The sequence below is a fragment of the Drosophila persimilis genome, unplaced genomic scaffold, assembly GCF_003286085.1.
Source record: "Drosophila persimilis strain 14011-0111.01,24,50 unplaced genomic scaffold, DperRS2 tig00000652-arrow-arrow-pilon, whole genome shotgun sequence".
Taxonomy (NCBI): Eukaryota; Metazoa; Arthropoda; class Insecta; order Diptera; family Drosophilidae; genus Drosophila; species Drosophila persimilis.
Genome location: NW_020825329.1, coordinates 479027 through 622085, shown reverse-complemented (window position 1 = coordinate 622085; position 143059 = coordinate 479027). Strand labels below are relative to the sequence as shown.

General features: G+C 37.0%; 11 protein-coding genes and 1 long non-coding RNA gene across 27 annotated transcripts in view; 6 read left to right on the top strand and 6 right to left on the bottom strand.

The window, feature by feature from the left end:
- The window catches only part of LOC6602557 (inhibin beta chain), an 8613-nt gene extending 303 nt beyond the window's left edge, over positions 1-8310 (bottom strand). Inside the window, exons 1-6 of one of the 3 annotated variants that reach the window (XM_002027542.2) lie at positions 8227-8273; positions 4640-5708; positions 2991-3989; positions 967-1226; positions 249-894; positions 1-189 (exon numbers count right to left, since the gene is read on the bottom strand). The exon at positions 1-189 is cut by the window's left edge and continues 303 nt beyond it. In XM_002027542.2, coding sequence (XP_002027578.2) covers positions 250-894; positions 967-1226; positions 2991-3989; positions 4640-5615 — 2880 coding nt within the window. In that variant the 5' untranslated portion in view covers positions 5616-5708; positions 8227-8273 and the 3' untranslated portion in view covers positions 1-189; position 249. Of the gene's footprint in view, positions 190-248; positions 895-966; positions 1227-1372; positions 1514-2990; positions 3990-4639; positions 5709-8226 lie in introns of those variants that run through there. The other 2 variants (XM_026991073.1, XM_026991074.1) reach the window with 2 other exon arrangements.
- Positions 8311-16246: 7936 nt separating this feature from the next.
- LOC6602558 (paired box protein Pax-2) lies at positions 16247-35910 on the top strand. 3 transcript variants are annotated; one of them, XM_002027543.2, is made up of 12 exons: positions 16247-16613; positions 17391-17531; positions 17597-17635; positions 25454-25619; positions 27100-27297; positions 29036-29508; positions 31550-31635; positions 33622-33868; positions 34013-34111; positions 34366-34896; positions 35540-35647; positions 35717-35910. In XM_002027543.2, exons 1-12 carry the CDS (start codon positions 16247-16249, stop codon positions 35875-35877), a joined length of 2616 nt encoding a protein of 871 aa, XP_002027579.1. In that variant the 3' UTR covers positions 35878-35910. The 3 variants fall into 3 exon arrangements, with proteins under 3 accessions (XP_002027579.1, XP_026846871.1, XP_026846870.1); XM_026991070.1 differs by lacking the exon at positions 34366-34896; XM_026991069.1 differs by lacking the exons at positions 16247-16613; positions 17391-17531; positions 17597-17635 and adding an exon at positions 21824-21992.
- Positions 35911-39853: 3943 nt separating this feature from the next.
- LOC6602559 (calsyntenin-1) lies at positions 39854-51940 on the bottom strand. 2 transcript variants are annotated; one of them, XM_026990991.1, is made up of 11 exons: positions 51925-51940; positions 50476-50645; positions 48679-48821; positions 48126-48626; positions 47949-48056; positions 45552-46713; positions 44374-44928; positions 44227-44310; positions 44022-44152; positions 40069-40192; positions 39854-40013 (listed from the first exon to the last, which is right to left on the bottom strand). In XM_026990991.1, exons 2-11 carry the CDS (start codon positions 50600-50602, stop codon positions 39940-39942), a joined length of 3009 nt encoding a protein of 1002 aa, XP_026846792.1. In that variant the 5' UTR covers positions 50603-50645; positions 51925-51940; the 3' UTR covers positions 39854-39939. The 2 variants fall into 2 exon arrangements, with proteins under 2 accessions (XP_026846792.1, XP_026846793.1); XM_026990992.1 differs by lacking the exon at positions 51925-51940 and having other exon boundaries at positions 45552-45606; positions 45670-46713; positions 50476-50618.
- A 6723-nt stretch (positions 51941-58663) lies between these two features.
- LOC6602560 lies at positions 58664-68787 on the top strand. The gene is made up of 6 exons (XM_002027545.2): positions 58664-58772; positions 65439-65692; positions 65758-65874; positions 66072-66476; positions 66556-66997; positions 68346-68787. Exons 1-6 carry the CDS (start codon positions 58752-58754, stop codon positions 68610-68612), a joined length of 1506 nt encoding a protein of 501 aa, XP_002027581.2. The 5' UTR covers positions 58664-58751; the 3' UTR covers positions 68613-68787.
- A 2663-nt stretch (positions 68788-71450) lies between these two features.
- On the bottom strand, positions 71451-78824 carry LOC6602561 (glutamate receptor ionotropic, kainate 2). Of its 3 annotated transcripts, XM_026991050.1 has the most exons (15): positions 78680-78824; positions 78411-78549; positions 77919-78332; positions 77697-77863; positions 77041-77094; positions 76757-76921; positions 76528-76689; positions 75669-75872; positions 75369-75572; positions 75203-75307; positions 74813-75070; positions 74138-74644; positions 72891-73088; positions 71938-72328; positions 71451-71878 (listed from the first exon to the last, which is right to left on the bottom strand). In XM_026991050.1, the coding sequence occupies exons 1-15, from the start codon at positions 78683-78685 to the stop codon at positions 71601-71603; spliced, it is 3252 nt and encodes a 1083-aa protein (XP_026846851.1). In that variant the 5' UTR covers positions 78686-78824; the 3' UTR covers positions 71451-71600. The 3 variants fall into 3 exon arrangements, with proteins under 3 accessions (XP_026846851.1, XP_026846852.1, XP_026846853.1); XM_026991051.1 differs by lacking the exon at positions 74813-75070; XM_026991052.1 differs by lacking the exon at positions 74138-74644 and having other exon boundaries at positions 78680-78821.
- A 3352-nt stretch (positions 78825-82176) lies between these two features.
- Positions 82177-86956, top strand: LOC6602563 (osmotic avoidance abnormal protein 3). Of its 3 annotated transcripts, none has more exons than XM_002027548.2 (7): positions 82187-82290; positions 83399-83623; positions 83680-84303; positions 84390-85198; positions 85253-85457; positions 85648-85783; positions 86676-86956. In XM_002027548.2, the coding sequence occupies exons 1-7, from the start codon at positions 82219-82221 to the stop codon at positions 86810-86812; spliced, it is 2208 nt and encodes a 735-aa protein (XP_002027584.2). In that variant the 5' UTR covers positions 82187-82218; the 3' UTR covers positions 86813-86956. The 3 variants fall into 3 exon arrangements, with proteins under 3 accessions (XP_026846801.1, XP_002027584.2, XP_026846799.1); XM_026990998.1 differs by having other exon boundaries at positions 82252-82290; positions 83544-83623; XM_026991000.1 differs by lacking the exons at positions 84390-85198; positions 85253-85457; positions 85648-85783; positions 86676-86956 and having other exon boundaries at positions 82177-82290; positions 83399-83483; positions 83544-83623; positions 83680-83787; positions 83870-83940.
- A 5174-nt stretch (positions 86957-92130) lies between these two features.
- LOC113566260 (polycomb protein PHO) lies at positions 92131-94457 on the bottom strand. Its single transcript, XM_026991099.1, has 6 exons — positions 94170-94457; positions 93915-94086; positions 93022-93800; positions 92653-92953; positions 92464-92583; positions 92131-92383 (listed from the first exon to the last, which is right to left on the bottom strand). The coding sequence occupies exons 1-6, from the start codon at positions 94285-94287 to the stop codon at positions 92233-92235; spliced, it is 1641 nt and encodes a 546-aa protein (XP_026846900.1). The 5' UTR covers positions 94288-94457; the 3' UTR covers positions 92131-92232.
- Positions 94458-96593: 2136 nt separating this feature from the next.
- LOC6602564 (ADP-ribosylation factor 2) lies at positions 96594-97516 on the top strand. Its single transcript, XM_002027549.2, has 4 exons — positions 96594-96675; positions 96813-97075; positions 97147-97272; positions 97332-97516. The coding sequence occupies exons 1-4, from the start codon at positions 96609-96611 to the stop codon at positions 97416-97418; spliced, it is 543 nt and encodes a 180-aa protein (XP_002027585.1). The 5' UTR covers positions 96594-96608; the 3' UTR covers positions 97419-97516.
- Positions 97517-98355: 839 nt separating this feature from the next.
- On the bottom strand, positions 98356-115807 carry LOC6602565 (microphthalmia-associated transcription factor). Of its 5 annotated transcripts, none has more exons than XM_026991096.1 (9): positions 105707-106138; positions 105268-105601; positions 105092-105211; positions 104594-105022; positions 101161-101181; positions 100712-100871; positions 100403-100644; positions 100157-100327; positions 98356-98686 (listed from the first exon to the last, which is right to left on the bottom strand). In XM_026991096.1, exons 1-9 carry the CDS (start codon positions 106114-106116, stop codon positions 98501-98503), a joined length of 2073 nt encoding a protein of 690 aa, XP_026846897.1. In that variant the 5' UTR covers positions 106117-106138; the 3' UTR covers positions 98356-98500. The 5 variants fall into 5 exon arrangements, with proteins under 5 accessions (XP_026846897.1, XP_026846898.1, XP_026846896.1 ...); XM_026991097.1 differs by having other exon boundaries at positions 98356-98683; XM_026991095.1 differs by lacking the exons at positions 98356-98686; positions 105707-106138 and adding exons at positions 99290-100093; positions 115383-115806.
- A 1024-nt stretch (positions 115808-116831) lies between these two features.
- LOC113566261 lies at positions 116832-117646 on the top strand. 2 transcript variants are annotated; one of them, XR_003409021.1, is made up of 3 exons: positions 116832-116943; positions 116996-117126; positions 117242-117646. It is a non-coding gene; the product is annotated as an uncharacterized LOC113566261 (long non-coding RNA). The 2 variants fall into 2 exon arrangements; XR_003409022.1 differs by having other exon boundaries at positions 117239-117646.
- Positions 117647-118686: 1040 nt separating this feature from the next.
- LOC6602566 (phosphatidylinositol 5-phosphate 4-kinase type-2 beta) lies at positions 118687-121743 on the top strand. The gene is made up of 10 exons (XM_002027551.2): positions 118687-118718; positions 119138-119301; positions 119362-119459; positions 119621-119870; positions 119924-120054; positions 120115-120283; positions 120512-120663; positions 120718-120812; positions 121229-121293; positions 121520-121743. The coding sequence occupies exons 2-10, from the start codon at positions 119164-119166 to the stop codon at positions 121634-121636; spliced, it is 1215 nt and encodes a 404-aa protein (XP_002027587.1). The 5' UTR covers positions 118687-118718; positions 119138-119163; the 3' UTR covers positions 121637-121743.
- A 2307-nt stretch (positions 121744-124050) lies between these two features.
- On the bottom strand, positions 124051-127995 carry LOC6602548 (F-actin-monooxygenase Mical). 2 transcript variants are annotated; one of them, XM_002027552.2, is made up of 11 exons: positions 127861-127995; positions 127702-127794; positions 127408-127553; positions 126648-126808; positions 125808-126035; positions 125327-125749; positions 125100-125245; positions 124561-125034; positions 124365-124507; positions 124221-124302; positions 124051-124169 (listed from the first exon to the last, which is right to left on the bottom strand). In XM_002027552.2, exons 1-11 carry the CDS (start codon positions 127984-127986, stop codon positions 124167-124169), a joined length of 2025 nt encoding a protein of 674 aa, XP_002027588.2. In that variant the 5' UTR covers positions 127987-127995; the 3' UTR covers positions 124051-124166. The 2 variants fall into 2 exon arrangements, with proteins under 2 accessions (XP_002027588.2, XP_026846810.1); XM_026991009.1 differs by having other exon boundaries at positions 127744-127794.
- Positions 127996-143059: the final 15064 nt, after the last annotated feature.

Sequence of the window (143059 nt, the reverse complement as noted above, 5' to 3'; positions counted from 1 at the left end):
ATTACTCTAACTTATAATAAAATTCAATTGAGTCTAATCTATTCGAATAACAATAAGTTTTTTCTTATTTAAGAATATAATGTAGGAGCACACATAGTTTTATTATTTGCCATAAAATACGGCAGAAAGCTCCTAAATTCACCGGACGGAAAATCGAGTAATTAAAGGCAGATATCGTTGAAAAGCTATCTACAAGAAGGTGTAATCCATTAATCGGTTGTAAATATGAATATTATATTAAATCTTACGTTATGGGCATCCACATTCATCAACAACCATTTTCGGTAAATCACGTTTGATGATACCGTCATCTCCATAATATATTAAAGACATGCTGGAGAACTTAACTGGGGCGCAACATGGTCGCATACCATTTAGTAACCCCATTTTTCGATACTCTTCTATAAAATGGGCATGAAATGTTTGAAAGGTATCGGGTGTCCTAAAAGGTCCCGTACAATCACCTCTGCAATAATTTGCAAAGTATCCTCTGGGCGCTATAATCCAGTCATCCCAGCCCAGGGCCTTAAAGGATACATAGAATGACTCTTTGCAGCATTGCCCACTTAAAGCACCCCCACAATCCACGGCACGTCTCCTTACACGTCGGTTCCTTGTGGATTCAGTATGAAGCACGAGAAATGGTCGATTTGGATTAGGATTTATATGGGCTGAATTATCAATTTTTGAGTTAGAACTTGGCATGGAAATCCGAAATAATTGAAGTGAGTAGAGGCGACCGCACCCGGTACAGTCAATCAACAGTCGTAGATTTTCTTCACTGTTTTGGCTATACCATTTGCGGATTGTTTCAGTCAGATCGAATTTCTGCCATCCCAGGTGCTTGGTGTCTACATTAAAGGATGCACGGAACAGGAACGCCTGGTCGATTCCCTGAAAATGATAATTATTGTGTTGTATCTGAGGTAGGCCAATTTATAGTATGTATTCCTCATTTCAATTCACCTTCTCAGTAATATTAATTCCTCCTGTCAGTTGAAATACCCAGATTTTAATTCTATGGCGTGAGCCCTTGGATTGCCACTTCCGTTTACCGTTTGCCAAATGTTCAACCTGAAAATCTGCGTCGGGTTTTGCATCCCAGTAACTGGGTGGTTTATCGATGCGTATGTGTATCTGGGCGCTGCGTATGTATAGTTTTTGGCTAGGAACACGCTCTTTTTGTGGAGCAAATTCCAATATTCGATATTGTCTATATTGTGTTCCTATAGGATATAAAAATAGACAAAATTTGAAAAGATCAATTACATTAAACATTAAAAATTTTAAAACAGTCTGAAACTGATTAAGACTAAATTTAAATTTTTTTTAAATGTATGAACTTCAAATATTAAGAATGTATTACCTTTTGAGCACCCAATTGTACACCAAACACTTAAGTTGTACGTTTTAAACGTCCTGCTACCCTTTAAGTTCTTTCAAACTCAGGTGGACCATTATGACTTATGACTTTCCACCGTCGCGCTCCATTTGGTTTCCTGAGGCATCATGTCTTGGGTCAAATTTCAAAATCAAAAGATCTTCGAGTCATCTTCGATCAAAAGTTATGTTTTACAGTCATATTGCTTTAACGTTAAATATAGCTAAGGGTTTTTAGCATTTATCAAGCGTTGGTCAAAAGTTGCGTCAAAAGGTACGTCCGATGTTGGAGTATTGTTCTAGTGTGTATAGCTCACAAAAAAAAGAGCGACAAATTCTTATTGAATCTGCTTGAAAATATTTTAATCGAAACTGAACTCCCAGTTGGCAGAATATGCAATAGTGTTGCTCATATTTATGCACAAGTTTCTTCTCTATTCAGGATTGTGGACTCCCCAACCCTTTTGGGACAGATTGACTTTGCGGCTTTAAGGGTTCCTTCCAGACCTACCCGTAATTTTCCGGACTATCCACTTACTATTCTTAGATAGGTCAGCTACGCCGAGCTTGAACCTTTTATGGTTCTATGCCATACCATATCCTACGAAATATTCCCTAAAATTGTATTATTTAATATTTACCATTATCTAAATTTATCATATTTTTAAAACTTTGTTTTGTTTCTTTTCTCTCCTGTATTTATCGTTAGTTCTATTATTATCTAGTATTATTATATTAGTCCATAATTAGCAGATACTTGTTCATTAATTTAATAAATAAATAACTGAACATAAGTACATTTAATCCTTTACATACTCGTGACTTTGCAGTTTTGGAATTCTGCCTAATGTAAAGTTAGTCCATCCATTATTAACCGTCTTAATTGTATGTTGGTGTTCCTTTCACTTCTTACAACAATTGTGAAAGTACTTCACCGAACATCATAAAACAGACACTGCCACTGTCTCTGTCTGCAATAACTAAAGTACTTAGACGACATAAGTGTTTTAAGGGTTGTCACGGTGTTAGTCTAGACGCAGACGTTCTTACATAAGAGGCCACAAACTGACATTTGATATTACATTGAAATGAGCATGGGGTCACGAATGTACACAAGTATGTACGTATGCATGAACGCATGTTCAGATATGTGCATATACATATATGTATGTACATACATATGTACGTTCTTATACATAGTTATGCACATGGAAAACAAACAAATTATTTAAATGTGTGCATTTCCCACATGAGTTTCCAATTCATACATACATACATATGTATATGCCAGTATCTTACTGCATAATGTTGGCGACGATTACAGGGTCTATGGATTGGTTACCTAGAGAATTCAGAGCACGAGCGGTTGCCCAATATAATAAATAAATAAGTAAAACAAAAACTAAATAGAGTTTAGTGCTTAAAAATGAGATGAGACCATTAATACGTGCAATCGCTCCACACTGAGCTTTTAAAATTAATCGTAGAAATCTTACGAAAGGTCGATTTTCTATATAATACATACAGATGTATATATGGGGATGGGCAAGAAAGGGATGGCTTCTTGTCGTGTGCATTCCGGGTCACTTATCACTTATCAGTTCACTTACCTTCTTCAGCAAACGTAATTATTTCCTGAGTGTTCCCAAAGAAGTCTTCACGATCAAAGTTTTCCTGGTCTGACATAACCGAGTCGTCGTTCCGCTTTGGTTTCTCATCCTGTTCAATACCGCTGAAAAAGTCTATGTTCATTGGATGTTGTCCGTTTCTGGTGCTGCTTCCATGTAGCGGCTCGTACTGGCTTTTGTCATGGACCTGAACACTGTAATCGTTAAAATAAACATGATCATTTGGTTTGATCCCGCCGTTAATGCCAATATTGGCCCTACTATCACTACTACGATTTATATCTATCAGATATGTAGATTTGCTGAACGCATTCGAATTGCCTTTTCTGTCACCGATGCCATTGCTATTCCTGCTGTCACTGCCATGACCATTTCTCTGGGGCTTAGAGGCAGTGGTATGGATATTCTTGGGCTGGTGTGTAGACCCACTGCGAGAGTTAATTTTAATCTGGCGTATATCTGGCCAATTCTTTAAGGTTATACTTCGCACATCGTCTTCGTGATTCTTTTGCCTTGCTCGGATCGCTGTTCGATCTCTCATGAATTTTTCATATATATGACTTCTACTGACGTTAAAAGTATATGCAACCGGAGAGCGATATCGATCCTGATGAGGATCTGGATCACTAGTAGCGAAAACTGTCCCGTCTCGTTCATTGAACCTATGTATTTCGGATGGGGATAGTTCCCGCAATCGCGAACGCTGATCGAAATCGCTACTACTGCTGTCAAATGCATCGTTAGAAGCCATCCTTCCACCGTCTGCCCGATATATTGTTTCCCAAATAAATTGCTTGGGTAAAGGATGAGATACGTTTGGCTTATGGGTAAGGCCAAGCTTCGTCAAAATTTGCCGTTTAATTGACTCTAAGCGAACTCTGTCGCTCGGTGCAATATTATTATGGGGTCGATTAGTTTTTTTGTAGAAATAATTGTTGTTATTGTACTTGTTGTAGTTGTTGTAGTCTGTGTGTGGATTATCTGTGTAAATGTGATAATTGTAAAGTGTTATGTAAGTTACAAAAGTTTTATTGTAGTATGGAGTACTGTATGGTGTGTATGATATGTTTAATAGTTAAAGTAAAATTTACATTACTTAGCAAGAAACAAAGGCTGGGAGATTATAACTGACATAATAACGATCTATCTTCAAAGTCATCCATATTTGTTTTTACTATGCTTAACAGTAAGTATAAGTATTTATTGTAATTGTATTAGTGTAATATACATATGCTGGTATGTATGACAGCTGAAGGGAAAGAAATTACTTAAAGGATTGCACGATAAAATATAATTGTATTTTGTTTAATCAAAGGCAATCCAATCCAATGGGACAATAAAAGTATTCTTTTTAATACGCATGGACTTAAAACTATTTAATTCGAAAATCTACGTTGAATATTCGTTTGTTTCTCTGCAATGTCTAAAGGATTCATTATACTGATAATAATAAAATGTATATGTATCTAATAATAGAATAGAATAGAATAGATTAGAATCGAATACAGATAAGATGTCCTAAACATAGCTTTTAAAAAAACATTTTTGATTTCATCCCTATGTTTTATATGTCGTTTCTATGCTTTGATTGGAAATATATATAAAAACGCAAGTCTATAGCAGAGACTTACCTTTATCGCTGTAGAAATTGGCTTTGCCTTCCTCATGACATATGGTACATCCCTTATGATTCACATAATTGGAGCCATAGCTACTGCTGCTTCCGATGGCATTGCAGTTAATTAGTTTCACCTCAAACCAGACAAGTCCAATGAGCAGCCAGATGAGATTGGCTCGATTACGTTTAATCTTCGAACAGTGACGTATTGGGCTGCTATTCCCCGACGGCCACGACGATATGATAGCTTTTAAAGAGGATAATCGAACATTTCTTGTTGGCGTGCTTCGTAGCCGATTCGCTTTTGGTACAGTTGCGTTAATCGCTTCGAATGCATCTATGGAAGCGCATGTGTCAGCGCGAAGGCTATGACTAAGTCTTTGTCGAAATATGCTTTCCTGCTGTTGCGTTTGGTGCTGCTGTTGCTGTTGTTGCTGCTGTTTGTTGCTATCCGTTCTGCTGCCATTATGGCTGTGCCTACGTCGTCTACGCCTGCGTCGTCTTCTTCTTCTCCGCTGTCGCTTGCGATTGCGACTGTTGCAAAACATTTTGCAGAGGTTCTTCGATTTCAGTTGCTGATCATTGGTGATATCGTATAAACTATGGCCATAAAGCGACTTAAGCTTGGCATCCGAATTGCTGCTGACACTGGCACTGGCTGCAGTAGGAACGGGAACGGGCTTGTTGTTGGTACAGCTCCCACCTCCACAGAGCTCTAGTAGCATGCAGCTTGATATAAGAGTTGCTATGGCCGTTGTCCAACGTGCGAGCGCAATAATTGTACCCACTACAACGGATACGACCAAACCACCAGTACCACAAGCTTTTTTCCGTGCTAGTGGCGGTGGAGAGTAGCTAGTCCTCGAGCTGCATTTGTTGCAGCAGTGGATGTTGATGCAGCAGCAACAGCAGCCTACAACAATGACGCAGCATCCCTGGCGACAGCAAAGGCATGGGCAATTGTAGAAGCATCTTTTCCCTGTTTCCATGTTGCTCTATTTCCCTTATAGCAATTTATAATCATCGGTTGTATTTTCCTGGTAAAAATCTACTGGCCATCGAAAAGAGTTTCCATTCTGGGTCTGGAGACAAAAATAATAATAATGTGAGTTTTATTCGAAAGTCAGCTTTCAAAAGCAAAACCAAATAAAAAGATATATAGGAATCGATTGTATTAGAACATCGCTTTGTGCATCGTGCTAACATTTTTCTAAGGATAGTCGAACGTTAACAAGCCACGACTAGAAAAGTCATATCTGTGACACATTTTTAAAGCGCCACGATAATGAGTTATCGATCTCTAGCAACACTGCTCATTTGCCCAGCTTCTTATAGAGTGTATCGATGTTCTTCTATTGGCCTAATTCTTGTTGCTGTTGTTTCTCAACGATTTCTAGTGCTTTCCAAAGGGAAGGCGCTTGTTTTTGCCCTCCCAGCCAGTGTTTTTTGTAGCATATGAAATGGCATTTTGTAGCTTTTCTTGCTTTTGTTGCCAGTGACCGAGCGTATTGACTTGGAGTTTTAAGTTAAGTTAAGAGAGTTAAGTTTCGTTTTTCCTTTTTTCTTCGTTTACACTCTGCAGAACTGATGGAGCAGCAGCAGCAGAAGCGTAGAATTTTTGGGGGAACACACATTTTTGTTTTCGGGGTAAAGTTGTTACGTTTTACACATATTGTAATGCTCATGACAATGAGCCCAACCCACTCCACGAAAGGGTGACAGGACAAAACCGATCATCAATACATATCTAGCAATACCAATTTCGTTATCTTTTCTGCACTGCCTGACCTGATCCTTTTTGTGTGTTTAACTTACGTTCCGATATTTTCAGAAAAAATATATAATGATCGATAATAAACTAATCAACGGCTTTTTTTTCTCCCGTCCCAATTGCAGCCCGGAAGAGAGTGCGGAAAAAGTAAGAAAGCAAACAGTTAAAATTTTGGGTGTGAGTTTTGAGTGTATTGGTATCAGACAACAACAGGCCATACAGGCAGATTAGCATGTATGTATCTGACATATTATATAACTATCTAACTATCATAGCTACCTAGAGTTACTAAAACATGTAAGAATCATGTTTAATAAACACTTCATTCACAACTAATTGCAATAAAGTGTATGCTGCACACGAGGAATTATTTTAATGCCATTCTATCTTTCTTGGTCACGGCACAGCAACAAAATAACGGTGGAGGATTTCGTGTTATGGTTTCGGCATTAACTCCCACGACAGACACAAACTTAATTGAATTTGAATCCAACTCGAAAAAGTTTTAAATTTTTCTAATTTAAATGAAATTTTAGATACAAATGGATACGCGCATCTATTCGACATCCGAAAATTGGTTATACTCGTATTATCCTTATCCTTACACACAGCCTGGAGTTGGCCCTTTTATATTTCCGCTTAGATATGCTAGATATTTCCATCCGCCGCGTTGTTTCTCGGCGAAACAAAATAAAACTGGAGGATAGGCCTGGAGGCAAGACTTTTCAACAGGTGCGAGCCGCAGAGCTCCCTCTTTCCCCTACTGTGCCGACTAAGTAACGGGTTTTTTTTTCAGAAGTCCGGTGGTCGACAAATGCGGCACACCCGCGACTATCAAAGCCGCCACCTAATATAACTGATGAAGATTACAGGTAACGACAGACGATAATCATCTACCAGTCCCTCGAAAAGAATTTCCATTCTGGGTCAGGAGACAATAACAAAGTGAGTATTATTCGCAGTTCAGCATTCGGGCCATAGGAATTTTCGCTAAAAACAGGCTGTTGGTAACAACTTCGTTGTTTCTAAGGATAGCCCAACGATAAAACCAACTTGGAGAAAGTTCAAAATAATTGATCCGATTTTTTAAACACTCAGGTTTGCGATTCTATCAATTAATTAATTATCAAATAGTGACTGTCCGAGTATGTCTGTCTGTCCATCAGATTGCCTTTTTTATTTCAGACTAAGTTGTTTTTATAGCTTTGTATCGCAACGAAATGTTCGAAATGCTTTCTTACTTGAATATAAACAAAATTATTGTAGAATAATATTTTAAAAATGTTTTCCAGCCATCATATCATATTTATTCATCTATTCTTATTAATTTATTACGTGTATCACGGAGGCTTAAGCGGACAGAATCGCGCTCGCAGACACCGCCGCACTTTTTGGGGCGCCATTGTGAAAAAGGAGGATGGGTGGGGGTTGGGTAGGTGCTGATTAATTCAATGCCAATGCGCTCCCCATATATAATATATAAATATATATAGATATATATATATATATATATAATAATAATTATAATATATACATACATATACAATATATAATTTTATTTTAGTCACATGCATGTATTTCTCACGTTTAGCTTGAATTTGGGGTAAGTTTAGATTTAGAATATCACGAAACTGGTATTAAATAACACTCAGACAAGGCGACGCCAGTGGCGGCTGTATAAGTGCTAGCGGAAAGAGCTGCGAAATACATCGGCGTCGACAGTCGTTACGTCGTTACGTAGTTATGAAAATTAATTTCAATTATTTTTATTCAACCACAGAGAACAACTAATGTTTATTAAAATTGCCTAAGACTGTATGTGTTTTCACCTTAATGGGGATTTCTGAAAAAGCCATTGGCCTTTTCAAAACTTCTTCACTGTAAGATAATTTTCTTGTATATATTACGATCACAAATATTTATTATTTATTAGAGAAAAGGACGAGCAAAGAAATGGAATTTAGTTTTCTCGCGTACGTACGCAATATTTCACGCGAGTAAATTGCTACTAAATGACATTGCATACTTTATGGAAACAACGTAGCCAAACAAACAGCGTAACGTAAACTGAACAGACGTTACGTACGTTATGTTCCTAACATAAATGTGGCGCGCCACCTATCGTCTGCTGTCGCCAAAGATACAAAAATTTGGCGCCACTATATATGAAATTCCCACATCCGCAACAAGCTCTACTGGAATTTTACATTATCATTTTCATAAATTTCAACTTTGGCCGAATTACATATGGTGTCTAACTTTTCTCAGATAACTTTTTTCGATAATTTGCATTTGGCAAATTACTGGCACCTGTTCTTATGAACATATATTAAATTCCCAAAATTTGCAACACTGTTCCGAATAGCAAAAGCTCTATTTCGGACGCTTTTTTGTCGCTTTCATGTGCCGGCGAGACGTAGATCGTCTCGCCCTCGTGGAGGGCGCTACTGTGACAAAAGCTTGGTTTTCGGATACATGCAAATTTCCTTGTTATGATTTTCAGCCATATATTATGTGGATTTTTAAGGAAGGAATGATTAGATAAGCTCAGTTTAAAATGTATTGATGCACGCCGGTGCTTGCAATTTCTAATTTCAAAAACGAATTCAACCGTGGACGTCCTTCGTGGCAGGACGCACTTTAGGAGATCGTCAAAAATCAGTTGTTGTGACACAAAATAACTATGCTGTAAGAGAACTTATTGAGCAAGATCGTCATGTCCATGAATTTGAGGCAGTCTTAGGCATTAGTATGACGTCCATCAACAAGATTCTCCTTGATAAGATCGTGGTAAAAAAAGGTGAGTTCGTGTTGAATCCCACATAATTTAAAAATCCGCCAAAAATAGGTTCATGCTCATTGGTGTTGGTGGAGCACCTAAATTTGCACTTTGTGATATAGTCGTACATGAAAGGTAAAAACAAAAGTTTTTCCCCCCTTGTGGAATGAAATTTGCAACATGACATGACTAGGTACGGTACACGAATCGCATTACTTTAATAAACACTAATCTGCTTATATATTCATATGTAATTTTACAGCGCTACTACACAAATCTTTGGATCTTATAGTCTGACATCTAGGCGCTTATCAAGAGGGATGGACGGACAGATGGCTATTGATACAGACAAAGAATGTGACTATTTCATAAAAATAAGCTAAAACACACGTGAGTACCCGGTACTCAGGTTGTTTATTCATATGTCATTCTTATGAGCTATTTAAAAACTATGCAAAATATAATGTTCCCATACCGCACATTCCGTTAAGGATCTCGCTCTCGGAAAATCCATGGAAAATTGTTGTCTTTATTCGGGACATAATAATGATCCGATCAGATCGTGTATTGTATGATTCTGTGTACTCTGCTAAGCTAAGCTGGAGAAGCTTATGGAGTGGAAAACGCTTCTTTTTGAGTAGCGCAAATATTGAAAGTTTATCTCAACTCTCGCGGGAGGTGTCATAAAATCGCTGCTCTAGAAAGCTTCTTATTATGAAGAAGTATCATTCTGTAACATACAAAAAATTATAAATGATCGAAAAAGATTGCAGGTAGCTATCCGTTTAACAGGCGAGAAGTAGGTAAATATTTAACATAATTTTGTATTTTTTTTTGTTTGGTTTTAGATCACTTTTTGGGTTGTCAGTAAGTTCCCCTTTCAACAATTTTTTGTACCCACTGGGCCGCTTCGCCTGCCTGTGCTGTAGTGTGGCATCTTTGCACTACTCTACTCTGCACCATAGTGTTCGTTCTGGCAGTTTGGGCTTGATTGTGTTAGTGGTTTAAGGAATTACGGTTCGTTGCTTGCCTTTCTATAAATACATATATACGTATGTATGTATATACACACCTATTTGTAAGTTTGTAGAAGTATTTTTATCATACGCACAAGAAAAATTTATTTACTTAATATGAAAAAATACATATACATATGCATTTTTATAGAGAGTGGACGACTTTTATATGTCATCTGAAATATCAGAAGCAATAAACCATTCATTCATTATTACTACTTTTCTACCTTGCCTTTTAAAGAAATCTTTATTACAATTTCACATTTTTTACTAGTACTACTATGCTATCGTGGTGTGATAGCCAATTCCGATTATTTCAAAGCTTAAAGATTAGAAACATAGGGACAAAGAGAAAGCAGATGGATACTACTTGAATTGTCTTCGCAATTAAGAATATACAAACATATATGTAGTCTACAGGGTCAGAAGATTAATAAAATGATGCATATACATAGTTTAATACCCTGTTAAAAGATATCGACAGAAGAAAAGACTCATCGTTTGCGAGTTATTAGCGTATATAATGTAGTATATCTAATGTAGTGTATATAATATAACGTACTCTACTTTTTCACATGTATGTCCATACTTCAATGTTAATGCTAAATATTGTTACTAATTTGAATTATTGTACTTGTACTTGTAATAATGATATACATTTGTACATATATGTGTAGTTGAGGCAATAAATAGCAAAGGTGGTGAAGGAATGAATCAAATTCCTTACAAATAATAATAATTTTGTACAGAATACCTATCTTTAAGGAAGAGGACTAGTAGAAGCTATTGATCTGAAAGAGTATAAAATGTTTCGGTCTCAGAAGGCCTTTCATTCTTTTTTATTATTAAACTTCAATGCAATTTAAGGAAAGCAAAACGAGACTCTAAAAAAGTTAAAATAAAGGGGTCCTAATACAAAAAAAAAAAAAAAAAAAACAAACAACAACAAAAATACTTAGTAATAGTAATACTGAGTATATAACATAACAGAAAAAACAAAGGCAGTTGGCAGCAGCAGCGCTACAGTCATCAAAAACCAAAAGAAACAGCAGAAAAATTGTCTCGGTTGGCTTGCAGACCGTGAAAAGCCACGAGCCACGATTGAAATACCGAATTTCATACCAAAACATATGAGTACTGATTGTTCATATAAAGAGTAAGCGAGCACTATGGATAATTCTACATACATGTTGTACATACATATGTAGGTCTGTGCCATGAATTTATGTACAGATATACATATATATGTAGTTATAGAGAAGCATTTATTCGCTTATACACATATATATATGTGTATGTGAATGTGATTACTTTTGACCATTACTTTGCTGACTGGCTAAGGATCTGCATGAAGAATAGGCCAGCTGTTTCACCATTCTAGGAATGACTCTTGCAGTTCGATGACCAGTCCAACGCTTTGATCAATAAATCTTTTTTTTTCAAATATCCTTTTGTTATATTTCTGCTGCAAAGTTTGTTTATTTTTTTTCTGTTATGTTCGTTAATATGGCAAACGATGATTATGTGAAAGTTTAGTTATATAATCTTCAAAAACAAATGTTTATCTCATTTCACAACTACTTGTTAATTTGTTTGAAAAATACCGTTGAAGCGCAAGGGTGTTGAAAGGATTTCGATTAGATAGGAGGGTAGAATATTATCCAATCATTTTGTCATGTGTCGGAGACTTTAGTAATAAACGCAGCATTTTTCAACGTCCTACGTGGTTTTACATTAGATAAATTCGGCTAGTCTTGAAAGAGGACATAATGTGTGTTAAGTGTAAAAAAATATACACATATACATATGTAAATATGTATATTGTAGTATGTAGTATTTTGTAGATCATTGAACCTCGCACGTATGTATGTGTGCCCCCCCCCCCCCCAAGTTTAGAATTCACTCACAAGCTAACTGAAAGTCACAAATACATACAAACATATATGTATGTATGCGCCAAGAATAAACAGAATGAGGAAAGGAAAGGCGATCATAGGGTAGGTTTTTGATCAACGTCACCACCACACCACCGCCACGGTTGCTGCTGTCTAACAGGTGTTCTGTAAATAAAGCGCGGGCTCCGTTTGTGTTAAGGAGTTTTCACCGCTTAGAAAAATTAAAGGGAAGGTGGAAAAATACATACATACTCGTATGTAGATGGTTGTAGAATGTCCTAAAAACTGGCCTCGCCAACAGAACAGCTGGTTCTGTTGCTTTCTTTCACGGTATCTACTATGATTAGCTAATGGACAAATTTTTAAATGTAGTTTTGACCGTTTTCGACATTAGAATTGAAGCTGTATGAAAGATTATCTAAATCCTTGAGGGATCTTTTGGCAATAGTGTTAATTGGAAATGTATGTATCCATTCATAAGCATGTTGCCCCTAAAACGAGTTCCAGTCAAGTACCAGAGAACTCTGAGCTTGAATCAGAAACGGTTGAGTGCTCAATCTCGGCACTCTTCCGCCCCACTGTGGTTTCCAACGGTAGTCGACGATTTGCTTGGCACGCGCCGTTTTCATTTTGTTAGCTGGTTACGAACCACCTGCGTTAGTTTGGCTACAGGTAGATACATACATACATATATGCACATACTGAGTACATAATGACCTCAATTTTAACATAGGTGTCATGCATACGTACACACATATGTAATACAAGTGTTGGTATGTCGATTTAGATTTATTATTATATTACAAATTATATATAATTGTTAGTAATTAAGTAGATTCCACATACATATATGTATACATTTCCTTAAAATGTTCCAAGTAACATTAGTATGCAATACTTATGCAGGTGTCTATTGACAGGATACGCGACTGTACTGGACCCGAAGATGACTTAAATAAAAATGTATACAAATAAATACGAGTATGGTATGTATCTTTAACTATGTACTCACTCATCAACCTGTGGAGTGCAGGCATTCAACGCAGAGGCACGACACACTCAAACTGGACACACTCAAAAAGGGGGTAGGTTGATCAGGTGAACATGCTTTACTTCCGCTTGATACATGTAAAGTAAGGAGACGGGAAAGTTACATATATACATATAAACTTGCAAATATGACTATCACTGTGCTTACCTGTTGTTTGAGCATCGCCCAATTCATAAGCCACATATACGCAGTACATACATATGTGCATTTAACTACATACAGAAAGAAAGGGAACCGCCCCGCCTCTTCCCTATATGTCGTTCTAAATTGCGTGAAAATATATTATTTCAATTATATGTATGTACATATGTATATATTTCTTTGGTATATAACCACGCGCGCTTTAGTAGAAAAAAGTACATTCCGTACATTATACTTTGTATATGTATGCATACAAAGCAAAAACGGGAGTCTCACTCTTTCCATCGCTCTCTCCCGACGGTGATCATATTGCAGATCGAGCTTGGGAGCATACGCCCCCCTCTCAGGTGGTTTGAGTGGAAATGAAATCGACCAACCGTAAAGCCGTCTCAGATCAAGTTTGAGCGCGACTCAAAAGATACATAGGCCGACAGAAACACACACAGAAAATATCCCCAGTGAATTTGAGTGGTTTAAACCAGGCTTCCGCCGTCCATTGTCATTCAACAATTTAGTTTCGCTCGAGTCGGTCGCTTCGTACGGTCCATGATCCATCCACCTGGAGCGCGGTTTGTATCGTGGACATATGGCCCAACAAGTGGTACGCGCTGCCGCATTGCATAAAAATCGACTTGCTTGAATGTATATGTATTTCGGATGTGTACTTATTGAAACGCAATAATCTATATTTATTAAATGCCTAAAGGCTCCAATGTTTATAAAAAGTGTGGATTTCGTGGTAAAATTCAAATGAATATAAAGTTAATACAATTACAAAAAGTTCGACTGAGTCTGGAAATGAAAACATATGTGTAGATAGTTTCGGTGAGTACATTTACGCTGTCGATAGCAATTTTTAAAAGCCTCGGGATTGGAAGCGGTAATTCAATTTTAGCAAAATTAAATAAATTATCAATATTAGTACTACCCTCTGCAAGCGTACAAAAATCCAACCAATCCTAACCGTGATCTACAAAAGTATTGTAAATTTGAATCTATGTACGATCGTGTTTGGTTTGTATGGCAAACTCTGGGCAACATTTACCCACGCTCCTGACCTTGAGCTGCTTTTTTCCGTTTTCATAGACTCCCGAGCTGAGTCGTTTGAGTCGTCATCGCCAGCCATTATTCGAAGTGAGTGTGTGAAAATGCGTTTATATTTTCCCACTTTTATTTTCTGAATTGAATGTATTACGACAAAAAAATAGAAGTAAGTTGGTCTTGAAAAGAACGCCGAAGAAACAGAAACTTCGCATACGCCCCTGCCCTCGCCTATGCTTTGACCGACCGTGACTTCATTTTTGCTGGGCCACAGTTTTGCATTTCTATGTACATGACCTCATATCAAGGAGCTTTTTCGTCTAAAAAAAAGTAAAGTTTCATTTGTTTCTCTTTGTTGTATTTAATCGTTAATTATAAAATACAGGGGTGCGGTACGAAAAAGTAAATACACCGTTTTATTTTCCCGCGCTCCGTTACAGCCAAATGATAGCCGAATATTAACAATACATACATATGTATCTACCACCATGAGTGATAAGCAGCATTCTGGAAGGAAAAAATAATTTCCTTTCTCCGAAATATTTATTTAATTCTGACTGTATTCTATATTAATGCAATATATATTGCAAATTGATCAAAATAGATTAATCCGTTGCCATCACATGTTTTCTACTAACTAATATGTTCAGGCAGTAACCGTGAAAATTCTTGACATCAGGGAAGTAAGACTCTTAAAGGAAAACAGATGGTTCACTCTAGCTAAGCAAATACAACTCGAGTTTCATGATCATGAATACGCATACTCTCGCGCACACATGCACTTGGCTTCTCTACTGCTCAATTGCAATGACCCTTAAGGGAGTTATAGTCTCAAAAAGGTCAATTAACAACAGGTGAATGAGTGCTAGCAAACACGCGCGCGCGGTTTGTCCTTCCAGTGGTAGGTCGTCGAGGGATGTTGCCGGCACGACAACATATCACAAGGAAATGAGCGGGAAATGCTTTGTGGCTTCTTTGTAAGATTCCATGTCACATAATCAACTGCGGAAAGTTTTCTAAAATATTAAAGAAATTTTCATAATGTTTAGACGTTACACCTTTATTAGGCGGACAGTTTGAAACATCTCAATACGCTAAGTAAAATGGAAATTTGTAGAATTATGTTTATTTTAAACCTTAGTAAATAATCCGCAGGAAGAATTGAATTCAAAGCCATTGTATACAAATACAAGCCGATGAATTCTGACGTGATCTACATGACCTATATTTTAGACCAGGAGACCACAGGCTCAGACTAGCTGCTCTGGTTAGCTTTAGGCTACTGCTTAACTTATCGAATCGTTATGTGGATGACTTTTTATGCTTTTTCTTGCATATTCCTTCGCTGTTCGCCAGAATGAACTGAGGAAATAGAGGATATCGTTGGTCTCAAAATTGTGCGACGAATATGTGGATATTGTTTATTCCTCAGATCAATCTTAATAATGATTATTTTAATTTGTGATCAGCTGCTGCACATTACAACATACTCGTGCAGGATTTATTTAGATTTTGTACTGCAAGGCTTTACTATCGGTAATTCTCTTAAATTTTAAATTTATACGAAGTATTTAATAGTTGATCAGTCTAAGTAACTTAAAGCAGGTTTATTATTGGCAATGAACCACGTAGCTTCCAAAGTACGAGGATAAGAACAAGTAGCTTTCGCCAACGCTTCGAGCATAAGACTAAGGTTGGTTCGGTTCCGTCTTTGTTCTTGCAGTGGCAGTAAGTTCAACGTTCTATGGCTCTTATCTATAATTATGAAGAGGTAGTCAGGTAGCAACTGCCCCTCGCTGATGCTGATGCTGGTGTATCATATACTAAGTAGCTTAGCTCCCTGATTTCGAGAATACCGGATTTCTGGCAGCTACAGAAAAGTTTCTATCCCGGTTGAATTATTTGCTTGCCTTTTTTCAGATTCTGATGATCATAATGGAAATGCAGACATCGCCACATCTTAGCCATGGGCTTGCGACGCTCTCGCAGCATCAGCTGCAGCACCACATCATCCACCAGCCCTTGCCTGTCCACAGTAACCATGGCCAAGATCAAGCGCTGACTACGAACACGAGTCAGCATGAGCACGATAATCAACAGCATCTGCAACACCATCACCTCTCACAGCAACAACAGCATCTGGTTGTCTCACCGACCATACACACACTACAGAGCGCTCCGACAGGTGACAACCTGAGCATCACCATCGGCACCCATCATCATCAGAATGATCATCCCCATCATAACAACGGAATCGTTTATACCTCAGCACAAATTGACGAAAAGTCAAAATGTAAGTTACATTGTACATATATGTATCCATTTGGAATTCATTTGATTTGATATATATTCTACATAAACATAAATATCCGCAGTACTTATATTTCAAGTAATTGCTCATGTAGTATGTAAATTGTATATTAAATTTGTATGATATTACAATTTTCAGTCGAGAAGGGTTGATCAGCAGAAAGAGAACTTGTTAAATCTAAACTGCAGACTAAACTGGGGACGGGCCTGAACATCGCTTGACTGAAGAACAATAGCCAAAGTTGCTGCCACTGCTGGCCGAAAGGATGGGGTGGGGACGGTGGGGTATTGCGACTTGGGATTTTTTATTTCCTATCCTAAGATTTAGTCAGATGCGACCTGTTGTCGCCGAATTCGATTCTTCGTCTTGTTCGATGTGTACGAATGCCATAACCAACAGAAATTAAATGAAAGAGTTTCCTCGTTTGAGTCACGGATTTCTCGGATAAAAAGGAAAAGCGCTTAACCCATTCGAATGGCCCACGACATCATTTAGTGTCGGTCTCTTCCTCAACTTCTAAATATTTTTAAGATCGCTATTCTCTTGTTGATTTTGGCCCTTTTATGTTAGAAGTATATGTAAATATGACTTTTACACTAATTAACTCTGGCACTCTTAGAGTAGATGTAGCCTAATGTAGCATAATCAACAGATGTCCGTCTATAATCTGTTCATCTATCTGTATGAACACTTAAATCTTGCACACTTCACCCAATATGGAGTTCTTACTTATTATTTTGTTTTGTCCATACATTGCAGTGCATAAGTTCGATGAATATTCAAATCGTATACTTGGAAGCATAGCGGATGCCCCAACGCCGCCCTCCACAAACAATTTTATTTCACAGTCACAAGGCGTTGAATGGATAACAGCAATGAACGAAGTCCAAAACGGGGCAGGTACCACAAACATACACTCAAATACAGACATTGAAAAGGCTATTTATTCCCAATTGAAATTTCAGAAGATTCACACAGCTCGCAAGGCAGTATATCTGGTGATGGTAAGTTGATGCATAATATTCCTATTCAATGACAATTTTTTCACTCCACTCTCGTGTGACATTGTGCAGAAACTATGACTGTAGCTGTCTCCCACGTATCTACATATACATATATACATATATGTACCTCTGATACCGACACTGACTTTGGCTTCAACTCCATTCATTCCTCACCCTACTGACTGACTGACTGACCGATCAATTTTCTGTGGCTTTGTATGAAATGTCTCAAATAACTTCGTGTCTAATTGAAAAAATGCATCCTGACCGCAAGGTGTTTTCCTGGCTCTGATGGTATTTTTCTTTTGTTGTTTTTTTTATTTGTATTGGTGTTGATGGTCACTGGAGAGGAGAAGTCCACTGGCTCTGGCTGTGGCTCTGTCTCTGCATGCTATTCACATGGTGATCAAGCAACCTAAAGCTCTGAATCAGACTCAGATTAAGAGACAATCAGAGATATGATAGTATAGATTACATTACAACATTCACGGTAACGGAATAGACCTAATAAGGTGGCTGTACAGCGCAAGTGCAAGTCTATAACCACATAAATACGAGCTTACGATTCAGTACTATATAAATCAGGTGAACACCAAAGCCACAAAATCTAAAATCAGTTTCCGGCTTCCTGTGTCTTCTTACATCCTTTTTTGTTGCCACTAAATGAAAACTTGAGAATAAAAGGGAGTAGTCAGATATACTTTGTATATAAATAAGTGATTGCTATTTTATAATTTTATATATATAAAACTTAACTTAAAATTTTTCCTATATGCAAAATATATATGCACTTACATTTATTGATACCCTTGTATAGGGCCTTATGATTTTGTCCAGCCCTTTGAAAAACACAGAAGGAATAATCAAATATGCGAACTCATAATGTATTTATAATAAAGTTCATAAAGTACAAGTTTGAATTGCATTCTGATCAAGCTGAGAAGCTGAGTCGAGATTCCCCTTTTTCGTTTACTCTCTGCCTGTTTCTATTCATTCTATGCTTGTCTTTCGGATTTGAATCCGTCTTCTGGATATTATTATGGCATCATATCTTATATTAGTATAGTTTCAAGAAACTTATATGATACATAAGTAACTACATATGTATATTTGACGTTTTGGGAATAAGATACCGCGTGATGGGTGCCGTGATTGCTCAAACTTATTTCTACTATGGCATATCCTTTAGATTAAGGCCCCTGTGACTACTTTACGATTCCAAGCTTTAAAAAATGGCTCGGCGGTTTTTTAATGGATAAAAAATTAATCACTGAAAAATTACAATAAGAGAAAAGTTATTATTTGAAAGGGAAAAAAGTCATAAAATTGCTTGACCAAATGAATTGAGCTAAAAATAGAATACCTTGACAAACAAAAAATATAAAAAAGTGGTATCATAGCTGACACATGTACTTAGTGATACACCCTCGTGTGTTAGACATCACAATGGGTGTCTGCATGTAGCCCAGCTGTTCCTTTCTAGAAAAAGAACTGCTGCTACAAATTTGCCTCGATGAATTCCCAATTGTATATTAAACCGCGCTTACTGTGTTACTGAAGCTTCCACATACTTTTGTGCAACCACCCTCCGCCTCCGTTGAGCCCACGTTAATTTTAATTTGACAAATCGCTTTTAACTTATGCTTTGACTTTTCGAGTACCATTCATTGGGGGATTGCTTTAATTATTATTGTGCCTCGCTCTTCTTCCTTCTTCTACCAACTGTTTCAAACTGTAATAAAAACCCCATCCACAAACATAATTTGCATAATTTTTCAACGACGATATCCTATTAAATATTGCGCATTGTCCGGGAGTCTGACTGACTGGTTAGTATGGTACACTAAATTAAAACCAATTTAAAGAAATTTAAAGAAACTATTTTCATTGGAAATTATTTGAATATTAATATACATATGTATTTGTCTTGTTTTATTAGTCAAGAATTTTCTTATTACATTGGATTAATTGTTGTTGCCGATTTGAAAAATATGACACCCAAGTGAAATTAGAGCCAAATGCGATTATTTATTCGACTTGAGCACAAATTAATTCAATCCCGGTTCTTGATGCTGGATTCCTGGATTGGTACATACCTCTGAACGAAAAAAATATTGTATTTGTTTATTTTCTCTACGCGTCGGGACGTGACCTTCCGAGTCACTAAAAAAAAGATCATACAACCAATGCCTTATTTTATTAAAATGGGAAGGGAAGCCTTGTTCCTGTGAATTTCAAGAATTTCAGTGTATTTTTAAACGTACATACATATATATGTATATACTCGTATTATTACACAATTTGGATAAGTCAAAAACCAAATGAACTACAGCTTCTTGAGTCTGATTAGATTATGTTAATCGATCAATGAGTTATATTCATATGTGCATGAAACAAGTCTTTGTTTATCATAAATATTATTTAATCGATTGGCGTTGGCGGGAGAAGGAGCAAAGCCATTTGGCACACAGAAAAAGCCGCAAAAATATTCTAGCAAAAATAGCCGCAGAATCTAAGCGAAATGCCTCATATCAAAGATTTATACTCCCCAGTGTGTTTTTATACACCGAAAATGTTAATTCAAGAGTATGCTATACAATCATAATCAAATTTTTGTTTTTGTATCTTGGGAATTACTGGTAAAAATCCAAGCCTCTAATGATATGTAGTTGTTACTTTTAGGTCACAAAAGGAGGATGGGATGAGCATCTACTCGTATAATATCCCACTTCTAACCACTGCGCAAGTTCCTGTATTTACTTCTGCCGTGATTTTTTTGAATTTTACATATTTAGATACATATGTACGTATGTATATTATACAGTGAGAAAAGTTCACTTTTTGTTAATATTTTTGTCGCTAACATAATTATTTTGTCTTTGAACATTCATACACCCAAATGCCAATCGTCATTAAATACGAAATGGGGAAATACCGAAACACCGAAGTGTTAGTGTGAAGCAACGGCAATAGAACATACAAGTGTGTGAGAGAGATGACCAAAGACTGCAAGGCAGTGCTTAAGTGGTAGGCATAACGGTTTGCTGTGATTGGTGCAACCACATTACGACGCCTGTTGATCTTGGTGACGATTGGTGGAATACAAAACCTCCCACCCGCTCCCGAAGTCCAAGTCTTTCTCTACAGCTCCATGCTTGCTCCAGCTAAAGCAAAGGCAGCGGCAAGTCATGGGCGTACCCTAAATACACCACAGAAGGAGAACCTTGGTAGAACAAATTTAAAGCCGTTCAGAAAAAACAAAGTTTCTAGCTTGGCATGTAGAAACTAAATCTGAATACCAATCTCTAAAAGCACTTATAGGGTTAACTATACTTATTATATAGGTACATATCTACATACGACAACCGTCAGAGGCAACAACCAACAAGAAGCACTTTCACTAAAAATAAACGCCTTCACTTCGAAATTGTTCCCTGCCCTGCTCTTATCAATGGCATAAGCATTGGATTGGCCACAAGGATTGCCCACCCAGTGTCGTCGTCTGGTGCGATGCTCTGCTCTGCCTTTTTCTGGGTCTCGGGTTTTCGTTCATCTTCATTGGTTGGCTGGCTGCAGAGGGGAGCTAACGGCAGTCCAGTGGTGAGCGCTAAACGTTAAGGGTGGGCGGTGCGGTGCGGTGGTGTAAGCGTAACAAGGACCAAGGATATCCAAGGACACTCTCACACGCCCGCGCCCTTCCTCACGGTGTAGATATAGAGATAAGTAAAAAATACTTCGAGGTAGATAAGAATAAGGAAACCGTGCGCAGGATCTCTGCGGCTGACAGCAAACAGCGCGGAAAAAATGGTTAACAATATTTTACGGCACACAAAACGAAACAGAAATTTTGTAATAAAAAAACAACGGTGATAACGGTTAAAAAAAAAAAAACTAAAACAGTGTTGAAGAAGCAGCAGCAACGCGAGTGCTCGATCCGGTCTACTTTTTGAAAGAAGTAGACAAACGAAACACAAACTTCAGCTCCAGCAGCCGAAATCCAGTGGCGGTTCTAATGCTTCCTTCCACGGAACGTCAATCAGAGTTTCGTTGACGCAATCGGAATACGGCATCAATTCCGGATTCAGTTTACGGTTACGGTCACGCTTCCAGTTTTTAAATGAATTCAGATATCGTGCGACAGTGCTGGTTGTAGAGTTCAAAAAGCTAAAACATAGAGTTAAAAAAATGGCACGCAAGGTCTAAACCCTGTGCTCCTCCTAGTTTTGATTTTTATTCGGAACTGTACACCACCTTTTGGAGATAACGCTACCGAATACGGCGATATTAGCGACAAATTGGAGTATGGATCTCTCGACCGCCTACCGCTACAATCAGAATATGATGGAATATTATACATGTAATAACCCTTTACATTATAAAACGAAACGTTCCGGTCCCTAGCAAGCAAACGTCTCAAGATGTATTTCTTATTTTAACAATTTGAAAACAAGTTTCAACTGTAACGTGAGATTTTATTTGCATATATTTTTGTGTTCATTTATTCTCATTCATTCTTGAAATTTGTATGCATTTGAGGGAATTTATAGATCACAGGGAATTTATATTTGCGTTTCTAATCAAGAAAAATATTGAAAATAGTGTATAGAAATATGCTCTTGTCAATCACATATACATACATATATGTATGTACATACATTTGTGTTCGTAAAAACTGAATTCTTTTGTGAATGTAGTAGGGTAAGCATGTTGCAGGCTTTCCTTATCGCAAAGACATTGTTTATTAAAACAAATATTTATCATATTACGCTTCATATTAAGGGAGAAGCCAAATCAAATCAAATAATGATCGCTGGCACATATTTACACTCGTATGTACATATATAATATTTTGTTATTTGTTAGGTATCTACGAGTGAAATGAAACAAAGGAATTTTATGAATCTCTGTCACTAAGAGTCTATAGATACTTCATTATATGAGAATTGTATTTTCCATTAAGTATTATGTGATTCAAACAATAGTCTTTTGTTCCGATATTCTATTCTTTCGACATCCTGCTGGGCGCATCTAGATGCAACAGCAGCTCTGGTCCGAATTGAGTCCTTAAATTGTGTCGTATCGTCAGTTTGGTCTCATTCAGGTACATATATCGTGCTTAAACATGTATCAGAAGGCAGTTGGATAATGTCAGCTGCACATTCGAATTGCGAAGATTTTTATAGCCATCCCATGATTTGAATAACGATCTGATTTAAGAATGAAGATGAAAAATATTCAGTTGTATCTAACCCTATATAGGATAAGCGTTTAAGAAAGCTACTCTTCAATCATAGAGTCAAATTGACTTTTTGGTCTTTTTTAAATTTTAAAAATTCACAAGCTGCGGTCGAACAAAAACAAAAAGTTATCAAAACAAAACCGGGATATTGTTGAATTAATCCAAAAATGGAGTATACTACGCAGATACATACATATGTATATTCTGGTTAGCAATAGTAACATTTTGAGCGAAGTATCGGATAGCAGCCAGTCATATTTAATAGTTAGTTGTGGCATGACAAACTAATTATATTCAAAATGATTTTAATCGGAATTTGGCTCCTGCTTCTTCTGGGTTTTTTTTATTTTATAAAGACAAGTGGAAAACCAGGGAGTCTGTACAGACTGTTGCAAATTCCAACGTATAATATAATTGCGAAAGCCGCAGAGAAGTGTCAGACTGTAAATGGGGTGGAAACAAGTGCTCTCTTCTGTTTTGGTGGCATGTTTATCATTAGGACTCTTGCCTTAAATCAGCAGATGACATCGGTCTCTTTGTGTACGTTATTTCGCAATTAAAAATGTGTCTTGAGCGGTGCTATTTTGACAATTCTGTATGCCAAAAACATATACAGGGTAGCGTGGACCTTATAGTTTAGGCTGAAAACTCATTTTATATATTTTATAAGAACATATAATCATTAGTTATACAATTTTTGATTATACCCGATACTCAAAATGAGTATAGGGGTATATTAGATTTGTGGTGAAAATGGATGCGTTTAATGTTCAGAAGGAAGTACATTCTTGACCAGCATCAATAGCCGAGACGATTGAGCCATGTCTATCTGTCCGTCGCTATGAGCGCCTAGTGCTCAGAGACTATAAGAGCTAGAGCAACGACATTTTGTATCCAGACTTCTGCGATATGTCACTGTTACAAGTATATATCAAAACATCGGCCCGCCCACTTCCGCCCCCACAAAAAACGCAAATCTGTGTCATCCACAATTTTGAAGATACGACAAAACTAAAAACGCACAATCATAGAGAATGACCATATATATCAGAACATTTTTAAGCCAAAACACGCTCAGAATAATTTTCTAACTCTCTCGCACGCACTCTTTGTCGTGTCGTTTGATATTAGCGGCGTCTGCCGGAGGAGAGCTATACTGACTAAATATCGGGTATAAATGTAGAGTTGCGGTCACCGTAAAAACTCAAAACGTTACCCATCGATTTTAATAATTCCCAGTCAGCTTTATGTAACTTTAAGCGTTTTAGAAGACAGATGCAAGTGGACCACATCGGGAATTTCGTTCCAAATTTTCTGCGATTGGCGGTTAAATTGTTTCAAACCACATATGCAGAAGTTCAATGGATTCAGATACGGAAAGGATGGAGACCGGCTCACCAAGATGAAAAGACATTATTTTAAAAAGCATGACAAAAATTGATATTTCATAATGTGGATATGATTCCCAAAACCATAACAGATATCTCTCAATTGCTTTCTTATAAGCTAAAACGTTTACCAAAGTGCTTTTTGTGTATAGCTTTTAATTTTTTGATCATGTTCCGATTTCATTCAGGAATTGCTGGTTTTTTTGTTTACCCTCAATGAGGCCGGCAATGCGCTTTTTTTGTAAGATTTTATCCTAAGCTAATTTTTAATTACGTTTTTAAAGGTTGTACTGCTCACATTTAGCTTTTTTGCCATTTTTACTCCAAAACCTGCACAGTTTACTCTTATTTTCTCCCTGACATCTTTACCAATCTGGAATTTGTAACTGTGCATTGTTTCCCTACTATGTGGGACATTGAAGCACTTCCAATTCTCTTGAACAAAGATAGAGTGCAATGCACAATCCTAGATTTTTGAGTGCATTTTTGGAAATCCAAATTCCGAACAAAGCTACAGTTGCTTTTTACGTTTATGCTTTCCATGGCTATACAGAACGAAATGTTGACTATGTCAACTTATTTCACAATGAACGTAAGAATAAGAATTCATAACGGCTGCAAGTCTTTACTTTACTTTAAAAAAGTGAGACAGCTATAAGGGCCCACCATGCACATATGTAGATATATGTATACTCTCACGTGCAAAAATCGTATGTGTTTGCATTCTTAAGTTTAGGTGTTTAACAAATCTAACATTCAAATAAGTGTAAAAGTACAAAACTGTGTGGAATGATCCTTTAAAAAGCGTGGTTTATTAATTTCAAATGCCATACATACATGGAGATACATACATACATATGTATATACACATGTATAAGTTACAAAGTTACAATTTCATGTGTAGCTCTGTACGCTACACCAAATTGGTATAAAAATCTCGTCATTGACATTGCAACGATCGATCTGCAAAGGTAAAGTAAATAGTTGCCCTCGAAGATATCACATTCTTCCTTTCTTGTCTGATTAATTTTCTGCCTATAATAATTATCTGATCCCTTCCTCTTAAAAAGGAAGATATAACGTATCTCCACGACATCCAAAAAATTCGTGCAGATTATGTTAGTTCTGGGGTTTCTACAGAAAAACTTCTAATAAATTAAAATTAAATTCTTTTTCGTTAATTTTTCACAGGTCATGGAGGAGTAAATCAGCTGGGAGGTGTTTTTGTTAACGGACGCCCATTGCCTGATGTGGTTCGCCAGCGCATCGTGGAGCTGGCGCACAATGGTGTTCGTCCATGTGACATATCCCGCCAGTTACGTGTGAGCCATGGCTGTGTATCTAAAATACTATCAAGGTAATTATGCATGAAGAAAAGTTGATAACATTTAGAAAATACTATCTTCAGAATACTATGGTTTGCATATAGAGCTAGGCCAATATTTAGTTATCTATTTAGTATCTGATTCTATAGGCTCGTGAAAAATGTCCTTTAAAGCATTTTTCAAACCCAAAAATGTATGTACAAGCTTGATCTTAGATATAATATAGTATAAATAAATCCCATGCACTTGAGTGTTTCATTGAATTCTTAATAAAAGTAAGATATTCGTAGAGGGAGAAAAGGAATATAATGAAAACGAGCTACTAGCGGCTGCGGCTATACATTTATATCCGATACTTAGCTAGTGTATTTATATGGGTGCTTATTTTTACATCTGTCTCTTTTTCTCCATTCTCACAACAACACAATCCGTTTTATCTCGCTCCCCTCCACTGCGATTTCATTTGTACCTTCTGTATTTAAAAATGATTCAATCTGGCTCGGCAATCTGGTAACAATTGACCTTCTCTATGATGTTTAAAATTGTGGATGCCACAGATCGTCAAACAAGACGGACAGAGAGGTCAAGAGACATGGCTATATCGCACGGCTATTGATTTTGATCAAGAATATATATACTTTATGGGGTTGGAAAGGCTTCCTTCTGGATGTTACACACATTCACATTCACCACAAGTCTAGTGTACCCCTATACTCTTTGAGTATCGGGTATAATTAATCTTACCGCAGATACGAGTACGTGTACATATGTATGTACATATGTATATGTAAAAATGTATTAAGGATGCTTGGGCCAAGCTGCAGCAACATACACGTATGCACCACGAATAGGATAATAAATCTTTTGCGGTGATAGGATTTAACCAACTCAATGTTACCGAGAGACTGCTACACGGAATCGAAACTCGGCCTAAAGGATTGCTGGCATTTTAATTGTTTTTAATTGAATACTTAAAAATATAGGGTACTCCTAACGCTAGATGGTCAAGCTTCGTCGAATCGACTACTTTTCACTGTAAGGTGTATTTTTTATTTTCATATTCACTTGATTGTAGTAAAGCACTTGAACATACCAATATACCAATACAAATTTATATACCAGGTAATCGAAGAGATGTAAACGTTTCCGACTCCTTAAATAATATATATCATATCCGACATCAAAATCACAAAGTCAGTTGATGTAGCCATAAAGTTAACCAAAATAAACTACTACATTTGAATTAACGTGTGCTTTAACTTACAATGACTTTGTCATTTTATCAGATGCGATTAGCTGCATTCGAATAGTGCGAGATATGCAAGATATGGTCTTTTCAACTTCGAGGTATAATGTTATCTTAATGGATAAATTTACATTGTATTGTTAATATAGTATCCAAGATATAACTATCTTTTTGTATATCATAAGTTGTCTCCCAAAATTTCGATCCTTCTTGTTAATTTATACACATTTATACAAAAAACAAAATCTTTTTTATGCTATTTCCAGATATTACGAGACTGGTAGCTTTAAGGCGGGTGTTATAGGCGGATCGAAGCCAAAAGTAGCGACACCTCCTGTGGTGGATGCGATAGCCAACTATAAGCGGGAAAACCCCACAATGTTCGCTTGGGAGATACGAGATCGACTTTTGGCGGAGGGTATATGCTCCCAGGACAATGTTCCTAGTGTTTCTTCAATAAACCGGTAAGAACGAATGCATTTGAAAACCATGAGTCAGGGCTTTGGGCATGAAAAATTCATGCAAAACATAACGGACATGCGCACGTCCGCAATGCGTTAAGTTAGTGTTGCCATGTTTGTTTGCTGTCATGCAGCTAACTTCCGTATCCGCTTCCTCAAAACTGGATGTTACTCCAGCTTCATTTGATCCCAACCATCCAGCTAATAAAAATATCTAAGTAGTTTTTAGCGTTCATAATTGCGGCACAATGCTTGACACACGACCACCACAAAAGGCACTTTCCTTTCCACCATCCGGTGCGGCTTTATTGCCTACAGCATCATCGTAGTGACTTGGCCATGCCACGTGGCCTTTCGCTGTCCCACATTGCTGTTATTTACGCACTTCCTTTTTGACCATAATTCATTTTAGCGGCGACCAAGAATTTATCAAGAGTCAGCTACTTAAAGTGATTTGCAAAGCAACCGCAATAAAGTGGCTGAGCCCTACAATACTAAATTAAAACGAGATCAGCTTTAACGGTGGCATCCTTTTGTGGTTTGTGAAGCTAACACGCACGAGCCGCACTTGCAAGCAACGCGCGACAGACCTTTCACCTACACCATTCTATTGAAATAGTCTAAAAAATTATAAATTCGAATTGGAATTTGCAACCGCACCCGACACGTGCAACCATTCAGAATCAATTCGATGCGTATTACGATTATGCATTGCTCTCTATCCAATCACTGACATGTGACCGATGATAGGGCACAAGTCGTGGTAGGTGGGGTAATTCAAGGGATAATCAACAACAACATTTCATAATGCGACAATGTGTGATGAGATAGCACTTGAGCGATGATTAGGGTGGTGATTCAATCGAATCAAAATTGTGCGTACGGCTGTGGCAGCACTCCCCTATTCGACTCACATTCCCGAGAGACAGACACTTAATAAAGTGACTTTCATAGCACTCAACCAATTTTAGTTTTCAGCCCTCTAAGTCAAGTCAAATCAAATGTTGGAGGATATATATGTATACAACAGTAAAAGCAACGAGTTGTACTTTACTCACATCCCAAACATATGTCTCAATTGTGTGCACTGCCCAAATACCCAATTGCTCATCCCGTCTCTGAGCCGGCGCTTGCAGGAAAGAATCGAAAATCTGAAACTGATGTCAGCTTCCATCATTTGGACTGAATGGGCTTCTCTTCTTCCAACCCTCAAAATTTCTTATGGCCACTGCGAAATCAACCTGTCAAATGTACTTAAACTTGTATACACTCTTACACACATTAAAAATATATGTAGGTCTCTTTGAATTACGGGACCACAACATGCAGCAGTTAGCATTAATTTAACTACTAATCCTAAACATGAAATAAGTGCTAGCGTCGCGGATCGAAGCATTGGTTACCATTGCAGTTCCATCGATTTCAATTCTATATGGCTAGTTAAAAATATTTCTAAAAATATATTTTATTTGATTTAATGCTCATAAAAAGAGTGTCAGAAAAATTGGTGTATATCTGTATTTCCTATAGCAGCTATTTACTCTTATATACTTTTTATATATTTTATACATATGTATATAAAGTTTATTCAATTACACTGTTATTCATGGGATGGAAAATTTTCAAAAGAAAAAAAGTTTTAACGTTTTTAAAACTGTACTATTTTGGGCTATAAAAGTATATTGATTAGCCATAACTTGCTGAATGGGCTTCTCTGCTTAAACTATTTGACTTTTTTCAGAATTGTAAGGAACAAGGCCGCCGAAAAAGCAAAGCATGTTCATCATCATCAGCAGCATCATATGCAGCAGAATCTCAGTGGCGGGCATAATGCCACAGAGAGCCTTGATAGTAGTACAGGTGCAAATAGCGATCCGCAGGCATCTGGCGTTGGGACCAGCAGCAGCAGCACTAATTCCGCAATCACCACAACATCAGCTGCGGCATCTGCAGTAATTGCCCACGCCCCAATACCGACGTCAGCTTCTGACACCGTCCAAGACCCAATAGGTCACTTAAATAATAACAGTAATGGCACCAGCAATGGGAATGTCAGCGCAGGGCCTGAGCACCGCACGACTGGATATAGCATAAATGGAATTCTCGGTATACAGCATGGACATCATTCTCAGAACAATAACAACAACAACAGCACTAACAACAATAATAATACAACAGATCCTGGTTTTAAACGCAAGAGAATCGAAACCCATGGTACGTATCGTTTTGAGTACATAAAGTCGTTATGGTAATAGGGATTTCATCTAATGATAAGATGTATTATTGCCAAAAATGTAGAGTCGAGATACATATCTATTACACGTAATATTATTTGTATACATACATATATTTCTTATTACAATCTGAGCATTCTTCTTCGCCTGTTCCTCCCGTATTTTGGCTACTATAAGTGCAGTGAATTGTTTTTAGTCTACCATCTTCGCATAAAATCTCAGAGATTATAAGAGCTAAGAAACGGCATTTTCTGGGCTGACTGCTTTTATAACACACCGAATTAAGTGTGTTCCGTTTATAAATAAATTGTTATGAACATACATATGTAAATATGTATTTAGAAAACAACAAAAAAAATTTGGTAATAATATCTCGACATAAATAACTATTAATAGATTTTAGATAATAATTTTTTATTTTGGTTGTGGCTACTAATATTAATTGATTAATATAGATTAGCTTGTACCCCTAAGGCTCTCATTCATGTTTAACATATGTATGTTGATAAAAGAACGTAACGTAACGTCCTTTTCATTTTTAAGTAATTAATTTGTAAATGCCAGGACAGATGTGTGTAAGAAGAGAAAAGATGTTACTGAGAGTGCGTAGCATTAACGGGAAGTATTTTGTGGTCGTATCACGGCTATCTTCAAACCACATTTTGAGCTGTGTAATAAGATTATATCTCAATTACGTGGCGGTGGTAGGAAAAGCATAGCATAAAATGTTTCGGATTTGAAATAGGATAGGACAAAAACAGAAACAGAAATCAAATTGCACAATGCATTAAATAATAAGAATAACATGCTGTTAAGTAAAGTCCCAGCAAGGACTTGTCGCTTTCAATAAATACGTACTAATGGCTATGGCAATTGCACCCTAGATGTGCAGCAAAAACGATAACCATCGCCTTCTGAAAAAAAAAATCCGATTTGAGTGTGACTGTGGCCACTCCTTCCCCCCTTTGCATGCCTTTTTCGAAAAAGGTTCAGATTGGATTGCCTATTCGGATAGGGGTTATCAGATGAATTCCTCGTCAGCGGGTCACCTCTTTGTCACTGTATGGGTAATAAAAAAGCAATAACGCAAATCTTATATCTACTCAATGCTTCAAATACTGTCCAGCTTCTCATAAATTGGTTGTCAATTCCCTTTGATATAATATCACCCTTGCTACTTTCCAATACAAATGTAGCGCTTATGTGCGGAAAATTTGGTGAGATAACTCCGAGTCACAACTGGTAAGTGACCTCCTGCTGGTGGAATGTATTTATTGGGGGTGGAAAGTGGTTGGGAGTAGAAATATGTAGGAACATACGAATTAAAGTATAAGTAGCATATGCAAGCGGAATTTTTGCTAGGGGTCATTTCAGTTTTCCAAATTTTAATCAAGACAAGCAAAAAGGCACTATTCAAACTAGATTTGTAGTATAATCTCGGTGGAAGTAAACTAGTTGATTTAGTTTCATCTACTCCCAGAATTTCATTTCCGAAATACAACTTGCCGCCGTAATCTGTTTTCCAACCTGTTCTAATTCTCTGATACCTAATTTTATAGGACTGTAAGAGCATAGTACAAAACTTTGATTTTACCATATTAACCTCAGTGTAATTTCGTATTACAAGGCAACATTGCAAAGCATTATACAAAGTATATCCTTGTAGTCCAATATTTTAAATGCGTTGAAAGTCGTAGCTAAAGATCTACTTTACTATCAGTGTATAGTATACTATTCCAATAGCTCTGACTGTAACGTCTTTGTTCTTACTCAATACTTAATTTTTCTACATTATATGTCATTATAATAATGGATACTATGTATAGTAGAGCGTTCAAGAATTGTGTAGCAGAGAAGGGTGTTGAAGTAAACACGCCTTCTACGGCAACGTGGCTCTTACTCCTAAATGCACTTAAGCGGCACGTGACACTCAACGTCTATGAACAAAAAAGCTTAACGAAATATTGATATCAACAGTCACACTAATTAAATTAACTGAACATTTTTCCACCAACTTTTAGATGAAAACCGGGACACAAACATTCATTCAGACGATGAAGCTAAGCGGCAGCGCTTGGGCTACAGTGGAGATCCAATTTACCCAAACGTAAGTGTTTTTTTTTACATTTTTATATCATTGTCGGGTTGACTTTATCCAGATCAGAACTAAGTGGTTTTATAGTTTTTGCCGCGGCGGCACTGTTTACAATATTATTGACTATTATTTTAGTCAAATATTTATGAGGCAAGTAAGAAAGCACTTTGGACGCTTCTCAAAAAAAATTTATCAGAGAAGACTTTTTCTGCTTTTGATCAAGAACATGCACATACTTTAATAGCTGACCCAGCGAATAGAATTCAGGACTTCTGGTGATGTCTCAATTATAGGTACTTATCGTGATGAGTCAACATATGACTCATGTTTGAGTTTGAGCGTATGACAATGTGGAATTTCTTTGTCCATAGTACCAATAAACGAAGCAGATGTACATAAATGCTTGATGTTTATCTAATTTTTTTATTTGATGTCAGGAGAATAAGTTCGACATAAGCTGCGAGGACCATCGATGAGTTGTTTAATCATATGTCACATGGCTATATTATTTATAATGTTAACTGACATTTGTTGGTTGTCTAAATTTTATGTAATTGTCTTTTTTTAACTAAGTTTGAAGATGTCATGATATATGTATATGTGTTTCTTTTAGATATTCTGTTATTAGTTGTATGTTTTCTGTGGAGAGAAAGAAAGAGAGAATGAGGTTTGCGTAGCAACTAACAATTAATTTGTTTCTGTTCTCTGAGACTACAAGAGCTAAAGCAACGAAATTTTGTATTCAGACTCCTGTGATATCACACTGAACGAAAATAGTTGGCATCCACAATTTTGAAGATACGAAAAAACCAAAAACGCAGAATCATAGATAAGCTACCAAATTGCTGAATCTAGATAAGATCGGATTATTATTATGGTCTATTATCGTGCAGTGTTCATCCTCTGGCAGAGGGAAGCCATACTGACTGAGTATCTAATATAGCTCACAACGTTCCCCTCGTTGTTCATTAATACGAGTAAAGTTTTAATCATTGATTAAGTACAAACATATAATGGTACTGATTTTACACGTCGTTCGTCTACTGGTTTCGCAACACAACTCTTTTCATTGGAGGCTGATCCCCGATCTGCTTCGTGCTCTCAATAATTCACCACTCGCCATTAATTATACCCGATACTCTAAGTATGTATAGGATTATATTTTATAGATTTTTGGTGAAAATGGACGTCTGTAACGTCCAAAGGGGGCGTTTCCGACCCTATAAAATATATATATTCCTGATCAGCATCAATAGCCGAGTCGATTGAGCCCTGTCTGTCTATCCGTCCGTCCCTATGAGCGCCTAGTGTTCAAAGACTATAAGAGCGAGGGCAACGACATTCTGTATCCAGACTTCTGTGATATATCGCCCCGCCCCCTTACGCCCCTACAAAGGTCCAAAATCTGTGGCATCCACAATTTCAAAGATACGAGGAAACCAAAAATCGCAGAATCTTAGAGAATGACAATGAATGATGAAAATAATTTCATTTTCTTTCGCTCTGTCTCCCTCTAACTCACACGTTTCATGGTCGGCTTTGCCTATCGCAAAAAGTGATCGCCTAGATCTCAGAGACTATAAGAGCTAGAGCAACCAAATTTGGCGTCAACACTTTTGTGATATCGAACCTGCACAAGTGTATTTCAAAATTTCGCCCCACCCCCTTCCGTCCCCACAAAGAACGAAAATCTGTGGCATCCACAATTTTGGAGATACAGGAAAATTAAAAATCAGGCAAAATGACCATATGTACCAGATTGCCGAATTTTGATCAGATCGGATTATTATTATAGCCCAAAGTAACAAATTAATTTTCGGTCGCTACGCAGCGCCCGACGACACGTTCAGACTGATTTTCTGTCTCTCTCGCACACACGTTTTGTCGCTCAATGTAGCCATACTATGCCTCGGGAATAAATATAGATTTTCGCAGCAGCAACTCACTACGTTCCCCCTAGTTTTTATGTCGACTGGTAATTATACATTTTCTTTTAAGATATGGTCAGGGAAATGGTGCATTAAGGATGAACACAAACTGCTTTCCGAGCTAGGAAATTTAACAACTGGCAGCGGTACCAATGCTCCCTCATACTATGAACCATCAAACGGGTTTTCAGCCAGCACGATATCAATGTCAGGAGCGGCACCAACTGGCAATGATACTTCTATGCTATATGACAGTATAGCCACAATGTCGCAGACTCAAGGCTCCCTGTACACACAAACAATCGGTCCATCTATCGGTAAGTAAATAAACAAAATTTTCGATATGTAATTATTAAGATGTTGTTAAGTAATTCCTTTTATTTTGAAGCTTTTTATTTAATCTTTAATTTACGTTTACATATACATTTTTTACTTATTCTTTATGAACTTGACCGATGTAGGCAGCAGTTCGCTTACTCCACTAGTCCCTATAAGTATGCATGACATGAAGCTTAGTACAAATACAGTACAGGAACAGTCAATCGCACCCTTCTACGCAGGTAAGGATAGATCAAGTTTGAATGTTTCTAACATGAAAATTCAGGTTTAATTAAGGATTCAATTTTTTGCGCGAATGAAGCCAAAAGTTTTACAACTTTGCTCTGCCAATATTTTGTAATTGAAAAGCTAATTCCGCTATCATAAACGGTTTTTTGTTTAGATACTGTATATGTATGCTCGCTTTAGGTCATAGTACAGTACTCTTAAAGACAAGTATTTTCAAACTGATTCAAAATTGTTACTATGTATATAGCCGCAATAGCCTTTGAAAACGGAAGCTATCCGTCAATAACAAGCTTGGACAATGGCTCAAACTCACCAGCGGGACAAGGTGCTATTGCAGTTTCGGGAAGCTCCGATTCGACCAGACTATGTCCAAGGACTGTGCGAAACGAGCAAAATCACACCGAAAGTAATATAAACAGTACATTACTTATAAAGGAGCCAGTGGTTCGAAGCGTCAGCAGGGACAGGGAGGAGAATCCCAACAGATCTGACAAGAGCATGGAATCTAACAAACCAAATTTGGAGCAGAATAACCATATACCCTTACCAAATCTGCACCATATAACAGAACAGCAACTTATAACAAGCAACGCCAGCCCCCTTGCCAATACCAATACACATACCTCATCTCTAATACTCCTTCAACCGAGCGGAGGCACCTCTTCGCTAAGTGTCAGCGCTGCTGACGATCGTTCAGAAGTTCATACAAATGTATGTAGTAATGTAGGCATGTATGCTACACCTACAGTACTGCCAAGTTTTAATCATTACTCTACAGGCAAGTTGCAAACAAAACGAAATGTCTATCTCTTTGCATACGCCTCACATCTGCACGGGAAGAGCCGGAAAAACTAGCTCTCTTTTCAGCACGTTTGTCTCTCGCACAATACTGGTGATGGTAACAATACAGTTAAATACTAGCCCTGTTAGCCTATATATAAGTAAATCTAAAAACCTATGCATTCATTGATAAAGTTTTCATTCTTTGCGTTGCATCTAAATTAAAATGATTGAATATTATCCTCTTGCCGGGAAACAAAAGTTGTTATGTTAAAAAAGGTTTAAAAAATGCAGGCATTTCGACTTTAGAGGGACTTGAAATCGGAACAATCTCTTTCCTAAGGGAACTTTGATGAATTGCTTTAATAAACTGTAGGCGTAAATATATTTGTTTTCCGTTCATCATACCCTTCGCCTACCTACAAACATTCATACATATATTCAAACATACATATGTACTTATTTTTTTAATGACTTTCTAAATTAAAATCAAAATATTTTCAAACTGTTATGGTATAATTTTTTTTACTTCCCAAATTTTTTTATTTTTGTTTAGTTTTTATATGTGTTGTTTTAGTTGATTCTGGTGATCCACTTTGAACATAATCCCGTATGGTTTTTTAAAATATTTGTATTTACAGGATGTAGCTCAGTTGTACCAGGTACAGAATATGCCTATAGTTCAGCTTACACACAATATGGAGGTGCTTATGGTTCCTATGGTTACGGTGCGAGCGGCGGCTTAGTGAGTAAGTAAATCATCACATTTTAATTACGAAATCTGTTCATATTATTTTTTGTCTTTTAATGTATTTCAGACTCATCATACTACTACGAAGGTGGGCAGCCACAGTCAGCATTGAGCCAGGACCTGCGTTCGCCATTAGCTGCAACGCGGGCCAATTCTTTAGCATCAGCTGCGTCGCCAACTGGTAGTGCATGCACAAAGTCTGAGACATCAGACATATTCCTTGTATAATCATCAATCTAATAAATACCTCTACTGAATTAATTATTATTGATTGAACACGACGATAGATCGAATTCTATTCTGCACGGTCTTCGCACATTCTAAATTTTTTGTTTATAATCGCTAGCCGTTTAATGATTGATAACAGAGGGTCTTGCAATATTTAGTACCGTTTGTATATAAATAAAAAAAAATCTCATTTGAATTGGTTTGAATGTCAAAGGCTACAATTATAGTAATGTGAACGGTTCCCATATACAAATTTGCATTTATTGTTTGATTCGACCTTTCACGTGCAAGGCTTGCAATCTAGGTATTTTTTAAAAGAACAAACAAGGACTGGTCTAAACGTAAGTTAGTAATTCACCTAATACATAAGAACCGAAGAAACCAAAATGTTCAATAAGGAACAACGCAACCAAAAATCATGCAAGTTTTTTAAAAACTTTCAAAACCTTAAGACATATTTATGTATAAATTGTACATAAGCGTGTATGAATGAAGGGGAATTGACGTTGATAATTAGTGTATTAATATAGCGTATAATATGCACCAAATCCAAATCAAGATGTATTACTACGAGCACATAAAATAAGTTTAAGAAGCGCATGCTTTGGATCCATACATTTGGTTCACTGGAAAGTTGTACGTGCATGATGGATTTTTGAATGAATGTATGTGTACGTAACGTACTATTTAATTTAATAAATTTACATACATGCACTATGAGCCCTAATTTATTTTTATGTATTTTATGTGTTGCTAATATAAAAAGCATCTGTACTGTTTTGAAATACTCGAATGGATATCGAAATCGAAGTTTTACTCGTACTCGTATTTATAATTAGTTCTAAATTTATATTAGGTAACTCCCATTACTTATAAGAAAGCACAAACCAAAATTAAAGATATTTACGAATAACTGTATGTGTGTGTTAATTGAAAATAAATATATGAAAAAAATTAAAAACGTTAATTACTAGTGTAATGGATATGGATGGCAACAGGCATGATATTTATGAGCTCTATGAGCAACAGCTGTTGTCCGACTGAAAACCTTTCGTACTATTTTACTAGAAAAGCTAGGTTTTAACGATTTGTTCGGCTACGAGTCTCACTGGAGGTAAACAGAAATGGAAAAAGAATAGCATAACATAAAAATGTTTGATTTGGTGAAAGAGTCTGGGCAAAAAACCGAGTTTCTCGAACTCTTTTATTCATTCAAATATTCATATAGTATATGAGATTTTCGTATTTAAACCCGATACTCAAAGAGTATAGGGAATACATATAATTTTTTTTTTTTTTTTCTGTAGCACCCATTAGAAAGCGTTTCCAACCACATAACCACATTGCTATGTCTTCATTTACGCCTTGATTATTGCCTATTTCTCAGAGAATATAAGAGTTAGAGTTACAAAGATTGAAAATACGAAACAACCGAAAAACCAGTATCAAATAGTTAGACCATTATTATTAGCCTGATCACTATTACAGACAGAAGAAAAAAAAATTACTGTCTCGCGTATAGATGGTGATGTATGGAAACATATCAAATATTCTTAAATTCGTATCAATTAGGTAATTTGGTGGAAAGAGGATAAACAAAGTGCGAAACGAAGGTTTCTCTCTATGTTTTTTATATCTTTCATATCCCGTCCTATTATTAACCAACAAATCAATCTGTCACTTTTGCGAACAGCAATAGCAAACGCATGCGGTAGTCATCAGCTCCGATACGAATTCCGACGCTAACGTACATACATATATATATGTGTATACTGAATGAGACTCGAGTATTTTAGTATTGTAGGACGGTTACCGATACTCACGAACCGTCTCCTTTTCTCCTGTTATCGAGATCAGAACTTGAGTTTTTATGCATGGCGTTGATAAAGCAAACTGGAAAGTTTGCCTTTCCTGTCACGAAATCCTTTGATTATTGATTTTATGGATTTTTTTTATTTCCGTTTTAGATATATATGAATATTTTTAGTAAACATGTACTTATATATAAAAATTTATTTATATATATATGATAACATTTAGAATAAAATGGCCTGTTACCGATCAGTAGCGTTTTTATTTCATAGATTTTATATGCAACTAATATTTGTGTGTGATAGCATTTAATATTTTTGTATTATATTGTTGTGTAGTTAATAAGCGTAAATTTTTACAGATGTTTGTGAACCTATTGAACCTGTTAATAAGTAGATGTTTAAGACTTTGCATAGGATTGCCTATTTTAAAAATATCTGTACTTACATTAGATAAACTTGAAGCATTTTTAAAGATTTGCGCTACAATACATATCTAATGTGCAGAGACGAATACTAAGCTCTCAAGCAGCCTCAATACTGGAATATGAATATATATATTTAATATTTCTGATACTGTTGTGAACATGTGTAAACATGTGTAAAATTCTGATGAGATATTTTAGGCACATGTACAATAAAGTTTCTTCAAACTGGATCGTCATTTAATTGGATTAAACATTCGATAAAAAAAAACTAATATTCAGTAAAAAAAAAAGCTACTTGAAAGAAAAGAAAAATTCCCGAGCTGCCCAGTTCCTTAAGATGCTGTGGAAACTTGAAAAAGGGTCTATGCCATGTTTCAGTTGTCATATGTAGCATCCAGAATAGGTGAAAATTAAAAAAAAAAAACAGAAAGACGGGTTCGGAAATCATTCTCTTCGTTGCAAACATCTAGTCAAATTCAACGACTTTACTGAAATATAGTAGACAATTAATTTCAGTTCAATGGTCAAACCATAAGTTATAACCATAATGGCCATATGAAATTTAACATTGTTATTAGGCGCATGCAGGAAGAGCGAGAGAAATATATACGTCATCTTGGCTCTTTAGTTGAGCTGGGAGATGCCGAGATCAACGATTCTTCAACTCTTTATATCCAATTTTGCTGGCTGGCTGGGTGTGAGTGTTGAAAAAATAGACGTTGCTAATTTTACGTAAGTAAGTTAGTAAAATCTTATGTTATACATATGGCTATTAGCACTCCAAAGTTTTTGTTTATCCCTTGTAATATACTTCACATTACAACTGCACATTATACATATGTCCTCGTAACACTACAGCAAAATATTTAAACACAACTCTAAAATTAAATTTTTATTTAACGAATAACAATTTACAAAAAATTACTGGCAATGTTTACACAAACAAATTTTTTTTTTATGTCAATAAATAATAAATAAATGCCTTTTTTTTAAATGTTTAAAATTTATGTTTAAAATATCCGGTTATGTGGGTATGGACAGTTTCAAGACAAATATAATATTATATATACTCATTTCATAGTTTATGGTAGGAAAATTAAATAAGGTTTCTTAGGTATTTATCGATATGTTGCCTAATCTATTTACTTTTTATTTAAAATATATATGGATTAAGTTAACAATAATATATAACGGTTGCCATAAAGAATAATTCGTGTAATTTGGCCTTTGATATCCACTGCAGCATTTCGCAATAAAATGAACCTTAAATTATGGGGACGGAGAAACCTCCTTCTTTGCATTAGAGACAGAATGTGGTTGCTGTTTATTAAGACTTGTTCATTAATGTTACATGCTTTTGCGAGGGTATACAAATCAAGCATTTAGATCTTATTTGAATGGTATAGTTTTATAGTTGGTATATATTTATGTCTGTATGCCTTTATGGCTCTAGCAATGCTGGCTATAATTATAATTGTACTATGCCTTAGTCATAATCTGTATTTGCGCCAAGATAACATAAACATAAATATATTATGTTCTCGGTACTTGCGCTCATCCATTGACTTAGTTTCTATACATTCTCAGCACAAGCAATATTTGCGGAAACATTCATAAGTAAATGTTCACTTAACTATATATTCTATGCTTGTGTAAATACATATATGTACATACATAAGTATGTATGTATGTATGTATGTAAGGGTATGTAAATATAAGAATTCACATATAAACTAATGAAGCTGTTAGATATTTGTTGATTCTGTATTTAAGATTTTAAAAGCACATTTACACATTTTTAATTCCATCATTCGAAACATTATTTAATTTGCTGTTGAAAATATATTGGTGTTGTCCCATTCCAATTGATTAATGTGAGCGAATCCATCTTTCAATGCTAACAAATACGGAAAGGTTAAAAATATGCATAATAATTTTATAAAATACCTTACCTTCTTCGTCTTCTGAATCCGAGTTGTCTGAGTCAGAGCTATCTTCAGAAACAGCGTCTGTTTGCATTGGATTTATGGTTATAGTCAATGCTGAGTCATCCCATATCAAGCCATCATCAGCAATCTACAAAAAAAGTAATGATTAGATTTCGCCATAGAATTTCCTATAATATCCAATCTATAAAAATCTCGTGTATCAGTGTTTATGATACATTTCCACACAAACGGATCGACCGATTTTTATGAAATTATTTTTGTACATTTAGTATTTATGCAAATAGGTTATTAACAATTGCTCCGTTTTCTATCACCACCCACCATTTTTATACCCGATAAATATAGAGTACAGGGATACTCTATCCGTCCACGTAATGTTGAAAGAGTCCAGTTGACAACAAACATGCATGTCCATATGCTACAAGATCAATCCGCTGGGAGATTTTCTTAGTGTCCATGAAAATAATGCATAGATTACTGCACAATTGTTGATTCGCCAAATGATATATTTGAACGCATATTTACACACATAATACATATATAATGCATGACTGGAAGAAATTGCTATTTTGGCAGCAAAAAATGAGGACGTCGACGATATAAACTTTAAGATAGAGTTTGTGATAAGAACTTCGATTATTTTACTTTGAAATTTTAACCCCCCACCGCTGTGCAATATCACGCAATTGGTGATTAACAAATTTATGAAAAACATCAAAGCCATAATTTTCAACGGCATATTTAGAGACGAAAATGTTTTGCTACCACGCATTCAAATAATTACAACAAAGGAACCAATTGAATTCAAACGTGATGAGTTTCCTATTAGACTAACATTGCAAATGGCAAATGAGATCTTAGTGAGAATATAATATACTAAGATAAATACACACAGTGTCGCTCAACTGAATAGATTCAAACAATTTTCAAAAGCAAAACTTCTTCTTTTCAACCAACTTACCAATTTTTAATAAAACTAGAAAGCTTGCGGTCTCTTTGACAGTATTTAATTGTTTCGAACTAAACAAAGTATATATATATATATATCCATGATTCTTGATCTGTGTAGACAGCTTTTGAAGCACCACTATCGTATTTTTTGAAAATTGTTTTCCACCAATCGACACGCGTCTATTTTTAACCGATTTTAATATTACCAACGAGATGATTATGGAAAATCGGAACGTTTTAGACACATATACATAGTTGAGAGGCATATACAATCTGTAGGTACATATTTACTGCTGATGTAGTATTAAATGACATTCATGGAATCCACTTAGGTAGCAAAAAGCGTTTCGACTTAAATTAGTGCGCTTCGAATTATTTAAAAGCAATCAAAAATATTTATACCTTTTGAAAAAAGGCATGCCATGATAGTGAGAGGTATACGAGGGTGGTCTGACAAGTTTTAGCCTCGCCGCCCGATGGTATCAGAATCGCAAAAGTGATTTAATATCGTGTAGTACATTCTTGTAGACGGTTACTGTCAACTTTGTCTACTTTCAGCCGAATCCGACTCGTAGCTTTGTTTTGACCACGTGTTGGAGCTAGCGTGGCCACGTATCTTAGAAAAATGGAAAAAGAGCAATATCGTTTCGATTCTTATGTTTAGAAGGGAATTGCGCAGCGAAATCAAAAAGCGCTTAGAAGCTGTGTACGGTGACGTGGTCGCACGTCGGTTTTTGATGATCCATGGTGCCTCAGAGGCCTTGAAAAATGCCTACCATGCAGGATAAAGTAACAAAAATCGAGATCGCTGATTAAAGGTGCCCGAGATAGTTGAAACAGAGGCCAACTCAAAAGACCGCGTCGGTTATATCCTGCATGAAATTTTGTGCATGAGAAAGCTGTCGGCGCAGTGGGGGCGCGTTTTCACACCGGACAACAAGCGCAACTGTGAGACCACTTCAGAGCAGTGTTTGACGCTGTTTAAGCGCAAATCGAAGGACTTGCAGTGTCGTTTTGTGATCGTCAACGAAACAGGGATCCAACGGTATAAACCAAGAGGCCAACCGATAGGTTAAAGAAATTGGAGCTGGGTTAAGTGTATCGACCAAAAGAAAATAGTATGCCAATAGGTAAAAATTAATTTCGCCCAATCTAAAGTTCCTAAATCTACTGCACCGTTGAGGGACAACACAAACGTAATGGACCCATAAAATGCAGGAATATGGACACACGAAAACTTATTGCACTCTACGCGCAGTCTTCGTTGTCGATGTATATTTCCCTTAAATAAAGACGACACATCTGACAAAAAATTTAGCAAGTTCGGGGGAAACCACAATGCCCTGTCTATAAAAAACTAAAAAATCGCCTGATGATTGATGATTCTTTGACCAACAAAACCCCCCATCTCGAAGCCCAGTCATCCAACAAAACTTGTCTTGTATACCACAACTACGACCCCAGGATTTTCTTTTGCTAAGGCGTTAAGTTACACGAGCGAGTCATACGCACCAGTCTCTAAACCCATTCAGGAATAATGCAGCATCAGGCATCGCAATAGTGGCCAAAAATTACTGGGCAACGTACCCCCGTAAATCCATCCCAAATGCCTAGTGAAATTGAATCAATGCTGCTAACTATAAGAAATACAGTGGTAGCAAAACAACAAACGATGCAGGAACTTGTGCGCAATCAAAATCTCCTCTTGGAGCTCCTTATCAAATATAAATCTGTAAATATACCTTTTTGGAATGCGAATGGCATTACACAGCACAAATACGAGCTCTTGCAGTTCCTCGATCAACATGACATTGACGCCGAGACTCAACTAACAAATAAAAATTATTTTCATCTCAATGGCTACAACTTCTATGCGACAAATCATCCCGATGGTAAGGCTCATGGAGGTACTGAAATTCTGATCATGCATTATCTGTTACCATCAATTCATATCGAAACTCAATGTGGTTGCTTAAACACAGCCGCTGTGTACCCGCCTACCGCGCTTCTCCGTTTCCGAAGCAGAATTTGTAAAATTCTTTAACATATTACATGGTAATAATGCAGCTCTGAAACCAATTTTGACATACACGTGTATAGCTCCAAAGTATGGGGAAACGTTTGCATTAGTAATCTAGAAATAATCCAGGGCTCAATCGAATATACTGAGAACTGGGGCAGCGTAGTCTTTTATTTGACACACTAGTCATACACGACTCCGGCGAAGAGACCTCCCCACCAAGCAATAATAGTTAGGACCGTTCACTAAATAATTAATTGTAATTAATTAAAGAAATATATTACATACAGATTTGCCTTCTTGTCATTAGTCTCCAAGAGAAAACATTCAATAAATAAAATACCGTTTGAAAAATGCTATTGTATGGTTTTTTTATATCAAATTGATCGCAACGCAGCTAAGAGAATTAATATTTACCGGGAAAAAATTAAGTCCCCCCTTTTGCAATGTTTCTGACAACAAAATGTCGAATAAAAACGGGTTCTAGAGACCACAAGCTTTCTTGTTTCATTAAAAATCAATCTATAAAATACAAATTTCATAAAACACAGTAAGTTGGTTGAAAAGATACAGCGGTTTTACTTTTGATAATTGTTGAACATATTCCGTTCAGCGGAACTGTATAGCGTTAGCGTTAGATGTAAACCGTAAAATATGCGACTAGATGACATTCCTAATGACAATCAATACATATATAGCATATAACGTTACTATTCGACAAGTTAAAATCGCCGAATAATTAATGGGTCATAAGACTGATTGAACGGCGCACAAATAATCGATGTGCGTTACCAATAAATCAATGAACGAACAAGTACAAAACCAATATGGCTGTAAATACCCATTTAAGTCGGGCATTCTTCTTTATGTAACCATATATAAAACAGTATATACCTACTGACGAACAAGGCCATATAAAGTCAGCTCGTAATTCGGATAATTCTGTTAATATTATAAATAGATTTATATATAAAGATATACAAACCTTTGGACACGGCTGATGTCGATCCGTATATTTATGGTTATTTTTGATCCGAGCAATGGAAACTCCACAAAGCAAGATAACCAGAAAAACACATATAAGAATTATAAGCATTGTTGGATGAGAGCCTTCAGCTAAAACAAAAAATACCACATAAATGCACAATTATCAATTTATTTTTCCAATTTAAAGTTACAATTCCACTAACCTTTGTGAACAATAGAGTGTATGTGTGATTTCGGCTCTTGTATATCATTGGTGTGTAAAAGTGAATATGAGAAAACCTTAGTTTCTGAAACGGGAAAATGGTAAATTAATTTATTTTAACCGTTTGAGAAAATGTAAATCTACCTACCAGAAGCCAGATTGACGTCTTCTTTTGTCAAATCACCGTTCAGGTGGTAAGCTGCTGCGTTGTTGGGATTTCCAGCATCATTTACTTGTAACAAGGACGGCGGAGGTGGCGCATTTGTAGTCTTGGATAACGACTGTTTGGGATGTAGGACAGTCAGCGTAAGGGTATATTCAGCACTTTTATACTGGGAGCTTAGCTGGCCACAAGAAAGCTTAAACACCCGATTTAGATAATAAGCCGGCTTTTTGTTACTGTAGATAAGGGAACGCAAAACATTCAGATAATTATGAATACTGTCCATTCCCATCATTTCGACGCCATCCTTATTTATGTTGGTTTTAATATCCATTGTTGATGACAAAGATTCATCCCCATCTATTTGAATGTCTTCATGATCCGGATTTAAAGAAGGGAAGACAACCACGCTGCACGAATCCAAATACTCTTTTGCATTCATTTTTTTACTATTCTTTATTGACGTGGCGATGTGAATTTTATCCAAAATGTGAACACCTAACTTTATTTCTTGATACGATACCAATTTATTAGACGTTCCTGGAAAGAATTAATTTGTTATTATTAAAATACATATACAATACAATACATGTATGATATATTCGATATATTTATTAACTTTGTGATTGGTTTTTGCCCGATCGTTTGTAATTATCTTTTGCCTTTAAATACTGTGCAAAGTTACATACAGAACAAAATAAAAGAATACAAGAGCCTAGTTTATATAGAAACAGACTGACAGAAGGGCGGACTTAGATTTATGGAATCGGCTGTTCATCATTTCGATGAGTACAGTCAGCGCAATAAAAAAATTATACACCTCATATAGTTGTTTTTATATTGAAGTCAGGATCTTTTCTTGACTCCTTTATACACCATCATGCCCTAATGATCTGCAAGAACAATGAAAACAATAAAAAGTAATGAAGCCAATCCGTCGTGCCGAAATTTATTTAGACAAACAGTTTGAGAAAAAATATCGGTTATACATATGCCGTGAACATGACCTTCCTCACGCTAAGAGTTAAATCATTTATATTTCGATCTCTTACCAATGGCGGCTATATAATATAGTGGGTTTTGAGTATCAAATTCAAGGATAAAAAGGCGTTACCATATAGAAGTATTGTAAACATAAATTATTTGATAAGAATTTTACATACCAGTAATTGTGATTTTTCTGGTATCCATTAGCGGTTCTTGATTTAATCCATCCTTCTGTAAGAGTGATTTAATTTTTTTAACTTTTTTTTTTGAAGACGAATCCATTTTTTCAATTACCGATGTCGATCCGACATTTATGCCAACTTGGACAATAGGTTCGTTAACCATGATATAAGTCTCTATTGTCGGAAGGCGAATTGAGCTCTGATTATTACACATAAGCGATGTACGAACTTCTATATTACGCCGTCCTATTGTTGGACTTTGTTTAATATTGATGTACTGAATTTTACGCATCAGTTGCTCAATGTTGTGCTTAGTCTGCGCTTCAATATAGATTTCGTTCATTTGAACATTCGCCTGGATTTGAACGTCCGATTCCGAAATCTTATTTTGCGCAACTATTAAATCATTGGGCGACATTAGGTGCTCAGCACAGTTTGTTCCACATTTAATGTCTTCCATGGTCAGAATACCATAAAGGGAAATTTTCACCTCTGATATGTCTCCATTAAAACCATGTTTTAACCGATTTTCCGAACTTTGATAGCAAGCGCCGACAGCTAGAGTAGTGTTTACTCCATGCGCAGCGTGCAGCGGCCAATCGTCAATTACCTCCGGATTACTGTGACTATCCTCAACGGAACTTTCGAATCGTATACCATCAATAAATAGCTCAACCTTGCCAAACTGTTCAACGTTGAGTACATAATGATGCCATTCGTTGTCACAGACCTGAGGAATTTTCCACCGCCATTCAGCCGGACTGAATATGTTAAGATCGCCTTCATTAAAGTTCTTTCGGAGGAGAAGGATCAGACGACAATTGCGAACAAAAAGTGCCATATGGTGCCGATTCATTTTGTGATCATCGGCACTACACAGTAGATGTTCCTTGACATGTTTATTAGTTGAACTTTGACTGCTATGTCTAAAAATCGAAAGAATGCTAAACGAGCGCGTAGAGAAATCGTAGTGGTCCACAACTGCATCAGGAACCACCACTCCAACTGAGCCATCAAAATGAAAGACAGGTTCTGCACCTTCATCATAGTTCAGATCCTTAGTCCACTCTGAATCTTGGGGTAAGAGATCTTTCATGGTTAGGGTTGAGGTGCAGTTGGATATATCACGATCGCACCCAAACGATATGTGCTTCGTCTAAAAAAAAAAATAAATAGTTCAAAAAGTCTATCTTATAAATATATATATATATTTTTTATTTTTATTCTATATATATATTAAGATATATATATCTCTTAATAAATACATAAATAAATATACACATATGTAAGAAATTAGTGCTAGTTACACTATTTATTACTCAAGAATGGCTGAACATCTATACCTGTCGACGAATCGAGCGGATTGATTTCATTTCCTCAGAATTTCTGTAACTTTGTCACAACAAAAGATGAGCTCATCAATAAAGTATTGCCAAACACCATTTCCAACTACATAAATACTGAGTTGAGTGAGCGACCAAGTATAAAGATTTAGATGATCTTAAATATATAATACAGAGCGAGATCATTGACTGTGTTACAAATGAAGACGAGGCCACAAACTATCCAACTGAATTTTTAAACTCCTTGGATGTCCCAGGCTTACCACAGCCCAATTTACGCCTAAAGGTTGGCTCCGTAGTAATCATGCTTCGAAACATAAGCCAACCAAAACCGTGCAACGGTTCGCGGTTGGTGGTAAGAAAATTGATAAAAAATTTGATTTACGCGACGATACTCAAAGGAAAATTCGAAGGTGAGGAAGTTTTCATTCAGGATTCTGATGAACCCAACAGATATGCCGTTTGAGTTTAAAAGACTTCTATCCCGTTGGCGAATAATAATAAATAAATTTCCGAGACGTCTTGAATTCGCATTGACTATTAACAAATCACAAGGCCAACCCTTGAAAGTATGTGGTCTGAATCTGGAAAATCTATGTTTGTCCCATGGCCAATTATATGTAGCATGATCACGGGTCGATTGATAATAAAACAAGGTGTATCAGACGGTAACAAAAAAACAAACAAAAGAAAACCTTTAAAAAATTCGTTAATATACACAAATGATAATATCAAAAATCTGCTTATCTATTGCCTCAAAGGCGGAAAAAGTTCATCATCTAAAAATTCTTCGCCATAAGTTAGCCACATTTAATTAAGATTAAAAAGATTAAAATTTTTGTTGTCTGGCAGAACAATGTCTGCTGGGTTAGCTAGTTATAAAATAAAAAAAGGGGCAAACCGAGGTATAAATTCCACTCTGTATGAAAAACGATTATGAGAGCTATATGATAGTCACTGCCTGAGTTCATTTCTATGCAATTACAACAAATGTAGACAATACTCGCAAGAATAACTATATGTTTGAAACTTTTTTAAATAAACGTACCTTAAGTGCTATTGATGCGTGAATGCTCAGGTCTTCATTGCTACACGAAATATCACACAGATCTAGGCGGGCATTAGGGAATAATTGTAGGCTCTCAGTGCTGCCGGACTAGTAAAAAAAGGTTATAATAATCCAATTAATTTATTTTGTATACATAATTACATAATATATACTTACGGTGTAGTCAATTCGCTCTGGTATACCAACAAATTTCGCTTCACACACGCGCCGTACTTTTATGCTGACCATGATAGCCGCGGATTCTTTCATCGCGCAATCAAAGGCTACTACGGAAAGAATGTGGTTATGGGAAGCTTTATGAGAAAGAGGCTCAGTATTCTTTACTGAGCCCTCATTATCAATAACAAAAGGCTCATCGTTGTTGAGTATCTCGTATTTGCAAACGTCTCCAAAAAGTGGGGTGCAGTCCTTATCGGAAGCTTCGACGCGTATTATTTCATTGTACAGTCGTCCCTCATCTACTTCAGTTACATATGATTGCTCAAGAAATGTAGGAGCATACTCATTAATATCGATTACAGTTATATGAACATTGGCTGTATTCGATGGCGTTCCATCGCAATATATTGCTACAATTTCAAAGTGATAACTTTTGCGTTTCTCACAATTTAGTGCACGACGTGCTTTTAAAATTCCTAGATTATTGACCAATTCAATCTGAAATTAAAGTCAAAGTCAGGTGGGAGTATGCGTAATCAGAGCAACTTACCTCGAATGGTATTTCATGATATGGCTTTTTCAGAATGCGAAAGTTACAAATTTTTTCTTCATCGACTTTAATTAACGGTGTTATCTCTACAAGAGTCTCATTTTCCCGAATCAGTCCATGGTAGGACTTTTCCAAAATATTTTCTGAAAATGGCAGACAAATTTATTGTAATAATAAATATAATAAGAAATTTTTGAGGGTCGATTAGATCTTCAAACATTGCACACTGGACCAGACTTCCGATATTTTGGCATAAATTCGAAAATGTCATAGAAACATAATCTTTTCTGCATTGACTCACTATGATAACAGTGCATACACTTTCTAGGAGAAATGCATTAATATCTTAGATTTTAATGCAGCCCTAAAAGGTTTGAAGCCCTTCAAAGTTTCTCGATCAGTAAAGAGTTGGTGCTAAAACGACGGGAAACTTTTTCTTTTCTTTTTATACCCGATACTCTAAATGAGTATAGGGGTGTATTAGATTTGTGGTGGAAGTGGAGGTGTCTAACGTCCAGAAGGAAGCTTTCCGACCCCATAAGGTATATATATTCTTGATCAGCATCAATAGCCGAGTCTGTCCGTCCTTATGAGCGCTTAGTGCTCAAAGTATAAGAGTATAAGAGCTAGAGCAACCAAATTTTGTATCCATACTCCTGTTACATCTAACTGTTGCAAGTGTATTTAAAAATTTCGGCCTACTACCTTACGCCCCCACAAAGGAATAAAATCTGTGGCATCCACAATATTGAAGATACGAGAAAACTAAAAAGGCACAAACATAATGAATGACCATATCTACCATTGCCGGATCTGATTCAGATCGGATCATTTATATAGCCAAAAGGAACAAATAAATTTTCAGTGGCTACACAGCGCCCGAAGACAGGCTTCAGACACGTTTTCTGTCGCTCTCGCACGCACTCTTTGTCGCTCAATGTAGGCATACTGACTATGTATCGGGTATAAATGTAGAGTTGCGGTCGCAGCAGCAACTCACAACGCTCCCCTCGTTTATCATGTAAATGTTGTACAAAAGAGAACGTATACAAAAAAAGATTTTGTTAATTTTTGCTAGTTTGTTTTTTGTGCGTATTGATTTGGGCGTTCAAAATATGAGAAAACTTAAACAACTTGTATGTATATTAAATTAATTGCGACCCTTTGCGACCAATATACTTAAACGGGTATTTTCATTATTAAGATTATGCTAAATTTTTGTATAAAACGTTGCTCAATATTTGGATTGATATCAATAGAAATGCTTTTACTGTTTCGAGCTTGACATTTAAGCGCCTGAAGACATATATTGAACTCAAGAACGCGCGTCATGCGGCAGCGCCCCTCGGTCGGTTGGGCGGGAGGAGCCTTCTGCTGGGCCACTTGACGGTGCAGTAACTGCATCGCCCCTTGAAAGATGCAGTCATTGCATGTCAACGTCCAAGAAAAAAAGCGAAAATAAGTAAAAAATAATTATCTCTGACACTTAAATCGAAAAGAGCTTGCCAAGATTCGGCAAAAATATGAAATATTTAAGGTAATCAGCATAAATAGAAGATAAATATATGAATATTCACTATAAAAAAACTAGTAAGCGCAACAAATTATATGGGCGATAGGAGCGGGCTTGGTCGGATCGTATAATTTCTTATAGATCGTATACATATAAATACAATCAAATCAAAAAGTGGGTTACTTTTAACACTCTAACTTTAAATTTATGCAATCTAAACGACACAATGGTCCCCGTGCATATACTATTTACATTTTATTACCTATAGTAAATATTATACAAACCTCGTTGTGTTAGATATTCATCCTCGTTTTCATTTGAAGTCACAAGTCCCGTGGTAACGAAAGAAGCAAATACTGCACACAATACCACTCCTATGTATATGCATTCAAATACGTTGTGCAAAGGCATGACGATAGAAGTTTTTATAGATAGCCTAAATCAAAACTTTTTTCTGAAACAGTAAACACACAGTTATCATAAGGACCATTAACAGGATTAATATTTATACAGTGGCGAGCATGCATGACTTCTCAGTGTAAAAGATCGTAAAATCTTTTAAAATGTATCAATCCTTGTGCTTTTTTTATATATTCTTAAATTCTATAAAAATAATTAAGTAAAATTAAAATAAAACAAGATTTATACTTAAGAGTTTTTAAAGTATTTTCTAAAAAATAGTCAAAATATATATATTTTGCTCGTTTGAAATTTTTATCTTTTATATTTTTTTGTAATTTTGCTCAATGTGCACGCGGTCCTAAAGCTCATCCAATCCCTTTGGTGCAGACTCGTACTTCCCAACCGTTTTTAAGCAGAGCTCATAGATTTTCAATTGGATTATGATCTGGGCTTTGAGCCGGCCACTGCATTAAGTGAAAGCTATGATTATTGAGCGAATTTTTCACGGTTTTAGCCTTGTGCCTAGGGGGACCGCCTTGCTGGAAAGTGATCTCTTGAATTCGGCAAGCACATTTGTATATCAAATTTGGCAGATTGTTCTCCAAAATCTTCTTACTTCCTTATTCCATTAATTTGAAGGAATGGGCCAGCTCTGTCAGGCCGATCCTGTACAGAGCTCTTCGTGCCGTCCACTTGCACATTGGGCCAGACTCGGCTGTCTGGAATAAATTCTACAAATTTCATAGAAACAAAATCTTGTTTGAATGATACATTTTTATAGTGCATACTTTGACTAGAAAAATTGCATAGATATTTTTATAAAGTCAGATGTTGCATTAAGCTCTGCATTGTGAGCTTAAGTTTAGTAAATTTGATAAAATTGATAAACTGAAAAGTGATTAACATGTACATATATATGTATGTAAGTTGTGCACATTAATTGAAATTGAAGTTATCTATTGCACAAATGGATATAAGCACATATTAACTTTGCATATACAAATTTCTTATTTATGTCTATGTCAGATATATATATATATATTTACATACATATATACATTATTTATGCATAAAAATGCATACACATTTGTAAACATATGTATATAAATACTATCACAGCAAAAACGAATGTCTTTGCGTTGGTATCCATGAGATACCAGATACACATTTTGTGATAGTTATTCCGATTTCAATAAAGATAATTTAAATAATGGATAAGCAGATTGGTCTATTCCAATAATTAACTACACATTCTTTCCTGTTGTTGATATATTAGCTGCAGCACACAAAAATATTTTGTTCATACATAAATAAAACAAAAATTAACTCACCACACACAACAGAATTGAAAAATCAATATTAGTAGTTCAACTGCCGATTATTTTTTTTCGAGTATCTTAATCTTAAAATAATGCTGGAGCGTATCTGTTACACTGTTACTGTTTTTGTGCATATGTAAATATGTACATATGAATGTATTTACATACATACAACCCGACGAGACATAAATGCCGCAATTGAAAAACGAGAGCTTTAGCACAAGCTTTTGCTTCTAATTAAGTTTAAAGCCTGTTAAAGATTTAAGACGTCAGATGAACTAAGTTTTTCGTCGACAGAATCATGATGATATTCGTATGGAAACGATAAGAAAATTTCCGATGAAATTTTTTAGCTGCGCTTTGTTTGCTGAGTTACTACTCAGATCAGAAAAATTAAATACCGATTAATACTAAAAAGGCAGCCTATGGTATTTTTATGGGCACGAACACTAACCATACAGTATGGTTAGTGGCACGAGCATACAGTATATGTATATATACATATCATATGTAGATAGATGCACACATTTATGTTTGCCGATTAACTTTAGAAATCACATAAATTGGTGCTCACGTTTTCAAGATCCGCAAGATTTCTACGTTTTCAAAACGAAAACATTTTCCTCGCCGAAATGAAAAGTAAACTACTTTTAATACAACAAAACAAAACAAAAAGATTGACAACTTAAATTTGAAACCATTTCAGGGCAATTTTCCTTATGAATAGTTTTTCAACCCAATCTCAAATTCGGCTTTGAAATAATTGCTCAGGGCGATAACTTTGCTTTTTCGTGCTAACAGATGACGCAGCCTGATTTTTGCTGCATTTTTCCGCATAACAGCAAAAATTTGCACTTAATAGCTCAGATTGTGCTTAAAACATGCGCGTAACAGAACATTTGAAAAATACAGCTGTTTCCCGCCACAATTCATTCAAAATGTGAGTGCAAAAAATTAATTGACCATTAGCAATTTAATATTTTAATTTTTTTTGTATTTTATCAAAACAACCAGCTCATTTGTTTTTGTTTGCCAGAAGCAATGATAAAATTAAACATATCGATGAAAAAAATGTATGAAAAAGGGAGCAACTAAATACAAAAACGAAACGTTTTGGCTAAATACGCAAAAGTAAGTGAAAACCGAATATATATATTAAATAATAAAATCCTGAGGTTTCGATCAAATATTTTTGTGAAAATATATGTCTGTTATATGAACACACACAAATGGCTGGTTTGGCCAGCTCAGGGCACAGCCTTTTGGTATATTTTCTTTTTATGAACTGATATTGTATTTATATACTGTATTGTTAGTGGCACGAGCGAAATATGTAAATAATCTAAATTCCGCAGCGGAACAGGAGGCAAAAATATAATAATGAGGATAAAGAGAATATATTTAAGTTAATAAAATGAGGACGATTATATGGAAATTACAATTTATTAATCTTAAAAATTAACATGAATATTTAAAAAATTGTACAGTAAGAGCCACCAACCCCACGTAGGATATATTCATTCTATTTTTGTTTTTCTTTATCGGTCGTCTTCTGCTGCTGATACCACGGCACATTCATTTGCCAATAAAATAATTGGTATACAGCTATTCATTAACTTTGTTTACTTGGAAAACATTTGTTAGTGCAGATATGCACTGTCGCAGCGCGAGATCTTGTCAAAGCAGAAAGAAGTGGTGGAACGAGCCGTACATCTAATGGTCCAATACTGACATAGATTCCCTAGAACTTTCAGAGGACACATGCGCTCTTCTGTGCTCTGTTCACACATGGCACTGCTGGGGCACTCGCAGGACTTGCAGTCGGGGGAGACATAGTAGGTGCTGTCAAAGAAAACACTGTCATCTTGCAGAATTCGCTGGCTTTGTGTGTGATGTCATCCAAACAGAAGTCAAACAGAATGCGGTCTGTATATTTATTCTTGGACGTTGACATGCAATGACTGCATCTTTCAAGAGGCGATGCAGTTACTGCACCGTCAAGTGGCCCGTGTGAAACCAGTAGAAGGGTGTTACGCGCGGATCCCAGGCAAAACGCAGCCCTCCTCCCGCCCAACCGACCGAGGGGCGCTGCCGCATGACGCGCATTACGTAGCCGAACCGAACGCGAACATGCAAGAAAAATAGCTATTAGACTAACATTCGAGGAAAATTAGCACTAAACTTACTAAGAAACTAAGCATGCAATCAAAATACAAATACCACTATAATTACTAATTACTAGAAAGGTGTGTAAGGATTAGTAATTTAATAAGAGGAAGAGAATTAGTGTTGGATATAATATGGTAGAGGGAATTATAATCCGAGCATAAGACCCTAAACGGTTCATGCAAGGAATAATTCGATCTACAAAGTGGAAGGAACAACGGTAAAAAATTTCCAGTCAGTCTAATAGGAATCGTGAAGTTTATGCGGCTTTGGCAGATCAGGGCTGTCTATGTCACCCCTTATCAAGTTGTGCATAAATATCACACCAAGCATTTTTCTATGGTTAACTAAGGATGGGAGGTTTACTAATAGTAGTCTACTAGAGTAAGATGGGAGTCTTACACCCGCATCCCAGTTAAGGCCCCGCAGAGCAAAGAGTACAAATTTGTTCTGTACTGATTCTATACGGTCCTGGTGTACTTTGTACTGAGGGCACCATACACAGGAGCCGTATTCTAAGATCGGACGAACAAGCGAGGTATAGAGAATCTTTTTTATATAGGGGTCGTCAAATTCCTTTGACCACCTCTTTATAAACCCAAGCACGCCCATGGCCTTATTTACCATGGTAGAAATGTGTTCGGAAAACTTTAACTTGGGGTCTGACATAACACCCAGATCATCCACCAGGGTAATTCTCTCAAGAGAACCACCAAATAGGGTGTAGGGAGCCAACAAAGGGCTAGAACGATGAAATGTCATAACTTTGCATTTCGAGGCATTAAGGTGTAACAAGTTTGCACAACACCATGACTGAAAGCTATTGAGATCGGATTGCAAGCGAGAATGAAATGAAATGTCCTTGTACTGGACACAGAGTTTAACATCATCCGCATACATAAGTACTCGAGAGTATGTTAATACTGAAGGCAAGTCATTAATAAAGACTGTGAAGAATAAGGGGCCTAGATGGCTGCCCTGTGGTACAAAACTTTAAATAAAATAATTTTGATAAAGTCTAACATTTTCGCAGCATGTTGTTTTCAAACTGTAGAATTAAGTTCGCTGGTCTGGATTTTAATAGTATTAAAGATAGATATTTTCTGATGCTGACCATTCGGACGAGGTACATACGTATGTAAATGTAGCACAATATATCCCGTTAGTTTCAAATTTTTGCCAGGAAACATTCATGAAAGAATACTTGTTTTTTGACCGATCGTTTCTTTGGCAGCTACATACATACATATATACTATAGCGGTCGGTTCTTCCCAATTTTAAACCCTTTGATAACACAAACTAAATATAGGGAACTGATAGTATCTGTAATTATTGCCTTACATAAAGGATCCTACATGTATCTATATTTCAAATAATCATCCAGTTTTTAATTAATTTAATTAAAGTAAAAAGAGCTGGTTGGGTAGTAGTTATTAAATTAATATGGCATATTTCTGTAGGCCGTTAGGTCGGATTAAATCGTTGGACCAGTGAAGGTCGTTTGCTATCCGATAGCATCGCTGAGAGCTTTTTAGAACGAAATTCAAAGACAAGGAAAAGTAAAAGCCGATAGCCTAACACAGTCTGTGTGGAAGCTTCCTTCGATTCATCTCTAGACCACCTTAATTTAGTTCAGTTTAGAACGTCGGAAAAGTCGTAGACCAACAAATATTTATTGCAGGTATATTTCAGCATATTTGCATTGGGAAACGAGTTTATAGAAAAAAATTGTGAAGAATATTTAAATAAAGTGAAATTTGCTTACATATGTGAATATGAGTTTAATCAGATTACTTTAAATATCTGTATACATATATTTCTAGTATGTATCCAGCTAGTAGATGGCTTTCGCGCATGCTTTTAATACATAGGTTCAAATGTGTATCCATACATATCAAATATATTCTTTCACATAAGTGTATATACATAGTGTATTACATATCAAGATTTTCTATAAATTCCATTCATAAAATTAAACAAATACCCAAACACCCATTTAGATACACATAATACTTCAAATAGATTATATTTACCTGATCTAGCGAGAGTATTTATTTCACTATGTCTACAATGTGTCTACCTTTGTTACAAGATAACTTAAGAGACAAGACAACTTGAAACAATTTTTAAAGTGTTTTAAAAGGTTAAGTTATAAATATAAATTAAAAATAAATGTATATACATAAATAGCCATTTACTGACTTTACCAGTAGCCATTTTGTATGATATCCTTTAATTATTAACTGTATGAATTAAGAGGTTAAATATATTTTGAATAACTTTTTGCAAAGCAGAGGAGAGAGGAGTTCAATCCGTTTAAAGAACCGAGAATCTCGAACTGAATCCGAGTTGATATAGTAACGAACTTCCGTAATGAAATACAAAAGGTGACGGAACAAAAAAAATCAGTAGTCCGCCAATATCGAATCCAATAACAATATCGTTAATTATTGGTGGAGAAAAAACTTATTTACTTCTGAAGTAAATTTTTTCAACATAGCCAATTTTTTCGAAGGAATGTTCCTATATGGTGTGTTCATTAATTAGGATAATTGACTCCACTGTTGCTGCTAAGCATGCATTTACTATCTTACAACTAAAGTAAATACCATATGAACCAGTAATAAAGATAGATTCGGCGCGCCGAATATTATACACCCTGGAACTTCCTCGCCCAGTCGCAGTCCCGTTCCCTGCTGCCACCAATAAACATATTACTTTTAATCAAAATTTAAATTAACAATTAAGACAGCAGATACATTTAAAGCGTATTTTAAAAACAATATGATAAATATATAAAATGGTTGAAAAGGTCTGAAGTAGACACTTCTAAATATCGAAATATATATCCATTTGCTGTCTTTTCCCACCAACAGAAAATATTGTGAGTTATTTAAAACCATATATTCACAAAAATGTAATAGTGTAATAAAATTATCTAATTGAGCGTTCATTCCTATAACATCTTCATATAGATGTTGGTCCTGGTTGGTATAATGGTTCCTTCCCTTCCTGCCGATTCCAACTGATTTACTATACAAACCGAAAAGTTATATAGTAGTTTCGTAATCCATTAACCTTTAAACATATTGTTGTACTGAATGTAATATTTACTTTAATTGTATTTACATCTTTTTCAATGATTTTCGGGTTTCTTACAACAGGATGATAACAATTACATACTTTTTTAGTTTGGGGATGGAGAAACACGGTTCTGAAACTTGGAATTCTCGTAAACAATGCCATCCAAAATATTTACGCTTCATTATAGATGGAATGGGACAGTGGGTGGAGAAATGCAACTTCGTTTTTATGAGGAATTGTAAAATTGGAAAATCCCATAAATACCGGAAAAAGTAATTAAAATTATAAAGCGGACATTTGCACATTTTCAAGCTATATGCACTGTTTTTTCGACCAACACCGCACTTGCACTATTAAACGCACAATCAAAATATGTAATGCTCACTACTGTACTGGCTCACTACGTACTGATTGTACATTTTTGTAATTTGTTTTTTTTTAGATTTATTCAAAATATTGCATACATTTTAAAAGAAATCTAAGAAAAATTTTGATCACAGATGAATATGTTCGTCTGATGTGGGGTAGAGGAGAGAGCTTCTCTTAGTTAGTTTCTTTATAGATATGTATCACCTTCTCATCGTATGATATTTCACATTGTGATCTAATCCAATGTGAAACAGGTATAATTGTATAATTATCCTTGCGTAAAACCCGTCTAAAAGTAACTGATAAAAACGGCCTATATATATTTATTAATGACTATGTATGTAGGTACATTGTACGTACATACATACGTAAAGGCATAAACATTTTTTTTTTAATTTTTACTAAAGTAGTGCCCTGACAGAAAAGAATCTTCATATCCAAAAAGAATATGATGTACATATGTGTACATCTTAAAGAATCGGATTCAATAGCTTTATAACCTCAAAATACTACAAAATATTAACAGGTTTTTTTTCATCAATATCTGCGTTTACTAAAACATGCACTAAAACAGTAAATAATGGTATTTAATATTAAACTAAGGTCGAGTAATTTTGTTAGAATTTTTCATTCCCCTATGAAGAGTTTTTACAGTACAGAAAATCTCAAGTAATTGAATTCCTTGCGGATATGTTGAAAACTGTTGCATTAAAGTTAAAATATACATACATATGTAAATATACAAAATATAAAGCACAATTTTGTAAAGTCTTCGGTGTACAAAAAAAAACCATGGTTTGATCCCCTGGTTTTTTATGTTATTACTAACGGGAAGTATTTACATACGTACGTACTTTTTACCTTTTTTTGTCTTGGTACGACTGCCATATACGAAATAATTACTATCAGGATAAGTTGACACAAAATGGCACAATATAAAATTATCTTAAATTTAGAAAGTCAACGGCATATGCCGGATACGGCATTTTGATTTTGTTTATGTACATGCATATGCTAACTCTACAAAAATTATTATCAAGCTTTTTGCATGCTTTATTAACACAAAAAAAAATGGATTTCTTCTTTTGAATTTAATTACAATTTTTCTCTAATTCAATAGATACAACTAAATATTTGAATACATATCAATCCGATGAAAAACGGAGTCAGTTTTCTTTTGATATAATCTTTTCGGGATTCTAAAAAAGACATTACTAAGATGCATTGTTACCGGATTTTGGTGCGTATACAATTGTTTATTATGTGTGTTATAAAAGGTAAAATAGCTTATATAGATACATACTTAGGGGCCTCCGATGCCTCCGATGAATCGCAATTGAGCAGAAACTATTTGGCGATCAGACATTTAATTTCTGCCAAAACTTTTTTACATATCGGGGAGATATGTAAGTTATAAAAAATGTATGTATGGAAGCATAATATTATATGTCGAAGTTACATATGTACATATGTGTATATCGAAGCTTTCTTGTCATGTTAGTTAGTTAGCGGTTAGTTAGTAATCTGTTAGTAATCCAGAAGGAGCACGGTATGAAACCGTCTAGAGTAGGCTCATAAGGTTTGAAAGTCCTGGTATCCGCGTATGGATATTTCCATTCTGGCGTTAAGTTGAATTCGTACGACAAAATGTAAAAAAAAAAGTAGTAAAAAAGTCAGTTCACTGGGAACGGCTTTAAAGATATAAGACAAAATACAAATACAAATTGTGCAAATTTTGACTATTTGTATAACATTTTGTATAAAATATTCAGTGCTTATTTTCCAATAATGAAATATAGAAACCTTTCCTATTTTGTATAGTCGAAACTCGAAATGGGTATAAAGGTATATTATATTAGATCTGGTAATTTTCTATGATTTTGCGTTTTTATTTTTTCCTATGTTCAAAATTGTGGATGACACAGATTTTCGTCCTTAGTGGGGGCGCTTTCTTCATTCTGGCTTTAATAATGATACGATCTGATTGAGATTCTGCAGTCTAGAGGATATAGTTATTCTCTATAATTCTGTGTTTTTGATTTTCTACAGATTTTCGTTATTTGTGGGGGTGGTGCGAAGTTTGGAAATACATTTCTAATAGTGAGATATCAAAGAAAATGTCGTTGCTCTAGCTCTTATAGTCTCTAAGAACTTGGCGCTCATAGGGACAGACACACAGAAAGACAGACATGGCTCAATCAACTCGGCTATTGAAGTTGATCAAGAATATATATTCACCCTAATGGGTGAAACGCTTTCTCATAGACCTTACACAAATCAATTTTCCCGCCATATCGAAAATCATGTATAACAAGGGAACAGGGAATAACAGGGAACGTTGGGAGCCGCGGCACGAGCGTCTACATTTATACCCAGTCAGTATATACTTACGTGGTTAATATGGGGAGGGGTGACCTCTTCGCGAGAAAAAGAGAGGAACCACGACCGCTAGCTGTTGTAAAATTATTTCTTGCACTTCGATTGCAATTTCATTCGTTCCTTAAAATATAATAATATAATAATCATCCGGTCTAAATAAGATTCGGCAATGAAGATTATATATGGTAATTTTTAAAGGTTCTGCGTTCTCTGTTTTCTTAAAATCTGTAAAATTGTGTGTTTGAGATGCCAAGCTTTTTTGGCACCTATGTGTTTCAAAAATGAAAAGAGAATTTGGTTTAATCTTTATAATACGTATGTCATTTTGGTGGCTTAGCGGAAACCGATTGTTTGCTATGGCCAGATAGAATTTAGCCGAGATCGATATGCAACCAATGCGCAGAGGGGTTAGCATAGAACTAAAATAGACAACGGCCCCAGATCAAAGTGATTGCCGAAGTGATCTGATCGGTAGAAAAAAGGTCCTCAGTAATCAGTGACTTCAAATGCTCGAGTTCCTTCCAAACGTTGCTTAGGTAGGTCTCCCATGTTGTGTTCAACCATGCGCGGCCTAGTCCTGAAGCATCTCACACACTTGCTGACGACCCTTGACACTGCTTTAATACCTCCAATTGGCCAATATTCCAGCCTAATTTTGGATAGCAAGGCGCGAGGTCCGGCATGGAGGTTTCTTTCGTGATAATATCTTATCAGCGCAAATGTAATGAAATGTCCCTTTGGCAGAATGCGCGGGTGCTGAGCGTCAAATTCTAGCGATGAGTTGCCAAGACGACCGCCAACTCTAAGTAGTCCAGAATTATCGATGAACGGGTTGAGCGAACTAATCGAATTGGATTTCATGACTTGACCATTGCGCCGAATCTCCTTTATGTCCATCCACAAATTTGTCAGCTGAATGTGTCGAATTAGAAGATGCGTTCCTTGCCGAATATCAGCAACGGTGAGTCCTGGATGCCTAAGACGATGTATAAATTTATGCATGTAGGCGAATGTGCGCTGCATGCGAAAGAATGAATTCGCAAATTTGCATCCGGACGTGAGATCGGCATGTGGTGACGTGATAAGCAATACTCTCTTGTGAAGCTCCAAAGTTGCTATGTCGTTAGCAGGAGATACAGGCCACTTATCCTTGGAGCCTAGCAAAAAGGATGGGCCGTGGAACCATAGCTCTGACTGGATAAGATGGCTGGGAAGCGAGCCTCTCGAGAAAATATCAGCAGGATTTAAAGATGTGGGAACATAGCGCCATTCCATGGCTGCCGTCAACTCCTCCTGAATTGATGCCACTCGATTTGCCACGAAAACTTGAAGTTTGGCTGGCTCGTCCCTAATACAAGATAATGCTTTTGACGAATCCGACCAGCAATAGAACCGACCTGTAAAGATTCCCATGTCCTTTACATTCTGCATGACTTTCGCAAGTAAATGGGCTCCACTTAATTCCAGCTTAGGAATCGATATAGTCTTTAGCGGCGCCACTCGCGACTTTGAGCACAAAACGTGGCTCGAAGACTGGGCTTCCCTGGACACGACATACACGCAAGCGCCATATGCTTCTAAGCTGGCATCACAGAATCCGTGAGCTTCTGTAGCCACACTAGAACGAAGAACCAAGCGAGGAAATGAGATCCGAGAAATGCTTGCCAAACTATATCTCAAGTCCATCCAAGTTGAATGCAACGCTGAGGGTAGGCTTTCATCCCAATCCAAATTTTCTCTCCAAAGCTACTGAAGGAAGATTTTGCACCTGACAATGACTGGATTTATCAATCCAAGATGGTCGTAGAACCGAGCAATCGTAGATAAAACCGACCGCTTTGATGGCTTTGAGTTTGTGTCCAGTGCGGACAAGGCAAAAAGCAACTGATCCGAAGCAGGGTCCCACGCTAAGCCGAGAGTTTTGGCTATGTCGCTTCCATCATTAAACTTTAGGAACTTCTCTATGTCATCTTCAGGGGTTCCCTCAAGTACTTCCTGGTGACTGGAGCACCATTTCCTAAGACTAAAATTACCACGGGACAGTAAAGCTGATGTTTGGTGCATCTTGTCCATGACCTGTGCGACCGAATTGCCGCCCGACTGCCGCAGAGCAGCTGAGCCAAGAGGGTAGGACTCACCCTCGTCGATGGCCAGCTGGTGCATTGCGCGGACCGCTAAAAATGATGCAGCCCTCGTCCCGTATGTGACGGTGTCTAATGTGTAGACTTGAACCTCGGACTCGATGGAATCTCGACATAGGATGCACTGATACAAATTGCCGGGTGGAGACACTCGTACGCAGCGGTACATTTTACAAATGTCCCCGGTGAGAGCGACTGGATATGTTCGAAAGCGAATCAATATGTTAAACAATGCAGGCTGAATAACAGGGCCCGTCATCATCACATCATTTAGAGAATATCCAGTTGATGTAGCTGCGGATCCATCGAAAACGACACGGAGTTTTGTCGTCGTACTGTCCTCCTTTAGGACACAGTGATGAGGCAAGAAATATTTGCAAAGGCGGAATACCGCTCCTTGAGTGTAGTGGCAGGCGAACTGCATACTCCCCGGATGGCAACCGTGAAAGGTGGCTTACGAAATGTGCTTCACAATCGTCTTCTTCTTTGGTATTCAACCCAGCCTCCACATAATTCTCGACTTTCCAAAACATACGAAGAGTTTTATCCAACCTTGCTTCCATCTCAGCTATCGAATCTGGACAATTGGGCGTGGCCAAAAGCGCCGAGCTTGATACCTTCTGTCCACCGCCGGATACGATCCACCCAAGCCTCTTCTGCAGAAGAGGCAGGCCATCGGTGAGTTTGATTTTCCCTACGCAGAGCAGATCATAAAAAACGCTCGCACCAATGAGGTTGGTAACCCGTTGAGGATTGAAAAATGCAGGATCAGCAAGCTGAATGTTAGATGGAATACTCCAATCGGATACATTTACTGTCATTCTTGGTTGAGAATCGGTAATCGTGGGGGCGATGAGAGCAGTAAGCGTAGTTGTGTAAGCAGAGGTGCGAGAATGCATACAAATGCTTATGGTGGATCCCTCAGTAGAAACGCTGGTATCGCCCAGCCCAGACACAAGTGCAAACGATTGAGTTCTCCTAAGCTGTAGCTGCTGGGCGAACCTGGATGTGACGAAATGCAGCTGCGATCCTGAATCTAAGATGGCACGACAAGGAACTAAAACGCCAGACCGATTCTTCACGAGAACCACGTCTGTAGCCAGAAGCACGACATCAGAGTGAAAACCTTGGGCAGCAAGAGAGATAGACGAAGTTAGAGGCGAGCTGCTAGCAGAATTTTGAGTAACGGAAAGAGTGTCCGGTTGAACGGCCAGATCGGGAGGAGTAATACCTGGGCAGCTTTGTGTTGTGGGCTGTATACTATCGAAGTGCAACAAACTATGATGCCTACCGCCGCATACTCGACATTTTCCACTATTGCATACGCGGGTCCGGTGCCCCGGTTTTAGGCAATTGAAGCATAGGGAAAGCTTCTTCACTTCTTTGTGGCGCAGCAACGGTGAGACATTTCCGAATATCTTACACGAGTATATTCCATGGCCCGCCCGCATGGCAAAAGACGTATACAGACGGGTCGGCGGAAGAGTTGGAAGCTACAAACGTTTTCTTAACGTGCGTATAGGAATGGTTTTTCCCACCTGATCGCTACTAGTATGTGTCGCTGTAGCATATTCCAATCGCTCCATTTTCTGGCAGCGTTGCTGCAAGAATTCGAAGAATTCCTCTGCGGTAGGTATAGCATCCGACGATGTGTGCTCCTCCCATTTGGTTTGCGTCTTCGAACCCAACTTTTGCAGCAGCATGTTGATGACCATGAATCCTGAAATCTCGTAAATTGACTGCATCCGAAAACTCCCGAAGCCTTTTAGCAGAAGGCGAGTCTACCCTCTTTAGCCCAAGAACCTTCTTGATGTGTGCCTGGAAAACAAGTCCTTTGTTATTAAAGCGTTTATTAAGTATATCCAGAGCCGCCCGATAATTGGCACTGGAGAGCTCCAACGATCGAACCGAATCCAAAGCCGCATCAGCGAAGCAAGAGCGAAGGTGCTGGAATTTCTCGATGTCACTGAGATCCGCATCCGCTTCAATCACCGATTTCAACATTTCAAGGCGCACCTCGACTCCCGCGGCGGTCAACTTATCGATTTTATTCCCCGCGATGGATCCGCCAAGCCTGTGCAATCGATCATATAATGACTGACTTTTACGCTTATACAGACTCAGTCTGGAATCAGCCACCACAATATTTCCGCCCGCGCCTGTATTCGGATCGTTGTCCATGTAAACCGTTGTGCAATTCGACAGAACAACGGAAAATGAAATACCGCTTAAGCGACGATGTATAGACGCGCTAGGGAAAATGCAAGACGAAACCGCGAAAAGTCAAGAACCGCGGCTGCAGCAGCGCAGAGAATGAGAGATTCGACGCTTAAAGTACGCTTAAATTTGTATATATATATTCCAGCCGCACTCTCACTGAATTTGCACTTTAAACTGTTTTTCAACGTGCACCCAAATGTATTTGTTGGTAGTTAAACTACCCAACAACAAAATATTGTATAATTAATAAGTGTTTTTAACGGAATGCGATTAAGCCATGGTTTTATATCACGTCGGGGGGTCACCAATGTTTGAGATGCCAAGCTTTTTTGGCACCTATGTGTTTCAAAAATGAAAACAGAATTTGGTTTAATCTTTATAATTCGTTGTTAATTTTGGTGGCATATCGGAAACCGATTGTTTGCTATGGCCAGATAGAATTTAGGCGAGATCGATATGCAACCAATGCGCAGAGGGGTTAGAATAGAACTAAACTATAGACGACGGCGTTAGATCAAAGTGATTGCCGAAGTGGCGGCAGCAGATCAAAGTAATTGCCGAAGTGGCGGCGGCAGAGAGCCCCTTTAGCGGGAGAACGCAGCAGCTCTGCAGAAAGTCAACGTTTTACAACATAGGCGGCTCTCTCTGCTCATACAATAATAATGCTTAAAGTTACGGTTATTATTTGGCGGCTGGCCCGAACATTGTGTTTTCTTCCTTCGTGGGGGCGGGACGAAATTTTAAAATACTCAACATTTTGTTAGCTTAGCTCTTATAGTCTCTGAGATCTCGGCGGCACATCCACTTCCCCCTTATACATATGTACATACTTATACTCTTTGAGTATCGGGTTTAAAAAAAGATGATACTGAACTTTATCCAACAAACAAAACAGTTTAAACAGATCGCAAAAAACCAAAAGGGCTCTAACTTCAAGAACATTCTATATATGCACCTTTCTATGTCCTTATAACTAAACGTTAACTATTTGTGCCAATTGACCAAATGGTCGATAAAACTAAAAAGTTGAACTAAATCTATAAATTAAATCCTTGCAGATGAAGTGCAGATGTCCTAATAACTAAACGTTAACTATTTGTGCCAATTGACCAAATGGTCGATAAAACTAAAAAGTTGAACTAAATCTATAAATTAAATCCTTGCAGATGAAGTTTATACAAATAGATGTACTGGTGATCTTGATAAGCCTAAAACAAGGAAATGGAAACTACATAGGCACGCGTGGTCGCGAATATCCTTCGCAAAGAAATGCGAATAATAATAACGGCGTTAAAAGTGAAGACTCGTCAACCGTAGTGAATTCCGGCGGAGTGAGGGCGGTCGGGGAAGTGTTTGTACCAAAAACATTTTCTCTTAGCGCACAAGAGCCAACATGCGAACAGCTTCGTGCTATGTGGATGTAAGTTAAATTACATGTTTTCATCCTCAGAAAGTCGAAATTAACCTTTCACTTACATAAAACAGATTTTCAAAAAGGCAATCTCGAGCTGCTGAAATAACAAATGAAATACCAACATATCGTGACCCCTTTACGTATAATGTTTGGGATCCCCTTTATTCTAACTCACGAGTTCTGGGATCGTAAGTAATTACCTTAATTTTCAAACAACTCGAAAATTTACATATATTTCAGCAAATACAAGACTCTCAATTGGTGCCCTGTTTTCTTTTAGTTAAATTAGAAATATTAAATTAAATACTGAAAAATTTAATTCTTCACTTTTCCAAGATGATTTGTTCAGATAACCTTTTTTTGTTTTTTTTTTGTCAAAAATTAGAATTAGGATGAGCGCAAGAGAACGAGCCCGTTCCCCTGTGTTTGGTCGTGTTGTGAGCCGAGAACCAATTACGCCGCAACGCATGACCTTTGAGCAGCGTCAGCGATTTGTAGATCTCGGATCAAGTGGCAATGGCGGCCCAATCCAAGCTCGTTTCTATGGGTCTGAAGGGCGTCCGCAAAATGCAGGCACACGTAGGTCAAGTAAAAATCGATACATGGGAGTTCCCAATGGAACGGGAGCTAGTTTGACCGGAAACCAAAACTCGGTTGCTGTACAGGGCAGCTTTCAGAAACTTAAAGAGCTCATATGGACGGAACGCGCTAAGGAGTTAACGCAGCAACGCCGAGATGAGGAGTTAGCGGCACGAGCAGCCGCGCTTAAAGAAATTGCTAACGGTCAAAAGTAAGAACTAACTCTTAGTGGTGAATCGAACTTTTGCAACTAATGTAATATTTGTAATTCCAATTATTTGTTTTTATAGCATTCAATCGTCATACAGGCCCCAACCCATCAGTCCGTCTGATTCTATTCTAATGGATGAAAATCGAAGTCCAGAAGGTGGCAGCTATCAATATAGCGACAATAATCGCATGTCAATTCTAAGCGGGCAAAACCTTGAAAATAACAAAAATAATAAAAACGAACATAGGAATCGCGTTCGAGCCACCACACGTCGTATTGGTAATTCTAACTTTGCTCTTTACAATGGTAACGGTAGACAAGCCCATAAAGAAGCTGAAAGTATGTTCTCTGGAAATTACGCTACAGCTCAATCAGGCCGCGGATCCCGCATCCAAATTCCTGCTACTGAGTTATTTTCAAGTGATTTACCAGATAGAGATCATTCTGTTATTGGAATTCCAAGGACCTACCCTATTCGACCATCCCACTTCAGAGAAAGAAATCGGTCCTTGCTGAAAGAGGTAAATAAATAAATAAAATAAATTATTTCTATTGCCTTTTATAAAAAGTTATCAATTGCCTACACCTTGATCATTAAACTCCTCGTCCACAATATAAAAACGAGGGGGAACGTTGTGAGTTGATGCGGACACCGAAACTCTACAGTTATACCAGATACTAAGTCAGTATGGCTCTCCTCCGGCAGACGCCGCTAATATTAAACAAAACGACAAAGAGTGCGTGCGAGAGAGACAGAAAATCAGTCTGAGCGTGACGTAGGGCGCTGCGTAGCCACTGAAAATTGATTTGTTCCTTTTGGCTATAAAAATTATCTGATCTGATCCAGATTCAGCGATCTGATAGATACGGTCGTTATCTATGATTCTGCGTTTTTAGTTTTCTCGAATATGCAATATTGTGGATGCATCAGATTTTCGTCCTTTGTGTGGGCGGAAGGGGGAGGGGCGAAATTCTGAGATATACGTTTTATAGTGAGATCTAACAGGAGTGCGGATACCAAATTTGGTTACTCTAGCCTTAATAGTCTCTGAGATTTGTGGATGCCCCAGATTTTCGTCCTTTGCGGGGGTGGAAGGGGATGTGGCGAAATTTTGACATAAAATGGTCAAGGTCCGATATCACAGGAGTGTGGATACCAAATTTGGTTGCTCTAGCTCTTATGGGTTCTGAGATCCTTGAACTCATATTTTGCAATTGGCAAAACCGACCATGAAACCTGCGTGTAAGAGAGAGTCAGAGCGAGAAAGAATGAAATTGTTTTCTTGATTCTGGCTATAATAATTATACGATCTGGTTTAGATTTTGTACTCTAGAAGATATAGGCATCTTCTACGATTCTCCGTTTTTGGTTTTATTGTATCTTTAAAAATGTGGATGCCAAGGATTTTCGTCCTTTGTGGGGGCGGAAGTGGGCGGGGCGAAGTTTTGAAATATTTTTGTAGCAGTGACATATCACAGAAGTCTGGATCCGAAACATCGTTGCCCTAGCTTTTATAGTCTTTGAGCACTAGGCGCTGAAGGAGACGGACAGACGGACGGACGGACAGACGGACCGATAGATATGGCTATATCGACTCGGCTTTTGATACTGATCAAGAATATATATACTTTATGGGGTCGGAAACGATTCCTTCTGGACGTTACACACATCCACTTTTACCACAAATCTAATATACCCCAATACTCATTTTGAGTATCGGGTATAATAACACATAAACATATTCACATTAGAGACAGGCCTATGGCTGTACTCAAACATTTATATTTTGATACAGAATGAGACTTAGACTTATAATGAGTCATGACAACAGCAATATAAGTTTCACCTATTCCTTAATTTATTTTAAGCGAACACCCAATGAACATTTCCAGCGTTTTATAAGAGGATTGATGACATGGCCATTGAAGGAGTCACCAACAGAACTACAAAAAAATCAAATAGACTCCAGTGGAAACCATTTTAACCAATTGGATTTACTCGGATTTCACTCTAAGCCTATTGATGTCAACTATTTAGCTGATTTAGTGAATGACAGTCAGTTAAATTTCCTAACGCAACAAATACCAAAAACTGAACAACTCGAAAACGAATTCTCTGAATACGTCAGTTATTAGTATCATTTTTTTCAACCGGTGGCATTGACTACACTGAAAATACTTTAACAAATTTAATTTGGTCCTTTACGTAATTAACAAGATTTTGTTTACTTAAATATGTATATCGACTCTGCACAATATTTACAGTACGAGTTGGCAACAACTTTCTTTTAAGTGTGAAAATCGTCTTCTGCCTTAATTTGTAATTAATTCGTCATGAAGATTTCAATCTTGTATTTGTTGTTATTTTATTAAAGTTCCTTGAATCAAATTTAATTTTATATTTTTGTACTTTATAAAAATATAGAAAACTTACATGACATACTGAGAGTAAAAAATACATTATGCTTAAATATATACAAAAATTGTATAATTGTAGCGTATTATCAGTATACATAAATATCATTAGTTCAAAATCCTAGACAAAGCGCTGATTGATATTAAATTCAATCGAATTCTTTACATCAAAAGAAATATTTAGATATGCATAAGTATATATGGATGTATACTCAAATATTTATCATACAAAGTTAGCTTGCAGATTATAGTCAATTTAAAAACATTTTGAGATAAGGCGGCAAAATCATTGAATTTCAACAATTGAGCGAATTTAAATTTGCTTGGTTTCTTATGTTCTTACATCAATATACATATATGTATGTATTGTACATACGTATGTATAGTATATAATTCATGTGCGTGCATATTAACTGATGAAGTGTTGATATGTGTGTACAAATGAAATATCTATGAAAATGTACATACATATATATTGCATATACAACAAATGTACATACTTACTATCTTGTATACAATAATAAGACAACGTTTGGAATTACCCAAATGCTTCCAAAACAAAACAATCAAAACTCAAATAGCATAGTTATGAGTGTATGAATTCAGAGTCCAGGGCTTATCATCCAGTTGCTTACAATCATAAAAATGAGAGCCAAAATAAAAGCTAAATAAAACAATTCTATAACATTAGTGACTCACACCAAAGTACCTACATGAGGATTATACAAAAAAAGTTTACTAATTAGTTGTGGAAAACATATCACGATATATAAAGTAGACAAACTTTTTTGACAAATTATACGTACGTATAAACAATATTTACATATTCATGTAAGAGGATGCGTTGACTAAAAAAATCACTACAATCAGCATTATACAATTAAAAAGGCTTGACAGGAAAAGAAGCATGAATAATGGGAAAAAGATAATACATCAGACCCATTTATTATATTATTATAATACTTATGTATGAGCAAACTTACGTACATATGTACTTTGGTTTGGTATAACGTTTTTTGGAAGATATACATACATATATGTGTGTACATACATGTTTACATTTAATTAACATATCGCACTTTACAACAAAAATATTCCCTCAATTAAAAGGCCCATAAAGTACTTACATATGTATGTACATATATTTTGTACTGTCACTTGTAAAGAGTAACAAAATACAAAAATTGTAAATTAAATATTAATAAATAATATATTATTAATATATATATTTTGGTTTTGTTATGGTAAATAAATGCTTGTACATAACCACTTATACTCATAAAAGAAATACATAAGCATGTATTATACATACATGCTTTTATTGAAATTGACAATAAATTTAATTGTGAGTTCCGTGACAATAATGACATAATTTTAACATATACATAGAAGGCATAGTATACATTTATCAATCAAAATAAATACATAGATGTATATTTTTGAATGTCAGCAATAAAATCCGTATTGCCCTTCAAAAATGTTGAATTATCTACGCATGGTTGCTGTTTTCAAAATTAAAATTAACCAAATTATTAAATGTTTAATTTAAGAATGTCTTGAGAATTGTAAAATATACTGTACATTGAATAGTAAAGAAACTAAAATAAAAAAATATATGGTACGATGAATGCTCCACACATTTTTTTTAACTTACCCTTTTTAAAACCAGTCAACAAAGTGGAAACGAATTAATTTTATTTTTAGGTTGTTTATGTTTTTAGGTATTTTGGAGTAAATACCCGCTCATAGAAAACAAGGTTATATTTAAGTCGTGTAAATGATTTTATATTCCCTGCTGTCCCTACTGAAAATTAATAACCTATTCCCACAATTCACCATCCATTTCTGGGATGGTCCGAAAATTTCTTAGTTAGTCCATCATCCTATTTGGGATTTTACTATTCCGCACGTTGAGTCGGTTGTATCGTATGGTCCATGGTCCATCCAACTGGAGCGCGGCTTGTATCATGGACATATGACGCATTGTTTAAAAATTAACTTTTTTGAAAAAATGTGTATTTCGGATGTGTACTTATTAACCCTCAATAAGTCGGACGGGCGGACAGACAGATATATCTACTTTGACGCGGCTCGATGCTGATCACGAATATATCGTATGTTTATACTTTATGGGGTTGGGAATGCTTCACATTGTCTTTGAGTATCGGGTTTAAAAACAAAATACAAAATTAAACGAAAAAAATGGCTTTTAGTTTTTTCAGTTCTAAACTAAGTATACTTATACTTCTTATACTGTAAAAGGAAGTGGGGGAACAAAATTATAACTTTTGATAGCAAATTACTTGGAATGTATGATAAATAGACCTCGGATTTTGCATATTTGCATATTTTTAAAGGATTAAGATAGAAAAATTCTGATGACTCGTACTCGCAGCACCTCCGATCCTCCGATTCCCCAGCCAAGTGCTTTTTAAATATAGTCAAAGGAAATCAATTGAACAAAAATTAATAATGAGCCCACGACTATGCTGATGAATCAAATATGCAAAATCCGAGGTCTAATGATAAAATATAACATATGCTATACAAAATGCAGTATTTTCATTGTTAATAAATCAATATATTTATTACCAAGGATAATTTTAAAGGTATTACAAAAATATCTTCTCTTTTTATTCACATGAACAAACATACACATGTATCATATAATATACGTCTATACCATTTTCCGAGGTGATAGTCCATTATTTAGTTAAAATAATTATAGTGAACTCCCGCATTTTGTGTACTTATATTACACGGCACATATGTGGGTCGGGGAGAGCATTTCAGACAATTACGTTTTCGCGGTCTATGCTTTGACTTGGATCCATGGCAGTGCATAGCAAAACGAAGCTCCTCGGCCATTTCTGAACAAAGCGATTGATTTTCCATATGTACATTTTTTTTTGAGTTCCAACAGAACTCGAAAATGGCCACAACTACTGCAAGTGCAAGACCACATAGGAGAACAACAAACACGCCACCTAAAGGGAAATGTCGTTCGATCATCACTTTTTGGAATAACAATATTAAACAAACATACCAATATTTTCAACTCCCAGTGCATTAGCCTTTGATTCTTTGCTTTTGTCATCTCTGTTGCAAACGTCCCCAGTATTTTTCCACCATTTGTCATATAATATCTGAATAATGCCTTTCTCTTGCAATTCTAAAATGGCAAGTGAAATTTTATCTCTCCACGGAGAACCCTTGGGGGTCGCAATGCCATAGCCTTTCGAATCGAGGAGGCCTCCTATTTGCGTCAAATTGCAGTCACGTTGAACAGCATAATCCAGCATTGTAGATTCCATTAAAAATGCATAGTTTCCTTCCATTACACGCTTAATTCCATCTTCGTACGTTTTAACAAAGACAGCCGCCTTTCGATTCTCCATATAACGCCACATTTTTTGATATATTCCTATTTTAGAATCCTAAAAAAAATACTTTAAGTACTTAATACAAAAATAATGGATTTGAATACAAAAACTTAATTTTAAGCAGTAGAAAGTAGATAACTTCAGTCTGCAAGTACGGGAAACTGAGGAGGTAGACATTTTTTAAAAATCATTCATCAGAGGAGATTACAACTGGTTATAGTTTCGTTACGACAACCAAACCTGCAGACAGTTAATTAACTAAATGATACCCAGCTTAAATAATTATTTTATGTACAGGGTGCGCTATATTTTATGTCGCTATATAAACATTGAATGGTTGGTTAAAGTTTTACTGAATTCACGTTTCTAAAACTTGTCTCCCAAGTTCGATTCAATTTTTACATAGTGACATAAAATTTTTCTCACCCTGTATTCAAAATCGGGACAATCTGAAAATAAGTTCCCACCGTTGGCTAACAAAAACTATAATTCAACCGGTTTTATGTTTTCGAGTACTTAACAGCTATTGTTCCGTTTTTTTATGCATGATATTATTATTTTTTTTACTGCCAAATCTACATTGTATTTTTTTTTTTATTCGATTTATAATACTTACCCTGAAAAATGTCATTGTTGATCCACCTTCCAAAGTACCATATGAAATTTCGGTTTGATCTGCCAAATCCGAAGCACTTTCTATAGGTGAAATCATCCGCTCCACAGTCAAAAATGCAGCCAAATTAGCCGTATAAGAGGATATAATAATTAAGCAAAAAAAGAACCAACATCCGCCGACGATTCTTGTAGATGTTGCCTGAGAAAGAACAAGGGATTTTAAAGGTAAATAAAAAAAAAACGCATATAGCACTATGCAAAGTATTTTTACTCCACGAACCAAACCGACTTTGCGTAATAGATTTGGTACTTTAAAAATGTTTCATGGCAAGGTTTTTTTTTGATTTCATGTTTTTTTATATTTTATTTTTATCGGTGCATTAATTAGGCGCCGTTTATAGTAATGTTTAAAACAAAAAACATTTTTTTAAATTTAAAAAATACCCTATTTCTATGAGACAAATTTGCTTTCATTCGTGGGGTAAAAAAAAAGTTCGATTTTGCTCCCAAGTGTTATTGTGTATTCCAATTTCCCCAATATCGTTTACGTTTTTACATAATAACCAATTAAAGTAACTTTTATGAAATCATCGAGAAAATTTTGTAAACTAAAATACCATATGTCTGCGTACAAAAAGGGTTTTTTTTGTAATTTTCACATAGAACATTTTGATATGCTATACTGTAATTAGTTTTATAATTCTGAATTATTTCATTGTAAAATAGTTAACATAGTTACCAATTGAAACATTAATTAAATGTTTGAATTACTGCTTTGAAAAACATTGGTGTCCAATTTGTACGCAAAACAAGTTTGAGGTATGTATATCCCTGGATTGAATAGTGACATATTTATATATTGTTGCTGTTATTGTTTAATTTTTAATTCATTTTTAAATTGTTGTGAAATTTGGAAATTTATCACGTACAAAAAGCGGCACTTTTTCAATCCGATTATAATTTTGTTGGTTAGTTTAACCGAACAACTGAAATGTGCTCATTTTTTAGGATTTTGTCTATTTTTTTTTTCCTATTATGTATTTATGTATGTACATATATGTGTATATGGGGAACATGCACGAATTAAGTCATCAGAATTACAGCATAAATAGTCAAGCTGATTAAATTAAAAGAATTTTACTTTTATGATTTCATAACATGGACTCACTTGTATAAAATAAACAGATTAAAACAATTTGCATGGTGCCTCATATGCACATTTACTTAAATATAAATCGTGGTGCATACCCTAGGATATAAATCGGAACCTTGCTGCATAAGAGCGCCGATTGCAAACCAAAAACTATTTTTTAACGTAAAGCTGTTTTGAATGCTAACTAATTCCACTGTATTATCATCCGAAGCAGCGTCGTCAACATCATTAGACGGTGCTAAGGGAAGGACGCATTGTCTTTTATTTGTCTTAGTTTCAGTTTCATTTTCAAGGCAAATTTTTGTGTTATATTGTTTGCAGTTGGCATCTAAAATAATATCTTGCTCATTTACTGACATGCCTGTCAAGTCTGATAATTCGAATTGTTCATCTGTGTGATTTGCTTTTCGAATTTTATGTAAAACATGGTCACAGGCCATTGAGCAGGCCGGTTTAGAATTTACCCATTCGATTGGTGATAATCGTGCGACTATCCAAATAGAGATTGATACAAAAATATACCCAAATGCTATATAGAACCATATTTCAATAGCAAGTGGATTCATAAACGAAAAAAACTTCGTTTGAGCTCGATCTGAAATCTGAAATACAACAATTTATACATTAATGTGTACTATGCTAAAAACGAATCCATGGGGAAATAAGCACACAAATTTTATGCATATGGCATGTAAATAATCATACATATTAACATAAATATGTTGTATATCTGCATATGTAATTTCAATTAATTTTTTTTTTATTTATACCTTTGGGTTCAGTCCTGATCCTTGTCGTAAAAATGTTCCTGTTATAAACCAAAAACTGTTTGATATGGAAAACTGATTTTCCACAATATCCGTTTCCTTGTAACATGGATGGGGGTTTTTCCACTCATATGGCGAAAATCGAGCCATCACAAATAGGGCGAAGGATACTAATATATAAGCAGCTAGCACATAAAGCCATATTTCGATTGCCAATGGGTTCATAAAGGAAAACAGCCGTGTGGGTTGACTTGTCGGCACCTATTAAATTTGGCCATATATGTGAAGTGATTATCAGGTAATTATTCTACAATGTTAAAAACTAGACATGAATTATTAGCTACATGTAATTATGTTTAAATATAGACTAGCGCAATGAAAACAAAAATGTACCTTAAATAGAATTCCAATGCCCAAGTTCATAAAAGGTTTTGTAAAGTCAATAACACTTTCCCGCGCATAGTTAATTGTCATTGACGCTACCGCTAGATCAGCACGCTGAAAATGTATGAACTTATTAGATTCAAGAAACAAATTTTAGTCAATTCGTAATACTTGCCCTTTCCATTAACTCCTGAACAATTCCATTCCAAGAATTGGTCTCCGGTATATACACCCCATACATATTATCGGGGACTAACTCGATTTTATATTGAAATCCAACTTGTTGAGCAATAGCTTTAAGAAGATCAATACAAAAGCCTTCAAACTTGACATTTCCCGTAAGATTTGTATCCTCCTTTACCATAACATATGGTCGCTCCTAAAATATATGCAATGTAACTTATGCACAGACATACGTACATAATACACTATGTACAATATTTTCATATATACACACGTATGTGGCAAAACAAACCTCTCTTGTCATAACCACTAGAGTTATATTTGCGATATTCGAGTCGTAAAATGCTGTTGGATCTGATATATTAACTCCCATATCTGATTCCCAATAACCGACCTTTTGAATTTTTTCATGCTTCAATTTTAAAATGTCAATTTTGAATTTGTTTCGACGACCTTCCACAAAATTGACATTACCAGTCAGTCCATCTATTGCAGCCTGAAAAGAAAAACAAAACAAAAAACATACAACGATGCATTTTTTGTCTTTAGATATGTATAAATATGTACATATGTATGTATATATCTACCGTCCCGGTGTGCGTTAAAGAATATTGAGCAAATGGTTTTTTGTTCGAACAAATATATATGGAATGCTTTCGTAGTTTTATTTTGTAACGAATGCGCAAATTCACAGGCCGACTATTAGATTGTCAGGTTATTCACTATAAATAGTCAGACTTGGCTCAGAGTTGCTGAGAACCTCTCGTGTAGTCTCCTTTCTTCTCCATAAAGTCTCCCTGCATAGTAGACAATACTCGCTATTTTTATATTCCCAATCCGGAAAATACAAAACATTTTACTGCGTAAATTATATCAACTAAATTTGACAACTAAACCGTCCGATTGTTCCGCGATATAAAGGACACAGTGGATCCAAAAAAAAAACAGGAAAACAGCACTAAACAAAAAAATAAGCCTAAACTAAATATGAGTTGTTAGTTCATCGTGTCTTTGTGTCTATGCAATTTTTTTTTGTTCTGATTTTCATATGTACGTTCAAATTAAGGGACATGGTGGAAAAATTTGGAAAAATAATGATACCCTTCTTTTTAAGAATCTTATTATTATTATTAATTTAATTTTGAGCTTACTGAATTTATATAGTTATACAATGAAAGACCATCATCCCAGGTTACGTCAGAGGTGCAGGATAAGTTTTTAACCGAAATTTTTGGGCTACCATCATCCAAATAAAGAAAGTGTAATCCAGTCGCAAATGCATACACCGAATCGAACATCAGCGCAGACTCAGTCTGAAAGTATTCAGACAATTGCAATTTTTCTTTTATAAACGAATTTAAACGAGTCTTTGTTTTTAACCTGTATATATGGGATTCCATTGATCATGTCCAATCCATTGTGTTGTAGCTTTTGCATTTGATCAATAACTTCCAAATATCTTTTGCTACCGACATCAACTAAACGAAACGCCGTAATATTTACGCTGTTGTATCTAAAGTCCTCTAAATCATACGTTTCCAAATCCTGTTGAATTAAATTTTTATTTGATGTTTATTTTGTTATGATACAAGATTCATATACATATATATATACATATACATATATATATACATATACAAATACATATGTATATAAATACTTACAAACGTTGTAAACATATAGTGATATCGGTGGTCATTCATTTGCAATTGTAGTATCTGAAATTTCATTAATAATTATTCAAGTCATAGCAAATATCAGAGATATATTGATATGTATTTGCATTATGTTCTTACTTTCATATATACATATATATATGTACATACAATAATATTGCCTTTAGGTCTTACAGAATTGTAGATACCTGTAACTGCACACACAATCCGCAACGATTCTTAAACTATCATTGTTTTTTAAATAAGATGGCAAAACAAAATATTGGAAAAATACAACTTTTCAAATCATATTTTTTTATTAGCTGATCTGAATTATTATTTTTTTAATTTGTATTACTGCAGCAAAGAAAACTAATAAGTTATAGAGTTCGGAACCTTATATGGGTCAAAAAAATAAATCTTAAAACGAGGCGATATTTAATCTAATTCAACTTTGGTTGTTTTTCCGAACATATTTTAATATTTTTCTTCATAGATACCTACAATTTGATCCCACTTGGATTACTGTTTGTGAATTTTTGCAATGTATAAAATCATTCAAAATTCCCCAAATAGCACTATAGTGCTACATTTACATGTACATGTACATGTACATATGTATATATGTATGTATGTTTAAATCAAATCACAAATATTTTTCGTACGGATCTGAAAAATTTTTTTATATTCGATGGACTTGTGTCAACTATTATTTTGTAAATTTCCTTTTGGCGAATGGCGCGTAGAACTTGACGGTAGGTCTCCGGACTAGCTTGCCTTATATACATTTCGGTTTTCATCTCATTCGAGGAGTGCATCAAATTAAAAAGTCCTAAATAAAAAAGTTCAATGTTAAACTGTAGCACTTAAAATATAATACTAATTACCATAATCTTCTTCGTAAATTATGGCGACTTTTGTCCAATTTAGGTATACCATTAAGTCCCTATATGCTAATGTTAGAACATTGTGAGATGGATATAAATTGACTGAAAACTCTTTGGAATTCATTTCAAGGTCAATGCGAACTTCTATGTGGGGAATGTCATACGCTTCGCATATAGATTGTACATGACCAGCAAGCAATGGGTCTGTTGGACCAAAAATCGCTTGAACTCCAGCCTCCAATTGTCGGCAAACCTTTTTTGTTGTCCGAAAAGAGTCATCGCGCGGAACATATTCAATGTCATATATAAGTTGAGTGTTGGGTAAAAGAGACTTTTCCCTGTTGATGCGGTATATTGCGTACTTAAATGCAGATTCGATACTGCTCTCACGTTCATCTTCTGTAAATATTGCACCTTTGGCAATGCAGATAGCAAAAATATTAATTGATGGTTCATTCACGTGATAGCGTTATAAATGTGAGGTGAACTTACCTAATCGAATTACTGGTGGTAGAGCATTGGCAATGAAAACCATTGATAATAATATATATACAAAACATAGTCTGGTAAAATTACTGTCGTTGATTTTCGTTTCGTTAATAACTATTTCCCATTTGTATCGTTGTCGTACCTTACAAAAGCAATAAAACATGATTTGCAAATTGTGTCTTACATTGCAGTCATAACATGAATCTGAACCACATGGAAATGGAAGTAGAACAGACTGCAATTCAAAAAAAAATCATTGCTTTTTATATTACCATCATTCGAATCGATTAACTTTGTTTTGGTGTTATTTCTTTATCATTAAAAACTTTATTGATTTCACGTAAATACAACACGATAAATTTATCAGCAAAAATACATAAATAAAAGTCAGTTTTTGGCCACAAGCTCAATGTTTTTCACCCCCACATTTGTTCGCCTGCCGCCTGTCCTCTGAAGCGCGTGCGTCAAATTTGAAACCTCTGTCAGAACCTCAAAGTAAAACGAGGGGGAACGTTGTGAGTTGCTGCGGACACCGCAACTCTAGAGTTATACCCGATACTAAGTCAGTATGGCTCTCCTCCGGCAGAGGCCGCTAATATTAAACGACACGACAAAGAGTGCGTGCGAGAGAGACAGAAAATCAGTCTGAGCGTGACGTCACGCGCTGCGTAGCCACTGCAAATTGATTTGTTTAATTTGGCTATAAAAATTATCTGATCTGATCCAGATTCAGCAATCTGATAGATATGGTCGGTATCTATGATTCTGCGTTTTTAGTTTTCTCAAATCTGCAATATTGTGGATGCAACAGATTTTCGTCCTTTGTGGGGGCGGAAGGGGGTGGGGCGAAATTTTGAGATAAAGGTTTTATAGTGAGATCTAACAGAAGTGCGGATACCAAATTTGGTTACTCTAGCTTTAATAGTCTCTGAGATTTGTGAATATCCCCAGATTTGCATCCTTTGCGGGGGCGGAAGGGGGTGTGGCGAAATTTTGAAACAAACTCGTCTCGGTCCGATATATTAGGAGTGTGGATACCAAATTTGGTTGCTCTAGCTTTTATAGTCTCTGAGATCTAGGCGCTAATGTTTTACTCTAAGCAAAGCCGCCTATGCTACCTGTGTGTTAGAGAGAGACAGGGCGAGAAAAAATGAAATTGTTTTCTTGATGGTGGCTATAATAGTAATACGATCCAATTCAGATTCTGCAGTCTAAAAGATATGGTCATTCTCTACGATTCTGCGTTTTTTGTTTTCTCGTATCTTTAAAATTGTGGATGCCACAGATTTTCGCCCTTTGTGGGGGCGGAAGTGGGCGGGGCAAAGTTTTGAAATATTTTTGTAGCAGTGACATATCACAGAAGTCTGGATCCAAAACATCGTTGCTCTAGCTCTTATAGTCTTTGAGCATTAGGCGCTGAAGGGGACGGACAGACGGACAGACGGACGGACGGACAGACGGACAGACAGACATGGCTCAATCGACTCGGCTATTGATGCTGATCAAGAATATATATACTTTATGGGGTCGGAAACGATTCCTTCTGGACGTTACACACATCCACTTTTACCACAAATCTAATATACCCCAATACTCATTTTGAGTATCGGGTATAAAAAGCTAATTTCGAGAAAAATATGCTAAAATGGCTATAACTGAAGTAACCGGTACAAATTCATATCTATAAACTTTTACGTTTTACGTTTTAAAAAAATTAAACTGTACAACAGAATGAAAACTATAATACGAGACAAAAATTAAATGGTAAGCATAGAGGAGTGGAACACTTATTATACATTATATTATACTTATAATTAACCAAATACCCTAAAATGTTTTAAAAAACCTTTCGTAGGATTTTTTGTTCGTGTCCATAAATTAAAAGAGCCGGGATACATTTATATGAGCTTTGTACATTTATAAAATTTTATAGGAAAAATTTATAAGCAATTCCACTTTTAAGGAGCGGGAACGTTGTGAGTCGCAGCTACGGCCGCGACTCTTCATTTATACCAGATACTCAGTCAGTTTGGCTCACCTCCGCCAGAGGACGCACACATTGCACTACGAAGAGTGTGTTAGAGAGAGACAGAAAATGAGTAAGCGCGTGGACGGCGTGGCGTAGCAGCTGAAAATGGACTTGTTTCTTCTGGCTATAATAATAATCCGATCTGATCCAGATTCATCAACCGGGTAGATATGGTCGTTTCCTATAATTCTGAGTTTTTAGTTTTCCCTTCAAAGTACTAAGTCTGTATGGCTCTCCTCCGGCAGACGCCGCTAATATTAAACGACACGACAAAGAGTGCGAGCGAGAGAGACAGAAAATCAGTCTGAGCGGGACGTCGGGCGCTTCGTAGCCAGTTCAAATTGATTTGTTCCTTTTGGCTATAAAAATTATCTGATCTGATCCAGATTCAGCAATTATCTATAATTCTGCGTTTTTAGTTTTCTCGAATCTGCAATATTGTGGATGCAACAGATTTTCGTCCTTTATGGGGGCGGAAGGGGGTAAGGCGAAATTTTGAGATATACGTTTTATAGTGACATCTTAAAGGTACTTAAAGGTGTGTGTACCAAATTTGGTTACTCTAGCCTTAATAGTCTCTGAGATTTGTGGATGCCCCAGATTTTCGTCCTTTGCGGGGGCGGAAGGGGGTGTGGCGAAATTTTGACACAAAATGGTCAAGGTCCGATATCACAGGAGTGTGGATACCAAATTTGGTTGCTCTGGCTCTTATAGGTTCTGAGATCCTTGAACTCATATTTTGCAATTGGCAAAACCGACCATGAAACCTGTGTGTTAGAGAGAGACAGAGCGAGAAAGAGTGAAATTGTTTTCTTGATTCTGGCTATAATAATTATACGATCTGGTTCACATTTTGCACTCTAGAAGATATAGTCATCTTCTACGATTCTGCGTTTTTAGTTTTCTCGAATCTGCAATATTGTGAATGCAACAGATTTTCGCCCTTTGTGGGGGCGGAAGTGGGCGGGGTAAAGTTTTGAAATATTCTTGTAGCAGTGACATATCACAGAAGTCTGGATCAAAACATCGTTGCTCTAGCTCTTATAGTCTTTGAGCACTAGGCGATGAAGGGGATGGACAGACGGACGGACAGACGGACAGACAGACAGACGTATTAAATTAATACGATCTGGTTCAGATTCTGCAGATTCTAGAAGATATTGTCATTCTCTACGATTCTACGCTTTAGTTTCGCGAATATTTTTAGAGGGGTCACTAACGCTTCCATCTGGACTTTACACACATCCATTTTCACCACAAATCTAATATACCCCTATACCCCTATAAAAACTAAAGACTGATTCAGTTCGGGGCGGATTACAGAAAATCAGCAAGTTTTAATAGCCTGTTCAATAAGGATAATTCCAGGGAACCACATCTATTTTGTGTGTTTTTTTAGACCGGTCACATAATAAAGGATGGGTCAAAAATATTTTATGGTAGATTTATGATGTGGGTCTGCCGATTTTTTATGACAATTTTGAGTTTATTTGTATAAATCAACTGTTTGCCCTAGTGACTGTTTGGCAATAAAATGTTCTCTTAAATTTCTTTTTCGGCTGAAGCTAAGCCAGTGTTTAAAATAAGGTTGGCTTCTAGAAAAGTACATATGTATGTATATATGTATGTATGTAATTACATCAGACTGCCACAACAACGAAGTTGCGGTTACCTTTCTAGTATATGTAACCTGTAGTATATATGTACATATTCACGTGTTGTATAATATAATTTTATTCTGGGGATTGGACGCGCCATTAGTAGTTTGACTATCGAGCGAAAATGAGTGAAAATGTAAAAGTTGTGGTGCGTTGTCGCCCTTTGAACCGAAAAGAAAATGAAAGTAAATGTGAAGTAAGTTCAGTTAAATAATATTAATTCTAACAAAACTTTTAAAGTAAATGCAGACCCAAAATTATTATGGATTTTTTATTGAATCTTATTAATTACATTACTAATTTTTTATTATTTAGGTATTTACAATACATATGTATGTATGTACATATGAATGCATGTAAAATACCCAAAAGACGAAATAACAGGAATAGCTGTTAAAAAAACAAAACAAAAATCAATACAGAAAAAATATGTATGATATCAACCTTAAGTAGTTGAAAATCAATATATTGAAAAATCGGTTTTGGACTGACAAGTTTTGAAACAAGCCTTCTCCAGCCTCTTTCGGCGTTGAAAAAACGTTGACCACTCAAATTTTTGGAAACAAAAATAATTCAATAGATTTCAGGATATGTCTGCAAGGAAGATGATTCCTTGATTCCAAAGTATGGGTGGATAAAAAAATGTGTTGAGTGGTTCTATGTCTGAGAGCTCGGATTGTGGTAGTAAAGTACAATCCGTATTTGAAGATTGGCTTGCCTCAATTCTCTAAAATCTTCCGCTCAAAAAATGGTTGTGTACCAGTCAGAATTGTTCATCCCACTTTTTTCTATCGAAAAAGTTAACTTTTTTGGTTTTGACAATATTAAAAAAAAAAAAAAAGATTTGCCTTGAAAACTTTTTTGGCATTTGATTCGCTTCTAAACAATCATATCGTCAATTGTGGCTCTGTTTCCGGTGAAAGTTAAGAAGTTCATGATTCAACCCAGTTAAAATGATAAAAAAAATTGCTTAAGTAACCGTGGCTGTATTTGATTACAATTTCTTCGTATTAATTGACGAGAGCTTTTTTTTGCGCGACTGTAAAATTATTCTGTATCACAGAAGAGGATACATGATTCAAGATTGTTCTTGACGGTCAACTGTTCATGCAATAGTGGTCCTTATAATGCCGAAAGACGCCTTCACATCATGGTATGACGATACATATAACACTATACTCTTTAAACTCCAGAATGAAAAAACTGAGTGTGTATAGGCAGAATAAAGAACGACAAAATTTTTACCGAGCTAATTGAAAAAATTTAATTTATACACATTTTATTATTTATTTGGTTTTCTACAGAACATTGTTGAAATTAATGAATACGCAATATCTGTGCTTAATCCGTCAGCCCGTAATAGTCAAAAAAAAATGTTCACCTTCGATAGTGTGTACGACATGATCTCAAAAACTGAAGTTATTTATAACGAAATGTGCTATTCTTTAGTGGAGAGCACGTTAGATGGATACAATGGCACGATATTTGCCTATGGCCAGACAGGATGTGGCAAAACACATACGATGCAGGTAAAGGAATTTTATTTTGTTGTTGCTGAAGTAATAATTTTGTATCTCTTTAAAAGGGCGATGGTAGCGCTAAAGATGGTTATAATTGCGGAATAATACCCAGATGCTTTGAACATATTTTTGAAACAATATCTATGGCCACTAATATTAGGTATTTGGCTTTAGTAAGTTATTTGGAAATTTACAATGAAAATATTCGAGATTTATTGTCTGATTCTACGGGTATTATGAATCATCCGCTCAAAGAAATGCCAGGCGTGGGAGTGACAGTGCCAACTTTAACTACACAACCAGTAATAAATGCAAAACAATGCTATTATTGGCTCAAATTAGGCAACAAAAACCGTGTTACAGCTACTACTCTAATGAATGAACAAAGCTCCCGCTCGCACACTATATTTACAATAAGTTTGGAGCAATTTCAAGGACCTTCTTCCTCATCAGTATCGAGCATTGCATCGGGGGATATAATGGGAGGAATTCGTCGCGGAAAATTAAGTTTGGTTGATTTGGCAGGTTCAGAAAGACAGCGTAAGACTGGAGCTCAGGGTTCGCGATTTAAAGAGGCTACAAAAATTAATTTGTCGCTTTCTGCTTTGGGAAACGTAATTTCATCATTGGTCGATAGTAAATCAAAACATGTACCATATAGGGATTCAAAACTTACACGACTGCTGCAGGTAAATACACAAAATAAATAAAAACATAACGCATGTAATTTTTTTATTATATAATGTAATATATATATATATATATACATATATAGGACTCTTTAGGAGGCAATACAAAAACTCTCATGATATCATGTATTTCACCAGCAGACTCAAACTACGACGAGACTCTATCCACACTGCGTTACGCTAGCAGGGCAAAGAATATTTCAAATAAACCAAAAATTAACGAAGATCCAAAAGATGCTCAACTTCGTCAGTATCAAAGTGAAATATTACATTTAAAAAGAATGCTCGAAGAATCCGAACAAAAAATATTCCGTAGAAAAGATAAAGATAACAATATAATACAATTATCTCATATAAATTCTGATTTGCAAAGTCCAAGTGCAGACTTGTACATTGCCAATATGAATTTCCCGACACCAAAACCTGAAATAGACTACCTATCTCAGCTAAATAAACCAAAGGTTTCCGAATCAAGTGATGAGCTGCAACTACAAGCACGAAATCGTATCGATTTTATTAAACGCACATTGATTGGAGGTGAACGTGCTAATGATTTGCAGCTAAGGGAACGGCATCGAGTACGAAAAATAGCAGCACAACGCCACTTGAGCGCCATTGCCAACGCATTAAGTAGAGTCGAAAGCGAGGATCGAGACCTTTTACAAGGTCATTATGCCAGTATTACACAGGAAATAAACATAAAAAATGAGCATATTAGAATCTGCAGACAAAAAATTAAAATGCTTGAAAGAGAAGTTGCTGATTTAAACTCCGAGTTTCAACTAGATCGAGAGGACTATTTAGATGAAATTCGAAATCTCGGACGTAATATAAAATTTTTTCAACAACTATTTAGTAAAGTTCAACCTATTCTTCGAAGAAACGGAAAAAATTGGTAACAATCCACATTTTTGGTATACAACTAACACATAAATTAATTTTCTACTAGGTGTCCCACCGTTATTTTAGAAAATTCATTTTGGAATGATGATCTTAAAGTTTGGAGGATTCCGGACACAGATACCTTAAAGCTACCACCGGCTCATCTGATACCTGATTTTCAGCGAATCAATAGCTCAGGAATAGGGGATATTAAAAACTCAAAATATATTGAAAAAAACACCAATATCGCCAGTGTGAAAAATGACGAAAAGGTAACAATGTTCACAGTGGTATGCTTATACATATATACAAATGTACATATGTATATATGTATGTAGGTGCATTATACTAAAATATATACACTATAAATTGTTCCTTTTATTTTGCTTTTGTTTACTTCGTTATCTAAAAATACTTCATACTATTTTATAGCTATGTATTAATCATTTTTGTTTTATGAAGGACTCGGATAACTCAGACATAGCCAAAGAAACGTATAATGTAAATATACTTCAAAATTACTTTCGGTCAACCCGTCAAAAAAATATGGACTATGAACCCAGTACAAATCGGACTAAGAAGTTTTATGCTGAAACAGGTATTTAAATAACCGGTTTAATTTTATGGTTTTTTTTTATGTTCTATTTACAAGGTGTGCCATCTTTCAGTACAGTATGTGAACATTGGCGGCGACTGCAACTCTAAATTTATACCCATTTATACATAACATTTCGTTGCTCTAGCTCTTAGTCTTTGAGAACTAGGCGCTCATAGGGACGGACAAACGGACAGACAGACAGGGCTCAATGGACTCGACTATTGATGCTGATCCATAATATATATACTTTATGGGGTCGGAAACGATTCGGAGTCGGACGTTACACACATCCATTTAATCAAGCGTTCTGAGTGGCTAGTCAATATCGCCTCTTTTTAACAGACGTGCTGGGAATTTTCGTTGACCTGTTTGGAATATTTAGCCGTATTCCACATGACGTGGATGATCTTTCCTCAAAATTTGTTGTGTTAATTGCACTTTATACGGAAAAAAATGTATATCAACCTTCAAAATACGGCGCATTGTGGTTTTAGTGACGCCACTTTTGGGTCGTGGGCAACGCACTTCCTCACTGCTTCAACAAGTTCATTGGAACGTCTTGGTCGTTGACGATCAAACAAATTCGACGCCAAACGACGAATAGTTTTGTCAGTCCATGTTTGCCGCAATACTTTTGCGATATAGATGATATAGATTTTCGATGTAGAGCTTCACTATTTCAGCGGGTTCTTTTCTTGTAAAGCTATCCATGGCTAAAATTTTAATGAATTGAAGTTTCGAAAACATCTATGTTGAAATCTATCGATTGGTAAATGGCAAAGCTATTCGATGTTTACATACTTAATTAATGTAATTTAAGATTAAGTTTAAGGCCTAAGGTTATTAGAATACATCAGAAATTAATCTGTAATCCGTTCTACTCTTTTCACAGATATTATGTCAACCAAAACTAACATTCCTATGGCAACTCAACTTAAAAAACTTGTGTATCCTGTAAAAGAGACAACAGATCACCCTGATCTTTCAAAAATTGATAACCGCTTGGGACAGGAAAAAATAATAAATTAAGAAATTTCTCTTTAAATTGTAAATATGACTACTTGTCAATTCTTGTCACAGATAATCAAAATTTACATTAATTTATGCGGCTGTTGCTAAGTTTTAAGCATTGTCAATCAACCTCAAACATTCTTTACCTTACATAATTCGAAATAAAATAGTCAAAAAAGTTAATTCATTCATGTAGATCATATAAACCCGATACTTAGTCAGTATGGCTCTACTTCGGCAGACGCCGCTAATATTAAACGACACGACAAAGAGTGCGTGCGAAAGATACAGAAAATTATTCTGAGCGTGTTGTCGGGCGCTGCGTGGCCACTGAATATTGTTTTTTTTCTTCTCGGCTATAAAAATTATCCGATCTGATCCAAATTCAGCAACTGGATAGTTATGGTCATTCTCTATGATTCTGCGTTTTTATTTTTCTCGAATCTGCAATATTGTAGATGCAACAGATTTTCGCCCTTTGTGGGGGCGGAAGTGGGCGGGGCAAAGTTTTGAAATATTCTTGTAGCAGTGACCTATCACAGAAGTCTGGATCCAAAACATCGTTGCTCTAGCTCTTATAGTCTTTGAGCACTAGGCGCTTAAGGGGACGGACAGACGGACGGACGGACGGACAGACGGACAGACAGACATGGCTCAATCGACTCGGCTATTGATGCTGATCAAGAATATATGTATATACTTTATGGGGTCGGAAATGATTCCTTCTGGACGTTACACACATCCACTTTTACCACAAATCTAATATACCCCAATACTCATTTTGAGTATCGGGTATAAAAACTTAATGTGTGTCGTCGGCGCTACTTAGTAACTGCAAATTGATTTGTTCCTTTTGGCTATACAAATTATCTGATCTGATCTAGACTCAGCAATCTGATAGATATGGTAAATTATCTATGATTTTAGTTTTCTCGAATCTTTAAAATTGTGGATGTCACAAAATTTCGTTTTTTGCGGGAGCGGTTGGCAAAATTTTGAAAGAAACTTGTCAAGGTCCGATATCACAGGAGTATATCAAATTTTCAAATTGGTTTGCAGACGGATGTAGTTTTTACGGACTTCAGCAAGGCATTCGATTCTGTGAACCATGCTCTGCTTATTCACAAGCTCTCTTTATTAGGGTTCCCAACGAATCTTCTAGATTGGATTTTGTCCTATCTCTCTAACCGTACTCAACGTGTTTTGTTTTCTAACGTGTTGTCAAATACTGTTAATGTTACTTCAGGTGTGCCACAGGGAAGTCATCTGGGCCCGCTTCTGTTTATTTTATTTGTGAATGACCTTCCTCAAGTTATAACATACTCTACTACACTAATGTATGCTGATGATGTCAAAATCTGTCTTTCTTACTCTGATTGGTATTTGCACACACGCCTTCAACTTGATCTAAGTGAACTACTATTGTGGTGTTCAACTAATCTTCTTTTTCTGAACCTTTCCAAATGCAAACTTATGACATTTTACCGTCGCGCTCCTCATTTTGTCCCATATGTTCTAGGAAATCATGTCCTTGAGCGAATTTCGAGTTCAAATGACCTCGGAGTCCTTTTTGATCATAAGATGTGTTTTAACACCCATATAGCTGCAACTGTAAATAAAGCTAAGGGTGTTTTAGCGTTCATCAAGCGTTGGTCCAAGGAGTTTGACGACCCGTACGTTACGAAACAAATGTACATCTCGTTGGTACGTCCTATATTGGAGTATTGTTCTTGTGTGTGGAGCCCGCAGTATAAAGAGCAGCAGGCTGTTATTGAATCCGTGCAAAAGCAATTTTTAATTTTTGCCCTTCGGAACTTTAACTGGGACACAGGTAGAATCTTGCCACCCTACCGGTCTAGGCTAAATCTTATTGACCTGCCGTCGTTGCACCATCGCAGAATATGCAATGGCGTAATGTTCGTGCACAAGCTCCTTCTTGGGACTGTTGACTCCCAAACTCTCTTGGGTCAGATTGACTTGGCCGTTCCATCTAGACCTACCCGTACTTTTAGGCCTATCCGTCTACCCATATGTAGGTCTAATTATGCTGATCATGAACCTTTTAGGGTTTTATGCCATAATTATAACTCCCTCTGTCAAACCCTATCTCCTGAACTGTCTCTTAAACTAATTGCATGCAATATTTATAATCATTTAAATTTAGCTAACTTTGAACTTATCTTTTTCCGCCTTTAGTAACTAAGTACCATTATTAACAGATAATTCTTAATTTAATAAATAAATAAATAAATGGATCACAAATTTGGTTGCTCTATCTCTTATAGTATCTGAGATCTGGGTACTCACTTTTTGCAATTGGAAAAGCCGACCATAAAACCTGTGTGTTAGAGACACACGTCCTTCTGGACGTTACACACATCCACTTTCACCACAAATTTTATATACCCCTATACTCATTTTGAGTATCGGGTATAAAAATATTTGTTTATAATAATCACATTTATCGTACTTTAAAACAACATTTTCTGTGGTATATTTTGTTTGTCAATTTGTTGCAGTTCCGTGACGAATATCAGAGCTTTAATCGAAATTGTTTCATTTTTCAATATCAAGTGAATAATTTGAAAATTCTTGGCATTTTGGCCATTTAACATTCATTTCATTTAGCTAAAGTCAAAATATAATTAAATAAATGTTTTCTTACAAGAATGTGCCGAAAGTCTTATTGTACAGAGGGATAAGCCCGAATGGCTCTTAGTCTGAAAAAAGGCCAATCTATTCTAGCCATTACCAAATAAATGAAAATATCTCATAATTTTGTAAAATGCTTTAAAAATGAAAACCTAGTCAAGAAAATTGCGTAAGGCCACAGTAAACAATCATAACACTTCACCACTACATATGTACATACTTCTCTTTGAGGAATGTGAACCCGTTTAAGTCGTCAGACGCTATCGGAGCAGAAATTGGACTAGAAGATAGTGCTCCAACGATCCGTAGACGGCTACAACAAGCCAACCTTTCAGGGAGAATAGAAAGAAATAGCCATGAGGCAAACTGTTTCTGAAGATCATAAAAATTTGCAGTATGCGCTGGAGAGAAAAAGTGGAGAAAATTTAAAAATAAATTTATTAGGGTCACAATCGGTCCCAATGTAGGAATGTAGGAAGCCTTAAAGGAAAGGAATTTGATCCATGTTTCACAAAAAAAAACAAATTTGCGTATAAAAAATGTCTTTACCAAACGCGTCTGATTGCATTGACAGTTCACAAAACCAACATTTCTATTGCAAATATGTAGTCCCCTTAAATTTCCACAACAAAGGGAATTCCCCTAAATTTGTTCTATCTACAATTGATCTGACCAGAAAATGCTGTTACATATGTACAGTATGTCAAGAAACTCTTTACACACTGAAAATAAATTAAATTTTTTGACTTTGGATAAAAAAATAATGGCATTTGGTTCAAATTTATCAAATTTTTTTAATTCATAACCATTCAGGGATTAATTATAAAGTAGTTAGTGAAAAAAGAATAACAAAACTATAAATAGGTAACTTAAAAAATAACAAAAACAATGATTACTCATTTTTGACACTGTCAAGAAACATACGCAAAAAAGGAAAAAGAAACAAATATGTATGTATGTACATATTCTCTTTACATATTACATACTACATATTCTCTTTCTTGTTTTCGTTAGAGCTGTTTGTTTGAGAGCTGTGTGTTTTTATCTATTTGCGTTGTGTTATTTTGAACCGTGTTAAATGGAATAAAATCGATTAAAATTTAAAATTTTCGGGTATTGCCACTTTTGAATCATATGAAACATGAGAATATATGATATGAAACTACTGCAGGTATGTATATCTATATATAATCAGCCAGGCATCGTTATTCACATTCACAAAAGTTTTCCGATTTACTTTTGAATACGCATAAATTGGGGCTTCTGTTTTCGCATTCCGCAAGATTTATTCGTTTTCAAAATGAAAACTTTTTCGTTGACGAAATGAAAAGTAAACGGCTTTTTATACAACGAAACGAACCTTAAGTGCAAAAGGGAAAAAAATAGATGACTTATTGATGCATTGACATCAACTTGACACCTATATCAGGGAAATTTAACTTTTTCTTTCTTTCTAAATAAATAACCTTAAATTTGGCTCGAAAAAAATTGGCCAAGGCAACAACAATTTTCCTTTTGGTGCACACAGCAAAATATGTGAAAACTGGACAACCTTAAAACGAAACGTTTTGGCTAATAACGTAATCCGCAAAAGTAAATGAAAAACGGAGCCTGGCTGAATATAAAAATTAATCGCAGCGGCTTGGCTGCGTTTTTCAAAACATGAAATCATAAATATACCTGTTTTTTTTGTTTTGAATTTTTTAATTGTGTAAGTAATTTGTATTGTTTTTAATGCATTTTTTAATTCAAGAAGGATACGAAATATACGGAAAGAAACTACTGAAGAACAAAAAACTGACCCTCGACATGCTCTCCATTGAACCCATCTAACCTCTGGCATTTGATTTCCAGAAATCCCGATCTTGAAATTAATGAAGAGATACATAATCAAGCTTTAATATTGATCAAAGACAAGTGTAACCTCGTGTGCGATAGTTTATTACACAGGTTAGGAATGCCAGCGCCAAATCATGGAATTGGAACGGGGAGGAATGGAATTTTGCTGTTCAAGAAAATGTTGAATCCCCCCTGTTGAATCCTCAACATTATGATACATTAATGAAAGCAATTGATGATGGAAATGGTGGTTTATATTTCCTGGATGCCCCTGGTGGAATTGGTAAGAAATTCATGTCAATGGTTTTAGCCACTGCTCGTTCGAGATCCTATATTGCTGTTTCAGTTGCTTCTTCTGGAAAAGCAGTCACATTGTTAGAAGGATACCGTACGGCTTATTTAGCATTAAAATTACCGTTAAATCTTCAAAATATTCTGGAACCTATATGTAATATTGCAAAAAACTCCGCAATGGGCATAGTTTTGTCAGCATCGAAAATCATAAACGTGCATTAGAAGCACTTAACCGAACATTGGGGATTTCCGCCAAACACTGCCATTACAAACCAACGCCTACCGGCGAAATACAGGCGTCCAATACTCGTTTTCTTTTTATCTTGCTAAGTCTTGCACTGAAAACTGAAACAAAACTCAAATTATTCGAAAGCGTTAGTCCCCTTTTGGCAAATGAGCATGCCATCTTCCCACTTTCCCAATCGAGTTACTAGAAGCTTTCTATATTAAGCCAGCTACATTTTTAATAGATTTGTATACAATTATTATTTTTTTTACCTTTCTTAAGGTTGTCTAGAGAAAATTTTGTTGAGAAGCATTTTACTTTTATTTTCATCCATGTATGTTTGGGAAAGATTCTTACATAATATATTATAAACATAATCTTACAATACATATATTCTATTCATACCATTTAAAAATATACAAACTTGTCAGTCTGCATACACTACAAAGGGAACATTGTTTTCTGAAACATTATCTCGCAGTTCTACCTTAATATAATTTGTTGAATTTCTTTCATCACTAGGACTGTTTGAATCGTTGTTCGAACAAGTACTGTGGCGCATAGTACCTGTGTTCCTCCTAAAAAATAACAATATAGTTAGATGTATATTTCCCCCATTTTTATTTAAATTAATTTTGAAATTTAAGAAAGCACTTACTTTGCTTTTGCATGAGTTAATATGTGTGATTTTAAATTTGTGGACTGAGCAAATTTTTTATTGCAGGAATCAAAGGGGCAAACAAATGGCCTGTCTCCGGTGTGTATTCTTACGTGTGTCCTAAAAATTAAAAATATGTTTTGATATTATCATAGTTAAATTGTTTAAAATCTTCCTGGGACTAATAACCTTAAGTTAAAATCAAGGGAAAAACGTTTTCCACATCCTTCAAAAGTACACTGAAATGGTTTTTCTCCGGTGTGAACGAGCTGGTGTCTTTTTAGCTTAGAACTTTCTACAAAAGCTTTTCCGCACTCTGCACAAACATGCACACGAGGACCATGCGTATGTAAATGTTTGCGCATTGCAGACGAGTCTCTGAAATTTTTATGACATCCTTTATGGGGGCATGCTATTTTTTTATCGTTTGGATAAGCCACCAAGTCATGGGAATTGTTGAGTTCCAGATCAGTGGTTGTGACTGAAGCTCCTAAGAAATGAATTAATAATTGTCATGTTAGAATAACTTTATATGGTATACATATTAGTGGTTTTTACCCAAGTTTTCATTATATGGTAGTTGAGGTGGAGTTGACGATCTATCTGATTGTAGACTTCCTTGCAGAACAAGACCAAAAGGCAGTGTTCCTGCCGAATGTGAATCGCAAACATTATCATTATCTAATAATTTGTGACTTTCAATTGTAATAGCGCCAGACCGATTTATAGCCTGGGCACTTATAATGGAATTTGTTAACAGAGGTTGAGTTTCACAACTGGACATTGATTTGGTGAGGCTTTTAATGGAAGGATTCTTTACTTGCGCAGGAAGTTTTTTCTCCTTTGGTAACTGTCCTGTTAACGGAACAGCATTTAACTGCCGCTGCATTTGCAATTCTTGATGGAACAACAACTGTTGCCGTAACATAGATTCCTCGTGTCCAAAATCTAATTCAGTTTCATGGCTCTGTGAAATGACCATTGCCCCATCAGATGAGTTATCTTTTTCTTTCATAAAATCCGTTTCGCCAATATTTTGCTCAGACCCAGAGTACTCGTCATCGGATGTTCCAGATGCCCACATAGTTACACTGAATTCCCCTTCCATTGTTTTAATTTGAACTAGTTTTTGTTCCCAGCGTCTCGACTTTCCAGATGATATAAGCCCAATTGTTTCGGAAGTTTCAGTAATGCGGTTGCCAATATCAGACTCTTTTATTTCTCTTACATTGTTTTGAAGGCAATTTACCAACGCCTTTGAAATTTCGTGCTGTTCGGAGCAATCGCTGTTTTCCGCCATTTCAAAGTTTGTCAAATAGTGCTTGGCATTCTTCTTTCTACAAATAAATATAAAACGTTTTAGACAAAATTTACGCAACAGAACATATATTTTTATGTATTTTATGTGAACATCATATGTATGTACATACGACTTAAACGACTTTTCTTACATTTTAGATGGGCAAACGTTCTCCGATGCTTTCAGTAACTGTTTTCCATGCATACTTGTATTCATTATGTTTTCACTAAACTGAGTTTCCGACTGAAGGAACGAATCAAACATTTTATTTCTTTGTGCATTTATTTGACTGCTGCTGGAAATGCCGTCCGGAATAAAAACGGCTTCAAACAAAAAACATATACATATGTGTAAATTGTACATATGTTAGAACATTTGAAAATTAAAAGCAGTCTACAAAACTCACCATTGTTGATATTAATTTTTTGAATGTCATCAGGCTTTGTTAAATCTTCATCGTATTGTTCATTTTGTACTAGTATTCCATAACGTTCGTATGCCATGTCAACGAAGTTTGTATCCATTATACACTTTTTGTACTTCACAGGACGTACCAAATCATTTCTCACATGCGTACATACACCAATGCAGGAATATGTATGTGTTAGGTTATTATATATAATTTTATTTCCTGAGTTTTATTCCCTTAGTAAATTTCCGAAATTGATGTATATAGACCGTTTTATGTTTCAGAATCTGAAAAAGTATCCTGATGCATTGTAAGTTTTTTGGACAACTCAAGTGTTAAAATGCATATATATAATTACAAAATTTGAATAGCGTAGAATGTTTTTGTCTATATACATACATATGTACGTCCCAACAACGGCATGCGTAAACAACACAACTATATAGGCAGAGGTATGGATTTTTAATGCATGTTTTTAATAAAGTTATCGATTAATGTTGTAGTTAAAAAATAACAATTCAGCAATATGACAAATAGTCTTAACAGGACAACGAAATCCAGAAAATAACAAGCAACACACCACTGATATTATTTTTGTGGCACCTATGCTTAGACACTTAAATAGATAGATAAATACATGAATGCGTATGTACGAATAAACATGCACTTATGTATAATATTTGAGTTACCAAATATTCGTTTCCAAAAATAATTTAAAAAGAAATTAAAAGACATGCATAACCGATAAACACCGATCGACCACTTTCCAAAATGTAAGGTTTAAAATTCTAGGGATGAACAATCATTTTTTAAAGAAATATTTTTAGGGTTAAATACATATTTAAATTAAATCACAAAATATTATGACATGGCATAAGTTGTTTATACATATTTTAATAAATAAATTACTTACTTACTCAGTAACCAAATATGTGTAAGCAAAAAATATTCAGGGTACTTATGTAACAGTTTAAGAAATAATATTTTGTGAAGCAATATGTTCCCTATCGGAAAATATAACTTGTTAATGAAAAGCTCATTGTATTGCGTTTATATACAGACCTCATGATATTCCCGGCGTTTGTGCGTTTAAAGTACTAAGTAGAAACACACGAAGAAAGTAATCAATGAAGCTTGAATGAAGAAATATACCACTTGAAATATTTTCATTCTTAAACCTAATATTGGTTTAATTAAATTGAAATTCGAAAAAATCGTTTACGCAATGTATTTTAAACCAGCACTATATTAGCATTGTCTGAGATAATTTTGATAGACTATTATATATTTTAGCACACTATCAGAATTTTGCAGAATGTAATAGCAGTGTGTGTTACCGTTAGGAGTTGGAGTGTGGAGTTTTGCGCAGAGCTCGTGCTAAGATCGGATTTGGTAAAGCGTAGTCGCATGCTCATTAAATAACACATGCAAACAAATTGACTCTTTCGTTTGTTTAGACATTGGCTTTCGTCGTTTATTGTTATATCACGATTTCTGGGTACTTATAAATCAGCAGTTTAAGAGGCTGGGTTCTGTGTTTCTCCGTTGGTGTATAAGTGTGCGCCGGTATCCGTGCGTGACGAAATGGTCGAGACCTCCTCTGCGGAATTATCACCTTTCAACAGGCTGCCGCCAGACACTATCCGCGCACATACACGTTTCAAGATGCATGCGTTGGCTCATGGAGTAGGCGCTGAGCTAGTTGGTGGCTGGGTGGCTCGTACGGCCTTACGGGGAACGGTGGGATTTACTTATAGAAGTGAAACTCCGATTCACACTGGCACCATCCGTCAAAAACAAGTCCATTAAATTTTCGCGGAAAATTTTTTAATTTTTTTCTTATAATGGATGATGAAGGATGTAGCAATTATTTGGGCTGTGGTTCATCAGCAAAATATGCGAACAGCCCGATAGCAGCAATAGGTCTGGTGACTAATCAGTCAGCAGAACAGATACGATCTGCAATCGCAAAATATTGTGTAATTAGAAACTTATTTATTATTATTTTTCAGCACTTCCAATAAATCATTCTGGAATTTTTTTGCGTGTTGATGAGATCCTTGACATCGTTTAAAACGTGTAACCAAATTATGCATAGCAAATCTTGACCCGATCAGATCTCTCCTTCGGGTACCTCCAAAAAAAAAACTACATAGGTGTTTGGGATGAAAAATAGATGTTGGCCGATGCGCAGACCTAACCGATAAAATCCCCCGGGATGGGCTCAGTGTGCAGAGCCTATTATTTTTTTTGTAATATTTGGTGGCATAGAAAATACCGACTAAATTCTAGTATTTTTAGTGTAGTACTATTTTTTATTTTGACAGTTCACTGCCTCACTACATAAATTGCTTACACGTCAATTGAAATAGAAAAAAAAGAAACACATTTTACTTAGTACAAAATTTATCGCTGCTTAAGCAATAAAAAAATAATATGGGGTTGACTATATCTAGCCTCTTGACACGTCTTTTTGGCAAAAAGCAAATGCGTATTCTAATGGGTATGTTTAAAAAGTTGTGAATTGTTCTAGGTGGTGGCTATACTACAAATAGTCGTGATAGTCATGAAAATTATCTATACTCTTTTTTTTATGATTTTTGTTTAATTATGCGCATTAAACGCTATTTTCGAACGCAGTTGGCTTAGATGCAGCTGGAAAGACGACCATTCTTTACAAACTTAAGCTGGGAGAAATTGTGACAACCATTCCTACAATCGGTTTCAATGTAGAAACCGTGGAATATAAAAACATATGTTTTACCGTTTGGGATGTCGGTGGTCAAGATAAAATTCGACCATTGTGGCGCCACTACTTTCAAAATACGCAAGGTTTAATTTTTGTTGTGGATTCCAACGACCGTGATCGTATCAATGAGGCCGAAAAGGAACTTCAGAATATGGTATTTTCCTTTCCTAGTCAAATTTTCAATAGCTAACGAATGCACTAACAAAATGTATATTTCCATTCTAGCTCCAAGAAGATGAACTTAAAGATGCTGTGCTGTTAGTTTTTGCTAATAAACAAGATCTACCGAATGCAATGACTGCCGCCGAGCTCACAGACAAGTTGCGACTGAACCAATTAAGAAACCGTCATGTACATATTTTTTATGTTTAGCATGCGAATAGTATTAATACCCCTTTTCCCATTTCTAGTGGTTTATTCAAGCAACTTGTGCCACACAAGGGCATGGGCTATATGAAGGACTTGATTGGCTTTCGGCTGAATTGGCGAAAAAATGAATCGTTTGAAGAACCTAAAGTGTAACATTGGAATTCGATTTGTCCTACGCTGAAAATAATTGATTAGATCCTTAATAAATATGTATATGTATATAAAATCGGTTTTAAATTCTAGAATAAGATAGTATAAGATCATATTAAAGGGGGCTAATTTTCATTCGATTTTCGAATTTGTCTTAACTGAAACCTACATAAATTTAAATATTTTAATTTCTCAAATTTTACCTGTTTGGTTGTTAGTTTAATAGTACAATATTTTCTTCTATCTCGGTATGTTTTGGCGCATTAGAAAGAGTGTGTGACTAAAATTTCATTTGATACTTATGTCTGATAATGATCGGCTCTAATTCAGATCCTGCAGTCTGGAATATATGGTAAATCTCTATGATTATGAGTTTTTGATTTTGTCGTATCTTTAAAATCGTGTATGCTACAGATTTTCGTCAGTTGAAACAAACTTGATTCAGTGTGATATCACAGGAGTCTGAATACAAAATATAGTTTTTCTAGGTCTTATAATCTCTGAGCACTAGGCGTCAATCAACACGGACACGGCCGACAAGGCTATATCGCTCGGCTAGGCTATTGATGCTGATCAAGAATATACGTGTATTTTATGATGCCGGAAACGCTTCCTTCTGGGTTTTACACTATACACTTCCACCAAAAGTCTAATATACCCCTATACTCTTCGAGTACCGGTAATAATGGTAATATAAAATGATAAATTCGTTTAAAATGACTTTAAAACTACTTTGATCAACAACAAAACTTTAACTGAGTTTTAAAATGAGCTTTGAGCAAATACATATGCTCCTACACCAAAGTGCAACTTTAGCAACGCATTGAAAGCTCTAAGATATTGTACGATAAAATAAAAATACAATTTATGCTATGAAAATATCTTTAATCGTTCAGAAGTGAATATTTTTCATGCTGAAATGCCCGAAGGCTTCATTTTTGCGTCTGTGAGAAAAATATAATTTTGCTTAGTTTTCTTATATAGGAAAACTTTTGTAACACTACAGCCTCCCAGAATTTCCTGTTTTGGTTGTTTGTAAATGTTCCCAGTCAATTAGGGTTCAAAATAATAAAAATACAATTTCTTTCATTACAGTAGTTTCAGGCGACCCCGCGTCCTTTTGAATGATAATTTGTGCGATTTTACGGACACGCAAATTCTCCACAACTTGATTTGGGGTTGGATCTTGGGCGATTTGAACTATTTTTTTATAAGCCAGTTTGCTGGAACGGTTGGAGAAGCACTGCTGGAATGTATTCAAGAAAAGACAATTTAATTTTAATTTTTATCAATTATATAAATCAACAAGTGTAACAATTAAACAAGAAAAATACAGCATCAAATACTAAATATAACAAATTTGTTGTACATATCTTGTACTCAGTATTATTATAAAATATATAATAATTATTCGTATAACAATAACACAAGGACTTTCATTCACTCTTCTGCTACTCATCAAACCGTTTTCATTTAAACATTAAAAAACAATTTCTTCTGAAAATCTTAGATACGTAATAATTGCATACATATCCTACATAGTAATCTATTACAAAATTAGAATTGCTTACAAAATTGGAATGTATTATGGGAAAATAATGCATATATATTTATATACTCGTTTTCTACTAAGATCTATGTGAATGTGGAAGAAGGATTTTGACAGTGTTCTACGGATTGGTAATCATTAGTAATTCCAGTAATCGTTAAATACATAACACACATATGGCTTAAAGACTTAAATCAGTCCACAGGAAGTTAAATGTATTATAACATATTTGGACATTTTGACATATGAATAAAATTATTAGTAAATACTAATTAAGTTTTTGTGCGAAAAGACAAAAAATTGACGTCAAAATTTCACTATAATTCATTGAGCAAGCCTTTTTCTAATTTTCTTTTTATCCAAACTTTCCTATGGATTTCCAATACTGTAGATAATTAATATGACATGTGTATATAACAAATTTATATAGTGTGATTGCGATGATTTCAGCCACGCCTACTGCATAATACTAATTTGTAGACTTTGGACTACTGATGTATTGCAAAAGTTGATGATTCAAAGGTCAATATCCAAAGTATCAGAAGTAAGAATCATAGGTTCACTTTGACTTTCGTCTACTAAGGAAGTAAGCGAATCGTTTATCATCGCAGCAGACAAGCCAACAGAATGATGTTGATCATCGTCCAATGGACCATGTGAACGTTGGGATGATGAAAACAGTGGATCGTGATCACCATTGCAATGTCCAAGCCTACCAAACACTGTGTTTTGAACAGAATCAGATTCCATGTTGCTTTGCTGACTATTTATATGACAATTATTTATGTGGCCTTCAGGTGTCTGCAACTGGCGATGAATACAGCATGAATTGCTGCAAGCGATATTGCAGCAGTTGGTAAGATCATCTGAAATGTTGACGCTGGGCGTTTCGTTAAACAGTCCAGAATTTGCATTCGAGCTGCTCTTTGGTCCATAGCTGGTACAATTCAGCTGATTAGCAGTAGGCGAATGTGAAGCAGATAGCATGTGACTATGAGACGACAACATCGGATCGCCCCCTTGAACCGGGTGTTTGCAGTCTTCCATGAGCTCATCGATCTGATTCATACCCATGCTGGCTTCGCTGGTATTTATTTCTGGTATCTTTATAGAACAAATTTTAACTTAATTTTGCTGGAAAAATTTACTTAGTGTGTAGAAACTTACTTTTCTTTCAACAACTATTAATTCGTCCAAAAGTGAACGACGACTTTGAGAAACAGGTGGAGTAGGGCTTGAACTTTTGAGATATAAGTTTGCTGGGGTGGGTGCCGATACTGATGTTACGTGGTAGTCCGATAAAGTAATATCTTGTGACTTGGCCTGCATTTCCAGCTCCTAAAAAAAATATAAATTATATCTATTAATGACCGCGAACATATTTTTTTGGAAGATATAATTTTAATACTTTACCCTAATGCGAGACATAAGCTTGCGGTTCTGTATTTCCATCTGACGCTGCCGGCACTCATTTTGTCTCAGACGAGTAACCTCATGTTTTAGGCATTTGATATAATCCACAGATGATTTTAATATTGTTCCTTTGTTAGGTCGAATATCACGGACGACTTCGTAAAAAGCTTCACTACCTTTTGGCAAAAGGGTACCCAGTTCTTTGATCCTGTCATTAATATTAAAGCGTCGTCTGCGCTCAACTGAAAATCAGAGGATATAAGTAAGTAATCACCACTCGGAAAAAAACTACACATGTAGTGCGATTACTCATATTGTGGTTATCCTTTTTTTGTCGATCTTTTGCCATAGCATTTATTTCAGCATCAGTCAAGCTATGTGGTTCCTGTTTAATATAAAGCTCGGAGTTGAAATTTTTATCAAAATTAAACGAGTCGTTTTGTAGTATATCATCAAAGAGATCTTCCGCCTGCAAATCAAAAATCGTTTAACATTTCAAATCTTAATTTGTAGCACCGTCCTAGTCGTCCTTGCAAAAATGTTGTCACAAATGTCAAAACTACCCGTTACTCAGTTTTCGCTATACATATTTCCATCTTATGATTTATGTAACTCAATGGTATAATACATTTCTAAACTCCGTCTATCCCTTTCACCTAATGACCAATATTCTGTCTGGTTTCAAACCGCAGAGTTACATAACACCCTCTCTCTTTCCACCAATGCCGTTAATACTACAATATTTAGTTTCTACTTACATCGCTGTCAAATGATGGTATCTGCAAAAAAAAGTAGTATTAAATGTTTTTTTTTACTTTAAATAAGAAATAAGTTGACTACAAATTATTTAAAATTAACCTTGCGATGTTTTTTAGTTGGAAAATCTTTGGAAAACAATATTTCTCGAAAACATAAGGAGCTGAAACGTTGTGAGTTTTATACCCGGTATTGTCAATATATGATTTATGTAACATATACAATATATTGTTACGTTTCTATGGTTCGTATTTTTGATTGAGAAATAGAGACAGAGAGCTCTTTTCTATTATTTAGAGAGGCTTTATTTCCGAGAGAATATAAGTTCCATTCCGAATGACAGCTCGATAGTCGGCCTACTGGACTACAATAATTTATTGTATAATACTGATCAAGAATATATATACTTTATACGGTCGAAAACGTTTCCTTCTGCTACACACATCCACATCTACTCTACTCTACCAAAAATATAATACATTTTTAAGCTTTTCGAGTACCGGGTATAAAAATAAAAAATCGCGACGGTTATAATGGCGTTATATGTCGCTCAATCTTTTGATCCCTTTTTTCGTTCATGAACAACCTACCACTACTCCCTTCTATCTGTACGAGACCAAAAACAGTAAAGAAAAACAATAAGAAGTTTGAAATTGTATACGAACAGTCGCTGCACATTAAGTCGGTTATTCCGCATCTATTGATTTGAATAGTTGACTATTTGGCCTTTTTTTCTGGCATCAAACCGACTTTTCTGATAGATAGTTTGTAACTGTTTAGCCGTTAATCCATAGGTTTTTAAAGGCGCAGGGTCGCGCTTTAAAGCTTAAAGAAAATTAATTTTTTTTTAGTTTTTCATTAAAACAATTTTGTGTACCAAATCTTTAGAAAACTTTAGAGTCAGCCTTAGGCAGTTAAACTAATTTGACACCTGATATTGATTTAGAAATGTGGTTTGTTGTTAAATCAAACAGCAACACAAGCAAAAATTCAGATACCTTACTTGTATAACGAAGTCGTCATGAGAACTTTTCTCTGTAGACATTTGAACAAACTTAACAATATGTGGTTTTTGGTGTTATTGCATTATCAAAGTAAGATTTAGAAAAATGGTCAGTTCAATGCCCAAGTCTCCGAAATATCGTACGCATATACATATATCAATCATATTCGAGAAAGCTTCAGCGCATGCGAAGCTTCACCAATTCTTTTTTTTAATTATTTGTGAACAGTACAGTTTCGTACACATTTTTTGTAAAATGTTCGATACACGGGCCTACGCTCCTAAAAAAATAAGATTTATCAAGAATCGTAGAATATGTAGAATCGTAGAGACTCACAGTTTGTTCTAGACTGCAGAATCCGAACCAGATCGTATAATTATTAAAGCCACAATGATGAAAACTATTTCGTTATTTCTCGCTCCGTCTCTCTCTAGCACACACGTTTCATGGTCGGCTTTCCCTATCGCAAAAAGTGAGCGCCTAGATCTCAGAGACTATAAGAGCTAGAGCAGGCAAATTTGGTATCCACACTCCTGTGATATCGAACCTGTATTTCAAAATTTCGCCCCCCCACTTTCCGCCCCCGCAAAGGACGAAAATCGTTGGCATCCGCAAATCGCAAAGATTTTTAGAGCTAGAGCAACCAAAATTTGTATTCATACTCCTGTTAGATCTTAATGTATTTCAAAATTTCACCCCACCCCTACAAAGGACGAAAATCTGTGGCATCCCAATGTTGAAGATACAACAAAACTAAAACTGCACAATCATAAGGATTGACCACATCTACCAGCTTGCCGAATCTGGATCAGATCGGATCATTTTTATAGCCAAAAGTAAAAAATCAATTTGCAGTGGCTACGCAGCGCCCGACGACATGTTCAAACACGTTTTTTTTTTGTCTCTCCCGCATGCACTCTTTGGCGCTCAGCGTAGCCATACTGACTATGTATCGGGTATAAATGTAGAGTTGCGGTCGCAGCAGCAACTCACAACGTTCCCCCTCGTTAAAGCTAGATTTCCTTTTAAAATTGAAATCTAATATTAGCGGAATCTGATATTTAAAATATTTATATATTTTTCTAAAAAAATTTAGTTTCTGAAACTAAAACTAAAAAAAAACACAAGCTATTTTATCATTTTACCACAAAAACAACTATTTTTTATCTCAAAAGTTGACAACACTGTTTGCTGCCCAAATGTTGAGGCAAAAAAAAATAATGCATTCGAATGGAACTCAACTCAACTATCGAAGAAAAAAGAACTGGATACTCTCGAAAACTTTCATATAATTCGTAATCAGCGACCCCAAAAATTCCCGGGAAATAAGTTTACAATCATATCCGATGAATTTTTCAAATAATTCTACACCATATTTCGACCATATTTTTTTCGGTTTTTAAAAGCTAATATAAACACATTTTCATATAATTAAGTCCCGATATTAATTTAGCATATAATTTCATGAGCTTTAATCTGAAATTCATATGTTGTGGGAAAAGTTCACTTTTTCGGTATTTTTTTGTTTTTGTGCAGTCAATTTTCACTTTAATATTTTCTCCTCTAAGAAAGATGATTCTTAATAAAAGTTGTTCCTCAAAGTCTCTCTAAAAAGCCTATTACCAAAGACTATACAATACCAAAATGTTGCATGAGCGACCAAAAAGCTGTTCTATGGCGGGTCCTAACATTAGCACCCAAAAGGCACGAGGGAGCGCGCGGGGTTTCAATTCCCTTTTCGCCTGTACTTCGTCTTTACCGCGACCCCGCTGACCATCGGTTTCGTCTGTTCGGCAATTCTGAACTCTCGAGCCTCAGCACCGTCGAAGCGGTGGTCGCGGATCGCCGATGTCTTTGGAGCGGCACAGTGGGACCTTTGGCCGTCTCAGCTTGCTAAATTAGTTAGTGAATATGAGTTCAATTAATATTTGCATACTGAAAAATGTTAAACTTTGAGTGCTTATATCTCCTAAACTAAAACTATCTTGAAAATTCGATTGGAAAATTCTCTATTAGATGCCTACATTAAATTTATCTAAAGCACTCATACAATTTTTTTACTACTACTTTTTACTACAGTCCCCACTGTGCCGCGCCAAAGACATCAGCGACCACGCTGCCCTACGGTTTCGGCACGCAGACGATTCATATTTTGTTTTTGTATTCTTTCTCTCGAGACACACCGACTCGACGCTGACCGAGGCATTGACGAAGCCGAGTAGCATTTCGGAGGCGAAGGTAGCGTAAAAGAGAATTGAAGTAATAGCCCCGCGCGCCCGTACCATGAAGCGTCAAACGAAAATCGAAAAAGAATTTGTTCCTCATGCAACATCTTGGTATTGTATTGTCTTTGCTATTACTAAGCTGTTTGTTTTTTTTCCATTTTTTTTTTTAATGGGTTACAAAAAATTAAAATACTATTTTTACTCACCTCTGAAGCACTTGTAGCTACAGAGCTTAGACTTGGGGATATGGGTGCTGAAATGGAGTGCAATGAACTCGTTGTACTGGATGTGGGCATCGTATTAATTATTCCAGATGCAGTACGTGTAGTAATAGAAGAATTTAAACTTGAATTCCTCTTAACATATCCTTGTGTTTTATTTACAATTTCTGTGGATTCTTCTGAACTTTGAGGGTTAATACTTCTCGATGAAACATGGTCGTTGCAGTTTCCAGTTCTTAAAAAACTTGCTCCAAAAGGAGATATTTGCATGGATTCATCAGAATGCATTGTTCGTTTGCCACTGGAAGTAATTTCACATCTATAACTATTTGACCGCTCGATTGGAGGGCAACTGTTGACCAAAGAAGAATTGTGTAGATTTCCAGTGGATACTGAGGTATTTGCGGCTTTCGTCTATAAGTTCATGAAAAAATATGTACCATTTATTTCAGAATCTTTTCCAAGTGTCCAAAAAATACTTACATCGGTGTTATGACAACCCCAAACAGATGGCTTGAACGACTCACTGAGAAATTGTCTCACTTGATTTTTTTGCTTCTGTATAACGTGATACCGAGTCGGATTCTCAAGCACTGTGCTGACCTGTAAAATGCCTTGCTTAAAACGTTTTTCGACACAAAGCGTTAGCTGTGAATTACCTGAAGCACTTGAGGTGGTACATCCACACCAATACTTTGTAGGGGAACTTTCAACTTAACTGGACTTGACGAAGGTAAACGATCCCTTTGTACAAATTGAGAGATCTGTTCCAGGCTAGATGACCCGCTCCCACAAGCGCTGGTACTGTTGCTGTTTATGAATTCCGACTCAGTCGACCCCTGACCCATGCCAAACAAAAGCTGCATTTTTGGATCTGGTGATATCAGTTGCTGCACCATCATTTGTTGCTGCTGTTCCTGCTGCTGTTGCTCACGTTGCAATTGAAGTTTTAGCTGCGTCCGCGATGTAGGAGTTGCAGTTTTAAACGTTGGTCTATAAGTAGAAAATGTACGATGCATAAAAATTCTGCCAAACTGTACTAAAGACTTTAATTTATATTGAATATGATAATTCTTTCATAATGGACTAAATACATACCCACCCGAGAGAGGCGGTAGACCCACTATGCGCGGTTCTGTAGTTTCGGTGCTAATATCGCCCAAATCTACGATGCTTGGATCCATTTCAAGAATCATTTCTAAATCTTTATCTATACCGACAGTTACTCTTATATTTGTAGTCGCCGTGGACTTAGTTTGACCATCCCTTCGTGACGATGCTGATAAAGGCACCACACTGTCAATGTCTTCAAGTTCCATTAACATCGAAGGTTCCACGCCGACTTCAATTGGAAACGAACTAGAGTCCATGCTGTGATTAGCTATAGAATCTTCTTTTTCAATAGCCTCTGTCGATGACATCTGCAACGTTTGCACTCTTCTTACAAACTCTTGAAACTCCTGAAGACGAATGTCTGATTTGAGCAGTGACAACTTTTCCTTTTCCATGTCTTCAACTGTTAGACTATTTATACTTTTTTCAACTGATGCAACTGTGTCAGGCTTTAAATAATTTTCGTTTATCGAACAAATGGGCACTGTTTTTGTTTTCTTATTCCAGTAAGAAAACATGTTCATTTTATTTGTATATCATAAAAGAACACGCAGAACTATTCACAAGCTATATAAATTCTGGTCCTCGTATTCACTAAGTATTACAAAGACCTTGATCTTGTGTCTCTTCGAATAAGTAAATGAGGAATGAGAGCATGAGAATGTACGCATGCTTTTCCATTTATGTGTATGGCGGAAATAGTGTAAGGTTGCAAAAAATAAATATAAGTCATTTGCTATTCTTTTTATAATTTAATCATACACCATTCAGATTTGTAAGCCACTAAAAAATATTCCGGAAGCAAAAATTACAGCTACATATATTTTCCAAAGCAGTAAAATAGAACATAGAACAAAATAAAATGGTTTTTGTGCGATAAACGAATGAATTTGGCCACCTTACAAATTTTTGCATCATGGGTGTGTATATAAATATACACAAGTATGTATAGCTGCGCAATAGAATTATATGCGCAAACAGGGTGCGTTTAAGAATGCTGAATGGCGATCATCAAATCTGGTATATAAATGTACTTCTATACAAATGTATCTATATATAGTTAGTACGTATATAATATTATAATGCCCCAAAAATTCTGTATGTATAGAAATTATTTATTTATTATTATATCCTTAAACGTTTAAAAGAAATATACCAAATTAAATCTAAGAGGTTTGAATGGTGCTTAGAGTACTAGTAACTAGACCTTCGACTCTGAATATAAATTTTATACTTGTGGCATATAGTGGCGGACTGTGAAATGTGGCCACTCATGTTATTGAACTTAAAACCGATGGCGCGTATTCAAAATCTTAACAGTCAGTCGGGATATACTTGTATTGTACATATCATTCATTAGCTGTTAATTAACATCTCTTTTTCATATAAAAAAGCAAGAGTTAAAACAACAAAAATATAAAAATGTAAAAAAAAAAAATACTGAAGCCGATAGGGTAGAATCAAAGACTATACAATACCAAGATGTTGCAGGAGGAACAAATTCTTTTTCAATTTTCGTTTGACACTTCATGGTACGGGCGCGCGGGGCTATTACTTCAATTCTCTTTTACGATACCTTCGCCTCCGAAATGCTCGGCTTCGTCAATGCCTCGGTCAGCGTCGAGTCGGTGCGTCTCGAGAGAAAGAATACAAAAACAAAATATGAATCGTCTGCGTGCCGAAACCGTAGGGCAGCGTGGTCGCTGATGTCTTTGGCGCGGCACAGTGGGGACTCAGCCGAAATAGTAAAAAAATTGTATGAGTGCTTTAGATAAATTCTAATAGAGAATTTTCCAATCGAATTTTCCCACTGTGCCGCTCCAAAGACATCGGCGATCCGCGACCACCGCTTCGACGGTGCTGAGGCTCGAGAGTCCAGAATTGCCGAACAGACGAAACCGATGGGCAGCGGGGTCGCGGTAGAGACGAAGTACAGGCGAAAAGGGAATTGAAACCCCGCGCGCTCCCGCGTGCCTTTTGGGTTCTAATGTTAGGACCCGCCATAGAACAGCTTTTTGGTCGCTCATGCAACATCTTGGTATTGTATAGTCTTTGGTAGAATACAATAAAAATACATTTCCATATAGTTCTGTCCCTATATTATTTTCAAAATGTATTCAAAGATAACTAATTCAACCAACTAACGTATCATTTCATTAACCGTGAAAACATATTAAATTCAGCAAAAGTTCATTTTTCTACCCGATAAAAGAGTGTAGGGATACTATATTAGATTTGTGAGGAAAACGGATGTGTGTAACACCCAGAAGGAAGCATTTCCGACCCTAGCATCAATAGCCGCGTTGATAGAGCCATTTCTGCCTGTCCGTCCGTCCGACTGTCCGTCCGTCCGTATTGTTTCAGATGTTTCCAGGCCCCTGTTGTGAGTTTCAGCTTTAAATTTATATCCCATACACGTTGCGTAGTCACCGTGGATGCCCCACATTTTCGACAATTGTGGGAGCGAATGCTCCTATTGCTTCTAATCTTTTTGATTGGGCTTAACAGTGATCTTTGACCTGATGCTTCACTTGCAATATCATCGGTTGCTGTTGGTCACCTTGATCCTTCATCTGCAACATCAGCTTGCGTTGATTTTGCAACAGCCCTGTCTGTCTGTCTGTCCGTCTCTATTAGCGCTTATTTCTCAAAGACTATAAGAGCTAGAGCAAAGACATTTTGTATCGAGTCTTCTGTGATATGTCAGCGTTGCAAGTATATTTCAAAACTTCGCCACGCCGACTTCCGTCCCCACAGAGGGCGAAAATCTGTAGCATCCACAATTTTAACGATATGAGAAAACAGAAAACGCAGAATCGTAGAGGATGACTATATGTTCTAGGGTGCAAAACCAGAATCGTATAATTATTATTGCCAGAATGATGAAAACTATTTAATTTTCTCTCGCTGTGTCTGTCTCTAACAAACACGTTTCATGGTCGGCTTTGCCTATTGCAAAATGTGAGTTTCAAGATCTCAGAGACTTTAAAAGCTAGAGCAACCAAATTTGGTATCCACACTCCTGTGTTGTCGCACCTTGACAAGTTTGTTTCAAAATTTCGCAACACCCCCTTCCGCCCCCGCAAAAAAACTTCGTTCTCTTTCGTAGTGATCAGACGTGTTTTTGTTTTGCGCTCCGCATTTTTCCTTTTGTTTCGAATAAACAGCCGGAGTTTTCCTAATTAAATTCTAAATATACTTTCTAACCAGACAACAATCTGGAAACCTATTCTTTTACGCGAGTGCATGCCTTTTGATTTGTGTTAAAATATTATTTAACTTTTTATTTTTCGGCGTCGGCTTGTGTTGTGTTGTTGCAGTGAGTGAGTATTGCATTGCAGTCCGCTCTCGTCTGGTAGCTTTTGTTGTCTTATCACTCTCTCGCTATCACCTCAACCTCAATAACTGTTCTTTCTCTCTCGCTCTTTCAACTTTCTGAGCAATAGCGCTCTCTATCTAGTAGCTCTCGCTATAACCGCTCTCCACTCTGCTCTCTTTTTTTCTTACCAATTCCGCTTTGAGCGTTGTCTGGCACATTGGTCTGATACCAATTTGTTTTGGAAATTTTTAATTTTTTTGATTTTAATAAAATATTTTAATAATAAAAAAAAAATGGAATTCGCTGTGGTCTGCGCTAAAAAAACCTGCAAGAAGCAGATCACTCACGATCAGCCAAATGTCCCCTGCTGGCTCTGCGACAGCGTAGTCCACGCAAAATGCGCGGGATTTTCTGGCCTCGTGAGCGATGCCATAGCCAAACGTAATGGCTTGCATTACAGTTGCGAGGCATGCCGTGCGGTGGAGAAAGACATGGTGGCTTTCATGAGGCAGACGCGGAGTGGCTTTAAGGAGCTGACCGTTGGTTTTAAAAACCAGTACGATCGGCTCCTAGCCATGGAGGCTCAGTTTAGCGGTTTAAAGCTGCTGAATGAGTCTCCGAGGCGCAAAAAGGTCACTCCGCGGGACCTGCAAGTGCCAACCGTCACTCAGCCGTCCGCCGCCGAAAAATTGACTCCGACCACTCCAAGTGTACAGCAGTTGATCTCGTTTGCCACTCCAAAGGCAACGAAAGCTGCTGGCGATGCAGATTCGGTAGCCGAATTCATCGCCTCGGAGAATGTGCAGCCAAGTACGTCTGCTGCGTCCGTGTCCGTGGTGTCCGCAAGTTCACTAGTTGTCCCGTCTATCCCGATCCCACCAGTAAATAGACGTTCCGGACCCCCGGATATTGCCACCACAGGTACTAGACCTGCGGTGACTAAACCACTGGTGGGAGTCCCACCAAAACGACAAGTTTTTGTTTCACGGCTGGCCCCTGACCTCACATCTAATGATGTAACTGCTTTCATTCAAAGCAAAATAAAAGCCGTGGGCTTAAAGGTGGAGAAATTTAACTTCTCTTATGCCAGGGAGATAGCGTCGTTTAAGATAAGCATCTCCCCAACTCAATTTGACACCATTTGCTCCACCAAATTTTGGCCGGAGCATTTGGTGGTGAAGGAGTTTAAGGCTAAGAAGAAGAATAGGCCCCCCATATCGCTTCCAAATCTTTCCAGCGTGCCACCCTCAACCTCAACTTCCTCTTCCTCAACTTCCCGTCTTGCTCCAACCTTTGCAAAAAACTAACTTCTCTTTTAGTAACCTATCAGAATGTAAGAGGCTTGCGTAGTAAGCTCAGCATTCTTTTCCGGGATAGTGTTGCATTTGCTTCCCACGTTATTGTGTTTACTGAAACCTGGTTAAAGCCGGACATTCTTAGTTCCGAGGTTTTGGCAGGTCGGTACACAACTTTTAGAAAGGACCGTTCGTCTCGACGTGCAGGAGGGGTTCTAATTGCAGTGGACTCTTACTTCACGTCAGAACACTTCACAGTCCAAGTTCAACAGGAACTGGAATTCCTGTGTGTAAAACTGATTCTTCCCGCTTTCGCTATATTCATTACTTGCTCGTATATCCCACCTTCTTCGGATATTTCAATTTATGAGCAGCACTTGTCCGCTTTAACCGCTGTTGCTTCCTCGCTATCTGATAAAGATCGTATGATAGTTCTTGGTGACTTCAACTTGCCAGGAACTGTTTGGTCTTCGGTAAACGAGTCTAGCATCCTAGTGCCCATGTCACGACATGACTTTGTTGACGGCTTGCTTGACCTGTCCTTGTCTCAAGTCAATCATGTGAAAAATTCCTTGGGTCGATTGCTTGATCTATGCTTTGTATCGGATCCGACCATAGTGTTGTTAACCCGAGCCCTTCCGCTCACTATACCTGAAGACGCCTACCACCCTACTTTCGAGGTGTCGCTAGACATAGGACCAACTGTATTGGATCGGTCGAGTAGACTACCTGAACGTGTCCGCTGCTTTCGTAAAGCCGAGTTTGCGAAGCTTAATAACCTAATTAGGGATTTTGATTGGTCCGCTTTGTACTTGTGCACTGATGTCACAAAAGCCACAAACATTTTTTACAATGCTCTTGGCACATTTTTTGATTCTTGTGTCCCGCTTTCTTGTCCGATTAGATCTGGAAAACCCCCTTGGTTTACCAAAGAGTTATCCAGTCTAAAAAACTTAAAATCAAGACTTTATAAAAAATTTCAAGAAGTGGGTTCTCCTACTTCTCACTCTCGTTATGTAATAGCTCGGTCAAACTTTTCAGTTCTTAATGCTCAATGCTATAAGAACTACCTATCTCGTTGCAGGATACGTTTTTCTCAGGACCCTAAACAGTTTTACTGCTTCGTAAACAGTAAGCGTAGAACGTCCGCACACCCATCCTCGCTATCATTTTGTAATACGTCGGCAAATAATGATCAGGCAATTGCCGATCTTTTTGCCCAGTTTTTCCAAACTACCTATTCTGAGGAACGCTACTCTGGTCAACCGTACCCATACGGATTACCGAGGTCGAACGGCATTTTCAGTCCCTTGTTAAATGAGTATTCCCTACTTCAAGATCTTCGACTAGTTAAGCCGGTGTTTTCACCGGGTCCAGACGGGGTTCCAGGTTGTGTACTCAGGTACTGCGCCGAGGCTCTGTGTGGACCATTGCTTAAACTATTCACCATGTCCATTGATTCATCTTGCTTCCCCCCAATCTGGAAGGAATCGTTTATAATTCCTCTCCATAAAAAAGGTAGTAAGTCTGATGTAAAAAATTATAGAGGTATAGCAAAGTTATCCGCTATTCCCAAATTGTTTGAGAAGGTTTTAACTCCGCACTTGCAACATCTCTGCAAGTCACTTATATCTCCAACTCAGCATGGATTTATAAGGCGGCGATCAACCACCACGAACTTGTTAGAGTTTACCTCTTTCATTATTAAAGGCTTTCAAGGTAACTTACAGACGGATGTTATTTACACCGACTTTAGTAAAGCATTCGACTCTGTAAACCATTCCCTTTTAGCACATAAACTTGACCTTTTAGGGTTTCCGCCCAACCTCCTGAGATGGATTTCTAGCTATCTTTGTTCTAGGTCTCAAAGAGTCCTCTTCAAAAACTCCCTCTCTTTACCAGTAAAGGTTTCTTCGGGAGTACCACAGGGCAGCCATCTAGGCCCCTTACTCTTCACACTCTTTATTAATGACTTGCCTTCAGTAATAACATACTCTCGAGTACTTATGTATGCGGATGATGTTAAACTCTGTGTCCAGTACAAGGACATTTCATTTCATTCTCGCTTGCAATCCGATCTCAATAGCTTTCAGTCATGGTGTTGTGCAAACTTGTTACACCTTAATGCCTCGAAATGCAAAGTTATGACATTTCATCGTTCTAACCCTTTGTTGGCTCCCTACACCCTATTTGGGGGTTCTCTTGAGAGAATTACCCTGGTGGATGATCTGGGTGTTATGTTAGATCCCAAGTTAAAGTTTTCCGAACACATTTCTACCATGGTAAATAAGGCCATGGGCGTGCTTGGGTTTATAAAGAGGTGGTCAAAGGAATTTGACGACCCCTATATAACAAAGACTCTCTATACCTCGCTTGTTCGTCCGATCTTAGAATACGGCTCCTGTGTATGGTGCCCTCAGTACAAAGTACACCAGGACCGTATAGAATCAGTACAGAAAAACTTTTTACTCTTTGCTCTGCGGGGCCTTAACTGGGATGCGGGTGTAAGACTCCCATCTTACTCTAGTAGACTATTATTAGTAAACCTCCCATCCTTAGTTAACCGTAGAAAAATGCTTGGTGTGATATTTATGCACAACTTGATCAGGGGTGACATAGACAGCCCTGATCTGTTGAGCCGCATAAACTTCACGATTCCTATTAGACTGACTAGAAACTTTATACCGTTGTTCCTTCCACTTTGTAGATCGAATTATTCCTTGCATGAACCGTTTAGGGTCTTATGCTCGGACTATAATTCCCTCTACCATATTATATCCTCCACTAATTCTCTTCCTCTTATTAAATTACTAATCCTTACACACCTCTCTAGTAATTAGTAATTGTAGTGGTATTTGTATTTTGTATTTTATTGCATGCTTAATTTCTTAATAAGTTTAGTGCTAATTTTCCTCGAAGGTTAGTCTAATATCTATCTTTCTTGCATGCTCGCGTTTGGTTCGGCTACGCACCGCGCGTCATGCGGCAGCGCCCCTCGGTCGGTTGGGCGGGAGGAGGGCTGCGTTTTGCCTGGGATCCGCGCGTAACAGCCTTCTGCTGGTGTCACACGGGCCACTTGACGGTGCAGTAATTGCATCGCCTCTTGTTAGATGCAGTCATTGCATGTCAACGTCCAATAAAAAAAAAAAAGGACGAAAATCGGGGGCATCCACAAATCTCAGAGACTATTAAAGCTAGAGTAACCAAATTTGGTATCCACACTCTTGTTAGATCTCACTATAAAACGATTTTTTTCAAATTTCGCCCCACCCCCACAAAAGACGAAAATCTGTGGCATCCACAATATTCAAGATAGGAATCTATGAGATTGCTGAATCTGGATCAGATCGGATCATTTTTATGGCCAAAAGGAACAAAAAAATTATTTGCAGTGGCTACGCAGCGCCCACCGACACGTTCAGACACGTTTTCTGTCTCTCCCGCACGCACACATTGTCGCTCAATGTGACCATACTGACTAAGTATCGGGTATAAATGTAGAGTTTCGGTTGCCGCAGCAACTTACAACGTTACCCCAAGAAGAAGAAAAGTGAAAAAGCGAAGAAGTGAAGACGGATGAGTTGGTCCGATTTATTGCTTCTTATATTGGAATTAAAGTAATCCATCGATGTTGTCAAAATCAAACATCGATTGATACATCGGATTGATTCTACGATGCATCGATGTATGACCGATGTTTCAAAACTTTCCCATTTGATTATAAAACGAATATTCAACAAAGGAAAAATGAGCTTTCATAGCAGTCTTTTACATATCATAACATAAAAGAAATTATTATGTTTTCATAGCAGTCTTTTACATATCATTGTATAGATTTTGTATAAATTAGGATAGGTACTTTTCATACCGTCCCAAAAACACGAAGGATTGCTTTCAAATGAGGCAGGCATTGCTGTGTTTGCTGCTTACAGATTTGAAATTAAACGATCGATGTTTTGCAAAACATCGGTACAGGCAAAAACACCGGAAAACATCGGTAAACATCGGCAAAAAAACATCGATGCTCAATGCATCGATGTGTTTTTACATGACTAGTAAAGACTATACATTTCCAAGATGGCATGAAGGGCCAAACTGCTGTTTATGGCGGGGTTCTTTACGACGCCGCACAGACAAGGGAGCGGGTGGGCTTTCAATACTAGATTAGGACTGCGCCTTACCAAAGACTGTGTATTTTTCGAAAGATTCTGGGACGAACGGAGTGGGCGGCGGAGCCGCGGCCAAGGGGAATGATAGCCTAAAAGATAATTTAAAACCTAAATTTTGGGTAAAATTTTCCAGAGAAACAGAATCAAAGCTGATCTCAAAAATATCTTGGTTTTCTGGTTGATGAGTCAATCGGACAAAAACTTAATAAATGTGCAAATACTCGTATGTATGTACGTATGTTTATATACATATGTACATATACATACATGCTTACAACTGGAAATATATACATATAACTATAATATATTATATATATATATATAATATAGATACGTATGTATATACATATGTACATAAGATACCGGCAATATCCTGGATTCCTTCTTGTCTTACATTTATTAGCAACTCGTGCTAGAAACATTATTGTGTATATATGTACATATATAATGTAATAATAGATTGTTAATGTATATATGTATCTGCATTTTTGTATTTTTTTTTGTATATATGTATGTATATTCATACATAATTAATTACCCAAATCTACGTAAGATATTTCAATTTTTCATACGTACATACGCATACAGACGTGGGTCAAATACCTATGTGCATGTAGATATACATATACATATGTACATATTTTTGTATAAATGTATGTCCGATAAGATAATAAAATAGCGCTAATCATACACCAAATATCGTGATGTATGTACATACGATAACGCATATGTGGTTATGGATGTACATACATTATATACACATACACATGTATATTTGATCATGGATACATGTGCATATGTATGAATAGTAATGAAAATACATATGTATAATTTTAGTTATTTCAGATAGCTCCTATTTTTCAATTCTTACAACTTACATTTCGTCAGATCGCAAAGACCGCGTTGATGATTTTAATTCATAAAATTCCACATTCTCAGAACTGCCTGCTACAGTAACATTTGGTAGTAGATCCATATTGTCGTTGTCGTTTAGCAAATTAAGACTTAAATCGTCGAACTCCATATCAAAGCCTAGATCAATTCCCGACTCAGTCATGTTGACGACAATAAATTAGTACGTAAGCACACGAATTATTTTGAAAGCACAATTCTTTTTGGCATACGTACGCATACGTACGTAATTATATTGTAACTAGTAGAATTCGTTTTCACATATTCGGAAATCTACGCACAACACAACGCGTCATCACAACTACAGGCGGATCCCCACAAACGAATACATGCAACTTCCACAACCAACTGGAGCTTTCAATAGCGGTGAGCTGAACGAAAAAATAGGAGTAAGTGATCGCACCATCGTTTGGTTTAATTTTTATTTAAAATTTTATTGTGTCCGAAATAATTATGAAATCTATCCTTTCACTTATAAACATTAGTTATCTACTTAGTTTGGACGATGAAGTAACAAAAATTAAAAAAAAAAACCAAATCATGTACACTTTTTGATTGCCATTTGACAGAGTCGTACTTTGGCTTAAAAAAATGTAATATACATATAATAACATAGCAGAGAAAAAATATAAAAATAAAAGTATAAATGCATGATATATCTATGAGTCTCAAAGCTGTAAATAGTTTTAATTGTTCATTGAATTTGGGAATGGAAATATCTAAACTTCGATTTTCGATAGATAAATAATCGACTCCGGTCTTCAATTCTTCTACGTGTCATTAATTTGTTATTATTTAATCTACAGGTAATCGCCTATTTTAGGGGCAACCTTTTGAGACGGAAAGCAAAAATAACAGTTTTCAAAATTTTCCAGTGTATTTAATTTTATTATATTTAATAAGTAAGTAAATAATATTACTATAACAATTAAATAACAGTTTGCTTGCGTTCCTTTTGATAGTTTAGTTTGTAATTTTACTTTTGACTGATAGGGAAAAACTGCTTGTGTCAACAGGCACCTGTTAATCGACTCATTAATTTCAATGGCAAAAGAGTGTTTTATTGAAGTGAATAAGTGAAGAGTGAATATTGTTGCGAGCAACGTGCACAAATGATTCCGAGTGTCCTGGACGCCCAGGTCTCTAAAACCGAAACAATTGAAGAAATTCTTTATATGGTGCTGGCCGATCGGAGATTGAAAGTGAGAAGAGGACTCTGTCGTTTCAATTTTGCACGATAACTTCTGTTTGAGAAAGCTTTCCGCAAGATATTTGCCGCTTTTGCTCACAATCGACCACAGTGTCGGCATGACAAAAATTCATGAAATTAGCTACAAATTGCTTCCTCAATTGTCAAATTCCCTGGATTTATTTCGGGGGTCTATTTCTTGTTTACAGCCCCCAAAAAAATGGCTCGGTAGAAAGAGAGTTGATTCCAATCTCACCATGAAATGTCTATTTTGAGAAATTATTAATAGGATACAGCCAGGCTCTGTTTTTCACTTACTTTTGCGAACAGCTGACCTGGTAAGAATAACCTGATTAATACCAGGCTTAGATGATGACGAATGTTCTACAGGCACAGAACTAGGCCCATTTGGCTGCGGTTTTACCGCGTATCGGTGAAGCAAAATATTATGGAGCACACTCGACATTTGACCTTGCACCATCGAACCGTTAAACGCATTAAACGAATGACAATTGCTTATGGTATGATTCTTCACATCTCGCCTATCCGTCTTTGCACATGAAAATGAAGATTTAGTGTGTCCTTTACTTGTCTCTTGTTCTGTTTTTCCCTTATTCCGTATTGACTCTTCAGCAGCTAGATGGTGATAGCTGCGATTCAACTGGGATGCGCAGTCGGACCAAGATGGTAGCTTATCGTAATCCAGTTGCTCTTCGAACCGAGACTTCGTTGTGGGAATTATCATCGCGCTAGTTATGTCTTTCTCACTTCCTTACGACTGCAGAGAGGAATAGATGGCTGACACCGTGTCAATGATGTACCTAAGGCATGAAGCAAAAGGAGTTGTTGTGCTGGGAATGTCAAACAACTGCGAGACAGTATCAGAAGAGATCAAATATGTTTTGTCGTAAACCTCCTTCAAACTATAAAGAGCTTTCTCATAATTGTCTGTCAAGATTCATACTTCTGTCCAATCACGTTTTAACACTCACAACTTTGATTCCGATTTTAGGATACCAACCCGTTTATGTTGTTCTGTAATTAAAAAGCGTGCAAAAATCAAAAAAAAACTTTTACTTGGAACAAACTCCCGGGTCTACCAATATAATAAGGAGAAACATGGTTTTAGGGTTTCCACTGCGAAAAGATATAGGAAACCGTGGTAAGTTTCGACAGAAATGTATGGCACGCACTTTTTGTATTGTGGTGCAGTCTGCTATAGCCTGCAGCCTGTGAGCGTACATATACATATACCAAATGCACATTATGTATTCCTATGATTTATGTAACATACATAACAGCCAGGCTCCGTTTTTCACATTCACAAAAGTTTTCCGATTTACTTCTGAATACACATAAATTGAGGCTCCCGTTTTCACATTCCGCAAGATTTATTCGTTTTCAAAACGAAAACATTTTCGTTGACGAAATAAAAAGTCAACGGCATTTTATATAATGAAACGAATCTTAATTGCAAAAGGAAAAATATAGATGACTTATTGATGCATTAAAATAAACTTGACACCTATATCAGGGTAATTTAACTTTAGCTTTCTTTCTGAATAAGTAACTTCTAATTAGTCTCGGAAAAAATTGGCCGGGGTGCAAAGACCAAAATATGTGAAAACTGGAGAACATTAAAACAAAAACAAAACGCGTTAGCTGAAAACGTAATCCGCAAAAGTAAATGAAAAACGGAGCCTGCCTAGGATAGAGAGTAAAATTGTGTGACTATCGTAAGAATTAAAGTGCAAATGAGTTGATATCTTATTTGTATTTCGGTTAGTTAAAATATGATATAAAAGCGATACCTATATCAATTCGTACGAAAATTTGTAAAATCCAAAGTATGGTTGATGAATACCCTATAGATACTATCGAAAGACTTCTAGGGAAAGAATTGATACAAGTTTGACTAACCTATCGATATAGCTATTTATATAGGGATGCACATGCATACATGTATATATGACATACAAAGTTATGTGTGTGCATTCGTATCGATATTTCCTTCTACAATTGTGTAGACGAAGATTTTTTTCGTTTAATAGCAAGTGAATCGACAATTTAATTCCTCATGAAAGAACTGAAATTTTGCTATTTGTAGCTTCACGTAAGTTTACCTTATTTAAATATACAACAATTTTGTTCCCTAGCTGCCGGCAATTTTTGGAAGAAAATATTTAAGTGGACATACACACATGCGTACGTACGTATGCAGACACTGCCATATATGCATATGTATGTATGCAAAATTAAAATATCAACACATTTTTAAACAAGCAAACGAAAAAATAAACATTTACGGATGTATGTAGATGTAACTCTGTTTTGGCGTACTTTAGGTCCTTATGTATATTTATTTATTGATTAATATATCATATGTATGTATATATGTATACATATATGCATACATATGCACATATATGAATTCCATGTATAAATAAACATATGTTAAATATGTATACATGCATATGGTTTTGGTTAAAAGTACAATTATTCTTAATTAATTTACCTTTTTAATGATTTAAGACAGACAAGCATTAGCCAGCCGCAATATGGATAAAAAGATCTCTTCGACGTCGCAACCGCGAATTTTAAAAAAGAAGCATTTCAGAGTAAAACATCAAAAAGTAAAACTGTTCAGAGCCAATGAACCGATTCTAAGTGTATTTATGTGGGGAATAAACCACACTGTACGTTATCAAATTAAAATCATAGAATTATTTAATAAAAACAATCATGTGATCTTTCAGATAAATGAATTAAGCCATGTAAATATACCAGTGATGCTTCTCCCAGATGACTTTCGGGCTTATTCAAAAATTAAAGTGGATAATCATTTATTTAACAAGTAAGAGCTTCGTAAAAATGATATTCCCTTGTAAACATTTTGTTACTTAAAACTTTGATTTGACATAATCCATTAAAACCTTAAAGCGTTATAGACTATCCGTACAGGCAATAACTTTTTTAAATTGCTCTATTAAAATGTTTAATTTATTAAATTTTAAGGGAAAATATGCCGTCACATTTTAAAGTTAAAGAATATTGCCCCCTAGTGTTTCGCAATTTGCGAGAGAGATTTAATGTTGATGATGTTGATTATCGCGAGTCGATGACTCGTTCACAGCCGATACGGATCGACTCTTCCGGAAAGTCTGGGGCACAGTTTTACCAGAGTTATGACAAGTTTTTTATAGTTAAAAGCTTAACATCAGAAGAAATTGAGCGTATGCATGCCTTTCTAAAGCATTATCATCCGGTGAGTAAAATGTTGTTTAATAATATCAAACAACTGTATAGATTTTGTTCTAGTACGTTGTTGAAAGACATGGAAAAACTCTTTTACCTCAATATTTGGGAATGTATCGGATCACTGTGGAGAGCGTGCAATATTATTTTGTAGTCATGCGGAATGTTTTCAGCTCTCATTTGACAATTCATAAGTATGGAATCGTATTGATCGTTGTTTCGCCCATTCGTAACCATAATTATAATTTTTATAGAAAGTTTGATTTAAAAGGTAGTACTGTAGATCGTGAAGCATCTGAAAAGGAGCTCGAAAAACATTTGCCAACATTCAAGGATAATGACTTTATAAAACAGAAGGTCAAGCTGGAAATTGGAGACGAACCAAAAAAGAAACTAATGGATACTCTAAACAATGATGTGGATGTAAGCATACTAGTTATGTATTAAAAAAATTATTCTTATTCAATGCGAATATGATACGAGATATTAAATACTCACGGTTTTTATAAGTTTTATCATTAAACAATTAAGCATCTAATACAAATACATATGTGTATACTCTACCAGGTATACGAAAAATGTCGGGATGATAACTTAAAACTTAATGCTACATGATTTTTTTTTATCAAACTAATATTTATATTGATATAGCTGCTTACCAAGCTGCACATCATGGACTATTCATTGCTGGTTGGTGTACATGACTGTGTGCGAGCGGAAGAGGAAGCTTTGCAGGGAGATAATATCCAAGCTGCTGGACGCAGTGAAAATAGCGAGAGCGAGGAGTGCGATAGTGGTGAACGGTAATTAGAATCTTTAAATTAAGTGTGTTTTTATTGATATGTGTTTCCTTTAAGCTGGACGTACAACACGCCTCCAGATTCACCAAGAGGTGCGCAGTATAAAGAAGTTGTCTACGAAGTTGATATATACGCCATTCCAAGTATTGAAGGTAAATGGCATTCTCCGCGTGCAATTTTGTAAATAAATATATGTACATATTTTCACACTTAAAGCGTAATTTTCCCGTGCTCAATAGAGTCAAAGACTAAAGAAACATAACATGAAATAGAAGAGTCGATTCTATTCACTTACTGTATTTTTATACCCATGCTATTAGATATTATGATTTAGACAAGTATTTTATAACACACTCAAGGAAGATTCGACTACTCCATAATATATATTATTTTTTATCAGTTTACATATAAGCTATCGGACTATATAACCAAAAGCCCCGATTTATTGCTGCTGTTTTATTGGTAAAGCCATAATTCACACAATAAAAGAATAAAAATCGGGTAGCGACATCTGGCTAATTTTATTCATATATATATATATATATGTTTGTTTCTTTTATTAATTTAGAAAAACGAGAAATCTACTTTATAGCTATTATTGATGTCCTAACGCAATACGGTGTCAAGAAACAGGTAATTTAAAAGGAATTAAATGCTGGGCGCTCAGTGAAGGATTGCTTACTATAGATATAAACCATAAATAATTATACAAATTGTAAAGCTCCAGCAAGAGTCGGTTTTGTTCGTAAATAAAAAGTGAAATTCTTCTTATTGTATTCGGCACCATCACTGAGCGCTTGGATGGTTGTGTTGGTGAACGCACACATTGATTTCTTCATCTTATATTTTAAAATTTTAGGCGGCAAAAGCAGCAAAGACCGTTAAGTATGGTAGTAACGTTGACGGAATATCGACATGTGACCCAGAACAATATGCCAAAAGATTCTTGGAATTTATGGATAAAGCAATAGAATAAGATATCATCAGATATAATCATTGTATTTGCCACATTAAAAATGTTAAATTTATACATATAAGATAAACACAAATATGAGACATTATAAGTATACCTCTACATTAGTAGTTTTTGCGTCCCTTAATCAATCTGCGATCCCAGGTGAAGTGTGCTTGTACATTTTTTCAGTAAAACGGAAGAACAAAATCGAAGAACAGAATTGAGATTATCGTTGACTTTCACCAAAAAGCCGCACTCCGAAATTTCGTGCATTTTTATACCCGATACTCAAAATGAGTATAGGAGTATACATATTAGATTTGTGGTGACAGTGGATGTCCAGAAAGAAGCGTTTCCGACCCCATAAAGTATATATGTATGTTCTTAATCAGCATCAATAGCGGAGTCGATTGAGCCATGTCTATCCGTCTGTCCCTCTGTCCGTCCCTATGGGCGCCTAGTGCTCAAAGACTATAAGAGCTAGAGCAACGATATTTTGTATCCAGACTTCTGTGATATGTCACTGTTACAAGTATACTTCAAAACTTTGCACCGCCCACTTCCACCCCACAAAGGGCGAAAATCTGTGGCATCCACAATTTTAAAGATACGAGAAAACCAAAAAACGCAGAATCCGTAGAAAATTACCATATCTTCTAGACTGCAGCATCTGAACCAGATCGTATAATTATTAAAGCCAGAATGATGAAAACTATTTCTTTTTTTCTCGCTCTGTCTCTGTCTAACACACACGTTTCAAGGTCGGCTTTGCCTATTGTGAGAACCTATGTATGTAGATCTCAGAGACTATAAGAGCTAGAGCAGCAATATCCTGCGATATCGGACCTGCACATGTTTAATTTATATATTAATTTTCGCCCCCGCAAAGGACGAAAATCTGTGGCATCCACAGATCTCAGAGCCTATTAAGGCCAGAGCAACAACAATTTGGTATCCACACTCCTGTTAGATTTCACTGTTACATATGTATTTCAAAATTTCGCCCCACCCCCTTGACCCAATATTGAAGGTACGAGAAAACTAAAAACGCCCAATCATAAAGATTGACCATATCTACCAGTTCGCCGGATCTGAATCCGATCGAATCATTTATATAGCCAAAAGGAACAAATCAATTTTCAGTGGCTACGCAGCGCCCGAAGACAGGCGTCAGACACGTTTTCTGTCTCTCCTGCACGCACTCTTTGTCGCTCAATGTAGCCATACTGACTGTATGTATCCGGTATAATTGTAGAGTTGTTGTCGCAGCAGCAACACACAACGTTCCCCTCGTTTACTTGTCCATCCTAGGGTTTCCCTAAATGTTTTTCGATTCGTCTAATTTTTTTTTGCGTCAATGAATCCGTTTCTAACAAAAGTACATACTAGATTTTTTGATGTCATATTTATATAATTAAAAACAAATATTTTTCCAAATAACACGTTTTTCAACAGATATTTAGTAATTTCTCCAAAAAAGGAGAAAAAACAGTACAATTTGAATAACGATTTCTTTAACCAAACTAAATTTTTTCTAATAGGTTTTTTATTCTATAAAAAAAAAACAATATTTTTTCAGAATATTTTTTTTCAAATTATAAATTTATTAATATTTCGTGGTATTCCCCACGGGTTTTAGTACACATTTGACACTGAATCTTTGATGCTATCTCGATCCTGAGCCTTGTTTAATAATAACACGATCTTTCCTTAATCCATTGTTAAGAGTGGAACACAAAGAATTAATTAATAATTAATTTAAAAAAATCTAAATTATATTGAGTTTGTGGACAAAATTTAGTTTTGGTTGTGAAAAGTTTTTTTTTTTTAATTTTATTTCTTTTTACGTTGGGTTAGAAATACCGAAAAAGACTTACAGACGTGTATTTTTAAAAAAAGTTTTTTTTTCTAAGCGTATGACTATGATAAAAACCAATTAGTATGGACTTTTGGAATTTAGCTTATGCCTTCTTTATAAATAATTTTATTTTAACCCAACCTCAAATTTGGCTCGGAAATAATTGGTAACAAGTGTGCTCGTAACATGCGCGTAACAGAACATCTGGGTAAGGCCAGCTTTTAATTAATTAATTAATTTTTTGACCATTAGCAAAATAATTTCCAATAAACATTATGTTACTCACAGTTCGTCTGAAATGTTAAATGCACATCTAAGATGTCTTGATCTTCTTATCTCGCGCTAAGAACGGCTTCCGCCGTCGATTTGCTTCAAAGCAAGCAATTGAAAAAATAAATGCTTTTTCATCGCTGCATATTTTTAGCTGTTTTTGTTGCCAGAATCGATGAGAAAATGAAACATCGATAACATAAATTTGTGAAATTAGGAGCACCTTAAAACGAAACGTTAAACGCTAAATCAAGTGAACAAGGAAGCCTGCCTGAATATGGTAAAAACATTTGAATTTTAGGCAGAATTGAAGTAAATATACATAATTTTTTATTTGAGATTTAAAAAATGTGGGTTCGAGTCCGCAAGACGGATTGTTGATTAACAACAAAAATAGTACATGTAAATTGTTTCAAGACTTCATTACTAAAATGAGACAAATCAGTCAAAATCAATATTTTTATGGATAATACATACGACGAAACGGTTGACTTGATACCGTGGGATAGGTGGCGGATGAGTTTCACTGTTATTCATATTTTCAAAGCGTTCTCGAATTCTGAAATTATATTTTAATAAGCAATCGCTGCGTCATTTTATCTAATGTCGGTTGGTTCTCACGTTTTTGCACTTTCTAGTGAATCATTGGAAACCTGTTGAGAATATATGTCTATTCGCCCTTCGCTGAACTCACGTTCCATTTCGGTGATCTGCCATTTTTCAAATTTCGCGCGCAGTTGCTTAGCCCGAGCTGCTATCTGAGCCTGCAGTATATGTGATTAAATTTTTTTTCGTTTCCATTTTCAAGATATCTTACCTCTTTGAGGGCTTGATCACTGCAACTTGATTTTGGGGTATCTTTTTCAAATTCACTTTCATCGTCGTCACTGTCCTGCTCCTCTTCGCTTTCAGATCTATCAGAGTTATAAATATTTTCGGGTGGGGGAGTGAAGCATTTAAGTGGATTGGGTTTCCTCGGCTTATCGACGCCATCAGTGCTTTTGCCCTCTAATTCGCGAAACTTGTTTAAAATGTTCGATGCGGTTTGAGTTTTTTGCAGAACAGTATCGTTAAAAGACGAAGTTTTTTTTGCATCTGACAGGTCAGCGTCTGAGTCCGGCGTTGGCAATTTGACAACGCCATCACGTGGTGGTGTCATGCGAAACTGACGTTTTTCATTCTGGATTGGTCGAAATTTTTCGAAAAAGTTAAACCTTTCACTTAACTCAGCTGTAGTTACTTTAACGTCTTCTTCCTTTGCGTCAGATTTAATAATATCTACATCGGGGTTCTAAATACATATATATTTTCTCAGGTTTACTAATATTTTTTTTATATTTTGTTTCATAATCTTACCTCTTGTTCAATATTTTGATTAGGGATAATCAGAATTTTGTTATAGATATCTGGTCTGTTATTCTGTATTTTATTCATTCCATTGACGTTCGTGTTGATATTTGCATCTAGTTCCATGAAGATGCTACGCGATGTTTTACTAATAGCTTAATTTTTTAAAATAATTGTATTAGAAATTAAAAGTAGTAAAGTTCAAAATTTATACAACACAATTTAAGTATTCATACCAGACTCGAAAACATCTGCATCTTCTAGCAATCCCAAACTGTGGTTCCTTTCTTCTTTGGATTGAATACTGTTTTCACTAAACATTTCACCGTTCTCAAATCTATCTTTAATTGAACGAGCTGCTACACCGATTTCCGAATCCGGTATCTTACTCAATGAAGTGATTCCTTGTTCTGATTCAGCAACAGCCTGCTGGTACATTTCTTTTATCTTTGCCTGTTTGCCCATAAATAGTCGAGAACGAATGCTCTGAATTTCCTGTTTTCGTTCTTCGCGACGCTCTTCTTTTGCCATCATATGACCCCGTTCAAATCTGATTTTAATATCATTCATTGCATCACCCAAGCCCATCGGCCTCTCTTTATCGGTATCTTTTTTAACACGCATTAAGGTCATGTCGCTGTCATCATCATCATTATCATCTTTGAAGATTATAATTAGTATAATATTTGCCACCTTCGACAGATTGTTCAAATTTACCTGAATCTAGGATCTTGTGGTCACCAGTGTCGAGTAGGCCATTTTTATGCAACTTCGATAGTTTGGAAGAAATGGACGTACTTTTCGTAATATTTGAATCCTGGCGTTGTAGCGTTTGAATATGGTCATCATTGTTATCAGTTCTATATCCATTTTCAAAGACTTGATATCTTGAGCGGACATTTAGTTGTTGAAGTTCCTCAAGTCCAAGATTCGGCTTATCGGATGCTACATATTATATACAATTTTCTCAGTATAATGTAGAACAAAAGTAAAATAATATTTTACGAATGCAAATGTATATGTATATGCATATGAAAATGTATATGAATATACACAAGAAAAAAAGGCTAGCTTTGAGAGAGTGTACTTTACATACCCTTACGAAGCGCATAGCTATGATATAAGTATTTTAAAGTGTGGATTTTAAGCCCAAATTTCAATCCGTGGGGGAGTCTGCTAAAACACATTGGAATAGGGAGAAAAAGTGCGCGAGCAAGGAGATCAACTTTGTGGTGGCGTTTTCTTTATTGTGCCTATAATCATAATATCCGATCGAAACCATTTACGATTAGCATACGATTCTAACGCCAAAAGATTCCGGTTTCTCTAGCTCTTACATTGTCTGAGATCTAAGATTTAGACGATACGGATATCTGGACGGACCAATGCATGCCACGTTTCTAATCTTGAAAGAGTATTTTAGAATTGGGCAGATGCATATTCGAATCCATAAAAGTTTGTTTGCATAAACATTTCAGTGTTGTTAATCAGTGTTTCCTTTTATCCCTTTACGTTAGAAGCCTGTTCGGATTTCACGTAAGTCTGTATTACAATTACCTCGTGCGACATCTGGGGGTAATTCAATAGGTTGATTCTCACGTATTATAAGCTCAGGTTTGCGTGGCTTAGATTCTTCATGAATTATTTTGGGCGCAAAGATTAACTTGAAGTGAACGGTGCAGAAGAGGTTACCATTATGAACATGATAGCTCTCAGGTCTAGATACGATAATAAAGTAGAACCATATAAGCAAATAGAGTAGTATCAAGTGCTTTTTTATATTAAATACCCGCTACAGTTTTTTCCCTGGTAACCCGAAATAAAATACAAGCTAAGCATCTGTACTATATTTATGTACATATATAATATAATACCTAAGTAGGTCTATATATTTCTGCTATATTCGCCAGTGCAAATGTTTAAACAGACGGGGATACTGGCTTAATTGCTATTTTGCCTTTTACAATACTCGAACATACACCAGTAAGATATATATCGTCACTATTACTTGCACAAAGAAAGCAAATTATATTTTACAAGGTCTTAACTATCCTAGTTTTTAGGCTTATCCTCTTACAGTTATGTGAAAGAAAATTTCGTTAGTATTGCTACTTGTTTTCTTTATTCTTTTTGTTTCAATCGCAATGAGCTTTGTCGGTAATTCCCATATATACACCTTAATGACAAAACTAATTCAATACTATCTCTAAAATTTGTTCTACCATTCCGATACAGAGATCTGGTTGCAGTTTTAATACGTTTTTAAGGTCGAATTTCCGTACCTTATACAGGGTTAAAAAATCACAAAAATACAAACTTTAGTTGTTTCGAACAGTCCCTGCAACGTAAGCAGATTTTATGGAAAATAACTTTTTCCTTTTTAAACTGGAGAATGGCTTCCTCCATTTTATATACAGGTTTACCGCATTGCCGACAGTTTTCCCGCTGCTCTGTAGTTGGATTCTAAAAAAATATACACATGAAAGAAAAAAGTTTCCAGTAGGAGGGAATTATATGAATATATGCATGAAGGTCTACTTAGTGCTTGGAAAGTTAAAATGTATTTTAAAAGACGATTATGAGATGAGTTGATTAATTAATGAGTGCTTACACGAAAAATTTCTTGGGCTTTACTAGAATCTCGTGAACGTACGTGAATAAGATTGCGTTTTTGCAAGTTGTCAAATTTACTAAAACTTCTTTTCTGTAACATATTAAACTTTTATTATTATGGATGAATTACATTTTTAGCATTATAGTAGAACCTTACCATTGAAATGTTTTGGTTGTCATAGTCACACTTTTTCGGTCTTTTCGATTTCGCTTTTTTAATAGGCATTATAATATTGCCAGAAGGTAACGAGGGAGTTGTAGCAATACCATTTTCATGCTCCATTTTATTCTCCTAAAAAATGTTTGATATTTAATTGAGCTTATTGGTTTATTTGCAATATGTTTTTGCTTTTTTGTTTCTGAAACGAAAGCGACGTGGCTCCGGTAACCGAAATATATATTAAGCGAAGAACTTCTGAGAAAACTTTCTAAGCCTTGTTACCTTTTTAAATATTCAAGTAACAAGAAATGTTCTTGTTGAACTAATTGATATTGTGTAAACTGAGAACTAAAAGTTGTTTCTGCGCTGCTTAAAAGAAAACGAGCTGAAGTTTCAGTTGCTTTGTCATAGCTAGTCCGAATTTCATACAAATCGGATCTTTTTACCATATTTCTGATATAGAAACGATCGACCTGCATGGTCAAGAATTTGTATGGGGTATATACTTAAAGAGTATAGGGGTATATTAGATTTGTGGTTAAAGTATGTAAAACGCAGTAGGAAGCCTTTCCGAGCAGATAAGGTATAAATATTATTGATCAACATTAATAGCCAAGTCGATAGAGATTTGTATGTCTGTCCGTCGGTGATACTAAGTCAGTATGGCTCTCCTCCGGCAGACGGCGCTAATATTAAACGAAACGACAAAGAGTGCGTGCGAGAGAGACAGAAAATCAGTCTGAGCGTGACGTCGGGCGCTGCGTAGCCAGTGCAAATTGATTTGTTCCTTTTGGCTACAAAAATTATCTGATCTGATCCAAATTCAGCAACCGGATCATTCTCTATGATTCTGCGTTTTTAGTTTTCTCGAATCTGCAATATTGTGGATTCAACAGACTCTCGTCCTTTGTGGGGGCGGAAGGGGGTGGGGCGAGATTCTGAGATATACGTTTTAAAGTGAGATCTAACAGAAGTGCGGATACCAAATTTGGTTACTCTACTCGCCCTTTGTGGGGGCGGAAGTGGGCGAGGCAAAGTTTTGAAATATTTTTGTAGCAGTGACATATCACAGAAGTCTGGATCCGAAACATCGTTGCTCTAGCTCTTATAGTCTTTGAGCACTAGGTGCTGAAGGGGACGGACAGACGGACAGACATACATGGCTCAATCGACTCGGCTATTGATGCTGATCAAGAATATATATACTTTATAGGGTCGGAAACGATTCCTTCTGGACGTTACACACATCCACTTTTACCACAAATCTAATATACCCCAATACTCATTTTGAGTATCGGGTATAAAAAAACCCAAATTGATATTGCACATTAAACGTATATGAAAAGCTTGCCTTGCTTTTTTCCCTTTTATTATCAGTGTCAACACAATTTGCGCTCAGTATCTACTATAAAACGAGGGGGAACGTTGTGAGTTGCTGCGGACACCGCAACTCTACAGTTATACCCGATTCTAAGTCAGTATGGCTCTCCTCCGGCAGACGCCGCTAATATTAAGCGACACGACGAAGAGTGTGTGCGAGAGAGACAGAAAATCAGTTTGAGCGTGACGTCACGCGCTGCGTAGCCACTGCAAATTGATTTGTTTAATTTGGCTATAAAAATGATCTGATCTGATCCAGATTCAGCAATTATCTATAATTCTGCGTTTTTAGTTTTCTCGAATCTGCAATATTGTGGATGCAACAGATTTTCGTCCTTTGTGGGGGCGGAAGGGAGAGGGGCGAAATTCTGAGATATACGTTTTTTTATATGGACGTTGACATGCAATGACTGCATCTATCAAGAGGCGATGCAATTACTGCACCGTCAAGTGGCCCGTGTGACACCAGCAGAAGGCTGTTACGCGCGGATCCCAGGCAAAACGCAGCCCTCCTCCCGCCCAACCGACCGAGGGGCGCTGCCGCATGACGCGCGGTGCGTAGCCGAACCAAACGCGAGCATGCAAGAAAGATAGATATTAGGCTAACATTCGAGGAAAATTAGCACTAAACTTATTAAGAAATTAAGCATGCAATAAAATACAAAATACAAATACCACTACAATTACTAATTACTAGAAAGGTGTGTAAGGATTAGTAATTTAATAAGAGGAAGAGAATTAGTGGAGGATATAATAGGTAGAGGGAATTATAATCCGAGCATAAGACCCTAAACGGTTCATGCAAGGAATAATTCGATCTACAAAGTGGAAGGAACAACGGTATAAAGTTTCTAGTCAGTCTAATAGGAATCGTGAAGTTTATGCGGCTCAACAGATCAGGGCTGTCTATGTCACCCCTGATCAAGTTGTGCATAAATATCACACCAAGCATTTTTCTATGGTTAACTAAGGATGGGAGGTTTACTAATAGTAGTCTACTAGAGTAAGATGGGAGTCTTACACCCGCATCCCAGTTAAGGCCCCGCAGAGCAAAGAGTACAAATTTGTTCTGTACTGATTCTATACGGTCCTGGTGTACTTTGTACTGAGGGCACCATACACAGGAGCCGTATTCTAGGATCGGACGAACAAGCGAGGTATAGAGAGTCTTTGTTATATAGGGGTCGTCAAATTCCTTTGACCACCTCTTTATAAACCCAAGCACGCCCATGGCCTTATTTACCATGGTAGAAATGTGTTCGGAAAACTTTAACTTGGGGTCTAACATAACACCCAGATCATCCACCAGGGTAATTCTCTCAAGAGAACCCCCAAATAGGGTGTAGGGAGCCAACAAAGGGCTAGAACGATGAAATGTCATAACTTGGCATTTCGAGGCATTGAGGTGTAACAAGTTCGCACAACACCATGACTGAAAGCTATTGAGATCGGATTGCAAGCGAGAATGAAATGAAATGTCCTTGTACTGGACACAGAGTTTAACATCATCCGCATACATAAGTACTCGAGAGTATGTTAATACTGAAGGCAAGTCATTAATAAAGAGTGTGAAGAGTAAGGGGCCTAGATGGCTGCCCTGTGGTACTCCCGAAGAAACCTTTACTGGTAAAGAGAGGGAGTTTTTGAAGAGGACTCTTTGAGACCTAGAACAAAGATAGCTACAAATCCATCTCAGGAGGTTGGGCGGCAACCCTAAAAGGTCAAGTTTATGTGCTAAAAGGGAATGGTTTACAGAGTCGAATGCTTTACTAAAGTCGGTGTAAATAACATCCGTCTGTAAGTTACCTTGAAAGCCTTTAATAATGAAAGAGGTAAACTCTAACAAGTTCGTGGTGGTTGATCGCCGCCTTATAAATCCATGCTGAGTTGGAGATATAAGTGACTTGCAGAGATGTTGCAAGTGCGGAGTTAAAACCTTCTCAAACAATTTGGGAATAGCGGATAACTTTGCTATACCTCTATAATTTTTTGCATCAGACTTGCTACCTTTTTTATGGAGAGGAATTATAAACGATTCCTTCCAGATTGGGGGGAAGCAAGAGGAATCAATGGACAGGGTGAATAGTTTAAGCAATGGTCCACACAGAGCCTCGGCGCAGTACCTGAGTACACAACCTGGAACCCCGTCTGGACCCGGTGAAAACACCGGCTTAACTAGTCGAAGATCTTGAAGTAGGGAATATTCATTTAACAAGGGACTGAAAATGCCGTTCGACCTCGGTAATCTAGTTGACCAGAGTAGCGTTCCTCAGAATAGGTGGTTTGGAAAAACTGGGCAAAAAGATCGGCAATTGCCTGATCATTATTTGCCGACGTATTACAAAATGATAGCGAGGATGGGTGTGCGGACGTTCTACGCTTACTGTTTACGAAGCAGTAAAACTGTTTAGGGTCCTGAGAAAAACGTATCCTGCAACGAGATAGGTAGTTCTTATAGCATTGAGCATTAAGAACTGAAAAGTTGGACCGAGCTATTACATAACGAGAGTGAGAAGTAGGAGAACCCACTTCTTGAAATTTTTTATAAAGTCTTGATTTTAAGTTTTTTAGACTGGATAACTCTTTGGTAAACCAAGGGGGTTTTCCAGATCTAATCGGACAAGAAAGCGGGACACAAGAATCAAAAAATGTGCCAAGAGCATTGTAAAAAATGGTTGTGCCTTTTGTGACATCAGTGCACAAGTACAAAGCGGACCAATCAAAATCCCTAATTAGGTTATTAAGCTTCGCAAACTCGGCTTTACGAAAGCAGCGGACACGTTCAGGTAGTCTACTCGACCGATCCAATACAGTTGGTCCTATGTCTAGCGACACCTCGAAAGTAGGGTGGTAGGTGTCTTCAGGTATAGTGAGCGGAAGGGCTCGGGTTAACAACAGTATGGTCGGATCCGATACAAAGCATAGATCAAGCAATCGACCCAAGGAATTTTTCACATGAAAAATTAATAATTTTCAAAACAAATTGGTATCAGACCAATGTGCCAGACAACGCTCAAAGCGGAATTGGTAAGAAAAAAAGAGAGCAGAGTGGAGAGCGGTTATAGCGAGAGCTACTAGACAGAGAGCGCTATTGCTCAGAAAGTTGAAAGAGCGAGAGAGAAAGAACAGTTATTGAGGTTGAGGTGATAGCGAGAGAGTGATAAGACAACAAAAGCTACCAGACGAGAGCGGACTGCAATGCAATACTCACTCACTGCAACAACACAACACAACACAAGCCGACGCCGAAAAATAAAAAGTTAAATAATATTTTAACACAAATCAAAAGGCATGCACTCGCGTAAATGAATAGGTTTCCAGATTGTTGTCTGGTTAGAAAGTATATTTAGAATTTAGTTAGGAAAACTCCGGCTGTTTATTCGAAACAAAAGGAAAAAATGCGGAGCGCAAAACAAAAACACGTCTGATCACTACGAAAGAGAACGGATTCTTTTTATATAGTTTTATAGTGACATCTTAAAGGAGTGTGTGTACCAAATTTGGTTACTCTAGCCTGAATAGTCTCTGAGATTTGTGGTTGCCTCAGATTTTCGTCCTTTGCGGGGGCGGAAGGGGGTGTGGCGAAATTTTGACACAAACCGGTCAAGGTCCGATATCACAGGAGTGTGGATACCAAATTTGGTTGCTCTAGCTCTTATGGGTTCTGAGATCCTTGAACTCATATTTTGCAATTGGCAAAACCGACCATGAAACCTGTGTGTTAGAGTGAGACAGAGCGAGAAAGAGTGAAATTGTTTTCGTGATTCTGGCTGTAATAATTATACGATCTGGTTTAGATTTTGCACTCTAGAAGATATAGTCATCTTCTACGATTCTGCGTTTTTAGTTTTCTCGTATCGTCGAAATTGTGGATGCCACAGATTTTCGCCCTTTGTGGGGGCGGAAGTGGGCGGGGCAAAGTTTTGAAATATTTTTAAAGCAGTGACATATCACAGAAGTCTGGATCCAAAACATCGTTGCTCTAGCTCTTATAGTCTTTGAGCATTAGGCGCTGAAGGGGACGGACAGACGGACAGACGGACGGACGGACAGACAGACATGGCTCAATCGACTCGGCTATTGATGCTGATCAAGAATATATATACTTTATGGGGTCGGAAACGATTCCTTCTGGACGTTACACACATACCACAAATCTAATATACCCCAATACTCATTTTGAGTATCGGGTATAATTAGAATGATGTGTACTTTTTTGAGTTATTTCTACATGGCCGCGATTTTAGGCAAAATTTTGGTTTTGGTCGGTTGGTCAGGAGGTGAGTTGCAACGCGCTTGCCATGTTTACAGGCAAGGGCTTTGCGTGTCATGGATAATGTTGGTGTACGCAGTGCGCCAGGTACATCAGAGCTCATAATATAACGTGTTTCTTCTTTCATGTATGCAATTATTCGACCTCGATCGGCATTTTGGAGTCTTTTATTTATAGTTACCTACTGAAATCGGCAACCAATGCTTGGACTAGTCGAACATGCATATGAACGGTTTTTTTTGTTTGTTTATTAATAAACATTCAACTATGTATGTGTATGTATATTTATAGAACTTAGGTAACATATTTACATACATAGATCTCAGAAAAATGTGATTAAATGTAAATAATTTACATGCGTACGTACATATGAACATGCACATATTAAAACTATTTACGTTATTTTTCCTTTATGTGATGCTTGGAAATAAATGTATTCATTTATCATATATTAGTATATAATAAGAGGCATTCGTACATATGTATATAGAAAAAAGGAGATGAACGAGGTTAGAAAAATACATATTGCTTCTTGAGTAAAATAATATACATATGTAGGTCGCCCCTCCTATTATTTACGACGCACAGTTAATGATATCTACTAATTTATTTATTTAATTGCATTTAATTTATTTGCATTGCACGTAAGTATGTTAATAGAATGTAGTAACACTTACTTTATGTTTTGATTATGGAATACTTATTAGAATATTGGATATTATAAAATTATTGAATATATTGATGATGTACCATTTATTTTCGTGATATATTTTTTATATCGGAATATATTGAAATTCGTAATCTAACGGCTCCAATTGAAAAGAAATAGCGACCGTCGGTCTGAAGCTAAAGACCGAACTACGGAGACTATTAGTAAATGCTAGAAGTTTCAGTGTTGTGTAATTGTACTACATACATATATGTTAGGGTACATATAGGAATGCAAGCTTTTTAAAAACAGTTTTTTAAAGCTTCTTTAATGATATTCAGGTACACCTACTTGTAAAATTAGATTTTCTGCAAGCAACCATATCTTTTTACAAGGAAGCTGCCATTTTGTGGTATTTACTCTTGTCTGTCTGTGTTAATAGGAACAAGATTTCAGAGACGAGACTATAAGAGTTGTAAGCTCTCTGTGATTTGGTTTCTCTGTGATTTGGTTTCACAGTTTTAGCACATGTTATCTTTTACGCTTCATAGATGTCAGAGAGAATATTTTATGACACTGTCGTGGTTTTCTACTATTCACTTGATATTATTTTCAATAATTGTGTTCAGTAATTTTGTCTGATTAATTGACATCGTTTTCAATATTTGAACAAACAAATTTTTAATTCCAAAACAAACTGTAGACTATATACAAAATTTAATGAAGCTGATGCGCTATTTCTCTAATAATAGGGGCAATGATAGGACACTGGGCAACAAAATTTAACTTTTCTTCCCCTGTGAGCCAAATCGACTTTTTTTTCTAGATTTGTTTATTTATTTAATTAACAATTATCTGCTAATAATACTACTGCTAACAAATTAGTTACAAAATGAGCAAAAAGATAAGTTAAAAGTTTGTTAAATTTAGGTGATTATAAATACTACATGCTTAAGGGATATTTCAGGGGATAAGGTATGACAGAGGGAGTTATAGTTATGGCATATAATCCTAAAAGCTTCAGGTTGGGCATAAAAGTACGGGTAGGTCTAGATGGAACGGCAAAGCCAATCTGACCCAAGAGAGTTTGGGAGTCAACAATCCCGAGAAGGAGCTTGTGCACGAACATTACCCCCTTACATATACTGCGATTTTGCAACGACGGCAGGTCACTTAGATTTAGTCTAGACCGGTAGCGTGGCAAGATTCTACCTGAGTCCCAACTTAAGTTACAAAGGGAACAATTTGAAAAAAAATTTGGGGCTTTAAAAATGTTTAATGATTTAAAAAAACTCAAATGCCGCATTGTGTCTTTAAATTCTATTACGTACCTTTTAAAATGTCATTTTAGTTTAAAAAACTGTTACAAATACAAAATGTTGGTATTTAAAAAAAAAAAATAAAACTGTCGTATTTTGAATAACGTAGTTTAACGGTGAAATGCTACATTTGAAAATTTTGTTCAACCTGCTGCGACTTAGCTGTTTATCCATAGTTACAAACGATACCTTAAACGACACCTTATTAATTAACCTATACAAGAAAAATATGAAAACACAAGAAATAATTTTTTTCGACATTTTCTGAGTTTTTAAGGTTAACAATTTGGAAAAATATACCGCCAAAAATGATCGATTTTGAATCTGAAATTTAATATTTCAAGACGCTATAAAGTGTTTGGGTCCGATTTATATCTAAACTTATCAGCTTTTTAGAATTGCAACCAAGCAACCAAGTTATGTGCAAGAAAGCAGAATCTCTGAAAAAAGAGTAAAGAAACGAGGGGGAACGTTGTGAGTTGCTGCTGACACCGCAACTCTACATTTATACCCGATACTCCTCCGGCAGACGGCCTCCGGCTAATATTAAACGACACGACAAAGAATGCGTGCGAGAGAGACAGAAAATCAGTCTGAGCGTGACGTCGGGCGCCTCGTAGCCAGTGCAAATTGATTTGTTCCTTTTGGCTATAAAATTTATCTGATCTGATCCAGATTTAGCAGTCTGATAGATATTGCCGTTATCTATGATTCTGCGTTTTAGTTTCCTCGAATCTGCAATATTGTAGACGCAACAGATTTTTGTCCTTTGTGGGGGCGGAAGGGGGAGGGGCGAAATTTCGAAATATACGTTTTATACTGAGATCTAACAAAAGTGCGGATACCAAATTTGGTTACTCTAGCCTTAATAGTCTCTGAGATTTGTGGATGCCCCAGATTTTCGTCCTTTGCAGGGGCGGAAGGGGGTGTGGCGAAATTTTGACACAAAACGGTCAAGGTCCGATATCACAGGAGTGTGGATACAAAATTTGGTTGCTCTGGCTCTTATCCTGAGATCCTCTGAGATCCTTGAACTCATATTTTGCATTTGGCAAAACCGACCATGAAACCTGTGTGTTAGAGAGAGTCAGAGCGAGAAAGAATGAAATTGTTTTCTTGATTCTGGCTATAATAATTATACGATCTGGTTTAGATTTTACACTCTAGAACATATAGTTATCCTCTACGATTCTGCGATTCTATCATTAAAAATGTGGATGCCACAGATTTTCGTCCTTTGTGGGGACGGAAGTGGGCGGGGCGAAGTTTTGAAATATTTTTGTAGCAGTGACATATCACAGAAGTCTGGATCCAAAACATCGTTGCTCTAGCTCTTATAGTCTTTGAGCACTAGGCGCTGAAGGGGACGGACAGACGGACGGACGGACGGACGGACGGACGGACGGACGGACAGACGGACAGACAGACAGGGCTCAATTGACTCGGCTATTGATGCTGATCAAGAATATATATACTTTATGGGGTCGGAAACGATTCCTTCTGGACGTTACACACATCCACTTTTACCACAAATCTAATATACCCCAATAGCCATTTTGAGTATCGGGTATAAAAATACAAGATTTATAAAAATCAAGCATAGCAACCCATTGAACATTTTTGAAGCCCCAAATCTGTCAGAAAAAGTCGGTTTGGTTCACAGCGTAAATTTGATGTGGCATAGTGTAATTAGGCAGTAATTTAGAATTTTAGAGTTACTTCTACCTATTTTCATACCGTCCGCTACATCTCTCTTCATACCAGCACCAGTTGTTCCCGCTCACTCCGCCAGGGGGCGCATACCGGACGAAGATAAGTTTTCGAGAGTGCCGGGACTTTGTGCACGTGAAATAGATCTGATCCAAATTCGGCAACTTATAGATACATTCTCTATGATTCTGCGCTTCATGCTTTCTTGTATTTACAAAATGGTGGATGCCCCATTTTTTTTTTCTTTTTGTTGGAGCGGTAGGTTACGCATAATGCTGAAATACTCTTGTAAAACTGTGATATCACAGGATATACGCGCCTATCAAAACAGACAGACGGACGGACAGAATGAATCTGATCTCGCAGCTTTATTTAACGTGGCGGTTCCACAGAGAGGGACTTCAACCACGGCGTCTGATATGTTAGATTAGCCTAGATTAGTGCGATATATATGTATATATATATCGCGACATCACGTACACATACGCAGGAACCTGGTACACATGCGCCAGCTAACGCCCCGGAAAAAAAGCTATAGCAAATACATAGCGACTCTTCCGGTACCAATTGAAAGTATCCTGGTAGGGCATACAATCCCCCTTGGTGAGGGGCAAGGTGTAGACGGACGGACAGGCAGACATGGATATACATATCTATTCGGCTACTGATGATGAATATGAATATATATACGTGATGGGGTCGGAAACGCTTCCTTCTGGCCGTTACAGACATCCACACAAATTAACATAATGATGGCCCAGTACCATTTCATTCACGCACCAGTAACGAACCGGAAGGATTTTCGCTCAATCTTATTGGTTGGTTTGTAAGCTACTTAAGTTAGAGGTCACAGACATATACTCGTATATTACTACTACATTAATAATGTTAAATGTCTCAATTAGATTGATTTGAAAATTTTATATAATTGTGCCTTTTGCGTTGTAGATCAATCTAAGCCTTGCATGACATTGCTGCAATACGAACACTCTGAGCTTCTAAATCAACAAAAAAGCTCTAATTAGTAGTACTATTTTTTTTTCGAATTCTCCTCGATGACTATTCTTGCGTCTTGCGTCAGCGGCCTCGCTCAGTCTGAACTACTTTCTGGGATCCGCGTCTAAGAAGCTTTTTATTGGTGTCACGTGATGGTGTTGAATGAATTCAACATTAAATGTAAATATTGTTTTTTAATACTTAGATCATTCCTGGCCGTCAGCCATCGGGTGCTACAGGGGGACAAACGGATGACGGGTCGGCTCGCACAACTGTGAACTCGGAACTGAGGCGCAGCCGCTCCGGTTAGTAATACCCGGTGCGGTCTGCGTCTCACACCCCCCCTAGGACACAGAGGGTTGCGAGCGAGCCGTCACCCGCCGTAACTGTGCACACCGGTGGAAGTGCGACTATACTCTCCCCGTGAGGGCGGCTGGAAACAGGTCCTAGCACGGTCATGTCTCTGCTAGGATGCTGGCAAATGGTAGTCGGGCGGAGAGAAGAAAACTCTCAGTGAAATTACCCCAATCCAAGGTGACACTGTTATATGCCGAGGGATGCATGGCCGGGGGGGTGCCCGGTCGCTAATATGCGGACTCTGGATACCTGCCGACCTCCAGTTTAAATTTGGCTTCCCGGGGCAAGCGGGCTATGCCTCGGGTGACCAACCCCTTCCCGCCTACTCGTGGGAACAAAAATGCCAAACAAATCATATATAAAAAATAAAAACACCGCAAAGGAGCTCGGTACTCCTCTTAAAGTACCGGAGGGACAAGCCAATCCCTCTGCACCAGCGCCTGGGAAACCGGGTCCAAAGAAGACGGGGAAGGAGACTGAGTCGGTCCACCGTCTTCAGGCAGCAGCCGCAGCGAGGGGGGGCCCGAAAAGCCAATCGGGTTCTTCCAAGTCGGGTGGCTCCAAGGGCGAAGCGGATACCGGTGTGGCTGCCAAGCAGAGCGTAATCGCGGCTGGTAAGCGCACCGGGACCGAAGAACCCTTGGGACCCCCGGCGGGCAGCGTCTCTGCACCACGGGGAGGAAAGCCGTCGTACCAGGACAGGAGACGAGCGGCCTTCATCCTGTCCAACGAAGACCCGAATTTCAAGGCGTCAGCCGAAGGAAAGGAGCAGAGGCTGTGGGCCTGCTCAATCCTTCCTCTGTTCCAGCCAGCCAAAGCCGGAAAGGGCGCAGCCAAGGCCCCCAACAAGCGGCAACGCTCAGCGGAGGACCCCGCAAATCAGCCAGGTCAAGCCCAGCAAGCCAAGCGGGTGAAGACCCACCTCACGAACCGGTCGTTCGCTGAGGTGGCGAGGGGCAAGACCCTGATCGGTGTCCTGGACAGGGGCGCCGAGGACGGTCATGTCCCCCGCGATAAGTGGCACCTGGTGGAGAACGAGCTCCAGGACCGGTTCCTACTGGAACTTGAGGAGAACGGCGGACCACCGCCAAAGTGTGAGGACGCAGGGTGGCATCAAGGCAAGGTGAAAGCCATCGCCTGCCAAGACGCTCGCTCTGCGGCCCTCTACATGAAGGCGGTGGCGGCCCTAAAAGAGGTCTATCCAGGGGCGAAACTGGAGGCCGTGAAGTGGGAAGATGTCCCTAGTCGCCCGAGAGCCAGAGCGTGGGTCTCGGCTAAGCCTGCAGAGCCTGAGAAGATCCTCAGGTTACTGCAGGTCTGCAACCCCCACCTTCCTACAGCCGATTGGAAGGTGGCAAAGGTGGAGGATATCCAAGGGCAGAGGCGCCAGATTATCCTCGTCCTAAATGAGGAATCAATAGATCTCCTCGCAAAGTCGGACGGTGTAGTGGATTATGGCTATAAGAAGGTCACCATATCCACGTACAAGTCCGATCGCAAGGGCAGGCAAGCGGAGGTCGAGCCAGACCCGGAGCTGCCGGAGATCCCGAAAGAGGGGGCCTCGTGCGAGGAAGATAACCCGGCGTCGGATGCGGCGTCCTTGATGTCGGACGACATCCTGGACGACTACGCGTTCGACGAGAGCGACCTAGCCAGAGGTCTCAGCCATATCATTGTCGGGGAGGAGCCGGAGTCCCCTGACAGCGATCCAGAAGTAACAATGGTGGAGGCGAGCCTCAGGAATGTCGTTGACGCTCCTGCAGATAAACCTCCACCATTGTAAGGCAGCATGCGCTGCTCTACTGCTCCACCTGGCCAAGGGTGGAGCCGACATAGTACTCATTCAGGAGCCCTGGATCCTCGGAAACAGGGTCTCCGGTCTGAGTACTTCTGATTACAAGCTATATGTAGCTGAAACCACAGGTAAAACTCGGACCTGCATTCTTGCAAAAAGAGAGTTGCACTTATTTTTGCTCCCAAATTTCAGCAATGAAGACCACACCGCAGTGAGCCTCGAAGGCCAGGAGCGCTCACTGAGGATCTGCTCCGCATACATGGGGCATGAACAACCAGACCCCCCTCCACACGCGCCTCTCCGGGCTCTAATCGCAGACTGCTCGGCCAAGGACATCGGCCTAATTGTGGGGTGTGATGCCAATGCACATCACTGTCAGTGGGGAAGCACTGACACAAACGAAAGGGGTGAGTACCTTTTCAGTTACTTACTGACCACACAGATGGTCTTATTAAACCGGGGTAGTGATCCCACCTTTATCATTAAAAACCGCAAGGAGGTCCTGGACCTCACGCTTGCCTCTCATGAGATACAGCGTAACATTGTATCCTGGAGGGTCCTGGAAGAGCACTCCTTCTCGGACCACAGGTACGTGGAAACTGTCTTCTCCTTCTCAGTGCCGAAGCCAGTCCGATTCCGGAACATCAGGCGGACAAACTGGACTCGGTATTCTGACTACCTCTGTCGTGTTCTCCCTGAGCCCCCATCTGAGGAGGAGTTCTCCACGGAGGCCACGACTCGTCTTCTTAAGATCTTTACCGACGCCTGCAATAAGGCGCTCGACAAAGCATGCCCCTCTGGCAAGAACAGAGGCCGGAAGAAACCTGAATGGTGGAATCCGAAACTGGGTGAACTCCGGAAAGCCTCCCGGAGACTCTTCAATAAAGCTAAGGCTGAAAACGTTGAGCAAAACTGGGCCGAGTACAAAGCCAGTCTGTCAACCTACAACAAAGAACTTAGAAAAGCCAAACGCGCCTCCTGGCGTAAGTTCTGCAGCGAAATCGAGAGTAACTCAGAAACCTCACGCTTGCGCAGAGTTCTCTCGAAGACAACACCAACCCTGGGCTACTTGAAGAACACCGACCAGTCGTGGACTACGTCCAGCGATGAGTCGCTAAATCTTCTCCTAAATACCCACTTCCCTGGCTGCGATGAAAACAGACCCAACTACCTCGCGCCTCCTTCTGTCGCCTCAAATGCCATCCTGAGACTGCTAAGCCAGGAGAACATTTCCTGGGCGATCAGAAGTTTTAAACCCTACAAGTCCGCGGGGCCAGACGGCATTTTCCCTGCCCAACTGATTCACGCGGGACACAAAGCCATTAGCTGGCTCAAAATAATCTACGAGGGAATCTTCTCCCACGGGTGCATTCCTGACACCTGGCTTCAGACCAAAGTCGTATTCATACCCAAGGCAGGCAAGCCCTCGCACACTGCCCCAAAAGATTTCAGACCCATAAGTCTATCGTCTTTTCTTCTAAAGGCGATGGAGCGGCTCCTGGGGCTGCATCTAACGGCGTGCATTCCGTCCAGTCTGATCTCAGACTCCCAGCATGCCTATCGGAAGGGAAGATCCACCGAAACGGCCCTACACTCGATCACATCGATCATCGAAGCGTCCCTTAATTTTAAGGAGTACACCCTAGTAGCCTTCCTCGACATAGAAGGCGCCTTTAACAACATCCTTCCGACCGCCATCACGGGCGCACTGACGGATCTGGGCGTTGACTCCAGGACGGTGAGCTTGATCGATCAGATGCTACAATGCAGGACGGTTGAGGCATCACTGGGGACGTCAACGTGTACCAGATTTGTCAGCAGAGGCACACCGCAGGGCGGAGTCCTCTCGCCCCTCCTATGGAACGTGGCAGTGAACACATTGCTGCGGGAGATAGAGGGGGGTGGCTGCCGCGTGGTGGCGTACGCGGACGACGTTGCCATAGCATTCTCCGGAAAATTTCCGCAGACGTTGTGTGAGTGCATGACAAGTACTCTCACGAAAATGTCGAAATGGGCAGACAAATGCGGGTTAGGCGTCAACCCGTCTAAAACGGAACTGGTGCTTTTCACTAGGAAGTACAAAGTTCCGGCACTGATTCCCCCAAGACTATGTGGGGAAACGCTAGTCTTCAGCAACAACGCCAAGTATCTTGGCCTTATCCTCGATAGAAAGCTCGATTGGAAATTGAGCATAGAGGATAGAGTAAAGAAGGCCAGAGTGGCCCTCTATACTTGCAGGAAAGCCATCGGACTAAAATGGGGAATGACCCCATATAATGTTCGGTGGCTCTACACCGCCATCATACGACCAATCATGCTCTATGGAGTGGTGGTATGGTGGCCAGCCTTGGACAAAAGGACAGGCCTCAATAAACTCAGCAGAGTTCAACGCATGGCAGAGCTATGCATAACCGGCGGGCTACGCACTACTCCAGGGGAAGCCCTGGATACTGTGCTGGACCTCCTCCCGGTTGATCTCATGGGAAAGAAGGTGGCAACACTTTCCGCCCTCCGAATGAGAGAAGCCAGACTGTGGAAAGCATCCGCGGTTGGGCACTCGGGAATCCTGATGAGACTCCTGCAATTACCAGAGAGGACAGATTACTGTATCCCCAGTGATCACCTCTCGACGCCCTTCCGGGTATCAATCCCATCTAGGGAGGACTGGGAGATGGGCGAACCAGGGCCTGCAAATGCGGTCCACTTCTACACTGATG

Coding starts and splice junctions, on each gene's coding strand:
- LOC6602558 (XM_002027543.2), top strand. CDS start 16,247: ATGATCATAATGGAAATGCAGACATCGCCACATCTTAGCCATGGGCTT. Junction 16,614..17,390: donor AATTGACGAAAAGTCAAAAT/GTAAGTTACATT, acceptor CATACATTGCAG/TGCATAAGTTCGATGAATAT. Junction 27,298..29,035: donor AGTGTTTCTTCAATAAACCG/GTAAGAACGAAT, acceptor GACTTTTTTCAG/AATTGTAAGGAACAAGGCCG.
- LOC6602559 (XM_026990991.1), bottom strand. CDS start 50,602: ATGCCTTTGCACAACGTATTTGAATGCATATACATAGGAGTGGTATTG. Junction 48,057..48,125: donor CAGAGCGAATTGACTACACC/GTAAGTATATAT, acceptor TTTTTTTACTAG/TCCGGCAGCACTGAGAGCCT. Junction 44,929..45,551: donor CAGAAAAATCACAATTACTG/GTATGTAAAATT, acceptor AATTCTTTCCAG/GAACGTCTAATAAATTGGTA.
- LOC6602560 (XM_002027545.2), top strand. CDS start 58,752: ATGCATTGTTACCGGATTTTG. Junction 58,773..65,438: donor TGCATTGTTACCGGATTTTG/GTGCGTATACAA, acceptor AAATCCTTGCAG/ATGAAGTTTATACAAATAGA. Junction 65,693..65,757: donor CAGCTTCGTGCTATGTGGAT/GTAAGTTAAATT, acceptor TACATAAAACAG/ATTTTCAAAAAGGCAATCTC.
- LOC6602561 (XM_026991050.1), bottom strand. Junction 76,690..76,756: donor ATGGAATCCCATATATACAG/GTTAAAAACAAA, acceptor GAATACTTTCAG/ACTGAGTCTGCGCTGATGTT. Junction 71,879..71,937: donor ACTGGGAGTTGAAAATATTG/GTATGTTTGTTT, acceptor ATTTCCCTTTAG/GTGGCGTGTTTGTTGTTCTC.
- LOC6602563 (XM_002027548.2), top strand. CDS start 82,219: ATGAGTGAAAATGTAAAAGTTGTGGTGCGTTGTCGCCCTTTGAACCGA. Junction 83,624..83,679: donor GCAAAACACATACGATGCAG/GTAAAGGAATTT, acceptor TCTCTTTAAAAG/GGCGATGGTAGCGCTAAAGA. Junction 85,784..86,675: donor GAAGTTTTATGCTGAAACAG/GTATTTAAATAA, acceptor CTCTTTTCACAG/ATATTATGTCAACCAAAACT.
- LOC113566260 (XM_026991099.1), bottom strand. CDS start 94,287: ATGGATACAAACTTCGTTGACATGGCATACGAACGTTATGGAATACTA. Junction 94,087..94,169: donor AAAAATTAATATCAACAATG/GTGAGTTTTGTA, acceptor TTTTGTTTGAAG/CCGTTTTTATTCCGGACGGC. Junction 92,954..93,021: donor ACCATATAATGAAAACTTGG/GTAAAAACCACT, acceptor TTCATTTCTTAG/GAGCTTCAGTCACAACCACT.
- LOC6602564 (XM_002027549.2), top strand. CDS start 96,609: ATGGGGTTGACTATATCTAGCCTCTTGACACGTCTTTTTGGCAAAAAG. Junction 96,676..96,812: donor GCAAATGCGTATTCTAATGG/GTATGTTTAAAA, acceptor TTTCGAACGCAG/TTGGCTTAGATGCAGCTGGA. Junction 97,273..97,331: donor ACCAATTAAGAAACCGTCAT/GTACATATTTTT, acceptor TCCCATTTCTAG/TGGTTTATTCAAGCAACTTG.
- LOC6602565 (XM_026991094.1), bottom strand. CDS start 106,116: ATGGAAAAGGAAAAGTTGTCACTGCTCAAATCAGACATTCGTCTTCAG. Junction 100,872..101,160: donor TACCATCATTTGACAGCGAT/GTAAGTAGAAAC, acceptor TTTGATTTGCAG/GCGGAAGATCTCTTTGATGA. Junction 100,094..100,156: donor TAATAGTTGTTGAAAGAAAA/GTAAGTTTCTAC, acceptor TGTTCTATAAAG/ATACCAGAAATAAATACCAG.
- LOC6602566 (XM_002027551.2), top strand. CDS start 119,164: ATGGATAAAAAGATCTCTTCGACGTCGCAACCGCGAATTTTAAAAAAG. Junction 120,664..120,717: donor GAGTGCGATAGTGGTGAACG/GTAATTAGAATC, acceptor GTTTCCTTTAAG/CTGGACGTACAACACGCCTC. Junction 120,813..121,228: donor CGCCATTCCAAGTATTGAAG/GTAAATGGCATT, acceptor TTATTAATTTAG/AAAAACGAGAAATCTACTTT.
- LOC6602548 (XM_002027552.2), bottom strand. CDS start 127,986: ATGGAGCATGAAAATGGTATTGCTACAACTCCCTCGTTACCTTCTGGC. Junction 127,554..127,701: donor AAGCCCAAGAAATTTTTCGT/GTAAGCACTCAT, acceptor ATATTTTTTTAG/AATCCAACTACAGAGCAGCG. Junction 126,036..126,647: donor ACCCCCAGATGTCGCACGAG/GTAATTGTAATA, acceptor TATAATATGTAG/CATCCGATAAGCCGAATCTT.